This window comes from Schistocerca nitens, chromosome 9 (assembly GCF_023898315.1).
Source record: "Schistocerca nitens isolate TAMUIC-IGC-003100 chromosome 9, iqSchNite1.1, whole genome shotgun sequence".
NCBI classification, from domain to species: domain Eukaryota; kingdom Metazoa; phylum Arthropoda; class Insecta; order Orthoptera; family Acrididae; genus Schistocerca; species Schistocerca nitens.
In genome coordinates, this window is record NC_064622.1 from 3,830,816 (window position 1) to 3,974,994 (window position 144,179).

At 45.3% G+C, this 144,179-nt stretch overlaps 1 protein-coding gene across 1 annotated transcript; it reads left to right on the forward strand.

Moving 5' to 3' along the window:
* Positions 1-10,320: 10,320 nt before the first annotated feature.
* On the forward strand, positions 10,321-75,412 carry LOC126203462 (4-pyridoxate dehydrogenase-like). Its single transcript, XM_049937779.1, has 8 exons — positions 10,321-10,734; positions 13,505-13,664; positions 28,821-28,984; positions 38,221-38,325; positions 53,987-54,202; positions 60,730-60,972; positions 61,768-61,904; positions 70,054-75,412. The coding sequence occupies exons 1-8, from the start codon at positions 10,321-10,323 to the stop codon at positions 70,460-70,462; spliced, it is 1,848 nt and encodes a 615-aa protein (XP_049793736.1). The 3' UTR covers positions 70,463-75,412.
* The last annotated feature ends 68,767 nt before the right edge of the window (positions 75,413-144,179 follow it).

The window sequence follows — 144,179 nt, forward strand, 5'->3', positions numbered from 1 at the left end:
CCTCGGACAAGCGCTGTCATCGTCGGGGACGACGCTTGAACCCTATGCCCGTCCACAATCGTAACGACACTGCTAGCCACATGGAAAATGATTTAAATCCAAATAGAGGTGTTTTGCAGGATATGCTTCCTCCAACCACTCTACAAGGAAAACAAAGACAGAGGATGAGATGGTCAGATGAAGTCAACCGACACCTCATGTTCTGTTACTACCAAGCAACAAATTTAGGTACCAACACAACTGGATAAAGATCACAAGTACTCACAACATTTATTACCAGATACCCAGAATTAAAATTTTTAACAGAACAACGACTAGCTGATCAGATCCGTGTAATAATCAAAAATAACAGGATACCCCAGTCAGAATTAGAAAACATCAAACAACAAGTACAACAAATACTGGAACAAAATAATGTGCAATCAGAAGAAGAAGAAAATACAGTAATGGACTCAAACATCCCAGAGCAAACAAAAAAAGAACAACACACATCAATTAAACAATCAGAGGAAAACAAGCACAAATAGAACGCAAAGTGACACACAAGTTAGATATAGAAGAAAAATTTCAGTTGACATATATAGAATACAAAGACACAAATACAGACATTAGACCATTCTTGCATAGACCACCAATTAACCCACAAGTCGAAACAACAATAACAACTATCAACACAATCATACACAACAAAATAAATGAAAATACAGCTATGGAAGAGTTACAACTACTGATTTATATAGGAGCACTCACTACACTAAATATACACGCTAGGCAGAGATCAGAACCAACCAAGACACAGAACAAACCCACAAAACGAGCATGGCAACACAGGCTACAAATCAGAATAGAAAAACTGAGAAGAGACATCGGACAGCTAACACAATTTATAAGAAATGAAATATCAGACAAAATACGAAAAAGGTTAGGTAAAATCTCACAACAAGAAGCGATAGAGCAATTAGATGAAAAGAAGCAGAAATTACAAGCATTGGCCAAACGACTTAGAAGATAAAAAAAAAGTGAAAATAGAAGGAACCAAAACCAAACATTCAACACAAACCAAAAGAAATTTTACCAGACAATAGATAACACACACATTAAAATAGACAATCAACCTAACATAACAGACATGGAACACTTCTGGAGCAACATATGGTCAAACCCGGTACAACATAACAGGCATGCACGGTGGACACAAGCAGAAACAGACACATACAAGATGATACCACAAATGCCTGAAGTGATAATTTTGCAACATGAAGTCACCCACGCTATTAATTCTACTCACAATTGGAAAGCCCCTGGAAAAGATAAAATAGCAAATTTTAACAGTTACATTGCAGACCCATACACATTCCCTGATACACTTACACATGGAATAACTTATCTGAAACCTAAAGATCAAGCAGACACAGCAAACCCAGCAAAATATCGCCCCATAACATGCCTACCAACAATATACAAAATATTAACTTCAGTCATTACACAGAAATTAATGACACATACAACACAGAACAAAATTATAAATGAAGAACAAAAAGGCTGTTGCAAAGGAGCACGAGGATGTAAAGAGCAACTGATAATAGATGCAGAGGTGACATATCAAGCTAAAACTAAACAAAGGTCGCTACAGTACGCATACATTGATTACCAAAAAGCTTTTGATAGTGTACCCCACTCATGGTTACCACAAATATTGGAAATATACAAAGTACATCCTAAATTGATACAGTTCCTAAACATAGAAATGAAAAATTGGAAAACCACATTTAACATCCAAACAAATTCAAATAATATCACACCACAGCCAATACAGATTAAGCGTGGAATATACCAAGGAGACTTATTAAGTCCTTACTGGTTCTGCCTTGTTCTGAACCCACTATCCAACATGCTAAATAACACAAATTATGGATACAATATTACTGGAACATACCAACACAAAATCACACATATGCTATACATGGATGATCTAAAACTACTGGCAGCAACAAATCAGCAACTCAACGAATTACTAAAGATAACAGAAGTATTCAGCAATGATATAAATATGGCTTTTGGAATATACAAATGTAAGAAAAATAGCATAGTCAAGGGAAAACACACTAAACAAGAAGATTACATATTGGATAACCACAGCGACTGCATAGAAGCGATGGAAAAAACAGATGCCTATAAATATATAGGATACAGACAAAAAGTAGGAATAGATAATACAAATATTAAAAAAGAACTAAAAGAAAAATATAGACAAAGACTAACAAAAATACTGAAAACAGAATTGACAGCAAGAAACAAGAGGGGTTGGGTCGGGTTGTTTGCGGAATGAGACCAGACAGCGAGGTCATCGGTCTCATCGGATTAGGGTAGGATTGGGAAGGAAGTCGGCCGGGCCCTTTCAGAGGAACCATCCCGGCATTTGCCTGGAGTGATTTAGGGAAATCACGGAAAACCTAAATCAGGATGGCCGGACGCGGGATTGAACCGTCGTCCTCCCGAATGCGAGTCCAGTGTCTAACCACTGCGCCACCTCGGTCGGTCGCAAGAAACAAGACAAAAGCTATAAATACTTACGCTATACCAATATTGACCTACTCATTTGGAGTAGTGAAATGGAGTAACACAGACCTAGAAGCACTCAATACACTTACACGATCACAATGCCACAAATATAGAATACATCACATACATTCAGCAACAGAAAGATTCACATTAAGCAGAAAGGAAGGAGGAAGGGGATTTATCGACATAAAAAACCTACATTATGGACAGGTAGACAATTCAAGAAAATTATTTATAGAACGAGCAGAAACTAGCAAAATACACAAAGCAATCACTCATATAAATACATCGGCTACACCATTGCAATTTCATAACCACTTCTACAACCCTTTAGATCACATAACATCAACAGATACGAAGAAAGTGAATTGGAAAAAGAAAACACTACATGGCAAGCACCCGTATCATCTAACACAGCCACACATCGATCAAGACGCATCCAACACATGGCTAAGAAAAGGCAATATATACAGTGAGACGGAAGGATTCATGATTGCAATACAGGATCAAACAATAAACACCAGATATTACAGCAAGCATATTATTAAAGATCCCAATACCACAACAGATAAATGCAGACTTTGCAAACAACAAATAGAAACAGTAGATCACATCACAAGTGGATGTACAATACTAGCAAGTACAGAATACCCCAGAAGACATGACAATGTAGCAAAAATAATACATCAACAACTTGCCATACAATATAAACTAATAAAACAACACATTCGCACATACAAGTATGCACCACAAAATGTACTGGAGAATGATGAATACAAATTATACTGGAACGGAACCATTTTAACAGATAAAACACCACCACATAACAAACCTGACATCATACTCACAAATAAAAAGAAGAAATTAACACAACTAATCGAAATATCCATACCCAATACAACAAATATACAGAAGAAAACAGGAAAAAAAATTGAAAAATACATCCAACTGGCTGAGGAAGTCAAGGACATGTGGCATCAGGATAAAGTTGACATTATACCGATTATACTATCAACTACAGGAGTCATACCACACAATATCCACCAGTACATCAAAGCAGTACAGCTACATCCAAAGTTATATATACAACCACAGAAATCTGTAATTATTGATACTTGTTCAATTATCCGTAAGTTCCTAAATGCAATGTAACATATACCGTACAGTTAAAAGGAGTCACGCTTGATCAAGGTCCGCGTCACTTTCCATTTTTAACCAGACATAAGGTCTGAGAAAGAAAAGAAATAATAACAACAATCCTCTTCCAAGGATTAGGTATTGTAATTCCATTTTCCGGTCTCTACCCATCTCTTACGAGGTCAAGATAGTTCTGTGTTTCGATTCGGCCGATAAGTAATTATCTTTTTCGGCATTATGTTTTCTGTCATTCTGTCAACGTGATCCTTTCGTTTCATTCTATTCTCCTCTATGTTGTCATTGACTGAAAATACTTTTAAAACTGATCTCTTTGTTTCATTCGTAATTTTATCCATTTTATTACAGCCTCTTATATGACTCAGGAACTTGGTCTCTGCTGGCTGTATACTGTCCATCATTCGTAACCATATACAAGAGCAGGCACAGCCGTAACTCTATGGAGTTTCATTTGTGTTTCTTTTCTCGTTTTTCTTGCTGGAGTTCTTCCAATTGTTCCGCAGATAGCTTGATATTTATTAACCTTCTTCTGAATTTCTTTGTCATAATTAGAACCAACATCACATCCTAGATAACTAAAGTAGATACTTGTCCTAAAAATTTTCTCATTTATTATTATTATTATTTTCGACCTGACTGGATTATTTCCTTTCAAAACCATCATCTTTGTCTTATTTGCAGATATAATTAAGTAGTAATATATCTTACGAATATATAGTATAAATTTCAGCCATCTGCTGCGCATACCCGTCTTGAAATCCTCGGCTGGGCTTTGGTCCGTTGGTGACAGCAAAAGTATAGCAAAAAAACTTTTTGTACGTTTTCCGAAGAACCACCCATGAAGTAACGGTGCCTCATCCCATCAAGTCTACCGTAGACCACATCAAATGCAAAGAGAACGAACCGATTTGCTGCATTTGCCTAAGTAGGAGCAAGTGTGTATATTCATACTTTGACCCTGTACTCTAGACGATCCTTCTGTTGGGTGTACAATGTGGTCCCTAGCTCAACGGCTATCCAGAATATTTGATCCTTCCGTTTTATCACCAATAGAACCCGAGGTACGAGCATCGGAAAATCCGTTATTATGCGCGGCGTTTTGGAACGTGTTGGTTGCGCATGCTGTCGCCTGCGTGCTGATATTCGCAGTCAGCTGCTACTGGGAGGACGCGCAGTATGTGTGTTTCTTCTTCTCCTCGGAAGGTCGTCATCGACGGGACGACCCTGAGAGCAACCGGGGTGGAGTTCGAGCGTCACGGCCGGCGGCGCAGTGTGCGCGCCCGCCGCGAGGTGGTCCTGTCTGCGGGCGCCGTCAACACGCCGCAGCTGCTGATGGTGAGCGGCGTGGGGCCGCGGCAGCACCTCGAGGCGCACGGCGTGCCCGTGCTGCGAGACCTGCCCGTCGGCCTCAACCTGCAGGTAACAGCAGCGGGGCAGGAGCCCCGGCCGCGGAGGCGCGGGTCTTTCTTCTGAGGCAGTCCTCGCGCCACGCGTGGGACGTTGAGCTGGTCGAGTTTTGTGACGTCACAGTGCGAAATTTGACGATCAAGGGCACTCTGAAGCTCGAAATACTGAACAACACAAGTCAGACTTTTGCTTCGTGCATTATATTTCAACTATAACTTAAACCAGCACACAGAGGATATCCCGGAAACAATCGTCTTCGTTGCGATTTTATGTAATAAAAAAACGTATGGCTCACTCATCTCGTGCAAGTCTTTAAACTGAATGCCAATTTAGCGACTCCTCAAACCGTTGAAAGGAGAAGCCTAGGTTGAAACGCCGACTGAAAATCGAGGATCCGATCGAGATTCGAACCAAATCAAGCACTTTACCATACTACGAGACCACCAGGCCCAACAAACGTCGTTTGGCTTAGTGACCTGGTGCAAGTCTTTAAAGTGGACGCCACTTCGGCGACTAGCACGTCCTTAAAACCGGCGGCACCAGGTTTTCCCAGGACTGTCACCCATCCAAGTACTAACCGTTCCCAACGTGGGTCACCTTCGATGATCGGACGGGAACCGCTGCTACCAACGTTGCAACGGCGTTGGCTATTTGATTTAATGAACTAACAGGAAACGTCATATTGCTGGTTAAATAATTATTTCTAATTATAATTGAAGTGCCTACTGCTTTTTGTTTGGTATGTCAGTGAGTTTACATCAGACAGCGAATATCATTTATACCGCACATCCTACACTGTAACGCATTACCTGTCCACTACGCGGAGTGTTTGTTGTGTGTCGTTACCTGTCGTATATCGCATTTAAATTGGCAGGTGATTTGACACAGAGTCTATTTTAGAGAATTTGTCAAAGTTCTTCTATATATGAAATATATTCGCAGTTGCGAATATGGACAACCATCTGCTGTATAATGGAATGACGATAGTGAAAATTTGTGAACTTTGCACCGTAATTCGGAATAACACAAGCACTGTAATATCTTATTTATCCACCAACACCTGGCAAGCGACTTTCAAGTAAAATGTCTCTCCTGTACGGGAACATACATAACGGATGTACGAGTACAGGTTGCAGAGACACATGGTTGACGACATCAGGATGTTTGGGTGTGGCCGTGAGTCGTGCTCGCACAGCCAAACGGTAAGGCGACCGCTCGCGGTATGCGGGAAACCCGGGTTCGAGCCTCGACCCGGCACAAATTTTCATTGTCGTCAGCCAGTTATACAGCTGATGGTTATTCATATTCGCAAGTGCGAATATATTTCATGTATTCATAAAGGCTGTAGTCGCAGTGCCTGTTCATTCCGACATACGTGCATATCATAAGGAACTTTGGATCGTAATTCGGAATAACACATGCACTGCAGCATCGTAAGTTGTTCTGTGTCGCGAGTGATGCGGTACTTTGAAAAGCGACAACGGTAATCGACATTTGTTTGTTCAGCTTTTCCTCAGTGCGGATACTATAAGCTCTGTAGCCTATGGTGCCGTATTAACAGGGTGCTGGGTAATAACTTTATTAATGAAATATCTTGGCTGATTAAAACTGTGTGCCGGACCGAGACTCGAACTCGGGACCTTTGCCTTTCGCGGGGAAGTGCTCTACCATTTGAGCTAACCAAGCACGACTCACGCCCCGTCCTCACGGCTTTAATCCCGCCATTACCTCGTCCTTATCTTCCAAACTTTCTGGGAACTTTATTAATATTGGTACTGTCTATGAACGCACTGAAAGTGTTTTTCCGTTGCCACGCGTTTTCCCTTTTGTTGAGAAGAATCTTCGCCGGCAGGTCTGGATATTAAATGTAGACTGCGAAGATACTTTCAAATGCCAAAATCTCTAATAAAGCATTTACTACACCTACGTAAGCGGTTTCGGCAGTACTATGTAACTATCTTCGGATCTGCAATAGGATAGCACCGAAATTGACAGGAAAAATATTTAGGTAGCATGATACAACAATGAACATAAATATTTCGTTTTCTTATTATTCTTTCGTTGCCCTCTCTTTGGGGTACGCTGGATCAATCATTTCTTTGTGCGTTGTTCTTTTCTTAGCGCCCAGTATTTCTACATTATTTCTGACCTCCTTTTCCTCTCTTCTTCCGAGATGAAGGCTTTGGACTTTTGTATAGATTTGTCGTGGAACCTTATGTTTTCATCTTTAGTAATTAATTTAGCTGTTCTATCGATAAGTGAATTTTCTGAAATCTTTAATTCTACTAGGTCTTTCTCAGTTTCTTTAAACCAGTTGAGTTTCGTTTTGCGGTTATGGAAAAAGTCAAACATTTGTTTGGTTAATCTCTTGTAATACATTCTGAGAAGATGACCATATAAATGTATCCTCCTTTTTAGCATAGTATCTGAAAGTTTTTCAATTTTCTTATGGAGAGTTTCATTTTTTATGTATATGATGTTATTGTCTTTAAATTTTGGTCCTATAATTTTTCTTAAAATTTTTCTTTCCTGTGGCTCAAGTTTCTCCATTTGGCCTTTGACATTCATGTTTAATGTTTCTGCTGCATACAATACTTCAGCCTTAATCACTGTCTTGCAATGTGTAATCTTGGACTTCCATGAAAGGGATTTTTTGTTGTATGTATTTCTTATTTTTTCTGGATTCAATTGCTTCCATGAAAGGGATTTTTTGTTGTATGTATTTCTTATTTTTTCTGGATTCAATTGCTTTGCTTTCCCCAGCATTCCAACTAATCCATTCTCCATGATATTCGAATTCTTTTACTATTTCAATCTTTTGTTCTTGAACTTCGAGGTATTTACACGAGTCCTTGATGTTTGTCAATATCTTGGTATCTGCAATGGAGAACTGAAGACCTATTTCACCTACTTGTTTCTTAAGTTCAAGGATTTGCTCCCGTACTTCTTCCATTGCTTCAGCAAACAGGGCCATATCATCTGCGAAAGCAATGAAATTTACTTTAAGGTTGTTCTTTTTGCAACCCAGTCTCATACCACTCTTAATTGTGAGCGATGGTCCCATTCACATCTCGAAATTGTAGGGTGGGTGCTTTGTATCTTGGTAATCTTTGTATGAAAGGTCTGTAAAAGCTTCTTGTGTTGGTTTTAGTAAATTCTTCATCAATTTGGAGGAGAGTTTTCTTTTCCAGTGTCTTCTTAATCCTTCTTATATTTTTATCTACCAGTTTTGTAACTCTAATGAAATTCAATCAGCTTTCTTCTGTTTTCTGTGATTGCCAGTTTTGCCATGCCTGTTTTCTTGTTTCAAAGATGACGTATTTCGTTTTACTACAATACGTGGAACAAAAACATACCTTACACTTTATAACAGGCCGGCCTGTGTGGCCGAGCGATTCTAGGCGCTTCAGTCCGGAACCGCGCGACCGCTGCGGTCGAAAGTTCGAATCCTGCCTCGGTCATGGGTGTGTGTGATGTCCTTCGGTTAGTTTGGTTTAAGTAGTTCTAAGTTGTAGAGGACTGATGATCTTAGATGTTAAGTCCCATAGTGCTCAGAGCCATTTGAACCAATTTTTTTTAATTTTTATATTTTTAATCACGCGAGCAGAACAGGTTGTGCGCCATTTGCAGGCCTCCGAGCAAGTGCCTTACTTCGTCGAGTGGACAAGAGGAGATATGGCAGTTGCGTTCAACAGTAGCTCTTCTTCCCAGCGACGGATATGTCCCAACAGATGCGTGGTAACGTGGGACATGTCAATAACAGACAGGAGTCGACCAGGAATTGCCTGCACTGTGTGAAAGTAAACGATCGGTGTGACTGGGAAACGTAAATTACTTCCTACACAATGGGGACCAGACACTTTTTTTCTGCAGTTGTATGGCTTGCAGCAAGAAGCGCTCAGCGCTGCCGCGACTCCATATGCGTCATCCAGACGACAAGTGGGAACAGAATTGACAGCTAGGCGAGCGACGTAGATAGCTGAGTCAAGCTCGTTCATCAGGCGTAGAGGCAGTCTTTTTCTAGAGGCAGTCTTTTTCTAGTAAGTGAGAGCGCTACGCCTGTGCGTAGTAAAAACTGGTCGTATGGCCGATAATAATTATTTATTGTAAAATTGGGAAACTGGGTAGCCACTAGGGAGACCCTCTCAAAACAAAGATTCATACAGAAGTGGTGGTCGTTCTTTCAGAAATGTCCTGCAGCCACTATGAATCACGACACAAGGGAAGTAAAGACATTAGCTGCGACTGGGCATTGATCAGAAGGGTCAATAGCTTATGGAAAACTCATTGTTTCGGGCTGCGGTAACGTAAGACAAGAAACTGCATGTTTATTTTCGTAGTAGCGAATTGTCTTTCCAAGAGCTGTCGAAGAATCATAGGTAAAATTACAGCACTGGCTTGAAAAAAATAAAGAACATAGCTTCTGCTGTATCGCCATAGATAAGAAAGTTCTGGGTGTTAACCTTACGGAAAAATACTCTCCTCTTTGCGTGCTATCACTTGTCAACACCTTGTATCGATATCTCCAATGGTTTAGGATATTTGAGGGATATTATGAGTATTTCATTCACGTGCGTGTGTAGTCGGAAGTGAGGCCGTTATATAAATTCTATTTTCTCGAGAATGGTGACAGAGAGAGACATGCCAAGTCTTAAAAAAAAATTCTTAGCTAAATTTCATTCACAGGAACGTATAGTGTAATATGCACCAAACAAAATCATAAAAACCTCTATTTTTCATCGCAAATTTTTCTAATTTCGTACAGTATCGTACTTAGATGCAGAAATCGAGTAAAATATGACCATTATCGAAATTTTGGGACCTTCACCCAGAAGCTGACATGTAAAGATACAGGTAACGTCAAAATCTTTTTCTTCTTTTTGGCGATTAGTTTCTGTGAAATCTTTCAGAAACGTTGCAGGGCGTGCGACTCGATTCTTTCAGCAGGTGTCACCAAGCAGCGTGCAGAAAGTGGGCAACGAATGTCTCAGTCATTCCAGTTAGCTGCCATTCTGTGCTGCCTCATTACACGAGACGAGGATATTTTCCGTGATGGGTCAAGCTGCCTCGGGCGGGCAGCACGCTTCTGCGCGCACCTTTAGTGTTACGTTGCTCGGCTAAGGATATCTGAACGGCACTGCCAGTAGCAGACCCCGTGCTGACGGAGCCGCCTCCACTGTGCTGGTGTGCAGGGCGATGCGCGGGGCCGTGCTGGGCCGGCTGGCCGCCGTGCTGCTGCTGCTGCTGCTGTCCGGGGGCGGCGGGGCGGAGAGCCAGTCGCTGGCGGGGGCGGCGGCGCGGCTGCTGCGCGAGGCCCGCGAGTTCGCGGAGGCGCAGCCGGCGGACGCGGAGCCGGGCGCCGAGTACGACTTCGTGGTGGTGGGGGCGGGCTCTGCGGGGGCGGCGCTGGCGGCGCGGCTGTCGGAGCGGCCGGGCAGCAGCGTGCTGGTGCTGGAGGCGGGCGGCGACGAGGCGCTGGTGCCGGGCGGCGTCCCCCTGCTGGCGCCGCTGCTGCAGCTCGGCCCGCAGGTGTGGCGATACCGCAGCCACCCCGACGCCGCCGCCTGCCTCGGCTACGTGGGCCAGCGGTGCAACCTGCCCAGGGGCAAGGTGCGTGGGTGGGTGGGTGGCGGCTGCGATACACTCCACTGCTGTCCGTCAAGTTACATGTCTGTGCAGGCCACGGTCTGATATGTCATATACTGAGGCGGCAAAGGTCACAGTGACTCTCCTAATACGGTGTGCACCTCCTTCTGCCTGTTGTAGTGCAGGAACTCGACGTGGTGTGGACTCCACTACTCATTGGAAGTCCCCTGCTGAAGCATTCACCAATGTTGCCTGTATAGCCGTCCAAAATTCCGAAGGTGTTGCCGGTGCACGATGTTGTGCAAGACCCGACCTCTCGATTATGCCATATAAATGTTCAATGGGATTCGTGTCGCGTGACTTGAGTGGCCAAATAATTCACTCTAATTGTCCAGAATGTTGTTCAAACAGCCGGCCGCGGTGGTCTCGCGGTTCTACGCGCGCAGTCAGGAACCGTGCGACTGCTACGGTCGCAGGTTCGAATCCTGCCTCGGGCATGGATGTGTGTGATGTCCTTAGGTTAGTTAGGTTTAAGTAGTTCTAAGTTCTAGGGGACTAATGACCACAACAGTTGAGTCCCATAGTGCTCAGAGCCATTTGAACCATTTTTTTGTTGTTCAAACCAGTCGCAAACGCCGGCCGCAGTGGCCGAGCGGTTCCAGGCGCTACAGTCTGGAACGGTCGCAGGTTCGAATTCTGCCTCGGGCACGGATGTGTGTGATGTCCTCAGGTTAGTTAGGTTTAAGTAGTTCTAAGTTCTAGTGGACTCATGACGTTAGAAGTTAAGTCCCATAGTGGCCAGAGCCATTTGAACGAACCAATCGCAAAAAATTGTGCCCCAGAGACATGACTCTGTTGTTGGGGGCCATGAAGTCCACGATTGGCTGCAAATGGTCTGCAAGTAGCCAAACATAATCATTTCCAATCAATGACCGGTTCAGTTGGACAGAGGACGCAGCCCATTCCATGCAAACACGAGCCAAAGCATTACAGAGCCACCGCGGGCTTGGACATTCCCCTCTTGAAAACCTGTGTCCGTGCTTCGTGGGCCCTGCACCTCACTCAAAACCTACCGTCAGCTCTTACCAACTGAAATCGGCACTCTTCTGAGCACGCCACGGTTTTCCAGTCGTCTAGGGTCGAGCCGATACGGGTGAGCGCCCACGAGAGACGCGATCGGCGATGCCAAGCTGTTAGCACTGGCTCTGACGTCATTCGTCTGCTGCTATAGCCCGTTAACGCCAGATTTAGTTTTCCTGTCCTAATGGATACGTTCCTCGTACATCCCACGTTTATTTCTGTGGTTATTTCACGTCGTGTTGCTTGTCTGTTAACACTGACAACTCTAAACGCTAACACTGCTGCTGTCGGTCGTTAAGTGAAATCTGTCGGCCACTGCATTCCCCGTCGTGAAAGACAATTCCTGTAATCTGGTATTCTCAGCACACTCTTGACACTGTGGATCTCTGAATCTTCAATTCCGTAACGACAGCCGAAACTGGATGTCCTAGGCGTCTAAGTGCTACTACCACTTCGCATTCTAAGTCTGCTGGTCCCTGAAGTGCAGCCTTAATCACGTTGGAAACATTTTCACACGACTCACTCGAGTACAAACGACAGCTCGACCAATGCACTGCCCTTTTACGCGTTGTGTACTGGCGCCGTCTGTATGTGGACATATCCCTATCCCATTTCCTTCGTCACCTCAGTGTAAACTGAAGTTCGCTGAGGCGTTTTGTGCCTGTGTATCAACGTATTTTGATACGGTTTTGAATAATGGATAGACTGATCCGTGTAAAAACAGTACCCACCATTATTGCGGCCACAACCAGCTTGCATAGTCCCTTGCTGGCAAGCTAGGTCCATGGCTTCGTGGGGTCAGTGCCACATTCCAACCCTACCATCAGCTCTCGCCAGCTGAAACCAGGATTCAGCTGAAGGCGCCACGGTTCTCCAGTAGTCTAGGGTCCAACCGATACGGTCAGGAGTCCAGCAGAGGCGCTGCAGGCGATGTCGTGCTGTTAACAGGGGCGCTCCCGTCGGTCGTCTGCTCCCATAGCCCATGAAGTCCAAATTGCGCCACACTGTCCTACGGATACCTTCATCGTACGTCCCACACTGATTTCTGCAGTTATTTCTCGCAGTGTTGCTTGTTTTTTTAGCACTAACAACTCTACGCAAACGCCACTACTGTCGTTGGTTCAATGAAGGCCATCGAGCACTGGGTTGTACGTAGTGAGAAGTATTCCCTTGATTTCGTGGATTGGAACAATGAATTTCCTAACAATTTCCAAAACTGAATGCCCCATGCGTCCAGCTCCAACTACTATTCAGCGTTCAGAGTCTGTTAATTCTGTACGAAAATGACAGCTCCGCCAATGCGCTGCCCTTTCATACCGTGTGTACGCGATACTACCGCCCTCTGTATACGTGCAGTCCGCCCCCGGTAGGTGAGTGGTCAGCGCGACAGAATGTCAATCGTAAGGGCCCGCGTTCGATCCCGGCTGGGTCGGAGATTTTCCTCCGCTCAGGGACTGGGCGTTGTGTTGTTCTAATCACCATCATTTCATCTCCATCGACGCGCAAGTCGCCGAAGTGGCGTCAAATCGAAAGACTTCCACCCGGAGAACGGTCTGCCCGACGGGAGGTCCTAGTCGCACGACGTTTGTGTGTGTGCATATCGCTATCCCGTGATTTTTGCCACCTCAGTGTGTTGACACGCTGCACTACAGAGACTCCCTTAGAGACGCCACCTGCGCCACTGTGTGGGGCTAAGACCCGCGCCGCCTTCCAGGTGCTGGGCGGCTCCAGCAGCGTCAACTACATGATCCACACGCGCGGCAACCGGCGCGACTACGACGGCTGGGCCGCGCTGGGGAACCCCGGCTGGAGCTACGACGACCTCCTGCCCTACTTCCGCAAGCTGGAGAACGTCTCCGCCGTTCCAGACCTGGGTGAGTACTGCCACGAGCCTGCCACCCTGACGAACACCAGGGGGGGGGGGGGGGTACACTACTGGACTGAAAAGTCTGGCGAATCGTTACAGAATCCTCTCCGTGGATTACATGACGTACCAGGCATATTGCAGTTTCACATTTATGTTCAACATGCACAATACGCTAGTACAGGCCATTAGCAATCGGCCTAAGCTATTATAAAGTCATACTTAAATGAGAATTACAAACAGGAACAAAAATAATACACTGCTACAACAGAAATGCAGTAACATGTTTAACAAAAATAAATCTGAAAAGATCCGAAATGGAAAGGATTGCCCCTTAATAAACACCGTCCAGCACATTAATGTGAGCACCTGTTGAAAGCCTGGATAACCAGCTTTTGCAGAGCAAACCTGCAGAAAGAGTCAGTGACGTTCTTGGAGGTACCAACAGAGACGTGCAGTCAGGCCAAGCCCAGTGCTATGGCCAGCTCCGATAGATTTCTCGGATGAGGATCCATGGTGCGAACAGCCCGATCCACGATGTCCCACAGATTCTCAACTGGGTTTAAATCCGGGGGGGGGGGGGGGGGGGCGAGCAGGGGGGGGGGGCGTATGGTGGCTAGGAGAGTACGGCAAACTCCTCCTGATGCTCTTGCAACCACGCAAGGACACCGCGAGCTGTGTGACAGATTGCATTGTCTTCCTGGTAGATGCCATCGTGCTGAGGAGAAACAAACTCCACGTAGACATTGTCCCCAAGGACACAGTGCCTTCCAGAATGACGAAATCACCGACTAAGTGACACAAAATCACTCCGCAGAACATATCGCTCCCTCCTCTGCCCTCGATTTTTGCCACGATTGTTGAAGGGCCATGACCACCGAAAGCCATCCATCCGATGGAGCATAAGACTACTGTTTCATCTGAGACGGCCACCTGTCGCCGTTCAGTGGGCGTCCTGATGCGGCATTGGCGCGCAGACTGCAGCTTTCGTCGCCGGTGAGCAGCCGTCAACGTGAGTGCGTGGATCGGGCGCTTCCTGCAGAGGCGCATACGCAGCAACGTTCGATGACTGGTTTCTGACGAGGCACTGTTGGCAGCCCCTCGGTTCATCTGGGCTGTCAGTTGCACGTCTGTTCGCCCGTGCACATCTCCGCAGCAGTCGTTCACCCCCGTCACCTGCGGCCCATGTTGCACCGAAGTTGCCTCGGTGGCAGTTTCATAAATAGCACCATTTTCCCATGCACGGTACATTTTAATCACGGTGGCACGCAAACAGCTTACAAACTTAGCCGTTTCGGCGACGTTTCCACCCTTACCTCGAAAGACAGTGATCGTGCCCTTTTGGACGTCACACAATTCATTTCCGCATTTTGACAAAGGCTGCACATTCTTCCGCGTCCCGCTCTCCACCCCGACCCTTTATACAGGGTGTTACAAAAAGGTACGGCCAAACTATCAGGAAACATTCCTCACACACAAAGAAAGGAAAGTTGTTATGTGGACATGTGTCCGGAAACGCTTACTTTCCATGTTAGAGCTCATTTTAGTACTTCTCTTCAAATCACATTAATCATGGAATGGAAACACACAGCAAGAGAACGTACCAGCGTGACTTCAAACTCTTTGTTACAGGAAATGTTCAAAATGTCCTCTGTTAGCGAAGACACATGCATCCACCCTCCGTCGCGTGGAATCCCTGATGCGCTGATTCAGCCCTGGAGAATGGCGTATTGTATCACAGCCGTCCACAATACGAGCACGAAGAGTCTCTACATTTGGTACCGAATTGCGTAAACAAGAGCTTTCAAATGTCCCCATAAATGAAAGTCAAGACGGTTGAAGTCAGGAGAGCGTAGAGGCCATGGAATTGGTCCGCCTCTACCAATCCATCGGTCACCGAATCTGTTGTTGAGAAGCGTACGAACACTTCGACTGGAATGTGCAGGAGCTCCATCGTGCATGAACCACATGTTGTGTCGTACTTTTTGTAAAGGCACATGTTCTAGCAGCACAGGTAGAGTATCCCGTATGAAATCATGATAAAATGCTCCATTGAGCGTAGGTGGAAGAACGTGGGGCCCAATCGGACATCACCAACAATGCCTGCCCAAACTTTCACAGAAAATCTGTGTCGATGACGTGATTGCACAATTGCGTGCGGATTCTCGTCAGCCCACACATGTTGATTGTGGAAATTTACAATTTACAATTCTATCCTGCAACTGTTTTTGGCTGTCATCCTTTATTGTGAAGAATTTGATCACGTTGGAATGAAGCCTCATCCGTAAAGAGAACATTTGCACTGAAATGAGGATTGACAGATTGTTGGATGAACCATTCGCAGCAGTGTTCAAAAATGGTTCAAATGGCTCTTAGCACTATGGGACTCAACTGCTGAGGTCATTAGTCCCCTAGAACTTAGAACTAGTTAAACCTAACTAACCTAAGGACATCACACACATCCATGCCCGAGGCAGGATTCGAACCTGCGACCGTAGCGGTCTCGCGGTTCCAGACAGCAGCGCCAGAACCGCGCGGCCACTTCGGCCGGCTGCAGCAGTGTACCCGTGGAGGCCAACCAGCTGCTGATAGTGCCTGCACACGCTGTACATGGTATGGAAGCAACTGGTTCTCCCGTAGCACTCTCCATACAGTGACGTGGTCAACGTTACCTTGTACAGCTGCAACTTCTCTGACGCTGACATTAGGGTTATCGTTAACTGCACGAAGAATTGTCTCGTCCGTTGCAGGTGTCCTCGTCGTTCTAGGTCTTCCCCAGTCACGAGTCGTAGGCTGGAATGTTCCGTGCTCCCTAAGACGCCGATCAATTGCTTCGAACGTCTTCCTGTCGGGACACCTTCGTTCTTGAAATCTGTCTCGATACAAACGTACCGCGCCAAGGCTATTGTCCCGTGCTAATCCATACATCAAATGGGCATTTGCCAACTCCGCATTTGTAAACATTGCACTGACTTCAAAACCACATTCGTGATGAACACTAACCTGTTGATGCTACGTACTGATGTGCTTGATGCTAGTACTGTAGAGCAATGAGTCGTATGTCAACTCAAGCAACGAAGTCAACATTACCTTCCTTCAACTGGGCCAACTGGCGGTGAATCGAGGAAGTACAGCACATACTGACGAAACTAAAATGAGCTCTAACATGGAAATTAAGCGTTTCTGGACACATGTCCACATAACATATTTTCTTTATTTGTGTGTGAGGAATGTTTCCTGGAAGTTTGGCCGTACCTTTTTGTAACACCCTGTATACCCTCCAGTGGTGGAGCTGCGACTTGCTGTCTGTGAGTGGTCATTGCAAGTTGACATCGAACACAGGCGGTGGTCGCATTAATGTGACTCGACCGTTGGTTCTTTATGAACAGCAACCTCAGTTGTAGTTGTTGTTGCTTCGATTGGAACACGCTAAGTGTTCCTTCCTGCCACTTTTCTGTAAATTGTGGTTCATAAACGGATATTGAGCAAGCACTCGACTACTAAAACCGAACGACCAATAAATTAAGAACAGCTACAATATCCAGAAGATAAGACGTTAGGCCCAGTGGCAAACCGCGAACTCCCGTCTTACGAGAAAACTGGGAGCGCTTCCAAAAAATCCGGCCAACAGACGCACTGGACGGCTCAAGTGTCGCACACTGCAGGCTTCTCTCCCCGGCAGAGGACTGTACGTATCGAAGTGGGGAATGTTCTATCTGGAGACGTGTCAGCAGCAGTGGCTGGAAGCTGTTAAGCGACGGCTAGGGAGCAGCTTGTTGTCACCAACGTCCTGTCGTTCTTCCTCCCAGTAACGTATGGTCCTGTACCTCAAATAACTGAACCCAGTATCAGCAGTCAGTGGGGGAGCGTAAATTTTCAGGCTGTGGTACCCTGACGAAAACATAAATTTGAGACACGAGTGCCGGCAGAGATTATCACAGAAACCTATCATTAACGTTGATCGATTAGTTTATAAGGAAAATTGATTTTTAAATCGTCAGTTTGACTTAATTCCAGACAATGGAGCCCTCAAGTTAATGTTGTCGATGACAATGATCAGGCGCACGAAACCCTAAAAACATAAATGAATACATGCTTACAGCTAGTATAAAAAAAGGCTGCCACATGCTAAAACTTAGAAATAAAATATCGCATACTGCTATATACTGAAATCAATTGGAAGTGTGATATCAAAAACTACTCCAACAGCTGAAAATTAATATGAAAACCAATATTTGACCTGAGTCGATCGTATCCCACTGAAGCTGTAAACTAGATCTGTTTTATCGATGGCATCTAACAATAGTTGTAAAATCCGATCGTATGTGTTTCTCTCACTATACAGCTACGTTCTTTACCGCTAACTTATCTGATACGCTCCTTTCAGTTGACAACTGGATCACGCTCTTTGCACGTAACAACCTTAGAACCTTTCAAGAATTTAGTGTACAATCTCATAATATAATACTAAGGAAGAGTACACTAGCGTATGATGACAAATACACAGAAGAGCCAAAGAAACTAGTACCCCCGCACAACACCGTGCAGGGCCCCTGAGACCACGCAGAAGTACCTCAACACGACGTGGCATGGACTCGAAGGACTGTCTGAAGGAGTGCTGGAGGGAAATGACACCGTGAATCCTGCAGGGATGTCCATAAATCTGTACGAGTATGAGGGGGTGAAGATCTCTTCTGAACAGCACGTTGCAAGGCGTCACGGATATGCTCAACAATGTTCATGTCTGGAGAGTTTGATGGTCAGAGAAAGTGTCTGAATTCAGAAGAGTGTTCCTGTAGCCACCCTGTAGCAATACTGGACGCGTGGGGTATCGCAGTGTCCTGCTGGAATTGCCCAAGTGCGTCGGAATGCACAACGGACATGAATGGATGCAGGTGATCAGACGTACGCTTACGTATGTGTCACCTACCAGAGTTGTATCTAGACGTGTCAGGAGTCCCATACCACTCCAACTTCACACGCTGTCACGTCGCAAGTCAATACGCAACAGCATTTACTGCACTACTTTTCAGTACGGCTCGTAGCTTTGGAGCCGTTGGCGGTGACAGAAACAGCCGCTTGTATCTTAGCGTGACTCGAACGCACCTGTCGCTAGCCTAGCTGTGGGAAGCGGTACCTGTGTCAGTTCGAGCGACAGAATACTCAACCACTAAGAATCTAAATAAACTATATTAAATATTATTCAATTTAGTTAAAAGTCAATATGCTGCCCTTTGTTATTAAAAAGAAGATTGTGTAAAAATCTCAGCTTTCTAGCTGGCATACTTTCAGAGTTAGAGAAAATTACCTAAAACACCCCAAACCGAGACTTTTAAGATTAAAGTCAGTTAGGATTCATAACAGTTTGCTTTTAGTGTCATTTGGAATTACTGAATTTCACAAAATGCTAGGTCAATTTGTTTGAATTTTCGTAATTAAAAACGTTAACTATTTCTCATTTTCTTAATATAAAATGCAGAAAAGATCAGTATTTATTTAATGTGTTGCTACGTGAGCAAATGAGAATGACTGAGAGTGTGTATGTGGGACATACGAAAAAATTCATCATCATCTCATGTTAAATATTACGTCACTACGTCATGGGAAAGTGTTAAGCCAGCAAGTTGCAATGAAAAATGTAATTTCCCCACCGTGGTAATGACGTATGCCCAAGGGTACCTGCTTGTCTAAGACGGCAGCCACAATAGCCATTTGCAGAGTAATAGTTTTCTAAAGTTATATGAAGATTAGTTTTCTTTTCGTTTGGTTTTGTTAAACATTTTTTTATTTGCATGATGAAGTGTCGCAAATGCATCTGTGAATGCTGATAGGCGTACGACAGTTTTAGCGCGAGAAAGAACTCGAACGATTGTTTTGATTGTCTGGTCATTTTGTACAACCAATCAGAGTTAATCGTTTCCCGCGCACTGCAAGTAGTTATAGGCCCCGGAAGGAACGGCAGCGAGGAGTGTCCAGTCAGCTATCGGACGTGCAGGTCATGTTGAACGCTTCCGTCTTTGTTGTGTGTAAAATGAAGAAATAATTGGCTTTTCGTGTCCAGATTGAGTGGCCGTAATAGCAATTGCATTTACGGACAGGTTTGTGAAGTTTGGAAGTTTTTGGATTGGTTTGTTGGAAAGAGAACCGCGTGTGAACTTTCCGCCTTTGTAAAATTCCGCGTGACATGTTTCATATTCGTCTATGGAATATTTAGCGAGCAATTTATTAGAAATCCACTGAAAAAGGACCAAATGGGAAACTCGTATATTGTAGCAGAGTAATGACTGTAAATCGCGTAGTAATTCAGGTCGGACTTAAGTACATTCCTGGCTGTCTTTTGTGTGTACTGTGTTGTAAGGACTGTGATCTGAGGACACTGATATTATTCGCTAATTAAATACGAGCTGATGGCAAGTGTTTGGTTCTGAACCTAAAGAAATAAAAGAACTCGTTGCAGAATTTTGCCATTTTTATAAAGAGATGAAGCAATCGCTCTCCACAGGAAATTTGTTATATTACAGGACAGCTTGCTGCCAGAGTTTACGCGGACTTGCAAACGGAAGTATTGACGGTGTTTTGCTTCAACACTGCTTTTAACATCGTCTGAACAGTATCTACGTATGCAGAGAAACGGGCGGGTGATCTGTCGCCGTAGTGAGGTAGGTGGAACTTTTGTAGTGAACAGTACGACGAGAGACAGTAATGGAACATTTACGACGAACGAATCATCGCTAACCCGCCACGCCGCAACGCCCCATATCGTTACAGAGGCTGCACCAGCTTGCATAGTCCCTTGCTGACATGCAGGGTCCCGGGTTTCACGAGGTCGTCTCCATACCCGTACACGTCCATCCGCTCGATACAGTTCGAAACGAGACTTGTCCGACAAGGAAACATGTTTCCAGTCATCTAAAGTCCAATCTCGGTGTTGACCGGCCCATGCGAGGCGTAAAGCTTTGTGTCGTGCAGTCGTCAAGGGTACACGAGTGGGTATTCGGCTCCGAAAGCCCATATCGAAGACGTTTAGTTGAATCGTTTGAAAGCCAACACTTGTTGATGGGAGCAATCTGCATCAATTTGCGGAATGGTTGCAACTTCTTTAACTTTGAACGATTCTCTTCAGTCGTCGTTGGTCCCGTTCTTGCAGGATCTTTTTCCGACCGTAGCAATGTCGCAGATTGGATATTTTATCGGATTCGTGATATTCACGGTACACTCGTGAAATGGTCGAACGGAAAATCCACACTTCATCCCTATCTCGAGACGCTGTGTCCCATCGCTCGTGCGCCGACAATAATACCACGTTCAAACTCACTTAGATCTTGATAACCTGCCAATGTAGCAGCAGTAACCGATCTAACAACTGCGCCAGACACTTGTCTTGTATGGGCGTTGCCGGCCGCAGCACCGTATTCTGCCTGTTTACATATCTCTGTATTTGAATACGGATACCTACATCAATTTCTTTGGCGCTTCAGTGTAGGTACATGTAAAGATACGACATAAGACATATTTTTCATGGCGAACTGACCGTGGGTAATGGTCTTAAGTGCCATGTCGAGGACGTAGTACGAAACTTGCATTGTGCAGGAAAACAAAAAGCCCCCGACAAATGTATCTGAGTTCATCAGTGAGTGGTCTGTTATACCGAGTTTTGTTTTGAGTTAGTATATGGTAAGCATGTCGTCATGGAGCTGACGACCACAGTTCATGGAATTAAAGGTATTTCAATCGTGCCGAAGTGTTGGCCAGTTGGAAGCTGAATAGGCCTTCCGACTAGATGCCCAACACCTCGGACGAGATGGGTCGCCTGATTATCAGATTTGCTGCCGACTGCCCATCGACGTGGGCCACCAGGTGGGAGGAGCAGCCACTGCTGACCGCACTGAGAGCGCAGCACCGGTGGAGACTGAGCTCGGACCGTCAGCTGAGACCATGATGAGCCGTGTTACGGAATCTGGTCTAGGAACAAAGCCTCCAACATAATCGTGCAAGCCGCTCTTGCCTTGTACGAAAAAGACGCAAATGGAGTAACTAGTGCCAAAGAATTGTATTTGATTGTGAGAAATTCTTTTCTTTCCGAGTAGAGTATCCACCAGGGCGACAGCAAGCGCCGAAATGTATCAGGATGCGACCAAGGCAAAATAAAATATCACACAGTGAGTGACCTATAGGGCACATGGGAGTGCCTTTCAGGTGTGCGTTACGCAAAAGTGGAAGTACAACTATTGAATTGTCTTCCGATTCAGAAAGTGCCCACCCCGTTTGAAACTGTGTCATTCTCACTTTATGGTGCATTTATTTCGTCCATAAGAGCACTTTAGTTGAAGCACAGACATCTGAGAGATTGTTGTACTGGACATTTAAGGAAGCACAGTTATGTGATTAAAAAAATGTAATACGTCACACTAGATTAGGAACTTTTAATGCGTACCACACTTAATACATTTATTCTTTTCACCACGGAACACATTTCTTGATAGCTACATGATCTGGTGTTGCGTATTTGAAGTGAAATATCGGGATAGTTCGGATTTCATACTGACAGATATACCTGTAATGCAGTGATAATTAACAGGTTTTTTTCTCTCGTTCGTGTATATTCCTTTAAATTATCAGGCACTCAAGTAGGAACGTCCTTGATTTGTTGGCACGCAAGTAATCCCTAATTAAGAGGCGTGGAGGCTGCTGGTTATGAAACGTTGCTCTACATGCGCAGGATCTTTGCGAGACACAAACAAGTATTAAAAACGAAGTAATTCGTTGCATGGAACGTAACGTAACATCTGCGAACAGCAACAACACCGTACCTGCTAGGACGTCGGACATCGAGTACAAGAAGATTCTGACGATGCGGTCATATGCACAACTGAGAGATGCCGCCCTTGCAATGTTCTCGCGCACCAAAATTGTTGCTGTGACAAGACGTTATGCGCCTAGTGATGTTTATATTAAAGCAATTACACACATATTGGTAACAGAATAACGCAGATGAATTTTGTGGTAACTAAGTGTTGCGAGATACTGATAAAACAAACTTTACGTTTAAAGCAGTGCTCGTGCACTAGCTGACAAAGTAAAGATGCGATTCCAAACGGCTTCTTCGCCGGCCAGTGTGGCCGAGCGGTTCTAGGCGCTTCAGTCTGCAACCGCGCGACCGCTACGGTCGCAGGTTCGAATCCTGCCTCAGGCATGGATCTGTGTGATGTCCTTAGGTTAGGTTAGGTTTAAGTAGTTCTAATTTCTAGGGGACTGATGACCTCAGATGTTAAGTCCCATAGTGCTCAGTGCCATTTGAACCATTTGATTTGACCCAAACGGCTTCACATAATTCTGTCCAGAATATTTTCACAAACATTCGAACAGAAAGAAAGCACAAGTCGACAGATACGAGGGAAATTCAAGGTGTTCTCCGTCTGAAAATGTTTTATTTTCAGGCAGAGAGGGTGCGACGGATAATGTAAATGGGCGGTGGTGCGTCGGATACAAGCTACTGGACTCCCAGGAGAGATTCAATGATGTGATCGTAGCCGCGTTAGTCCCTTGCCGAAAACTTGACTTGGAGCCTGTAATTTTCAATCTCTATGCTACTTCTGTGTCGCATCGTGAATATGATATTGCGAGGGATAAAGTAAATGGGCAGGTTAAGGTTCCCATTTTTAATACATGAATATGGTCACCTTGTACACTATTAAATTTAGTCCACCGAATTTTTAATTTGTCAGTGCGACCAGTACATTATTATTGGTCCACAGAGCAAAAAATCCGTCTCTCTCTTCTATATGACCATCATTTGATGTACTTATTTGTCGATCTTGTCTTTCGTTTGCTTAACTTTTGATTAAGCAATGTAACGCATAGAAGCAAATACGAAGAATATGATGACATGCACCATTCGAAGAGAATGCCCCGCAGCATTGCACCAAGTGTTCGAGCCGTTTGCAATGGCACCTGAGCGTGACGGCAGGTAGTATTCGTGTTTGTAAATTGTTGGGTTTGGCTTGAACAGCATCCTTGCATCGATTATTAACAGGCGGCGGCCGGCGGAAAGCATTGTCATATCCAAACCGTAGCGTTATATGTGGCGAGCACGGTGTGTCGGTATCTGGGTATCTCAGTGCGAGTTCACGTAACTTCAGCCGGCAATTAGTACGTACGCCGTTATGAATTTTTGCCACAATCACGGCAGTCGCACACGTTTTATCACGTTGTGAAGACTAACTTTCAGTGGATACACGGACACACTGCAGAAAACAAAGCGGAAGACTCCTTTAATGTCAACTAAGTCCCCTTTTATAATAATTAGGGTTGCACTTCGAAAAACGTACCATTTTTCCCTAAGTAATAACTCCGTATTATCCCCTTTCTTGAAAAACTTAAAACTTGAAGTGGTTACAAAATCGCCTGAAACAAGTAACTACACGTACCCTGTTTTATACATGATGATTGGGTCGCAAAAGCCACGAGAAGGCGATACGGTAACGTGTAGACTGGCATCGTCGGAGACTACGATTTGACCGTCCATTCTCCCGGGTCGACTTCACGGTCGCACGTATCCCCTATTCCTGCGAGAGGTTCGGTCGGACACGCTGAATGATGTTCCCATGCGATTCGACGCCGAGACAAGTGAGAGCACATCTGCAGGCCACCTTTCCCGGTCGGCGGATTGGTCGCGGTGGGACTGTCGCACGGCCACCACGATCACCCAATCTGCGTCCAATCGATTTTTTCCTGTGGGGGTATCTGGAGGGCCTTGTGAATGAAACACCTGCTACATCGCCAGAGGACCTATTGTGCAGGATTGTTGCGGCAGCAGGATCTCTTAGAGATACATCAACAGCAGGGGGTCTTCGAGGTACATCAAGTATCTTTGAGAGGATAAGCTGCTCAATGCAGCGTCGATGTGAGGCGTGTCTCGATGTATCTGGGCAAAACTTGGAGCGTCTTGTGTAGCGAGAGTCAATCTGTGGCACATGGCTGACTGCAACGCCATCTAGTAGCCCCGGACGGACTTTGCGACCCTTGTACTGATCCTTGCTGTAGTCCGACGTGTCATGCCAGTTTGTAATTATTTTTTTATTTTAATTACCTTGTATATCGTCTTTGGTTCCTTAAGCCGCTAACTTGATAACTGCTTCTTCGTGTCCAACATTTGTCTCAGCGACTAAATAAACAGCTTTTATACTGTCAGTCATATGCGTTTTGCCCGTTTTAGTTCTGAACACACTTTGTGTCCAGTAACATGTAATTTGGTTTTGGTGTGTTTATAAAATAGGTACACATTAAAACATCTTTAAACGCATTTCTAAATTAAACTCCTATTGTCAAGTTAATAAAAACAATTACAGAACTTTTTAAATAATCCACTAAGATTAAGTCTGTACTTTCCTCAAAACTATGCCGCTGTGGAATTGAATTCGGTTATATCCTAAAATCTAGGCTGTCCTATTGTGAGCATTTATGTGCATGTTTTCCTATCCCCGCTAAACGTTTTCCGTTTTTACATGTATTTACACTGTATGAGGAAGTATTGCCAACTAACTAGCTGGATCATTCTGTCACGGTATTTGTGCTTTGGTGGCAATATTCATTTGAGTTTTTGACTGTTTACAGGGCGTGTAAGCTATGGTGAGGCAAAAGTAGGAGAGAAAGTGACGGAGGAGTGACTAGTAATTAATATTTAGCTTCTAGCATTACCTGTGTGCGTCCATTATCTTGGATGGCAGACAGTGCTACATTTATCTACAAAACTCAAACATACCTTCCATCTGCCTAGTGTATGAATCTAGTAAGAAGCCCAGTTTGTATTACAGCTTTCGAAAATAAAGAAAAGGCACGCATGTGGCAGACGAACAGCCTTTCGCGTATAGCGGAAACTGACCTCAAACACGATGGGGTAGCCACGACTGTCCACCCAAAATACGAACAGGCTGTTTGGTTGGTTGATTTGGGGAGAGGGTACCGAACAGCGAGGTCATCGATCTCATCGGGAGGGATTGAGAAGGAAGTCAGCCGTGCCCTGTCAAAGGAACCATCCCGGCATTTGCCTGCAGCGATTGAGGGAAATCACAGAAAACCTAAATCAAGATTGCCGACGTGGGTTTGAACCGCCGACGTCCCGAATGCGAGTCCAGTGTGCTAACTACTGTGCCATCTCGCTCGGTATTACGCCCAGAGTGAGTAAATCTATCGAGGTGTAGTTTGCGCTAAGTTACAGCATGCAGTATGGGGCATTTTCTGTAGTACGCAAGCAATTTTTAACGGTTATAGCTGCCGAATTGTGAAACCGACACTGCTTCTTCAAATGGAACTACAACATATACACTATGTGATCCAAAGTGTCCGGACATTCCCAAAAACACACTTTTTCATATTAATGTGCCGGTGCATTGTGCTGCCACCTACTGCCGGGTACTCCATATCAGCGACCTCAGTAGTCATTAGACATCTTCAAAGAGCAGAATGGAGCGCTCCGCGGAACTGACGGGCTTCGAACGTGGTCAGGTGACTGGGTGTCACTTGCGTCATACCTCTATACGCGAGATTTCCACACTCCTAAACGTCCCTAGGTCCACTGATTCCGATGTGATAGTGAACTGGAAGCGTGAAGGGAGACGTACAGCACAAAAGCGTACAGGCCGACCTGTCTCTTGAGTGAGAGAGACCGCGGAGTGTTGAAGAGACTTGTAATAGGCAGACATCTATGCAGACCATCACACAGCAATTCCAAACTGCATCAGGATCCACTGCAAGTACTATGACAGTTAGGCGGGAGGTGAGAAAACTAGGATTTCACGGTCGAGCGGCTGCTCATAAGTCACAAATCACGCCGGTAAATTCCAAACGACGCCTCGCTTTGTATAAAGAGCGTGAACATTGGACAATTGAACAGGGGAATAACGGTGCGCGGAGTGACGAATCACGGTACACAATGTGGCGATCCGATGGCAGGGTATGGGTATGGCAAATGCCCGGTGAACGTCATCTGCCAGCGTGTAGTGCCAACAGTAAAATTCGGTGGCGGTGGTGTTATGGTGTGCTCGTCGTTTTCATGGAGGGGGCTTGCAGCCCATGTTTTTATGCGTGGCACTATCACAGCACAGGCCTTCATTGATGTTTTAAGTGTCTTCTTGCTTCCCATTGTTGAACGGTTACACAACAATAACATCCATGTAACAGACTGGCGTGCACAAAGATCTGACCTGAATCCCACAGAACACCTTAGGGATGTTTTGGAACGCCTACTTCGTGCCAGGCCTCACCGACTCACATCGATACCACTCTCCTCAGTGCAGCACTCCGTGAAGAATGAGCTGCCATTCCTCAAGAAACCTTCCAGTACCTGACTGAACGTATGCCTGCGAGAGTGGAAGCTGTTCAAAAATGGTTCAAGTGGCTCTGAGCACTATGGGACTGAACATCTGAGGTCATCAGTCCCCTAGAAGTTAGAACTACTTAAAGCTAACTAACCTAAGGACATCACACACATCCATTCCCGAGGCAGGATTCGAACCTGCGACTGTAGCAGTCGCGCGGTTCCCGACTGAAGCGCCTAGAACCGCTCGGCCACACCGGCCGGCGTGGATGCTGTCATCAAGGCTAAGGGTGGGCTAACACGATGTTGAATACCAGCATTGCCGATGGGGGGCGCCACAAAATTTTTAAGTCATTTTCAGTGAGGTGTCCGGATACTTTTGATCACGTGGTGTACCAACAATCGACGGATACACAGCCGCTGTGGATTTCCTGAGCGAAGTTATTTTCCTGCGTAGGCTGTTTAAGTTCTGTAATAACCAGTTTATTCCATAATTTAGCGATTAGCTAATTTCACCACATTAAAAAACTGTAATGTATGTAGCGTGAAGTTGCGTTGTATCAAAGCTACGGTTCTGTAGTTTTGGTAGAGTACATGAATGACGTAGTAAATTGTAGGATTACCGGTAGCATTGGTAGGGAGAGAAATGTAAAATAAGATGTGAAAGAGAAGGAGGGGACCGACGTCTTATCCTTGTTTGTTCTCAACTTAATTAGAACCGCACATCGTTTAGTGTTAGCTCTTTAACTTCTGAACTTTTATGTAACCAAATCAATTGTTTTTGATGGAAGTACTGTTTACATGTACAAACATTAAAAATGTACGTAATTATTGTTATTTTCCACTCAATAACAAGTTATTCATCATGACGAAGGAAAGAGTTTCCTGTATGACTGGCAAGTTTCCTTAGAAGGTTATTACACGAGTTTTTTTATCAAGGCAGGAGATGCAAGGGCGTGATACCAATTGTAAAATTAGAACTGGGTTAGACTATAACTGTCATACATATATTATCTAATAAATGCGTGTATGGTATCTTCAGGTATGTTTTTGAATTCTCGTATTCTTATATTTCATTCTTATATCAGTTCTTAATTCTCTAATTCTTATATTTCATTTATATGCTTATTCTTCAGGACGACTCGGTGCATTCGGTTCGACGATATTGATCGTACAAGCAATCGACACAGAGAAATTCCCAACAGTACGAGCATCGCGCGAAGGCACGTTTGCCTCTACTCGTACGAATTTTACTCGGGAAAGAAACGTCATTGACACTGCTGAAGACTGCACGCGTTGACAGTAATTTAACTGCTAACGTCGCACAATGGATCACTTCTCCGAAAACTGGCGCATGCAGTTGATCATAAATCAGTGTACACCACAGGAATTTCACCGAAAACAATTCTAAATCTTTTTCCATAGTTTTTTTTTTCAATCTTTCACGAGACATATAGAGATAGTAAATGAAAAGAAGCAACATTGCTTCAGTATGCATTGGGAAACATTTGTGTTTTAATCTTCTACGGACTTGGTTAGATGAATGAACGACAAAAATAAAAGTAATAATCGGGTATCGAACAATGGACGCGAAACTACGAAGCCGCGACTCTAGCCACTGTGCAGCAGCTTCGACTGACTGTAGATTCCGTAAAGGGCACAGAAATAACCACGAAAACTGTAGATACGCCGGGACGAGTGTTTGCTTATGTTGACCCCTCTTCCACTGAGAGGGTTGCGGCACTTGACTTGTCGTCTTCGTCAGAGTGTGCTCCCTAGTTCCGCAGCCTGCGCCTTGCCTCGCCTGCTGCTGACCCCCTGGTCTCTCTGCCCCTCTGCTACTGTGCGCAGCGGCGGACGTCGAGTTCCGAGGCACGTCGGGCCCCGTCTCCGTGGAGCGGCCGTCCTTCCGCACGCCGCTGGCCACGGCGTGGGTGTCGGCCGCTCAGGAGCAGCTGCGGCTGCCGCTGGCCGACTACAACGCCGAGGACCAGGCCGCCGTCAGCTTCCTGCAGGTACACCACTCAAACCACACGCCTCGTCTGGCACAGCGTTCTGAGGTGTGGGGTTGATCTGTTATTCTGAGCAACGGCTTAATCTGAGATGTACCCTTTACCCTGTGGCTCCTGCAAGATGCAATATCCACCCCCACACTACTACAGAAGTCAGACAGACGCTCCTAACGTTCTAAAGAGAAATGCCTGAAAAACTTTCAGCAATAAATATCTTCCGGAGTCGTCCGCTGTAAGGAAATGACACAAAAATTCAAAAAATTTCTTTACGTAACTAGTGGGATACTTGGGTACTGGAGTAGTGCTAGTTAGTGTAAGAAAAACATGAAACTAACGAAAGTTATTATTTATTTTGCAAAAATTCTGAGAAATCACAATGGGACTTTTAGTTACGAACTGAACAAGTTATATCCTGGTTCTTTTCAGAATGTGAAGTTACCTCTCAAGGATAGGATTCGCTAATGAAATTTCTATAGAAAGTTTAAGATGGTTGTTGACTTGGCAGAATGGCTGAGAGGCGCAACTACTCAACTTGAATAATTATCCTTTAGAATGTTGCTAGGTACGGTCGAGGATGTCGCGTGAGAAATGCAGTGAGGTGTACTGTTGTGGGGTAGATATGGGGCTCACAAGATCTGTAGCGCACAATACCGTAAGCTGCGATGACTGCTGTCTGCGCCGCTCGCTGCTGACAAATGAGATAAGTCTCGTTCTATCTGCATTGACCTTCGCCGATCAAACTGTCCCTATGCCTTGACGAAGTCAAGGACTCCTATTCGTCCCTAGTCTATTGGCGTGGTACACCGGTCAGATAACCAGTCCACCGCGATGCCACTCAAAATTCGCTCGCAGGTGTTTAACTATAACTCTGTCCGTTCACACCACACAATAAGTGTGTCGGCCAACACAGTGAACAACGCTTAATCGCAAGGATTCGATATAGAGTAGCACTTCGATTCGCTCTCGACAGAGGTGCTCTCCCAGTGAAGTACTGAGGAGAGACTTGTTCCTCGCTCCAAGAGCGACAGCGGAACGGCGCCTCTCCACGCCAGATGTGAAGGGGTATATCTTTCGGTCTCTTCCATTATTCCTTCAGCTCAACGTGTCAGAAATATCGTCTGCCAATCAGCATTGCTCTTCTAAAACGGGAGAATGACGTTTCGTTTAAGGCGACCAGTCCGGAAACCTGTAGCATTGGCGTTTGGCGTTTGCTGTCTCCCTGTGAAAATCTCAAACTGCGTGCTATTTTTGTAAAGAATGCATAGGCTGGCCGCTCCCACACAATGTAGCGGAATTCGCTTTTAAGCTGAACAGAGGGTTGTTCCCCCCTTTCACTTGGGCCCACGCTGTCCGCTACACAGGCGGTCGTGTGCCAACGTAGATAGGCTGAGTCGTCCTCTGAAGGGAGCGGCCCCCCAGCATGCGGTTTGCATCTCCCGAACTAAAAGCCCCTGCGACCGTCGTGTCTTGAGTGTGTGTGTGTGTGTGTGTGTGTGTGTGTGTGTGTGTACGCCAGCCTCGAGTATTTCAATCTCGGTGCGTATTTGCGATTTATTAGTTATTTTCATATCGTTTACATGAATTCATACAACACTGACTTTATCTTCTCGAGTTTGGGTTCGAATGACGCGTCTTGATGTGCGGAATATGATTGTGAGGGCGGAATATGTAAGCAATGAAGGCCAGGAGACCACGACGTCTTACAGCGTCTACAGGTACGCGCGACGCATACAACTTCTGGAGGTGCTTACAACTTTCCCGTACGCAATCCTGACCCATTACTATCAGATAAACATTAAAACATCACACGTGTCGCTAAATTGTGACCAAATCTTTATTTAATTATCCAGATGTCACTGTTCTCGACGTTGCTCAGGATGGGGGAGGGGGGGGGGGGGGGTGTATATCCGATTACAAACCCAGACGACTTGGCGTTGCATCCCCAGTCGGTCCTACGACTATTTCCCGCCACTTACACTTCCAACTTTGGCTGTGACTGGCTGCGGAAGTTACTCAGTGGGGAAAACAGCACATTATCTCCAATAGAACCACGCCGACTAAAGCAGCGCTCTGTCCAAATCGGCCTTCAGGCAGACGATAGTTTTACCTCAAGATGAACAAATATCTGCGTTTAAGTTAAGCGTGTTTATTTCCCTAATGCCGATGCTACAAGCAATGGCAGCTCAGTATAGCTGCCACGTTCGTTAGCCGCACTGAAATGTGGCTATCAAACAGAGTAATATGTTTTGGAAAATTTAAAATTTCTTTACAAAAGTATTTTTAAATCACACTCCCATAAGAAGATTAAAATATGATGACTACCTAATTTCGGTTGCTAAAGTGCGCGTCATTTATGACGGCGGCCGAGTTTATGTTCGTTCTGCGCATCTGACGTCACAAAACACAGTCAGCCAATGAACAGAGAACGACGTTGCCAGAGCTCGACTGCAATGCAGAGCATGGACGAGTGTCTTCAGTTTTAGAAATGTTCAATCATAAATAAAGTAATTGAACAAAAGCAGTGTCTTGATAGCAGACTTTCTTTTATAGAAAGTTTGGAAAAAGCATTCTTTATACCAATTGCTTCATATTCTATTAATTAATTAGACCAAACAAGCAATAAGCCTCCGAATTCAGGCGATAGCTAGGAAAGGTGTTTGTATCATTCTCACTAGCCGCTTTTTCGCAATAAAGAACAGCGGTAATTGTTATTTCCTATTGTACTGTGACGAAGCGTGAGTAATTCATAATCATACCAAGTGTTTGTCGGTATTTTGTGTGACATTTTAGAGTCCTCTGGGAGATGTATTGATTAACGAGCTGCATTAGCGTAATGGTTAAAGTGTGTGGCTGCTAAGGGAAAGGTTCCGAGTTCAAACCTTGTTCGGTGCTTAGCATTTTCTTTATTTAAAAACAATATCGAAGTGTCTTACTTCATGAATTTTATTAGTTTGAATGTAATTTTTTGAAATTTCTAGTGGCAACTAAAATCGACCATATGGAAAATATACGCTATGGACTTTTACCTCTGCAAACTCTTCACAATTTCGTGCAATGGTTTACTATATCTAATGCTGCACAATAACTGTGTTGAACATCGAAACAAAATTAAGTCATTTATGGGGGGAAGGTATCAGTCCAGAAGATGTGTAAAAATCAAATTTTTGGGCCAAATAGTTTTTATGAAATCGAATGATAAGTGTGTCAAAGCAGTCGGAACACCATGTGACTGCAAAGGCGAGCAGTGCAGTGATGACAAGGGGAACACGTCTCTGTAGCAGCAAAAGGGTTAATGCGGCCGTGGTGGCTATACTTCATAAACTGCGCGCTCCCCCCTAAACGTTAAGTTTGCGAACTATACTGTACTATGGCGCTGCTTCTCTTGGCGCATACAACTGGCAACACAGCTATCTCCCGCGTCTGGGCGAGCATGCGCGAACCGCCAAGATAAAAGAATTGAACTATAGTAACAATCGTCTTCAGATCCGTAAAGAAGCAAAATACAGATAATAGCCTTAGAAAAACCTCTTTATAAAGTAATCTTCAAAGTAGAAATCTTTAAAGTAGAAATCTTTGAAGAAAGCACGAAATATGAAGCTGAAAGCTAATAATCTGGAAGGAACGGCAATACATAACAACGTAGGTAAAAAAGCCGCGCATAAAAATTTATGTCTACGCGCATGACACTCGACTACAGTGCCACACCGTTTTTACTACGAAAGATGGTTTGATAGCCAAGTCATGACGTTCCCTTCAGTCATTTTAAAATTTTGAAAGGCGCTGCAGTCATGGACTGTGCGGCTGGTCCCGGCGGAGGTTCGAGTCCTCACTCGGGCATGGGTGTGTGTGTTTGTCCTTAGGATAATTTAGATTAAGTAGTGTGTAAGCTTAGGGACTGATGACCTTAGCAGTTAAGTCCCGTAAGATTTCACACACATTTTGAACAAAATTTTGAAGATTATCCGGTGTGGACAAAATTACGGTAAGCCATTTGCTGTTTTGTGTAGTCCAGCCAGGCTAACCTCTGTTGTTGTTGTTGTTAGAATTACATTTCCTATTCATGTTGCCTTCTACACAAGTGCACCCCCCCCCCCCCCCCTGTTCGATGTTTATTACTGGTATATCAGTTAGCGTTTAACCTGCACTCAATATGACCATGGCACGTTATACTAAAAGCATTAAACTTTTTGTCAGTGTAACTCTGTACAGTCAATTCTGTTCACGTTCACATAATTTTTTATATACGTCTCTTTATCTTTGTATTCTGTGTTTTCTTGAAAAATTATACTTTTAATATCACTTTATAATGATGTTTCTTCGTAATGCGATTTTCGGCATTTTGCTTCTTCAGAGATCTGAAAATTGCTGTGACGAATCTATGGACATGGTAGCGCGTCATACTGTATAAAACTACTGCTGCAGAAAAACCAACGATTCGGCCACGGTTACAGCGCAATTCTTTTTGTTATGTTATTAGTGTTAAGCAGTTATTTCAGCTTGATGCACCTGTAACTTCTGGGAATCAGAAATGGAATGGTGCAGCTCCTATCTTCACTAATAGTGTAGATATAATTATTATTGAAGGGGTAAATCCTCTTCCTCATCCCATTAGGTATTTTATTTGAATCAGCAGAATTGAAAATAATAATAATGTCGATACCCAGAAGAAGGCTGCAGCAACCGTGGCCAGAACGTTGGTTTTTCTCCACCAGTAGTTTTATACAGTATGACGCGGTACCACACCCACTTTCATGTCGACTGGCTCTGGTCGCGGAGCCTACGCGAATATACGAAACTAGTCAGTCATGAAATTTTAATCTTCTTACGTAAATGCGATCTGGGTATTAAAAACTTTTGTAAAGCAAATTAAAGTTCAACAAACTACATAAAGATCGCTTTCTACATTCCTAATGTCAGGCGTCACCAAGAGTAGTTTGTTTGCAAGACAATCGACTTTCATGTCTGAACTCAATAACTGCTTACGAAATTTTATCTCCTTCTCAAAATGCTGATTGAACCGCTTCCTAACTAAACAACGATGTAGGTAAAGCAATAACAATAACAATACACTCCTGGAAATGGAAAAAAGAACACATTGACACCGGTGTGTCAGACCCACCATACTTGCTCCGGACACTGCGAGAGGGCTGTACAAGCAATGATCACACGCACGGCACAGCGGACACACCAGGAACCGCGGTGTTGGCCGTCGAATGGCGCTAGCTGCGCAGCATTTGTGCACCGCCGCCGTCAGTGTCAGCCAGTTTGCCGTGGCATATGGAGCTCCATCGCAGTCTTTAACACTGGTAGTATGCCGCGACAGCGTGGACGTGAACCGTATGTGCAGTTGACGGACTTTGAGCGAGGGCGTATAGTGGGCATGCGGGAGGCCGGGTGGACGTACCGCCGAATTGCTCAACACGTGGGGCGTGAGGTCTCCACAGTACATCGATGTTGTCGCCAGTGGTCGGCGGAAGGTGCACGTGCCCGTCGACCTGGGACCGGACCGCAGCGACGCACGGATGCACGCCAAGACCGTAGGATCCTACCCAGTGCCGTAGGGGACCGCACCGCCACTTCCCAGCAAATTAGGGACACTGTTGCTCCTGGGGTATCGGCGAGGACCATTCGCAACCGTCTCCATGAAGCTGGGCTACGGTCCCGCACACCGTTAGGCCGTCTTCCGCTCACGCCCCAACATCGTGCAGCCCGCCTCCAGTGGTGTCGCGACAGGCGTGAATGGAGGGACGAATGGAGACGTGTCGTCTTCAGCGATGAGAGTCGCTTCTGCCTTGGTGCCAATGATGGTCGTATGCGTGTTTGGCGCCGTGCAGGTGAGCGCCACAATCATGACTGCATACGACCGAGGCACACAGGGCCAACACCCGGCATCATGGTGTGGGGAGCGATCTCCTACACTGGCCGTACACCACTGGTGATCGTCGAGGGGACACTGAATAGTGCACGGTACATCCAAACCGTCATCGAACCCATCGTTCTACCATTCCTAGACCGGCAAGGGAACTTGCTGTTCCAACAGGACAATGCACGTCCGCATGTATCCCGTTCCACCCAACGTGCTCTAGAAGGTGTAAGTCAACTACCCTGGCCAGCAAGATCTCCGGATCTGGCCCCCATTGAGCATGTTTGGGACTGGATGAAGCGTCGTCTCACGCGGTCTGCACGTCCAGCACGAACGCTGGTCCAACTGAGGCGCCAGGTGGAAATGGCATGGCAAGCCGTTCCAGAGGACTACATCCAGCATCTCTACCATCGTCTCCATGGGAGAATAGCAGCCTGCATTGCTGCGAAAGGTGGGTATACACTGTACTAGTGCCGACATTGTGCATGCTCTGTTGCCTGTGTCTATGTGCCTGTGGTTCTGTCAGTGTGATCATGTGATGTATCTGACCCCAGGAATGTGTCAATAAAGTTTCCCCTTCCTGGGACAATGAATTCACGGTGTTCTTATTTCAATTTCCAGGAGTGTATCATTATTATCAAAAGGATCAATAATTAGGATTTACCGTCGTATCGACGAAAGTCATTCGAGATAGAACACAAACTAGGATAGAACAAGCACTGGAGAGCGGAATCTACCGTGTTCTTATGAATGTAATGATCGCCGCATAAGCCTTAACTGATACAGTGGAACCACTGAAAACCTAAAAATGGATGAACCGGCAGGAATCGGAATTCTCGGCTTCCCGAATGGGAGCCCAAGTCTTCTCCAGTGTGGCGTCTCGCTTGTTTTTATTCTTTCTTATAATCATTTTTTTATTTTTGTACCACAATATGTGACAAAATACGATAAAGCACTTTACCTACAATCAAAAGTGTAGTAAATGTATATCTTCCGACATAACCCACGCGAAATAATTAATAACAGCACTTTCGAATGAATGTGTACAGCGTGATATTGTTTTGTAACTGCTTACTGCCAATACAGTGGCAATAGTGATCAACGAAATTTTCATCCAAAAGCATTTTTCAGTGTCCAGAACAAAATAGCGAACGGTCAGCGGAAACATTATAACTTTTTTTACGACACCCTCTACCACGTTTAAATGTTGTCCCTATCACAATCCTTGGAAAGATGGATTTAGTTCTTTGGTCGACTACCACTTTGTCTACAGACAATGAGTAAAAGTTTTATCGAAGTGCGGAACTGGAAAACGGACAGAGACTGAGTAAATTTATTTGTGAGCTCCTAATGAACAGCGTTATCTGTTATAGTCACATTAGTATTTTTCATCCGAGATTAAAGTTATCTGCCCCGGAACCCTCACGTCCTCCAGAGGAGTTTCTGCGCCCATGTCTGCTCGCTTCCCACAGTTTGCAGTACCTGGTCATCCGCGATACGCGTCTGCCAGTACCTTCTTATGCCAGCACTCTTCATGTAAACCCAACCGCTTCAGTTAGTTATACGAGTAAGTGGTGTCTGTTCTTTCGAACGACGCAGGGAAACTAATAATTTGCAGTAGTGTCGGTCCACAGGCTTCGTAAAATTATTTAACATAAATGTTTCCGTTACAGCAGTCAATTTAATGTTTATTTACTGGATTCATATAGCCGCTGATGCTTGGACTAGGGGCTATATTTAGGCCAATGTGTATATTCATATTTGAGACTTCTGCCTAATGATGAGTGGTAATACTGGAAATTTCAGCAAAAATAAATAAAAAATAAGTTATTTTAAAACCGTAACAGGAAAGAACCATGTTTAATAATGTAACTTAAGACACCGCTTCTGCGACAGCCAGAATAAATGAAGAAAGGTGAAAGAAAAAGGGACAACGCAGCATCAAATTATCCCTCGCGAGTAGCTAGGGATGGGCGCGCTTACGTATTGTTGAATTTCCCCTTTTACATTTGCAGCATGCTTTAAGTAGAGAATTAGATACCTCTTTGTAGGCATCGACTCTTACATTCTGCGGAGGATACTGAGGTGACAAGAGTCGTGCAAGAGCGATATACACGCAGACAGATGGCGGTATTATCGCGTACGCAAGGTGTAAAAGAGTGGTACACTGGAGGAATTGCTATTTGTACTCAGGTAATGCAAGTGAGAAGGTTTCCGATGCGATTGTGGCCGCACGGCGTGAACTGACAGACTTTCAACACGGAATGGTAACTGGAGCAAGACGCAAGGGACATTCAATTTCCGACATCGTTAAGGAATTCAGTATTCGGAGATGCATAGCGTCAAGAGAGCGCCGAGATTTGAGGCATTACCTCCCACCACGGGAAAAGCAATGGCCGACAGCCTTCACTTAACGACCGGGAGCAGCGGAGTTTCGGTAGAGTTGTCAGTACTAAACACAAGCAACACTGCGCGAAATAACCGCAGCAATCAATGAGAGGATATACGACGAACGTATCCTGCCCTGGGTTCGTGACCATAGCAGTTAGTCCTAGACACTGGAAGACCGTGGCCTGGTCAGACGAGTTTCGGTTCCAGTTCGTAACAGCTGAAGGTGAGGTTCGAGTGTGACGCACGCATGTACGCAAGTTGTCTACAAGACACCGTACAGGCTGGTCTCATTAATGGTGTGGGCTGCATTTAAATGGAATGAAGTGGGTACTGGTCGTGTTCGGCTACTTGGAGACCACTTACAGCCATTCATGATTTTGCCAAACAACGACGGAATTTTTTATGGATGGCAATGCGCCATGTCACGGGGCGACAACGCTTCGCGAATGGCTTGAAGAACTTTCTGAACAACTGGAATCAATGATTTGGCCATCCAGATCACCCTACGTGAATCCCATCGAACATTTATGGGACGCAGTCGAGAGGTCGGTTCGCGCACAAACCCTCGTACTGGCAACACTTCCGCAGTTACGGACGGCTATACAAGCAACACGGCTGAATATTTCTGCAGGGGACGTCCAACCACTTTCGGAGTCCACGCCGTGTCGAGTTGTTGCACTACGGAGGTGTGACACGATATTAGGAGGTATCCCGTGACTTTTGTCACGGCGTACATCGACAGGGCGGGACTTTTGCACAGACGTAGCGTAACACACGTGACAGTTAAGACACTGCACAATAGTTTCATTAATATAAGCGGCCGGCAGGAGGGTGGGTGGGTGAGGTGTGAACAAAACCTTCTCTGTACTATGCTAGTCCACTTGTTATTTATTTATCTACATTTGCCTCTCTTTTACTCATCTCTCTGACAAGTGACCACGAGTTCCAGCGCCTCTCCGCCACTCATCACCTGTCACGTGTGCAGGGCACCACCCGCGACGGCACGAGGTGCAGCACGTCCAGAGCCTACCTGCTGCCGGCCAGGCACCGCCCCAACCTGCACGTGAGCAAGCGCTCTCTCGTCACCAAGGTAAGCCGCACACTCACACCAGCCTCCCTCCTGTCTCATTACACTCACCTTTTGGTCACAGCATCATTGCAGTACCTGCAAGTTGCCCCGCCCTGTTGGCCGTGCGGTCTAACGCACGGCTTTCCGGGCGGGAAGGGGCTCCTGGTCCCCGACACGAATCCGCCCGGCCGGTGAACCGGCCAGTCTGTGGATGGTTTTTTGGCGGTTTTCCGTCTGCCTCGGCGAATGCGGGTTGGTTCCCCTTATTCCGCCTCAGTTACACTATGTAGGCGATTGCTGCGCAAACAAGTTCTCCACGTACGCGTACACCACCATTACTCTACCACACAAACATAGGGGTTACACTCGTCTGGTGTGAGACGTTCCCTGAGGGGTCCACCGGGGGCCGAACCGCACAATAACCCTGGGTGCGGTGTGGGGCGGCGGAGGGATGAAGTGGACTGCGGTAGTCGTCGTGGGGTTGAGGACCACTGCGGCTGCGGCGGGGACGGAGCCTCTCCGTCGTTTCTAGGTCCCCGGTTAACATACAATACAATACAATACCTGCAACTTACAGACTGGTCTCTCTGTAGAACATACCAGGTAACATACACAGTTGGTTTTGTCATTTACCTTACGAAGTTGTTGTAAACAAAAAAGATAAACTGAGGGCCCACCGAAAAAAGCACGCTTTCAAGGAACATTGAGTGCAATTTCTGTAAAAATTGATATTAGGCTAGTATATCATTAATACAGTGTGTAGCGCAGCAACTTATTACGAGATAACATTCGTTGCAGTAAGGCACACAGCCGTCTAGTACAGTGGCTGCAGGATGGCCTTTTTTTTTTTTGTTCACAGCACAGCTGACGTTGCCTGTCCGGAGAACTGCATAGCGTAACATTCAGTCGACACGAAGATTGATACCCTCTACGAATCTAGATAATCCATATTAGGTATTATCCGATTTTGTTCAAATCTGGTACACAGCCTTTTGTTATTGATGGAATGATGCTGTCGAAATTTCAGATTTTTATTTATTATATTTCTGGAGATAAAGACAATTACCTAAAAGTCCTAAAACCTACGCTAGTTTTTTTTTTTTACCAAGTTAGGAACAACATCAGATTGACTTTCATTATCATTTGAAGCCATTCCAAAGATACCAGTGCGTAAAGTCCACAGCTCGTGGTCTTGCGGTAGCGTTCTCGCTTCCCGCGCATGGGGTCCCGGGTTCGATTCCCGGTGGGGTCAGGGATTTTCTCTGCCTCGTGATGACTGGGTGTTGTCTATTTCATCATCATTGACTCGCAAGTCGCTGAAGTGGCGTCAACTAAAAAGGACTTGCAATACGGCGGCCAAACTTCCCTTCATGGAGCCTCCCGGCCAACAATGCCATACGGTCATTTCATTTTTTTTTAGTGCATAAAAACCAATTAATTACAATTTTCTTTCTAAAACTTTAGTCACAGTGCATTACATAATACAAAAACTCGGTCAAAATTATTATTTGATTATATTTTGCCACGTGAGCGCGTGATAATGATTATGTGGGACATACATTAAAATTTAATATTACATTTTACGTAAAACCTTGTACTAACGAACCGTGGCAAATTTATGTTGCAACCACTATTCAGGTGACGTATGTCGGTGTGTGCTTGCTTTTGTATAAAAGCAGCCAGAATGGAAGTTAGAACCGGAATAAGTATATTTATCAATTTGAAGAATATTTCGCACTTGGTTTATTCTGATTAAACATAATACAAGAATTTCAAGTTCTGCTGACATTATTACAGTCAAATTAGTCACTGGATAAGGTAAGATTTGGCGCGAGAATGATCTGGTAGGAACGTTCTGATTAGTCGTTTGGAACAACAGCCAATCAGAATTGAGCTGTTCCCGCCCGAAAAGAGGAGAGTACGTCGAGAGGAGCCGCTTGCTAGCCGGTCTACGAATAACACGATGTTAGATCGCTCCTTAAAAAATAATCTGTAAGGTGAAGAAATAGTGAGCTAACTTCGGTTCGAGCATATCGTGACTGAAGCGACTGGAGTTACGAACATTTTAAAGAAAGTGTGGTGTTTCTAGGTTAAATAGTTTGAGAGAGATGAGCGTGTGAACTTTCTGATCGTAGTAACATCTCCGCATGGCGTGTTTCGTGCTCTGTACGGAATAGTTTGGAGAGCACCTCTTACGAAGAAGACCACTGAAACGACCGAAAGTTTAACTCGCGAATAGTTGTGGGTCTGTGACTGGTAGAAGGTGAAAATTAGTCGGGTCGGACTTACTAAAATTCTGGCTGCTTTTCGAATGAATATTTGTTATAAAGGCAGTGAACTTTGGATGATAACGTTTTATCATATTAAATACGGACTTGATAGCCATTTCATGTGTTTCAATATGAATAAAAAGCAGAGTTAATGTAATTTTCAACGCTTTTGTGCATGTAGACTGGAGATGCCGAACGCCCAATTTTTTAATCATGAACTTTCAGGAATTGACTTTCAACTCGAGTTACGCGGCCTCTATGTGGGAGGTATTAGGTAGTGGTTTCATCAACGCTGCTTTACACTGCCTAGCACGTATCTGCCAGCACCGAGTGAAGGGACATTGAACAAGTATCTTATCGAGGCAGGTGGACTGAACGATAGCGTTAACAAAAACGCGGACGACCGACTCCGCCGCGACGCAGGTGCACCAAATGTCATATTTGTTCCTTCCTCTTCGCCTCATCCGTTTCTTTCCTTTTCTTTTTTCTCCTTCCTTCCTTCAACAGATCACCTGATCACCGATGTGGAAGAAAGAAAAAAATGAGCAACAGTGAAGCACCCTTCTACACAGTCACTAAATAATGTTACTTCTTTAGGGTGTAAGCGTTGCTTTCTCATGTGCCTTTTTTCCCGTATTTAAAAATACTTGTTACCTTCCACTTATAAACCAGATGAAGCAGTGCTTTTCGAACGTTTGTACTTGCCTTTCAGTTTTCCTCGTAGACGGATAACGACAGAGACTGCGTTGTTATCACACTATGTCGTCTTAAAGACGCACTCTCTCTACGTTGTTTTTCGCACAATACCCTTTCGGTTTATTAGCAAGATCACATTAAAATGCGAAAGCTTTTGTTTTTTGGGGCGGGGGGGGGGAGGGGGGGGAGGGGCACGGGAAAATACGGAAGTAACAGATGTCACCTCCCACAGAACAAATAAACCCTTAAAATATGCGTTATGTTTACATAAATAGCATTCGTACTAACGACGCAGGGAGGCTTCATTAACAGCATTATTAATTAAATCGCATCCATTTCCCACCCTCCACCTCCCCCGAAAAAAGGAATTGTATATTCGAATCTTAGACCGCATCTGTCAGAAGCCTAACTCGTGCGTGTCAAAGCAAGAATAAGACTTTTATCCATTGTGGATTTTTTCTTTATTGCAGTGAGACTGCTGAAATTAACTAGAATCAAACAATACAAAAAAAATCAACAGTCGGTACCGCGATAGCTCTCTGAAAGACATGGATGTTTTCAATTCGCCAATACCAAATTCCTCTAGCATGGATATCCGCAAGGTGGACACTAGAGTACGAGGCTCTCCTGCGGGGTATGTTTACTTAATAGGACCACAGGGTGGGGGGCGGGAGGGGTAAAGAATCGGGATAATGGATTATCATGACGCAACTGGTACACATCAGTTCGATTCGCTACTACAATGATATGTCCTCCATTAAATTGCGGATCCATCATTTCTGACCGGTTTTTGCTGATATCGTTTCATGTCATTTGTTCTTCACTGACTTCACCTCCCATGAATCCAACCATTTCGTTTCAATGAATTTAATTAATATTTACCTCTTGCAGTAGGGTGAACCGCGATCCACCAAATCCGTTTCGCCAGTGCTGCTACTCCGTGAGAGAATCTATGGAACTAGGGAAAACATCTGTGCTTATAAACGTTTGAGGCAAATCTGGAAACGTGCTGAAACGGACTAAGTTAAACACAAATGCTCGCAAAAAGCAGGAAATCCGGGTTCGAATCCACATTTGGAATAAACTTTCAATTATATAACCGCTGTGTCGATGGACACCGACAAGCTAAAAAATTACAACAACTGCTCGCCGCGAACTGGATTCCGTTTGGTGGAGTTCCGACCGCGTAACGTGGTAACTTAAGTACGTAAGCGGAGCAGACATGGAGGCAGGATCGCTCTAGCGAAGACATACGTTGCAAATGGGGAAATCCATTCAGAAAAACTACTTTGACAAAGGGAAAATTATTATTAGGCAGGGGCTGTGAACGAGTATCTCGAAAACGGCGAAGCTGGTCGAATGTCCGCGTGCTACTGTCGTAAGCAACTACGGAAAGAGGTAGAAGAACAGAGAAACTACCACTAGGAGCTAAGTGGTTGGACGTCCACGACTCTTCACAGAACGTGGTGTTTGGAGACTTGCCTGTTCTGTAAAGTAAGATAATGGTCATTTGTGGCATCTCTGCCGAAAGAAGATGATGATGACTGGACGAAGTACCTATGTAATGTGGTCTGCCGAGTCGACTTCTAGACTGTCCACGTATTACAGCGTGTGTTTACAGAGAACACCGGCAGAAGATCACAGTACTGTGGCTTGTGACTCAGCTTCTGTCTCAGTTTGGGCTGTAGCAAGATGGTCTTCAGTGGGTTCTGCGTTACACTGCCTGATAAGAACTATGAAACCAATTTTGGCTACCGTGCCCGTTCATTGGTACAGGTATTATTGTCAGCAGTGGAGACAAACTTTGAATATAACGCCCCCACTCACACAGCAGAATTTTTAAGTTTGATGTAGTAAGCAAGAAGACAATGTAACACGCCTCCCATGACTTCCACAACAACCACATCTGAAACTCCCGACCTACTGTGGCCTAAGTTAAAAAAATAATTTCCGGCTAATTACAATCCTCTGCCACCTCTCTATAAACTGGAAGTCGTGTCATGCGAGAACTCCTCTTACTCAGCAGGTAGACAGTCTCTCGTGCAATTCGTCGTGTCTTCTAGCTATCTGCAGTCATGAACACATGCGGCGAAACAAATGGAAAGGAAACGGGATGGGAAAGAGAAAGGAAATAATGACCTCCAGTGGCACAGGGCATTTTGGCTATGCAGCGGCGACAGTTGATAATTTGTGCCGGACCGGTCATCGATCCCAGATGTTCGGTCTCTCTAGAACGGTTACCTTAACCGCCCCAGCCATCCGGAAAGACTTCCCGTCAGACCCATATTCCCAACTTCCCTCTAGTCGCACCGCACCGACCACCGCCCATGAACCCACTACTCACAGATTTCGGATTCCTATAGGAGTTCGGATGTTGGTTGCGCATCCCCCCCCCCCTCCCCCTGGCATGCACTGTCTCCCTCACTGTTTTCCTAGCACTGTTATATCACTGTCAACTACGTTCCGCTGCCACCGTGTTCCCCTCTTTCTCTGACACTGCAATTGTCTCCATTGTTTTCTATTACGTAACCATTGTGTGCTATGTTTCAATATTTATTACTTTTTCCGTCTCTCTGCGAATGTTGCTGTCTTCCTTATCTCTCAGCATGCCAATTTTTTGTGAAAATTTTCAAATATACTGAGAAAGGTAGAATGAAGCAGTTGGTGCCCCACTTTTCTGTCAGAGTTTTTTAAGCGGCACATTCACATTTTTTATGCTCTGATAGGAGAATTTTTTCGCTGGTCGCCTTTTCCCTGCTGCAACAGGACAGGTGACTCATATGAGAAGAACTTTATTGGTCCTTAAAATCACATAGTTTACTTGCGTAAAAGTAAAATAACACAAACTAATTTTACACACCTACCCGATTTTACGAACACAAAAAATTTTGTATGTGCTTCGGTACTACAAGTAGAGGTCCACAGAGCCCTTGTGATGATAGCGGAGACACTTTACGTCATATCTCTCCATGCTACGCGATTTTATAAACTACGTTTTCGCCTTACATTGGTCTTTACGTGCGTATTTGACGTATACAAGTAAGATAATTTTGAAACTCTGTATCTTCGAAACGATAAAGACATTAAGAACATTTTAAAGGACCTTTCAGATCGGATTCTTAGAATAATAATAATAAAACCCGTGGAGGCCCGAGAAAAGAATAGGCCTCCGGTATGTTCTGCCAGTTGTAAAAGGCGACGAAAAGAACAAACCACTAATAGGGCTAACCCCCCTTCTAGTGTGATTATTTGGTTCAGGACAGAACTAATGAAGCCTCGGACAAGCGCTGTCATGGTCGGGGACGACGCTTGAACCCTATGCCCGTCCACAATGGTAACGACACTGCTAGCCACGTGGAAAATGATTTAAATCCAAATAGAAGTGTTTTGCACGATATGCTTCCTCCAACCACTCTACAAGGAAAACAAAGACAGAGGATGAGATGGTCAGATGAAGTCAACCGACACCTCATGTTCTGTTATTACCAAGCAACAAATTTAGGTACCAACACAACTGGATAAAGATCACAAGTACACACAACATTTATTACCAGATACCCAGAATTAAAATTTTTAACAGAACAACGACTAGCTGATCAGATCCGTGTAATAATCAAAAATAACAGGATACCCAAGTCAGAATTAGAAAACATCAAACAACAAGTACAACAAATACTAGAACAAAATAATGTGCAATCAGAAGAAGAAGAAGAAGAAAATACAGTAATGGACTCAAACATCCCAGAGCAAACAAAAAAAGAACAACACACATCAATTAAACAATCAGAGGAAAACAAGCACAAATAGAACGCAAAGTGACACACAAGTTAGATATAGAAGAAAAATTTCAGTTGACATATATAGAATACAAAGACACAAATACAGACATTAGACCATTCTTGCATAGACCACCAAATAACCCACAAGTCGAAACAACAATAACAACTATCAACACAATCATACACAACAAAATAAATGAAAATACAACTATGGAAGAGTTACAACTACTGATTTATATAGGAGCACTCACTACACTAAATATACACGCTAGGCAGAGATCAGAACCAACCAAGACACAGAAGAAACCCACAAAACCAGCATGGCAACACAGGCTACAGATCAGAATAGAAAAACTGAGAAGAGACATCGGACAGCTAACACAATTTATAAGAAATGAAATATCAAACAAAAAACGAAAAAGGTTAGGTAAAATCTCACAACAAGAAGCGATAGAGCAATTACACTCCTGGAAATTGAAATAAGAACACCGTGAATTCATTGTCCCAGGAAGGGGAAACTTTATTGACACATTCCTGGGGTCAGATACATCACATGATCACACTGACAGAACCACAGGCACATAGACACAGGCAACAGAGCATGCACAATGTCGGCACTAGTACAGTGTATATCCACCTTTCGCAGCAATGCAGGCTGCTATTCTCCCGTGGAGACGATCGTAGAGATGCTGGATGTAGTCCTGTGGAACGGCTTGCCATGCCATTTCCACCTGGCGCCTCAGTTGGACCAGCGTTCGTGCTGGACGTGCAGACCGCGTGAGACGACGCTTCATCCAGTCCCAAACATGCTCAATGGGGGACAGATCCGGAGATCTTGCTGGCCAGGGTAGTTGATTTACACCTTCTAGAGCACGTTGGGTGGCACGGGATACATGCGGACGTGCATTGTCCTGTTGGAACAGCAAGTTCCCTTGCCGGTCTAGGAATGGTAGAACGACGGGTTCGATGACGGTTTGGATGTACCGTGCACTATTCAGTGTCCCCTCGACGATCACCAGTGGTGTACGGCCAGTGTAGGAGATCGCTCCCCACACCATGATGCCGGGTGTTGGCCCTGTGTGCCTCGGTCGTATGCAGTCCTGATTGAGGCGCTCACCTGCACGGCGCCAAACACGCATACGACCATCATTGGCACCAAGGCAGAAGCGACTCTCATCGCTGAAGACGACACGTCTCCATTCGTCCCTCCATTCACGCCTGTCGCGACACCACTGGAGGCGGGCTGCACGATGTTGGGGCGTGAGCGGAAGACGGCCTAACGGTGTGCGGGACCGTAGCCCAGCTTCATGGAGACGGTTGCGAATGGTCCTCGCCGATACCCCAGGAGCAACAGTGTCCCTAATTTGCTGGGAAGTGGCGGTGCGGTCCCCTACGGCACTGTGTAGGATCCTACGGTCTTGGCGTGCATCCGTGCGTCGCTGCGGTCCGGTCCCAGGTCGACGGGCACGTGCACCTTCCGCCGACCACTGGCGACAACATCGATGTACTGTGGAGACCTCACGCCCCACGTGTTGAGCAATTCGGCGGTACGTCCACCCGGCCTCCCGCATGCCCACTATACGCCCTCGCTCAAAGTCCGTCAACTGCACATACGGTTCACGTCCACGCTGTCGCGGCATGCTACCAGTGTTAAAGACTGCGATGGAGCTCCGTATGCCACGGCAAACTGGCTGACACTGACGGCGGCGGTGCACAAATGCTGCGCAGCTAGCGCCATTCGACGGCCAACACCGCGGTTCCTGGTGTGTCCGCTGTGCCGTGCGTGTGATCATTGCTTGTACAGCCCTCTCGTAGTGTCCGGAGCAAGTATGGTGGGTCTGACACACCGGTGTCAATGTGTTCTTTTTCCATTTCCAGGAGTGTAGATGAAAAGAAGCAGAAATTACAAGCATTGGCCAAACGACTTAGAAGATACAAAAAGGAAGTGAAAGTAGAAGGAAACAAAACCAAACATTCAACACAAACCAAAAGAAATTTTACCAGACAATAGATAACACACACATTAAAATAGACAATCCACCAAACATAACAGACATGGAACACTTCTGGAGCAACATATGGTCAAACCCGGTACAACATAACAGGCATGCACGGTGGATACAAGCAGAAACAGACGCATACAAGATGATACCACAAATGCCTGAAGTGATAATTTTGCAACATGAAGTCACCCAAGCAATTAATTCTGCTCACAATTGGAAAGCCCCTGGAAAAGATAAAATAGCAAATTTCTGGCAAAAGAAGTTCACCTCAACACATTCACACCTAAATAAATTATTTAACAGTTACATTGCAGACCCATACACATTCCCTGATACACTTACACATGGAATAACTTATCTGAAACCTAAAGATCAAGCAGACACAGCGAACCCAGCTAAATATCGCCCCATAACATGCCTACCAACAATATACAAAATATTAACTTTAGTCATTACACAGAAATTAATGACACATACAACACGGAACAATATTACAAATGAAGAACAAAAAGGATGTTGCAAAGGAGCACGAGGATGTAAAGAGCAACTGATAATAGATGCAGAGGTGACGTATCAAGCTAAAACTAAACAAAGGTCGCTACAGTACGCATACATTGATTACCAAAAAGTTTTTGACAGTGTACCCCACTCATGGTTACTACAAATATTGGAAATATACAAAGTAGATCCTAAATTGATACAGTTCCTAAACATAGAAATGAAAAATTGGAAAACCACACTTAATATCCAAACAAATTCAAATAATATCACATCACAGCCAATACAGATTAAGCGTGGAATATACCAAGGAGACTCATTAAGTCCTTTCTGGTTCTGCCTTGCTCTGAACCCACTATCCAACATGCTAAATAATACAAATTATGGATACAATATTACTGGAACATACCCACACAAAATCACACATTTGCTATACATGGATGATCTAAAACTACTGGCAGCAACAAATCAACAACTCAACCAATTACTAAAGATAACAGAAGTATTCAGCAATGATATAAGTATGGCTTTTGGAACAGACAAATGTAAGAAAAATAGCATAGTCAAGGGAAAACACACTAAACAAGAAGATTACATATTGGATAACCACAGCGACTGCATAGAAGCGATGGAAAAAACGGATGCCTATAAATATCTAGGATACAGACAAAAAATAGGAATAGATAATACAAATATTAAAGAAGAACTAAAAGAAAAATATAGACAAAGACTAACAAAAATACTGAAAACAGAATTGACAGCAAGAAACAAGACCAAAGCTATAAATACTTATGCCATACCAATATTGACCTACTCATTTGGAGTTGTGAAATGGAGTAACACAGACCTAGAAGCACTCAATACACTTACACGATCACAATGCCATAAATATAGAATACATCACATACATTCAGCAACAGAAAGATTCACATTAAGCAGAAAGGAAGGAGGAAGGGGATTTATCGATATAAAAAACCTACATTATGGACAGGTAGACAATTTAAGAAAATTCTTTATAGAACGAGCAGAAACTAGCAAAATACACAAAGCAATCACTTATATAAATACATCGGCTACACCATTGGAATTTCATAACCACTTCTACAACCCTTTAGATCACATAACATCAACAGATACGAAGAAAGTGAATTGGAAAAAGGAAACACTACATGGCAAACACCCGTCTCATCTAACACAGCCACACATCGATCAAGACGCATCCAACACATGGCTAAAAAAAGGCAATATATACAGTGAGACGGAAGGATTCATGATTGCAATACAGGATCAAACAATAAACACCAGATATTACAGCAAACATATTATTAAAGATCCCAATACCACAACAGATAAATGCAGACTTTGCAAACAACAAATAGAAACAGTAGATCACATCACAAGCGGATGTACAATACCAGCAAGTACAGAATACCCCAGAAGACATGACAATGTAGCAAAAATAATACATCAACAACTTGCCATACAACATAAACTAATAAAACAACACATTCGCACATACAAGTATGCACCACAAAATGTACTGGAGAATGATGAATGCAAATTATACTGGAAAGGAACCATTTTAACAGATAAAACAACACCACATAACAAACCTGACATACTCACCAATAAAAAGAAGAAATTAACACAACTAATCGAAATATCCATACCCAATACAACAAATATACAGAAGAAAACAGGAAAAAAAATTGAAAAATACATCCAACTGGCTGAGGAAGTCAAGGACATGTGGCATCAGGATAAAGTTGACATTATACCGATTATACTATCAACTACAGGAGTCATACCACACAATATCCACAAGTACATCAAAGCAGTACAGCTACATCCAAAGGTATATATACAACTACAGAAATCTGTAATTATTGATACTTGTTCAATTACCCGTAAATTCCTAAATGCAATGTAACCCTCCCCCCATGAACCATGGACCTTGCCGTTGGTGGGGAGGCTTGCGTGCCTCAGCGATACAGATGGCCGTACCGTAGGTGCAACCACAACGGAGGGGTATCTGTTGAGAGGCCAGACAAACATGTGGTTCCTGAAGAGGGGCAGCAGCCTTTTCAGTAGTTGCAGGGGCAACAGTCTGGATGATTGACTGATCTGGCCTTGTAACATTAACCAAAACGGCCTTGCTGTGCTGGTACTGCGAACGGCTGAAAGCAAGGGGAAACTACAGCCGTAATTTTTCCCGAGGACATGCAGCTCTACTGTATGATTAAATGATGATGGCGTCCTCTTGGGTAAAATATTCCGGAGGTAAAATAGTCCCCCATTCGGATCTCCGGGCGGGGACTACTCAAGAGGACATCGTTATCAGGAGAAAGAAAACTGGCGTTCTACGGATCGGGGCGTGGAATGTCAGATCACTTAATCGGGCAGGTAGGTTAGAAAATTTGAAAAGGGAAATGGATAGGTTAAAGTTAGATATAGTGGGAATTAGTGAAGTTCGGTGGCAGGAGGAACAAGACTTTTGGTCAGGTGATTACAGGGTTATAAATACAAAATCAAATAGGGGTAATGCAGGAGTAGGTTTAATAATGAATAAAAAAATAGGAGTGCGGGTTAGCTACTACAAACAGCATAGTGAACGCATTATTGTGGCCAAGATAGACACAAAGCCCATGCCTACTACAGTAGTACAAGTTTATATGCCAACTAGCTCTGCAGATGATGAAGAAATAGATGAAATGTATGACGAGATAAAAGAAATTATTCAGGTAGTGAAGGGAGACGAAAATTTAATAGTCATGGGTGACTGGAATTCATCAGTAGGAAAAGGGAGAGAAGGAAACATAGTAGGTGAATATGGATTGGGGGGAAGGAATGAGAGAGGAAGCCGCCTTGTAGAATTTTGCACAGAGCATAGCTTAATCATAGCTAACACTTGGTTCAAGAATCATGAAAGGAGGCTGTATACATGGAAGAAGCCTGGAGATACTGACAGGTTTCAGATAGATTATATAATGGTAAGACAGAGATTTAGGAACCAGGTTTTAAATTGTAAGACATTTCCTGGGGCAGATGTGGATTCTGACCACAATCTATTGGTTATGAACTGCAGATTGAAACTGAAGAAACTGCAGAAAGGTGGGAATTTAAGGAGATGGGACCTGGATAAACTGAAAGAACCAGAGGTTGTAGAGAGTTTCAGGGAGAGCATAAGGGAACAATTGACAGGAATGGGGGAAAGAAATACAGTAGAAGAAGAATGGGTAGCTCTGAGGGATGAAGTGCTGAAGGCAGCAAATGATCAAGTAGGTAAAAAGACGAGGGCTAATAGAAATCCTTGGGTAACAGAAGAAATATTGAATTTAATTGATGAAAGGAGAAAATATAAAAATGCAGTAAATGAAGCAGGCAAAAAGGAATACAAACGTCTCAAAAATGAAATCGACAGGAAGTGCAAAATGGCTAAGCAGGGATGGCTAGAGGACAAATGTAAGGATGTAGAGGCTTGTCTCACTAGGGGTAAGATAGATACTGCCTACAGGAAAATTAAAGAGACCTTTGGAGAGAAGAGAACCACTTGTATGAATATCAAGAGCTCAGATGGCAACCCAGTTCTAAGCAAAGAAGGGAAGGCAGAAAGGTGGAAGGAGTATATAGAGGGTTTATACAAGGGCGATGTACTTGAGGACAATATTATGGAAATGGAAGAGGATGTAGATGAAGACGAAATGGGAGATAAGATACTGCGTGAAGAGTTTCACAGAGCACTGAAAGACCTGAGTCGAAACAAGGCCCCGGGAGTAGACAACATTCCATTAGAACTACTGATAGCCTCGGGAGAGCCAGTCATGACAAAACTCTACCATCTGGTGAGCACGATGTATGAGACAGGCGAAATACCCTCAGACTTCAAGAAGAATATAATAATTCCAATCCCAAAGAAAGCAGGTGTTGACAGATGTGAAAATTACCGAACTATCAGTTTAATAAGTCACAGCTGCAAAATACTAACGCGAATTCTTTACAGACGAATGGAAAAACTGGTAGAAGCGGACCTCGGGGAAGATCAGTTTGGATTCCGTAGAAATGTTGGAACACGTGAGGCAATACTGACCTTACGACTTATCTTGGAAGAAAGATTAAGAAAAGGCAAACCTACGTTTCTAGCATTTGTAGACTTAGAGAAAGCTTTTGACAATGTTGACTGGAATACTCTCTTTCAAATTCTGAAGGTGGCAGGGGTAAAATACAGGGAGCGAAAGGCTATTTACAATTTGTACAGAAACCAGATGGCAGTTATAAGAGTCGAGGGGCATGAAAGGGAAGCAGTGGTTGGGAAAGGAGTGAGACAGGGTTGTAGCCTCTCCCCGATGTTATTCAATCTGTATATTGAGCAAGCAGTAAAGGAAAGAAAAGAAAAATTCGGAGTAGGTATTAAAATTCATGGAGAAGAAGTAAAAACTTTGAGGTTCGCCGATGACATTGTAATTCTGTCAGAGACAGCAAAGGACTTGGAAGAGCAGTTGAACGGAATGGACAGTGTCTTGAAAGGAGGATATAAGATGAACATCAACAAAAGCAAAACAAGGATAATGGAATGTGGTCGAATTAAGTCGGGTGATGCTGAGGGAATTAGATTAGGAAATGAGACACTTAAAGTAGTAAAGGAGTTTTGCTATTTAGGGAGTAAAATAACCGATGATGGTCGAAGTAGAGAGGATATAAAATGTAGACTGGCAATGGCAAGGAAAGCGTTTCTGAAGAAGAGAAATTTGTTAACATCGAGTATAGATTTAGGTGTCAGGAAGTCGTTTCTGAAAGTATTTGTATGGAGTGTAGCCATGTATGGAAGTGAGACATGGACGATAACTAGTTTGGACAAGAAGAGAATAGAAGCTTTCGAAATGTGGTGCTACAGAAGAATGCTGAAGTTAAGATGGGTAGATCACGTAACTAATGAGGAGGTATTGAATAGGATTGGGGAGAAGAGAAGTTTGTGGCACAACTTGACTAGAAGAAGGGATCGGTTGGTAGGACATGTTTTGAGGCATCAAGGGATCACAAATTTAGCATTGGAGGGCAGCGTGGAGGGTAAAAATCGTAGAGGGAGACCAAGAGATGAATACACTAAGCAGATTCAGAAGGATGTAGGTTGCAGTAGGTACTGGGAGATGAAGAAGCTTGCACAGGATAGAGTAGCATGGAGAGCTGCATCAAACCAGTCTCAGGACTGAAGACCACAACAACAACATGTAACATATACCGTACAGCTAAAAGGAAGTCACGCTTGATCAAGGTCCGCGTCACTTTCCATTTTTAACCAGACATAAGGTCTGAGAAAGAAAAGAAATAATAATAACAATCCTCTTCCAAGGATTAGGTATTGTAATTCCATTTTCCGGTCTCTACCCATCTCTTACAAGGTCAAGATAGTTCTGTGTTTCGATTCGGCCGATAAGTAATTATCTTTTTCGGCATTATGTTTTCTGTCATTCTGTCAACGTGATCCTTTCGTTTCATTCTATTCTCCTCTATGTTGTCATTGACTGAAAATACTTTTAAATCTGATCTCTTTGTTTCATTCGTAATTTTATCCATTTTATTACAGCCTCTTATATGACTCAGGAACTTGGTCTCTGCTGGCTGTATACTGTCCACCATTCGTAACCATATACAAGAGTAGGCACAGCCGTAACTCTATGGAGTTTCATTTGTGTTTCTTTTCTCGTTTTTCTTGCTGCAGTTCTTCTAATTGTTCCGCAGATAGCTTGATATTTATTAACCTTCTTCTGAATGTCTTTGTCATAATTAGAACAAACATCACATTCTAGATAACTAAAGTAGATACTTGTCCTAAAAATTTTCTCATTTATTATTATTATTATTTTCGACCTGACTGGATTATTTCCTTTCAAAACCATCATCTTTGTCTTATTTGCAGATATAATTAAGTAGTAATATATCTTACGAATATATAGTATAAATTTCAGCCATCTGCTGCGCATACCCATCTTGAAATCCTCGGCTGGGCTTTGGTCCGTTGGTGACAGCAAAAGTATAGCAAAAAAACTTTTTGTACGTTTTCCGAAGAACCACCCATGAAGTAACGGTGCCTCCTCCCATCAAGTCTACCGTAGACCACATCAAATGCAAAGAGAACGAACCGATTTGCTGCATTTGCCTAAGTAGGAGCAAGTGTGTATATTCATACTTTGACCCTGTACTCTAGACGATCCTTCTGTTGGGTGTACAATGTGGTCCCTAGCTCAACGGCTATCCAGAATATTTGATCCTTCCGTTTTATCACCAATAGAACCCGAGGTACGAGCATCGGAAAATCCGTTATGATGCGCGGCGTTTTGGAACGTGTTGGTTGCGCATGCTGTCGCCTGCGTGCTGATATTCGCAGTCAGCTGCTACTGGGAGGACGCGCAGTATTTGTGTTTCTTCTTCTCCTCGGAAGGTCGTCATCGACGGGACGACCCTGAGAGCAACCGGGGTGGAGTTCGAGCGCCAGGGCCGGCGGCGCAGTGTGCGCGCCCGCCGCGAGGTGGTGGTGTCTGCGGGCGCCGTCAACACGCCGCAGCTGCTGATGGTGAGCGGCGTGGGGCCGCGGCAGCACCTCGAGGCGCACGGCGTGCCCGTGCTGCGAGACCTGCCCGTCGGACTCAACCTGCAGGTAACAGCAGCGGGGCAGGAGCCCCGGCAGCGGAGGCGCACGTCTTTCTTCTGAGGCAGTCCTCGCGCCACGCGTGGGACGTTGAGGTGGTCGAGTTTTGTGACGTCACAGTGCGAAATTTGACGATCAAGGGCATTCTGAAGCTCGAAGTACTGAACAACACAAGTCAGACTTTTGCTTCGTGCAGAGGAATGTCGCCAATGAGGCGCAAGATCAAGTTCTACGTCACAAGCTAGACTTCGGAGACGCCATAATTGGATTCTATTGTTTTTAGTTAAATGTCGTATTTGGCGCGTGTTATATTTCAACTATAACTTAAACCAGCACACAGAGGATATCCCGGAAACAATCGTCTTCGTTGCGATTTTATGTAATAAAAAAAACGTATGGCTCTCTCATCTCGTGCAAGTCTTTAAATTGAATGCCAATTTAGCGACTCCTCAAACCGTTGAAAGGAGAAGCCTAGGTTGAAACGCAGACTGAAAATCGAGGATCCGATCGAGATTCGAACCAAATCAAGCACTTTACCGTACTACTAGACCACCAGGCCCAACAAACGTCGTTTGGCTTAGTGACCTGGTGCAAGTGTTTAAAGTGGACGCCACTTCGGGGACTAGCACGTCCTTAAAACCGGCGGCACCAGGTTTTCCCAGGACTGTCACCCATCCAGGTACTAACCGTTCCCAACGTGGCTCACCTTCGATGATCGGACGGGAACCGCTGCTGCCAACGTTGCAACGCCGTTGGCTATTTGATTTAATGAACTAACAGGAAACGTCATATTGCTGGTTAAATAATTATTTCTAATTATAATTAGTGTGTTATGGAAGTACGCCGTTTCAATGCAACGGCGGTATGATGATTTACCAAAAACGTCTCATTCTTGGTATGATTTCTTATAATTAAATGTCAGTTAATAGCATATCGGCAGTTACAGACTTCACGACATGTTAACGTGGAAGACACAGATACGAGAACACCAGTTCAGTTTAGTGTACTCGATGAATAGGCGCGAAAATATGAACTCAAATTTAATTCTTCGTATCCTGTTATCTGCAAATATTTTTTTCTTCTCTTTCACTTTTTGCAATTGCTGTCGATGTCACTATCTGATTCGATCGCTTTTCAGCGTTTGTTTACTCGTCCAAGGACACTAGTTGATCTAGGAGAGAGCTTGAACTGCTTCCACTAAACGATTTCGCACTTTCTTGTTTCGTGTCTTGTGTTTTACATGTTCTATAAATTCTGCAACTGAATAAAAGCAGCGATGTAATACGAACGCCTTTAGGTTTTTAATAAAAAGTGAAAATGATGGAATAATGTTCATCTTCTATGAAACATTGTTGTAAACTTACATTGCACCTATTTGTAATGGAAATTGCAAGCGACACGAAACGACATAGAACTTCCCGTTTTGCCTTGTATTAAGTTCACATATATTGACGTTTATGTACCAACTAACAAACCTGAGACTGTCTACGTATTCACTTTGTCACCAGAAACAAAAACAAACAAAAATGAGTGGTGTGATATCGAAAACATTTCACTTGCACGAGCTTATAAAAACACCTTTGCAGTTAGGAAACACTTTCTGCACGCTGGGCGCAGCTGCTTTGCGTGTCTACAACGTGATTTTGTAGATGTCTCTGTGGCAACGCCTCTTCATAGCTGTACAGACTGCTATTGTTTTCACCCACAGCTGTTTGCGCTTTCCAGCTGAAAACTGTCAACAGCGCTGCCAGGTGTCGGGGATTTCCTTAAGTTGACTCGACTGTAGGAGTGTCTTAGTAGCAAATAATAAATTTATTAAAACTTGATTTTTTTCACACATCTCAGGGTTTATCACGATAATATGGCATGAACTATGTGTCGTACAATGATACATTTGGTAAGTGCATTCAGCGGCTTATGTGAATACAGTTGCGAAATACACTGAAGGGGCGAAGAAACTGTTACCCCTGCCTAATATCTGGTAGGGCCCCCGCGAGCACGCAGAAGTGCCGCAACACGACGTGGCATGGACTCTATTAATGTCTGAATCAGTACTGGAGGGAACTGACACCATGAATCCTGCAGGGTTATCCATAAATCCGTACGAGTACGACAGGTTGGAGATCTCTTCTGTACAACACGTTATAAGGAATCCCAGGCATGCTCAGTAATGTTCTTCTCTGGGGAGATTGGTGGCCTGCGGAAGTGTCTGAATTCAGAAGAGTGTTCCTGGAGCCACTCTGTAGCAACGCTGGACGTGTCTGGTGTCACATTGTCCAGCTGGAATTTCCCAAGGCCGTCGGAATGCACAATGGATATGAACGGATGCAGGTGATCAGACAGGATGCTTATGTACGTCACCTGTCAGAGTCGTATCTAGATTTGTCACGGGTCCCTTATCACCCTAACTGCACACGTCCCACACCATTACAGAGCCTCCACCAACTTGCACAGTCCCCTGCTGACATGTAGGGTACATGGATTCATGAAGTTGTCTCCATACCCCGACATGTCCTCCGCTCGATACAATTTAAAACGAGACTCGTCCGACCAGGCAACACGTTTCCGTTCATCAACACTACAGCGTCGGTGTTGATGGGCCCAGGTGAGGAGTAAAGCTTTGTGTCGAGCAGTCATCAAGGGTACACGAGTGGTCCTTCGGTTCCGAAGGCTCATACCGATGTTTCGTTGAATCGTTCGCACGCTGACACTTGTTGATTGCCCAGTATTGAAATATGCACCTATTTGCCAAAGGGTTGCACTTCGGTCACGTTGAAAGATTCTCTTCAATCGTAGTTGTCACATTCTTGCAGGATCTTTTTCAGGCCGCAACGATGTCGGCGATTTGATGTTTTACCGATTCCTAATATTCACGGTACACTCCTGAAATGGTCATACGGGAAAATCCCCCACTTTATCGCTGCCTCAGAGATTCTGTGTCCCATCGCTCGTGCACCGACTGTAACACCACGTTCAAAGTCACTTAAATTTTGATAAGCTGCCGTCGCAGCAGCAGTGACCCGTCTAACAACCGCGCCAGACACTTGTTGTCTTACATAGGAGTTGCCGACTGCAGCGCCGTACTCCGCCTGTTTACATATATCTGTATTTGAATACGCATGCCCATACCAGTTTCTTTTGCGCTTCAGTGTATGTTACGAAGAGAGTTAGTAGCAACAAAGTAATAAATTTAAACGTCATGCATGACGCGCTAGTTTTTGACGCGTCTCAATATTTATGACTTTGTATCTCCTCAACTATTTTAAGTATGTGGTTCTTGTCTTCACAGCGATTGTTGCCTGATAGTAAGGGAGTAAGGGATATCTGTACCAATCTTGGATGAATTCGGTCCAATGGTTTAGGAGATGTGGAACACACACACATGCATACATCTGTTTTTATAATACGTACGGCTGCATGGATAATACAACCAAAAGAACATGGATAGCATGCGGTCAAGTGAGGAAATGTGCATTTTAATGTCATCAACGCGGAAATGTTATGCACTTCCATTTTCGCCAACGAACTATGTTATTATTGTTCCAGATACAGCCGAAAACTGCCTTGGAGATCGTTTCGGTCGCGAATGAAATCACGATGAGGAGCACGTTCCAATTTGTTTCTTACCGAAAACCAACCAAGAAGAAAACCATGTTCGGTCTATTTGACAATGACAGTCACGTCCGTGTGAGAACAGCGTTTCAAGGTATTACATTTCGGGTTCTATAGATTCGACCCCATTGTACACTGGTACTGAGTTCAGGAAGACATTTTCGCGTTACCTGTTTTATTCCATACATTGCTAGCAAATGATACATATTAATCCAACAGACTATACAGCGAGGAGACTTATAATTGTACTGCATCAAGGGCTTCAGCGTTATATATGTACGGTAGTGGGGAGTAGTGTTGAAACATGTACCCAGGGTGTAATGGAGCGAAGATGTTACTTGGCGCTACACGTCTCAGAAGTATTAGTTACTGCTGGGAACAAAACTCGTCGCATGTAAGATTTCCACAAGACCACTGTTCGACAAGTGCGTAAAATGATAGCCATGTCATACCTGTGTGGTCCTCACTGTGACCACAGATGAGCGGCATTCCTCAGTGCGACTATCTGTTGATTCGTACGCCTTCCACTGAACTCTACCGAGCGAGGGGGCGCAGTGGTTAGCACACTGGACTCGCATTCGGGAGGACGACGGTTCAATCCCGTCTCCAGCCATCCTGATTTAGGTTTTCCGTGATTTCCCTAAATCGTTTCAGGCAAATGCCGGGATGGTTCCTTTGAAAGGGCACGGCCGATTTCCTTCCCAATCCTTCCCTAACCCGAGCTTGCGCTCCGTCTCTAATGACCTCGTTGTCGACGGGACGTTAAACACTAACCACCACCACCACCACTGAACTAGTTACAGAATATCCAGTACATACTGTAGGCGCGTTTCAGTAGCTTTTGCCCAATGAGTATAGGGTAAGATGCTACAGGAACTTGAATGATCATCGATGGAGAAGAGTGCTTGTAATTTCGCAAACTCCACGAGCAAGAATTCAGCCAAGAGTACGGCAGCTGAAACTGAGTTCAGTATACATAGTTGCTGCTATATTCCAACACGATAATGCCACAACACATGATGATCAGTGTGCTCATGTTTTCTTTGAGGCAGAACAGGAAAATGGCTCTCTAGCCTGTAAGTTGCAGTAACCAGTAAACATCACTGACTTTTGTATAGGATGAAGTTGGCGGGAAGTAGTTCACGAACAGGTAAAACATGTCTATTCGAAGTCATGATGGGTAGACTCTTTTTGTTCCGTTTTCATTAAATCTGTAAGTAAGTGAGAGCGATGTCTGAATTCAGTATCTTTAATGTGTTTTTCATTCTATTCCCACGATTTCTTCGTGCCGTTACAAATTTTTAACCCTCCCTGAGTGTCGATAATGGATACCAGAAAATTTGCAAACAACACACTAGCGTAAAGTAAAATGAATACCTGTACGGAAGTGATGTACAGTATGAACACCTAACTGAATGGGGCACTTCGAGGGCAGCAAATGCACCACGCTGGAGAGAGGTAGGTGGATTGTATATTGAGTAAGTAAGCGCTGAATCTGTACTAACAGCATTTGATTTACTGAAAGAAAGGTCTATTGTTTGAAGCAACGTATTGGGTTAATAAACATTACAGACATAAAATGATGGGATAGAGGAGGACAATTCAAATTATTTACTGGATTTTAGGGAACTAGAATTCTGGATATACTGGAAACTTTATGGATTTTTGGAATATTTGCCCATCACCTGATTGTGAAGCATTGGTGCATCATCAGTGTTGGCACCGATCGATTGTATGGAACATTGTTACACTCCATCTCATTCGCTCTCCACCATTCGCAGCAACTGGTCAAAGCAGTGTAGAGTATTGTCTGCTACGGTGAATGTCGGCAACCCATCTGTTGCCGTGCGCACGTCAGAACTGTAGCTGCGGGAGACACTGCAGAAGACAGTTTGTCCACAGGTTCAAGAGTTAATGACCACGTACAAGGCACGTCCTGTCACAATAATCAATAATTTTCTGGCTGTTGGCAGGTCCACAGTCAGCAAAGTGCGTCTGTCATTTCATCTATAGGCTTCAATTAAGCTTCATTATTTCCACTTATCTCCAGCTTCAGTTCCTTCTTTCAATTGCTAATATTTTCTGTTCATCTTCGTGTATCAACTGTTGTTAACTTCTGCTCACTGTTTACTTTCGATTTTATTTTGTATAGCGTCAAGTGCAAGACACTTCACCTGAATGTTATATTTTCTGAAAAGGGTATTTGTCACAAAATCTCTCTCCCCAACTCGTTTCAACACCCCCTGGTTTCTGATGTTATCTATCGACTAAGCATTTTCTGTCATTCTCCAATACCACATTTTCTGTAATTTTTGTTAGGCTCTGGCTATGAGATCCACGCAGCGATACATTCCGTATCCAACATTTAACAACGCCGTTGACGCATAAGGAGAGGCTGGTGTGCTCGTACATGGTCAGCAAAATAAAAGTGGCCTGAAAAGTATTTGTAGTAAGACACGAGTCATGTTTCCTGTGTTCGAACTCTTTTCAGACAGTACACTTTCTTTCGCTACAGAGCGACATTCGCACCATTCTCTCACAACTGTTATACTGCAGACTTTGCTCGAGGTTTTGCAGAAGTACTTGAGTCTCAAAAGTGTGTAAACAGTAACGCACACGTGTTTCACGAATTGTGTTTTTGTTAATATTTGACAATGAACACGGGCTGTTTTGTAGTGTGCACCACTTTGTGTTGCATTCAACTGGTAACTAAACATGTCTGTTCCTCTTAGTGACTCATACGTAAAGACATAGCGAATACTCGGTACAGAGCATGTGGGAGAGGTAGACACCAATTGACTAGTTCATGGAAATTACGACTTTGTGCATTTTCCATGCTGGTCAGCTCTGCGGCAGCCCTCCCGGGGCTGGTTTTTATTGTGCCCACCTCTGCCGCCACTCTGCAGCAGCCGGCCTGTGCGCAGGACCACGTGACGCTGGGCGGGCTGACGTTCCTGGTGAACGCGACGGGCGACCTGCAGGACCGGCAGCTGCTGGCCGACGCCTCGGCCTACCTGTCCTTCCTGCGCCGCCACGGCGGGCCCTTCTCCACGCTGGGCGGCACCGAGGCGGCCGCCTTCTACGACGCCGACGGCGACGGCTACCCGGACGTCGAGCTGCTGTTCGCCTCCGTCACCCAAATGAACGCGGCGCTCATCAGGATCGCCGTGAGTCCTGTCCCTGCCACCGGCAAACTCTCCTTTTTCTTTATAGCACTGTGCTTCCAGTCCGCAACCCCCTGCCCCACCCCTCTGTGCTCAGCCATCGACCCCTCTCTCCCCTTCTCCCACCTTCGTTGCCTCGGCCCCATACTTTCCTCCTCTCCTCATACCCTTCCACCTCCCCTTTCCCCACTTCCAGTTGTCGCTTAACTGCACCCTCCAACTTTATCCCACCTTCCTCCTGGCCTCTCATTCCTATTCCCCCCTCCTCAATGCCTGACCTTTTCCCCCTTCTGCTCAGCCTCCAACGATCCTGCACGAAACTCATCCTCAAATCTTCCCCCCTCCTGTCCCCCAGTCTCGCACCTTCCACCCCCAGCCCACCACCACCACCCGAACACCAGCCACCCACCTCGATCCTTCTCATAACCCGTCCCCCACCTTCTTCCTTCCGTCTCATCCCCCAGTCTGCCCCCTTCATCCCTCTCCCGAGCTTGCTCACTTCACCCCAGCCTCCCCCTCACCCCCTGCCCATCGACCTCACCATTCCTCCTTCCCTCTGACCCCTCCCCCTTTTAATTTGTAGCTGCAGTACCAAATGCAAACTTAAAGAGCTACACTACCACAAGTCTCCTACAACACGTACTGATCCTTGTCTTGGGAGATTCCTGTACAATAATCCCCTCCCTCAATTGAGGTTACGATACACAAACTAGAACCGAGCAGCTGCTACCGCTGTAGCGTGCTGCGCCGCACTCTGCAGGCAGTTCCGCTGTTGAGCCCTCGACCGTGTGTTGGCAGTCGGGGCTGAGGGACGACGTGTACGACGCGGTGTTCCGGCCGTACGAGGGCCACCACGCCTTCACCGTCGTGCCGTTCCCCCTGCGGCCTCACAGCCGCGGCAGGGTGCGCCTCGCCTCGTCCGATCCACACCAGCAGTGAGTACTCGCCGTCTCACTCATCCAGCAGAAAACACACGAAGGTACAGGCTATGTGCTCAGTGGAAACTACCCAGTCGTACGACATGTGCGAAGGCGCAGTACTACACCAGTTGAAAAAGTAGCGGCCGCAATCACATTTGACAACCAGATGGCGTTTACAGACGATTTTTACTATCAAAAGGTATTAACACTGAAATGTCCACAAACTGTTAACGCCCTCTTGTCTGAAATCGAGCTTCATACTGAATCTTGAATTTTCGTAAGTAGTTCAAAGTTCCCTAGTGGGAATCTGCAAACCATTAAACTTATGAATGGAAGTAATTTGCAGTATGAAGACAATGATTGGTTGGTTGGTTGGTTGTTTTGGGGAAGGAGACCAGACAGCGTGGTCATCGGTCTCATCGGAGTAGGGAAGGATGGGGAAGGAAGTCGGCCGTGCCCTTTCGGAGGAACCATCCCGGCATTTGCCTGGAGTGATGTAGGGAAATCACGCAAAACCTAAATCAGGATGGCCGGACGCGGGATTGAACCGTCGTCCTCCCGAAGACAATGATTGTTTGATATTATATTACCAGTGTGATTAATCGAAAGCGATGATGTTAGGTTTGGAAATGTCACTATCTTACGTTAGTATGGCGCCAGGCCACGCCTTGCGGCGCACTGAAGCCTTTATACTTACACACACACACTCACTATCGGACTCTCACACTCTGTAGCTCTCACTCTTTCTCCCTGTCAGATGACGTAATCACACTACTGGCCAACAAAATTGCTACGCCACGAAGATGTGCTACAGACGCGAAATTTAACCGACAGGAAGAATATGCTGTGATATGCAAATGATTAGCTTTTCAGAGCATTCACACAAAGTTGGTGCCCCTGGCGACACCTACAACGTGCTGACATGAGGAAAGTTTCAAACCGATTTCTCTCATACACAAACAGCAGTTGACCGGCGTTGCCTGGTGAAACGTTGTTGTGATGCCTCGTGTAAGGACGAGAAATGCGTACCATCACGTTTCCGACTTTGATAAAGGTCAAATTGAAGCCTATCGCGATTGCGGTTTATCGTATCGCGACATTGCTGCTCGCGTTGGTCGAGATCCTATGACTGTTAGCGGAATATGGAATCGGTGGGTTCAGGAGGGTAATACGGAACGCCGTGCTGGATCCCAACGGCCTCGTATCACTAGCTGTCGAGATGACAGGCATCTTATCCGCATGGCTGTAACGGATCGTGCAGCCACGTTTCGATCCCTAAGTCAACAGATGGGGACGTTTGCAAGACAACAACCATCTGCACGAACAGTTCGACGACGTTTGCAGCAGCATCGACTATCCGCTCGGAGACCGTGGCTGCGGTTACCCTTGACGCTGCATCACAGACAGGAGCGCCTGCGATGGTGTACTCGACGACGAATCCGGGTGCACTAATGGCAAAACGTAATTTTTTCGGATGAATCCAGGTTCTGTTTACAGCGTCATGATGGTCGCATCCGTGTTTGGTGACATCGCGGTAAACGCACATTGGAAGCGTGTATTCGTCATCGCCATACTGGCGTATCACCCGGCGTGATGGTATGGGGCGCCATTGGTTACACGTCTCGGTCTCCTCTTGTTCGCATTGACGGCACTTTGAACAGTGGACGTTACATTTCAGATGTGTTGCGACCCGTGGCTCTACCCTTCATTCGATCCCTCCGAAACCCTACATTACAGCAGGATAATGCACGACCGCGTGTTGCAAGTCCTGTACAGGCCTTTCTGGATACAGAAAATGTTCGACTGCTGCCCTGGCCAGCACATTCTCCAGATCTCTCGCCAATTGAAAACGTCTGGTCAATGGTGGCCTAGCAACTGGCTCGTCACAATACGCCAGTCACAACTTTTGATGAACTGTGGTATCGTGTTGAAGCTGCATGGGCAGCTGTACCTGTACACGCCATCCAAGCTCTGTTTGACTCAATGCCCAGGCGTATCGAGACCGTTATTACGGCCAGAGGTGGTTGTTCTGGGTACTGATTCCTCAGGATCTATGCACCCAAATTGCGTGAAAATGTAATCACATGTCAGTTCTAGTATAATATATTAGTCCAATGAATACCCGTTTATCATCTGCATTTCTTCTTGGTGTAGCAATTTTAATGGCCAGTAGTGTACGCGTGACTGAATTTCTTAACATAGTATATAGATTTAAGTGTTACGAACTATTTTCTCAAAGTATTTGCCTGGAGTGTAGCCGTGTATACAAGTGAAACGTGTACGATAAACTGTTGACACAAGAAAATAATAGAAGCTTTTGGCATCTGGTGTTACAAAAGAATGCTGAAGATTAGATGCGCAGATCAAGCATCTAATGAGCAGGTACTAAACAGAATTGGGGAGATAAGGAATTAGTGGCACATCTTCACCAAAAGAAGGGCTTGCTTGATAGAACACATTCTGAGACATCAAGGGCACACTACTGTAGTTCCGGAGGGAAGTTTGAGGCGTAAAAATCGTAGAGGGAGATCAAGAGATGAATATCGTAAGCTCATTCAGAAGGATGTAGTTCGCAGTAGGTCACTCGGATATGAAGAGACTTGCACAGCATAGAACAGCATCGAGTGAAACAGCAAACCAGCCTTCAGACTGAAGACCACTACAGCATCAACAACAGCAGTAATAATTTTACCATCATCTCGCAGACCTTTATTTGGTCTGCTTTTAGTTTAGGAGCACTGAGAACTAATTCGGCTCCAGCGGTAAATACTTCCGAGTGAATCTGCAGAGCAGTACCTGCCGTGATTTGACCGGCGCCGCGCACATCGCTACCAGCCGCGGCCGCGACTCTCACTTGGCTCGACACGACGGAAGCTGCGAGAAAACGAAAATAAGACAAGTTTCAGCACGTATGGGTACCGAAAATCTTTCATAGTCTGCGAAACTCATACTGGTCCACTACTGCACCCTCTGCCAAACACTGTGTGTTGGCTTCCGGATAGAGTCGCCCAATACCAAAGCTGCAGTTTCGTGCTTTTGGTAGAGTAATTAAATTGCGCAGTAAATGGTAGGGTTACTGGTATTCTGGGTAGGGAAAGAAAAATTAATGTGTAAGAGAGGAAGTGGAAGCCGACGACTTCTCTTTGTCTGCTGTCTGTTTTGCGCATAATTAGAACTGCACACACCTCAGTTTTAGTCCATTCTATATTTTATATCCTTACACAATATAAATTACGTTTTATGATTAATAAAAATTGGTTGATAACACAACTTCTCCACTTTTATGCTGTTGTTGTGGTCTTCAGTCCACAGACTGATTTGATGCACCTCCCCATGCTACCCTATCCTGTGCAAGTTTCTTCTTCTCGAAGTACCTACTTCAGCCTACATCCTTCCGAATCTCCTTAGTGTATTCATCTCTTGGTCTCCCTCTACGATTTTTACCCTCCACGCTGCCCTCCAGTACTAAATTGGTGATCCCTTGATGCCTCAGAACATGTCCTACCAACCGATCCTTTCTTCTAGTCAAGTTGTGCCACAAGCTCCTCTTCTCCCCAATCCTATTCAACACCTCCTCATTAGTTATGTGATCTACCCATCTAATCTTCAGCATTCTTCTGTAGCACCACATTTCGAAAGCTTCTATTCTCTTCTTGTCCAAACTAGTTATCGTCCATGTTTCACTTCCATACATGGCTACACTCCATACAAATACTTTCAGAAACGACTTCCTGACACTTAAATCTATACTCGATGTTAACAAATTTTTCTTCTTCAGAAACGCTTTCCTTGCCATTGCCACTCTACATTTTATATCCTCTCTACTTCGACCATCATCAGTTATTTTGCTCCCTAAATAGCAAAACTCCTTTACTACTTTATGTGTCTCATTTCCTAATCTAATTCCCTCAGCATCACCCGATTTAATTCGACTACATTCCATTATCCTCGTTTTGCTTTTGTTGATGTTCATCTTATATCCTCCTTTCAAGACACTGTCCATTCCATTCAACTGCTCTTGCAAGTCCTTTGCTGCCTCTGACAGAATTACACTGTCATCGGCGAACCTCAAAGTTTTTATTTCTTCTCCATGGATTTTAATACCTACTCCGAATTTTTCTTTTGTTTCCTTTACTGCTTGCTCAATATACAGATTGAATAAGATCGGGGACAGGCTACAACCCTGTCTCACTCCCTTCCCAACCACTGCTTCCCTTTCGTGCCCCTCGACTCTTATAACTGCCATCTGCTTTCTGTACAAATTGTAAATAGCCTTTCGCTCCCTGTATTTTACCCCTGCCACCTTTAGAATTTGAATGAGAGTCTTCCAGCCGACATTGTCAAAAGCTGTCTCTAAGTCTACAAATGATGGAAACGTTGGTTTGCCTTTCCTTAATCTACTTTCTAAGATAAGTCGTAGGGTCAGTATTGCCTCACGTGTTCCAATATTTCTACGGAATCCAAACTGATCTTCCCCAAGGTTGACTTCTACCAGTTTTTCCATTCATCTGTAAAGAATTCGTTTAAGTATTTTCAAACATCACTTATTAAACTAATAGTTCGGTAATTTTCACATCTGTCAACACCTGCTTTCTTTGGGATTGGAGTCATTATATTCTTCTTGAAGTCTGAGGGTATTTCGCCTGTCTCATACATCTTGCTCAGCAGCTGGTAGAGTTTTGTCAGGACTGGCTCTCCCAAGGCCGTCAGCAGTTGTGTACTCCCGGAGCCTTGTTTCGACTCAGGTCTTTCAGTGCTCTGTCAATCTCGTCCCGTAGTATTGTATCTACATTTCATCTCCATCTGCGTCCTCTTCCATTTCCATAATATTGCCCTCCAGTACATCGCCCCTGTATAGACCCTCTGTGTACTCCTTCCACCTTTCTGGTTTCCCTTCTTAGCTTACAACTGGTTTTCCATCTGAGCTCTTGATATTCATACAAGTGGTTCTCTTTTCTCCAAAGGTCCCTCTAATTTTTCTGTAGGTATTATCTATCTTACTCCTAGCGATATGTGCCTCTACTTCCTAACATTTGTCCTGTAGCCACTCCTGCTTAGACATTTTGCACTTCCTGTCGATCTCATTTCTGAGACGTTTATATTCCGTTTTGCCTGCTTCACTTACTGCATTTTTATATTTTCTCTTTTCCTCACTTACATTCAGTATCTCTTCTGTTACCCAAGGATTTCTAGTAGCCCTCGTCGTTTTACCTACTTGATCCTCTGTTTCCTTCACTATTTCATCTCTCAAAGATACCCATTATTTTTCTTCTTCTTCTTCTTCTTCTTATACTTTTATGTAACCAAAGCAATTACTTTTGATGCAAGTAGAGTTTACACGCACAAACATATTTGCTATTTTGTTCAAATGGCTTTGAGGACTATGGGACTTAACATTTGAGGTCGTCAGTCCCCTAGAACTTAGAACTACTTAAACCTGACTACCCTAAGGACATCACACACATCCATGCCCGAGGCAGGATTCAAACCTGCGACCGTAGCAGCAGCGCGGTTCCGAACTGGAGCGCCTAGCACCACTCGACCACAACGGCCGGTTGCTATTTTGTACTCGACAGAATGTTAATCAACATAATAAGTGGCAAGAGTTTCCTTATATTACTAATAAATGCAAAAGTCGTTTATGAACAAAAAAAACGCGTTTTATGTAAGTTCGACGAAATATTGAAGCGATGTTTGATATGTTTTGTTTGAATTTTTTTACTTTACCTTTTCTTTGTTTTTGAGGGAATTGCGTTTTCTAGCACTACGTGATATAACTGTATTGTTTTCCTTATCCCCCTGTCTGACGTTATAAATAAACAATTTTCGAATAAAAATCTGAGTTAAACATTGAAATTTTCAATTTTGCTACAAATACTGTTTATTTTTAATTAACAGACACGAAGTTAACTACGCAGAACAAAAATGTCCTTGGGTTGCGAGACCACCTATGCATCCTCTCTCTGTTTCTAGACAGTTCAGGATTTCTGGTTTCTAGGGAAATCTAATAAGTCAGTGAAGGCATACACAAACAAATTGATCGTTATGAGGTAATTCCTTACAGGTATGCGACATACCTAACATACAGGTAACGCAGGTACGACCTTAACCGACCAAAGCTATTAGGGAAACTACAGCAGGCTACAGCTACTTAGTGTGATAGTGTAGGGGTAGCCTACCGTAGTTTTACGAGTCTACTTGCTGATTATATGCAGGGTGATTTTGTTAAATGGGGACATACTGCAGGGGACCAGCCCTAGCAGGATAAGGAGAAAAAGAGCCTCATTTGGACATAAGGCCGGAAATCTGTTGCAGACTACCTTTAGGAGGGGCAATATCGTCAACCTTCACATCAACCAGTTGTGGGCTACGGATAATCCCGATGGTGCTGTGGTAGCAAACGATCAGCACTGATTAAACTTCACTGTATGGCCGGGGATTATAGGCGAATGCGTCATGGGACCAGTCATCCTTCCACAAGACCTTACGGGCCGTCTGATATCTTTACATTCTGCTGCAAGAAGTGCCTTTGGTGGCACACAGGGATTGTGGCTACTACATGACGGTGCTCCAGCTCAGTACCCTGTTGAGTGTGAACCTGAAACAGCAGCACAGACAGAAAATTGTCACTTGCCTTGGACGTTCTCGTGAGTGCTTTAGATTACTGAAACATACATTGCAAAGATCTTCAAGTGGGCGTACCCCTCTCGGAACGCATTTCTGGACCTAAGTCCATAAGCTGTATGGCCTTTTTAGCTTTGTCATATCCCAGCACAGTTTCCCTACACCAATTTTTTTTTCTTTTGGTTTCGATGTTATCTGCACATCACAATCAGGACGTTAACGATTATATGGGTTTAGTGTGTTTTGTTTTTGTCAACCTTTATAGCGGGGATCAAAGAGAGGAAATCTCTCTGGGTGGGATGGATGTCCAGTTACAACAGGTTGTTAATTTTCATCAAATTGAGAGTACTCATCTGCTGGCGTAGCAACTTATTAGTCAAGTGGCGTAGCAACTTATTACATATAGTCAAGTGGTTTATTTTTCTATCAACACACTGGTTTATTGAGATGTCAGACTGCAACTGATTAAAGAGTGTCAGATTCGTTCATAAATCATTAGGAAGACCTTCTTCAGACATTCTTTCACTGCGACGCAGTGTGCTACCTACTGGCTACTTGTCCTACATCATAAATCATCAATACTTTGAAGTAATTCACTATCAATCGAGAGTCATTTACCCTATAGTACAAGATACAAATACCAATGAGTAACTTTCTTGCTCTTCACTGAAATTCGTCAAACTTAATTCTTTGAGACAGAGACAGGCAGTCTCTGTGGAATGCTTTTTCCAATCATTATTGAAAATAGCTACATAGCTTGGAGTTGCAAAGCGTGCACCAGAGTCTATCACCAGCTTGTCGTATTTGACGTGTCTACCGCTCCACCAGGTGCTGCAGAGGATCATTCACTGCATTCCAGCTGCTCGGATTACTGAATCCCTAGTCTCTCTTAATCAGCCCCTCTCTGTGGTTTTATTCCATTCTACACTGATTATGGGTGCACATAGCCATCTCTGCTATGTCTGTCGGGGATTTTCTCTTCGATGCTTTCCTCGACACGTGATCGTCTTTGTGTTTGACTATCATTCTAAAGTGTACTCGAGATCCTTCCCTTATCCGCGCTGGACAGTACCCCGTCATTCCGTCGACCCCGATCCTTGGCGCTGCTGGCAAGGTGTCAAATGTACTGCTCGCAGGCACGTTTGACCACATTTTCTACGGTCTTAACAGCATCGTATGCTCTCAGGGATTGTTTCCTGCAGTTCACTCTCCACTTAGCGATACCACCAAGTATACACCTAGATGAACAGTGCAGCTGTGGCACGCTCTCTCCGTACTGCGAATCGAATGTGGGCCACAGCATATCCAGTTGTGACATGTCGACATGCTGCATAGACCTAGGCGAATAATGCACCAGTGGTACTTTCTCCCTGTAGTGGGAGCCAAATGAGGGGCAGTGTATCCAGTTACGATGTCCCTGCAGGCTGTATAGATGTAGACGAATAATGCAGCAGCGACAATTTCTCCCCGTAGTGGAAGTTGTGACATGTGGACAGGCTTTGTGGAGCTAGCAGTGGCAGACTGTGCGGCGTGCCCGCAGGCCGGTGCTGGAGATGGGCTACTTCAGCGACCCGCGCGACCTGGAGCTGGTGGTGGCGGGCATCCGGGCGGCGGAGCGCGTGGCCGGGGGCGGCGCGCTGCGGCGGCTGGGGGCGCGCACCCTGCCGCTGGCGGTGCCCGCGTGCGCGCGCCTTCCCGCCGGCTCGGACGCGCACTGGCGCTGCGCCGCGCGCCACCTCTCCTTCACCATCTACCACCAGTGCTGCACGGCGGCCATGGGGCCGCGAGGCGTCCTGGACGAGCGGCTGCGCGTGCGCGGCGTCGCGGCGCTGCGCGTCGTCGACGCCTCCGCCATGCCGCTCCTCCCCTCCGGCCACACCAACGTGCCGGTCATCGCCCTGGCCGAGCGCGCCGCCGACCTCATCGCGGAGGACCACCGGTGGGCCTAGCCGGCAGCCGGCAGCAGATCTGGGGCCGCTTCACCGTCCACTGTGCGACTCCTTCAGACATTTCCTTCGTCTCCTTCACTGTTTCAACCGACACCGACGACGTATCGTCTGGGACAATCGCACACATACCAATAACGCCAGCTGCCACACACCGTCACACGAAGATGACACGACGATCTCTATTACTTAGTGTATTACAAAATACAGTATACTGGCAGACTAGAACTCTGTCCCGCACGGAGACTCGTACTCGGGACCTTCGCCTCTCGCGGCAAGTGCTCTACCGATTGAGCTACCGCAGCACGACTTACGATTAGCGCTCACTCCGCTGCAGAGTGGACATTTCAATCTGGAAACATCGCCTCGGCTGTGGCTAGGCCGTGTATCCGCAGAGGCATTTCTTCCGGGACTGCTAGTCGTGCAAATTTCGCAGGAGAGCTTCTCTACAATGTCGAAGGTAGGAGACGAGGTACTAGCGTATGTAAAGCTGTGAGGATAGATCGTGAGTCGTGCTCGGGTGGCTCCGTAGGCAGAGCACTTGCTCGCGAAAGGCGAACGTCCCGAGTTCGAGTCTCGGTCCAGCATACAGTTTTAATCTAACAGTAAGTTTCATATGTGTACACAATGTGTTTCAGAGAGAAAATTTCATTCTGGAAACGTTCCTCAGGCTGTGGCTAAGCCACGTCTTCGCAATATCCTTTCTTCCAGAAGTGCTAATCTTCCAAGTTTCGCAGGAGAGCTTCCGTGAAGTTTGAATTTTGGAAAGTAGGAGATGGGGTACTGGCAGAAGTAAAGCTGTGAAGAGGGAACATGCGTCGTGCTCGGGTGGCTCCGTAGGTAGAGCGCTTTTCCCAGGAAAGGGAAAGGTTCCGAGTTCGAGTCTCGGTCCGGCAGACGGTTTTAATCTGTCAGGAAGTTTCATATCAGCACACATTCCGCTGCAGACTCTAGGTTTCATTCTAGATACACTTTATGAGGTGTGTGAGAAAAGTAATGACACCGATAACTGATCTGAAGACATCGTGTAACTGTTGTTCGAGCAATACTGAGCATATTCAGCACAGTTGTCAATCGTGTGACTATTGCCAAACATGTTTCGGGATAACATTATCCCATTTTCAAAAGTTTAAAAAAATTATATGCCATTAAGCCTCGTCACAACAGTTGCAAACTGTACCTCCCGAACGATGGATGCACCGGCCTGTGATATTTTATGTTTTATGGTTTGAGATGACAGAGCACGTGTACAGCTTCTTTCTAAGCTGTGACGACGCCTAATGATATTAAAAAAATTTAAGGACTTGAAAATCGGATAATACTGTTCCGAAACATGTTTGGCAATAGACACACTATTGACAACTGGGCTGAACACTCTGAATATTGCAGTACTGACACTCACTTTTTGACTTCCCGACTTTTTTCTTTCAAACAACGATCTTGTCCACTTCAAAGTAGTGCAGCTATGCACCGGCGGGGTCGACGCACCCAGTCTTGGCGAGATGAGCTCCCATACTCCTTGATAGAGCGTAGGGGACGATGCGGGAGACCCACTCCGCCATACTAGGCAAGGTCCTAGCGGAGGTGGTTTGCCATTGCCTTCCTCCGACCGCAGTGGGGTTGAATGACGATGCTGAAGACGACGCAACAACACCCAGTCATCTCGTGGCAGGAAAAGTCCCTGACCCCGCCGGCAATCGAACCCGGGACCCCATGCGCGGAAAGCGACAACGCTACCGCAAGACCACGAGCTGCGGACCCAGTCTTGTTAGCAAAGGCTTCAACTGTTAGAACCTTCAACATGAGAGATTTTTCAATTTCGGGGCTAGAAAAGAGTAACGGACACAGATAAAGTGAATAGAAGGGCTGCCAAACAACAGTAATGTCTTTTGAGGTCAAAAATTCCGTCATAGGAGTGGTCGTGTGATATGGAGCGTTCTCATGATGCAGCGTCCACTTGTCTGCAGTGTCCAGTCTCACTTCATTTTCTCGAGCCTTTCAGGGACATCTTTGTAAAACACTTCGTTGAGAGTTTGCCCTGGAGCAACAAGTTCTTCATGCACGACACCCCTTCCCTCAAAAATCAGCATCAACCAAACTTTTTTCGGTCGAGGAGATGTCTCAGTGTGGCTGTCCCCACTCTGGCGCTTTGTCTCGGGATCGGTGTAGCCGCGCGGTCTTAGGCGCCTTGTCACGGTCAGTGCGGCTCCCGCCGTGGGAGGTTCGAATCCTCCCTCGGGCATGGGGATGTGTGTAGGCTTAGGGACCGACGACCTCGGGAGTTCGGTCTCTTAAGTCCTTACCACAAATATCCAAAAATCAGGGATTCATTTCCTGTCATCACATTCGTGATCATTGGCAACCCTCTCAAGACTGTACTCGTGCTCAGTTGTGAGGTTTGTCGGCACCATTTTGACACAATCCTTTTCCATGTGCAAATCATCGGTCAGTTTTGACGTACGGTGAAAGCGTAACTTTAACAGGTCACCCATCATCCTTATTGTTAAACATCGGTGTGATCTCAAAACAGGAAGCACACGCTCAACGTTTTCGTTGGTTTTTGAAGCTGAAGGTCTCGCTGAGCGAGGATCATCTTCAGTGTGTTCTCGGCCTTCCAAACAGGATTTGTGCCAGCGAAAAAGTTGTGGTTTTGCGAAAAATGTCCTCCCACAGACCTGTTTCAACTTTTCAAAGGTCACTCTCGTGGGTTTCCCAAGTATACATCATGGCACGGTCTAAATTCCGCTTCTCCATTTTAATAACACACAACAAAAACGTGACTTCATTGATGGCGCTCTCAAAAATAACGTGATGGCCGTAAGGAGCTGAAACTCGGACTGCGGGATGAACAGAGCGGTCTGCGCAAGCAGAACAACACAGAGCTGCCAGAGCGGTCTCAGTGCTGTCTGCCTCATTACCTTTCTCACACACCTCATATGGTGATAAGTATCGGGACACCTATTAGTGGACATTAATACCGGGTCTCTCCACACCTCACCTTTATGACAGCTTGAACTCTGTCGGGTGTCTGGCTGCCTGTGCAGCAACGGCAACCCACTCTTCCTCAAGCGCCGGAACTGGAGAAGGTAGTGATGTTGGACGCTAAGGTCTGCAACGAAGTGGACATTCTGACTGATCGCAAAGCTGTTCCATTGGGTTCAATTTGGGACTCTGGGTAGGCCAGTCTGTTCTAGGAATGTTACTGTTCACAAGCGAGTGCCTGAAAGACGCTGCTTTGCGACAGAACGCACTGTCATACCGATACAACCGTCGTGTCCGAGCTGTTCCTCCACTGTACGCAGTACCTAATGCTGGTGTAAAATGTATTAATGTAGTCCTGCATTTACCACGTCATTAAGCGCAGTAACGGGACCACACCCTAACCACGAAAAACACGCCCCAAACCTCAACACCACCTCCTCCGTACTTCACGGTTGGCGCTACACATTATGACAGATGACGTTCTCCAGGCGTTCGCCAGGCCCATATCATACCATCAGATTGTCACAGGGTACAGCGTGATTCACAACTCCAGCCATTCGCTGTCCAGTGTCGCCGCTCTTTGCATCATCCCAAGTGCCGCCTAGAAATGCTCCCCACGCACAGTCAGTGTCTTAGCTGAAGTACTGGCAGCACTTTCAATCTCACAAATGGCACCTTCCGCTGATTTCAAGTGACTTTTTTTACAACCGCCCTCCGCATGATCGACGGCCTGTGTGCGCCAGTACATGAGGCCTACCTGGCCTTGGTTTCGCTTTGGTCGTCCCTTTGCGCTTCCACTTCACAGCCACATCAACAGCAGATTTGTGCAGCTTTAGAAGGGTTGAAATCTCACTAATGGATTTGTTACTCAGCAGCCATCGAATGACTAGTCCACGTTCGAAGTCAGCGGGCTACTCTTACCGAACCAGTCTGCTGCTATTGCTTCCGTTTTATATTGACGTGTTCGGCTCTCGCGACATCTAGTGGTCAACTCCGCGTTACATGGGAGTGTCCGGATGCTCTTGATAAAACTGTGTTGCAACATTTGTGATCTGGTACTGTACGCCGACAGACATGCTGCGGGTCACATTTTGGATGTTTTGGCAAGTTACTGATAGCAACGGTTTTGTGGTAGTTAAGACTGTCTTATGTTTAGGAATCAACTACAGTGGAAGTATGAACAGAAGAGGATTGTTGCTCAATCGAAACCGTTTATCTAGTTGCTATTCGGCTCTACTGCGACGAGGACTTTACATTTTTTTAACTGATACCGCTACATTTATGTGGAGCATATCTTTTCCAAGAAAGAAATGGTCTTTTACTGCCTAACATTTCATTTTAAAACTCTGAGAACAATAAATTGCACGAACGCAGCATCAGTCACATCATATGTCAACATAACTGCAGTGAAACTGCACATTTCGTGCTCTAGCTCATGTTCACGTTATGCGGGTACATCTCATGTTAAGACAAATCCGAACGATAACACCCGAAAGTACCACTCGTTTTCCATTGGACTCTCATTCGGAAGGAAGGCAATTCAAAAGCGCGTCCGGCCATTCTGATTTAGGTTTTCCGTCATTTCCCTTAATCGCTTCAGCCATCGCCAAGATGGTTTCTTTGAAAGGGCACGACCGACTTCTTTCCCAACCATCGCTAATCCGAGCTTGCGCTCCGTCTGTAATGACCTCATTGTCAACGGCACGTTAAATACTGTCCTCCTCCTCGTTTGCCACGTGACACACTGCACTTTCTCCGAGACTCGCGTTAGCAAAATTAACAGCAAAATATATTATTTAAAATAAGTTCAATTATACGTTTTTATAGCGAAATTATGAGACATATTTACTTGATAATAATAATCCTTCCTTATCCTCTTCATCCGTAACACATTTAAGTCACCACACTCAATATTTTTACATACTTGTCAGTTTAAATAATGTATTTTGAAGCACTTGCGAAACACACATGAATACTGAAATTCGAAATTCTACTTTGTAATAATGTAATTCTCTAGTAATAAATCATTTATTTGTTATATTTGTCTGAGCTATTATTTAACTTTTCTGTCCGTTCTCTTCCTCGTTCGCTGTTGTAGACAGGTAGAATATTTGTAGAAGTGCCCATGGATCTAAAGGTAGTCTCTAGCACTACTTATTGTAAAGGCACTGTGCCCTTGGCTTCAGGCCGGCCGGGCTGGCTGAGCGGTTCTAGCCGCTTTAGTCTGGAACCGCAAGGCAGCTACAGTCGCGGGTTCGAATCCTGCCTCGGGCATGGATGTGTGTGATGTCCTTAGGTTAGTTAGGTTTAAGTAGTTCTCAGTTCTAGGGGACTGCCATTTGAATCATTTGAATTTGAACCCTTGGCTTCCTTTGGTCTACCAACTCGCTTACCCAGACAATTATTGGCCTGGAATTCGAATCGCGCTTCAATCACTTACAGCGTCGTGAACAAACCTAATGGTGTCCACTATTGGACTCTGACTTGATTATCACGGAGCCATCGGACCACTTCTCACCCAATATTTATGGTGTCACAAGTAATACCGGGGAAGTCGAGCAGCAGTATTACCTGCACTGCTACTTCCATGATTAAACCCAGGTCGTTTCACCGCATAAAAAACGTTGCACCTCTCAAGTGAATAGCTTCATAACAAACAAGGTTCTTACTTTCACTTCTCTCCACACACACACACACACACACACACACACACACACACACACACACACACACACACACACACACACACACACACACCATTCAACCAGATCTGATATTTTCATGAATAATTTACCATCAACCGTTAGGCTCTAGAATTAGCAAATCCTAACAGTATCGGACTTTATCGAATACTTCAGAGTTTGCAAAAATTTTAATAAGAAATCGGCTATTTCTTCAATTTTATCCATAATGGATGCAGTTGGACTCCGTGACTGTTCCTTTATGGCTGTTGTTGTTGTTGTTGTGGTCTTCAGTCCTGAGACTGGTTTGATGCAGCTCTCCATGCTACTCTATCCTGTGCAAGCTTCTTCATCTCCCAGTACCTACTGCAACCTACATCCTTCTGAATCTGCTTAGTGTATTCATCTCTTGGTCTCCCTCTACGATTTTTACCCTCCACGCTGCCCTCCAAAGCTAAATTTGTGATCCCTTGATGCCTCAGAACATGTCCTACCAACCGATCCCTTCTTCTGGTCAAGTTGTGCCACAAACTTCTCTTCTCCCCAATCCTATTCAATACCTCCTCATTAGTTACGTGATCTACCCACCTTATCTTCAGCATTCTTCTGTAGCACCACATTTCGAAAGCTTCTATTCTCTTCTTGTCCAAACTAGTTATCGTCCATGTTTCACTTCCATACATGGCTACACTCCATACAAATACTTTCAGAAATGACTTCCTGACACTTAAATCTACATCTGATGTTAACAAATTTCTCTTCTTGAGAAACGCTTTCCTTGGCATTGCCAGTCTACATTTTATCTCCTCTCTACTTCGACTATCATCAGTTACTTTACTCCCTAAATAGCAAAACTCCTTTACTACTTTAAGTGTCTCATTTCCTAATCTAATTCCCTCAGCATCACCCGATTTAATTTGACTACATTCCATTATCCTCGTTTTGCTTTTGTTGATGTTCATCTTGTATCCTACTTTCAAGACACTGTCCATTCCGTTCAACTGCTCCTCCAAGTCCTTTGCTGTCTCTGACAGAATTACAATGTCATCGGCGAACCTCAAAGTTTTTATTTCTTCTCCATGAATTTTAATACCTACTCCGAATTTTTCTTTTGCTTCCTTTACTGCTTGCTCAATATACAGATTGAATAACATCGGGGAGAGGCTACAACCCTGTCTCACTCCTTTCCCAACCACTGCTTCCCTTTCATGTCCCTCGACTCTTATAACTGCCATCTGGTTTCTGTACAAATTGTAAATAGCCTTTCGCTCCCTGTATTTTACCCCTACCACCTTCAGAATTTGAAAGAGAGTATTCCAGTCAACATTGTCAAAAGCTTTCTCTAAGTCTACAAATGCTAGAAACGTAGGTTTGCCTTTTCTTAATCTTTCTTCTAAGATAAGTCGTAAGGTTAGTATTGCCTCACGTGTTCCAACATTTCTACGGAATCCAAACTGATCTTCCCCGAGGTCCGCTTCTACCAGTTTTTCCATTCGTCTGTAAAGAATTCGCTTTAGTATTTTGCAGCTGTGACTTATTAATTTGATAGTTCCGTAATTTTCACATCTATCAACACCTGCTTTCTTTGGGATTGGAATTATTATATTCTTCTTGAAGTCTGAGGGTATTTCGCCTGTGTCATACATCTTGCTCACCAGATGGTAGAGTTTTGTCATGACTGGCTCTCCCAAGGCCATCCGTAGTTGGAATGTTGTCTACTCCCGGGGCCTTGTTTCGACTCAGGTCTTTCAGTGCTCTATCAAACTCTTCACGCAGTGTCTTACCTCCCATTTCGTCTTCATCTACATCCTCTTCCATTTCCATCATATTGTCCTCAAGCACATCGCCCTTGTATAAACCCTCTATATACTCCTTCCACCTTTCTGCCTTCCCTTCTTTGCTTAGAACTGGGTTTCCATCTGAGTTCTTGATATTCATACAAGTGGTTCTCTTTTCTCCAAAGGTCTCTTTAATTTTCCTGTAGGCAGTATCTATCTTACCCCTAGTGGGACAAGCCTCTACATCCTTACATTTGTCCTCTAGCCATGCCTGCTTAGCCATTTTGCACTTCCTGTCGATCTCATTTTTGAGACGTTTGTATTCCTTTTTGCCTGCTTCATTTACTGCATTTTTATATTTTCTCCTTTCATCAATTAAATTCAATATTTCTTCTGTTACCCAAGGATTTCTATTAGCCCTCGTCTTTTTATCTACTTGATCGTCTGCTGCCTTCACTACTTCATCCCTCAGAGCTACCCATTCTTCTTCTACTGTATTTCTTTCCCCATTCCTGTCAATTGTTCCCTTATGCTCTCCCTGAAACTCTCTACAACCTCTGGTTCTTTCAGTTTATCCAGGTCCCAACTCCTTAAATTCCCACCTTTTTGCAGTTTCTTCAGTTTCAATCTGCAGTTCATAACCAATAGATTGTGGTCAGAATCCACATCTGCCCCTGGAAATGTCTTACAATTTAAAACCTGGTTCCTAAATCTGTGTCTTACCGGGCTTTGTGTCTATCTTGGCCACAATAATGCGTTCACTATGCTGTTTGTAGTAGCTAACCCGCACTCCTATTTTTTTTATTCATTATTAAACCTACTCCTGCATTACCCCTATTTGATTTTGTATTTATAACCCTGTATTCACCAGACCAAAAGTCTTGTTCCTCCTGCCACCGAACTTCACTAATTCCCACTATATCTAACTTTAACCTATCCATTTCCCTTTTTAAATTTTCTAACCTACCTGCCCGATTAAGGGATCTGACATTCCACGCTCCGATCCGTAGAACGCCAGTTTTCTTTCTCCTGATAACGACGTCCTCGTGAGTAGTCCCCGCCCGGATATCCGAATGGGGGACTATTTTACCTCCGGAATATTTTACCCAAGAGGACGCCATCATCATTTAATCATACAGTAAAGCTGCATTTCCTCGGGAAAAATTACGGCTGTAGTTTCCCCTTGCTTTCAGCCGTTCGCAGTACCAGCACAGCAAGGCCGTTTTGGTTAATGTTACAAGGCCAGATCAGTCCATCATCCAGACTGTTGCCCCTGCAACTACTGAAAAGGCTGCTGCCCCTCTTCAGGAACCACACGTTTGTCTGGCCTCTCAACAGATACCCCTCCGTTGTGGTTGCACCTACGGTACGGCCATCTGTATCGCTGAGGCACGCAAGCCTCCCCACCAACGGCAAGGTCCATGGTTCATGGGGGGGGGGGGGTAGGGGGGGGGGCTTTATGGTTATAAAATAATATCAGCCACAACTCGCAATAGAACATGATTTTACTTAACATGCGACCGGTTTTGGGCTTGTGACCATTTTCTGGTGGTTTTATACTCAGTTGCATGTTTCAGTGCTCAGTGTTGGAGAAAGAAACAAATGATATGATGATAACTCAAGATCCAACTGAAACAACTGGAAGATGCTATGCGACTTGCGTTGTAAGATATTATAGTACTTACATACAGCTGTAGCATCCATGTATTTCCACAATCACATTCGTGAGTTTTTTTACAAAAGTATCATTTTTTTTACTCATTATCTGTATATATACATCATTGTTAATATTAGTATTTCCATATTCTACTTTTCGTACTGTAGACGATAGTAACTTCAGAAGCACATGTACTCACAACATCTGTGTGAAACCCTAAGATGTTTTGGTCTTACGTAAAACCTCTGTTCATTCACTCAGTGACCATAGCAGTACCGAAATAAGAAAGAGAAGGCCAAAATACTCAATTCCGTCTTCCGAAATTGTATCACCGCGGAAGATCGTACGAACGCCGAAATGGCAGATATTAAGATAGCCGTTCACGGAGTGGAATGGTACCAGGACTAGATGAGAAATCTGTAAGATATTAGAAATGATTACGCTAAAGATCGTGCTCCCATTCTAGTATCAGTTTATCATAGATCGCTAGAGCAACGAAGAGTATCTAGCAACTGAAAAAAGCGCAGGTCTTTCCCGTTTTCAGGAAGAGTCGTAGGACAGATGCATATAATTATAGGCATATATCGTTGACCTTGTATAAATATAGAATGTGTTTTGCGTAAAGCATTAGAACGTTTTTTGCGAACGAAAGTCAACATCGATTCCGCAAACACAGACAGATCTTGCGAAATTTAGCTCGCTCTTTTCCTCTATGAGATCCATAGAGTTGTAGACAACCCTCTCAGGTTGATTCTGATGATCTAGTAGAACGCGTCGGATGCTCTTCAATGCTGTTGGCCGATGATGCGGTTGTCCATAACGAAGTAGCAACGCCACAAAACAGTATCGACTTGCAGAACGACCTGCAGAGGACTGGTGAATGGAGCAGGTTCTGGCTGGTGACCAGGTAAGGAAATAAATTTACATACTGTATACACATAGGAAAAGAAATCTACAACTGTACAACTACATTATTGATGAACAATTGCTGGAGTCAGTATCTGCCGTAATATATCTAGGAGTAACTATTCGGACCGACCAAAGTGAATGATCACATAAAACAAATAGCAGGGAAAGCAGACAGATACATAGGAAGAATATAAAGAAAACATATGTCGTCTACGATGGAAGTGGCATGAAAGACGCTTGTTCGACCGATTCTAGAGTATTTTTCATCGATCTCCGATCATTACCAGGTAGAAGAGATAGAGAAGATCCGACGAAGAGCGGCATGTTTGTCACGGGATCGTTTAGTCTGCAGACGTTACAGGAGAGGGGCTGTGTATCACGTACAGGTTTACTAAGGAAATATCGGGAGAGAACTTTCCGGGAAGAGACCAACAACATATTACTTCTTCCCACATCGTACATCTCGGGAAATGACCACGAAGAGAAAATTCGAGAAATTAGAGGCTTATCGACAATCGCTCTTTCCACACGCCATTCGCGAGTGGCACAGGGAAGGGAGGCATCAGTGAGTGGCAGCAGAAGTTTTCCCCGCCGCACACCGTTGGATAGCTAGCTGAGCATCATGCACATGTATACGTCGAGAGAACCTAAGCGTTCGAGGAGACACCTGGTAACATTGCAAACTTGCTTTGTCGATCGGTCGGTTCGCCACCGCCAACTTCTTACCTGTTTCTGTCCATTGAGATGGGGGCAGGCAGAATGTTATTCAGAAGTATCAGTCGCTGTTCGGGAGTCATCTGAGTGTGACATGCCACCGCTGTTTGCGATTGGAATCTGATTTTGTTTGCGAGTTAGTCTTTTTTCGTGAAAGGAAGTTTCTATAATTGTCAGTTCATTTGTCGGAAACATTTTACGGGAGTCTCGCTAGTGAGAAATTTCCTATCCTTTAACAAGATTCAGTTAGTGCCCACTTAGTTCTTCATCCGACCACGATTCACTTCATCCATCGTAATCCCGATGAAGCTTCGTGATGTCTTTCAGCTTCGGGTCGCAAGCCAATTTTCACAACCCGAACTGCGCTGGAGATGGTGAATTTGGCTTTCCGTAACCTTCGAGTGCGTTAATTTCTGTGGCACTTGAATGTCCATGTTGCGTTTTTCACTTAACCTAATCCTCGCTGAATACTGATCACTAACTTTGCGGAGAACTGATACCCCTCAGCGAACCGTAGAGACAGGATTTTTTACGTATGGAATGTTTAGTGAAGTTGAGGAGTTCGCTCCATTTTATGAATACATGTTACTTGTTGTGACCTTGGTATACTTAACGTCTCCTTAATGTGCATTCCGGCACACCATATAATACTGATAAGCTCATTAACCGTAATTGTTCTGTAATTAAAATGTATGAGACGGCACATATTCAAATTTTATGCTCACATTGGCCCCTCTTAAGTCTGTGAGAAATCCCGCTGTCCGCTTTATCATAGAAGTTAAAATTCAATTAATGTTTCATAAGGCTTCAGACAGCTTTGCATTCAGTGGGCGATAGAGAATAATAGGTATTGTTTTTTGCAAAGGAAACACACAACTGCGGAAGTCCATGTTATTTGGCGAACGTTTGCACCACAGGGAACTCTGTTACCAATATCTAGACGATTTATGTTGGCCACTAAAATAGTTGCGTGCACGATAAGCAAGCAAAGATCCATATCGCCTTAACAGAGTGCGAGTGTAAAAGCGTCATTTGCTGATTTAATTGTTTTAAGCATAAACACAGTTAGTTCACTTGGCTCCTGCACTGAAAACAATGCAGAAGAAGACGAGTTACGTACAAACACTGATTAACGATTCGAAAAACGTATTTCCATTTTCAGTTACTCGAAGTCACGTGATCACCATCATTACCTATTGATGAAGGAAGAAATGTATTTAGCCGTTTCACACCCTGAAGTCCTTCGCTGATAGGTAACAACGCCAGGTCGACAAAGAGTTCATTAGAGGAGGAACATAAACTGGGACTGGGGAAGAATGGGGAATGCATTCAGACATTTCCCTTTAGTATCATGGGAGTTATTCCCCGATGTCTTACAGGTCTCCTATCATTCTCTTCCTTCTTCTTATTAATGTTTTCAACATTCTCCTTTGCTTTCTGGTTCTACGGGAACCTCCCCACTCCTTACCTCATCACTTCACCTGATTTTCAACATTCTTCCACAGCACATCTGAAATGCTTCGATTCTCAAGTTTCGGTTTTCCCTTACTCCATGTTTCACTACCATAGAATGCTGTGCTCCAAAATACGTTCTCAGAAATTTCTTCTTCAAAGGAAGGTCTGTGTTTGATCCTACTATACATCTTTTGGCCAGGAACGTCCTTTTTGCTAGTGCGAGTCTGGTTCTTATATCCTACTTGCTCCGTCCACCACGGATTATTTTGCTGCCTAGTTAGCAGAATTCCGTAAGTTCGTGTAATTCTTAGTCGCCAATTCTGATGTTATGTTTCACGGTATTCTCATTTCTGCTACTTCTCATTACTTTCGTCTCTTCAATTTACTCTGAATCCAAATTCTGTATGCATCACGCAGTCAATTCCATTTAATACGTCCTTTAATACTTCTCCACTTTCAGCTAGAATAGCAATGTTATCGGCGAATCTTATCACTGACATCATTTCAACGTGAATTTTGATCCCATCCTTGAAACTTTCCTTTACTTCCGTTATAGCTTCTTCTATGTACAGATTGAAGAGTAGAGCGAAAGACTGCATCCCTGTCTTACACGTTTCTTAATCTGAGCGCTTCGTTCTTCGCCCTCCACCCTTCTTGTCCCTTCTTGGTTCTTGTACATATTGCGTATTACCCGTCGTTCCTTATAGTTCACCCTATTTTTCTCAGAATTTCCAACATCCTGCACTATTTTATACTGTCGAACACTTTTTCCAGGTCGACAATCCTATGAACGTATCTTAATTTTTCTTCAGTCTGTTGTGGCAGAAACAGATTACGTTCTTAAGAGGCAAACCGTTACAGGAGCATACTCAGAGATCTTCTGACGAGGTTACGGGTGGCGTCCAAGACGAAGCCTTCACGGTAGCTGTCCAAAAGGGTGTGTCTGCTCAAGGCAGCTCTCCACCTTATTCTGCACGAAACACAGCCGCACATGCTGCTTCCTTGGACAATGAAATTAAATTTGTCTACCTGCCTCCTTCTCCCCCCCCCCCCCCCAACCCATATTCCCCTAACACGACACCCAGTGACTTCTTTTCTTTCTTCGTCAGATGAATACGACGAGGTGATCTTAAAGATGCAACGTACACTGCCGGAAAAAAAAATTGTGCACGTGGAAAGACGACGTCGATTTGGATGCGATGACGGCATTTGCCACCTGCTGGATACTAGATTTACTGACAATGGTTTCAACGTCGTTCGTCCAGCGTAGTGGTACAGATACCAGAGCGACATCTGCGTCTACCACTTAATAGGGAATGCTCGTAGGTAGAAGGCTCAGTGTGGTGCAGAAGTGGGAAGTAAGCAGGCAATGAAGACGCACTCTAGCTTCCTACAGCCAACTGAGCGAATTAAAGGGGTCAAATTGCCGCCTTCCGAGTGGCGGGATGGTCCTTTTGGAGAATTGAAGTTGGAAGTGCTGCGTCAGTTTTGCAACGATGCTGCTATCTGTGGTTACTTTAACCCGTAGACGAAGTTCTATAAGTCTATGCGGCACGTGCGCCAGCCAGGATCGTCGTATTGTAATGGCGGCAGCGGCAGACCGTACAGCTACCACAGCACAGATGAGAGAGCTTGTGAGCGCAGACGTGTCAACCCGAACTGTAGCGAACCGGTTATCAGTGGTGGGACTAGGAGCAAGCACACCTCTAGCCCATGTTCCACTCACGCCACAGCACCGACGTGCACGGCTCGAATGGCGCTGTAGAAGAATCACTTAGAAGAAAGCACATACTGCATGCACGCGAGTGATGGTCGCATGTGCGTATGACGTAGATCTGGCGACTGCCGTCACATACAGTGCATTCGTCCGAGAAAAACTGGTCCCACACCAGGCCCGATGGTCTGGGGTGCGATTTAAGTTACAACTCTCGTTCACCTCCGGAGTGGACACTAACCAGTGCTCCGTAGGCGCAGAATGTTGAGAGGCCCGTTCTTTTGCCGTTCTTGCAACAGGAAGCTGATATGTTGTTCCAGCAAGATAACGCAGGTCCTTGAAATTCAGAGTGTTGTGCAAGACGTGCAGCAACTTCCTTCGCCAGTACGATCTATGGACTTGTGTCCAATAGAGGACGTGTGGGATTTCATGGGACGACAAGTGACTCCGACTCATCAGCCAACAACTTGTAACAACAACGACTCTGTACTAACGTATATATAAGTAATTCTTTTCATCTGATTTTACGATAAACTTCTGTAATTGATGTTCTGATTTCATTTCTTTTTGTTTCATGCCATAGTGTTAAGAAAACTGTAAACAAGTTTCAATGTGAATATTAATGTTTATGTCAAATGTCAAGTAATATTGTAATAGAATTGAAATGTAACAAATGTTGAAACTGTTGTAAGATGCTTAAAATTTTAACTGTGCGTCTGGTCCATACGTAGGCAATGTGTTAGGATATGTAGAATGCAAAACCTCAGGTAAATACCCGGTCTGTCAGGGAGCGGTAAAAGGTGGATGGCAGGCGAGCGCGGGAAAATGCTCACGGGCACTGCACGGCACAACGGGCTCAGTTGTTGTTGGAGTTTGGTATTGGTTTCACCAACACCTTCTGGAGCGAGGAGGCTCTCCTGGAAGACATAGCCTTACTGAGCCTCGGGTATGCTGTTCCAACGCCCACACTGAATGGTAAAATTCCATAGGCACTAAATGGAAAAGTATTGCGACGCTAAGAAGAATTAAAGTGCCGATACGTGAAGAGCCATAGCTGTGGTTGCATGTGTGCTCTGTGCCTCGCTATCTCGCCGCCCGCCAACCGCCGCGTCGATACTAGCAGGTTGAAACTTTTAGTACTGTATTCGTGTGGATCAGAGACTGAACTGTCTTTGTTTGGCGCAATAATAACCTAAATTTTACCAGAACTTTTCCATCATTTAATTATCCTCACAACGAACCTAGACAGGGTCCTTTCCAAATGTTGTGCAATCCGAGTGTCCCAAAATGAAAATTAAAATTTGTGTTAATAATAATTATTTGCAAAACTAGCTATATTAGAATGCTGTTTAAAGAAATGTTTTGTTAATGAACAAGTAAATGAATAACGAAGGTGTAACGAAGTTGAAAGATAACTTTAGTATTGATATAGTAATGAAGTTTATTATTTCGAGACAGATTTAAAGGCATTTAAATTAGCAGTAAATAAGATGAAAAGAGTAGTAACTTATATACTGGAAATCTTGAACGCATAATAAATTCAGTAATCATTTTTTTTAATACAGCGATCATAGCAGTTTCGGGATCGCCCCCCCCCCCTCATTCATTTGAATTCTGAAGTGTTTTAAATTGGTTTGACCAGCAAAAGTTAAAGTCAACATAAAAGTCAAAATTTATCAGTGTTTTATCTTTATTAAAATTTACATTTTGTGTGTGGCACGAAATTGCAATTTCTAGGGTAACCTATGCCCGACTTTAATCAAATAAATAGACAGTATAAAGTTTTGTAGTACACGTTATAGTGTAGTGTTATGTATTCATGGTTTTCCATATCAGTACAGAACGTGAAACTAGCAGTTCAATAGATTTTCTGGTTCTAAAATTCTACTATATTATGCAGTGTTACAACTTGTTGTTTTGCATGAATATATACCAACTTGTACAGGGAAGAAACTCTGTTAATGCCTAATTAGGCTGGCGACCGTATTATTATCAAATTGGTAGCATCTTCTGGGTTAGTTTGGATCCATTCTGACGTGGAATTGCATTTCGAACTTACTTGACGGGTCATTGTTATTACAGAGTGAATGTAAGTCTTATTTGCCACCATTCAGGCACACACGGTCGATATCTATGCGAAAATCTTTTCTCATGAGGTGAATCCCGCTCACTTACCATAGCACAGGCTTTGACGAGTGCTGTGCCAGTGGTTACAAACTCTTACAGAATTATGCCAGGACAGTTTTCGCTGTCTGTACGATCGAGCAGATGCCGGAGTCAGCGCCTGCACCGCCGGCCGTGGAGGTTACACAGCGTACTAGAATGGGTGTTTTAGGATGGGTACCTCAGAACCACTTGTGCTACGGATCTGTAGGTGTAATCATCTCATTACTTCATACGCACCACTGCAACGATAAATCTTGAGTGAACTGGGAACCTCAAAAACTGTGTACCAATTTTTTTTTCCAGCAGTGTATTTCCTTAACAGCGAAAACGCAGACGTCTGCAACCAAGGTCTCTGCGAAGTCAACCAACGTTGCAAAAAAATGCGTCACACTGAAGGGAGAATATATAGAGGAAGACACACACCGACACCCAGGCTTCGTGGTCGCAGCTTGAATTTTTCGAGGTGATCTTTAGAAGTTGGCTACTGACCCCGTAGCGTCGGATTTGTAACTACCTTCCAGTTTAAAGAATGAATTTTCACTGTACAGCGGAGTGTGCCCCGATATGAAACTTCCTGGCAAATTAGATCGGTGTACCGGACCAAGATCCGAACCTTGGACCTATGCATTTGGCGAGCAAGCGTTCCGATCTACCCAAGCCATGTCCCAGCAATATGCGGGAGCACTAGTCCTAAAAGTTACTCACGAGAACTCCTGTGGATTTTGGAAGGTACTGGCGAAAGTGAAGCTATGAGGCTGGCACCTCAGTCGGTAGAGCACTTGCCCGTGAGTTGCAACTGTCTCTGGTTCGAGTCCTGGTTTCTCCCAGGAAATTTCACCTTCCAGTGTATCTTTTGTTCTCTTCTGCAGTCCGCCTGCTTAACTGAAAAAATAAATAAGTAAATAAAGTGGCAACGTGCTTGCCTCCCATGCAGTGGGCCCGGGTTCGATTACCGGCCGGGTTGGACATTTTCTCCGTTCACGGACTGGATGCTGTGTCGTCGTCATCATCATCATTTCACCCTCATCACCGGCGCTCAAGTCGCCCAATGTGGCGTCTACTGAAGTAAGACTTGCACTTGACTTCCGTACTTCCCCGATTGGGGCCTCCCGGGCAACAACGCCACACGCTCATATCTTTTTCTCTTCTGCAATTTGTCTTCCATGTATTAACTTTTTAAAAATGAGGACTACTCTGCATCAAGTTCTGTTGCTATGTGCTCTGGAAAAATGTTGCTTCCGTCATTCCTCTTCGCTTTATTGTGATGTTTTTCGGTCTAATGTCCTGTAATAGGCATGGCTTGTTTGCATACACTAAATGAACTCTTTCAGCAATTCGCGAATTAATTTGCTTTGGTTCGTAGGACATGATTTAGATTTAGTTATTGCCTTTCTTTGTCACCATTAAGCACTTATAAAGTCCGTAAGTAATATTAACGAGTCGAGACGCACGGCAGTAAACCTGACGGGAGTCACCGTAATCAAGTTCACCCGGCTGAAATACCTACCGTAATCTTTATCGATCATGCATGTAACTGACTCGTGTTGTACTGTTTAGTGGGTAACTTCTGATACCCAAAAATTTATCAGCTAGGATCAGCAGCACTGTAACACTGATGGCTGACGGTGCTGTTGCATACACGTGGGTGTCGTCGTTGGAAGTTGGTAAGCAAAGGCAAGACGACTTGCACAAGATTTTCCCTTGGTTTAATGGCTGACAACTCTGGATAAACATACGGCAGAGTCTAGAACAAAGACAATGAACACCATAGTATCTGATTACGCGACTGTCCGTCCTCTTCTGGGGTATAACATACACTCCTGGAAATGGAAAAAAGAACACATTGACACCGGTGTGTCAGACCCACCATACTTGCTCCGGACACTGCGAGAGGGCTGTACAAGCAATGATCACACGCACGGCACAGCGGACACACCAGGAACCGCGGTGTTGGCCGTCGAATGGCGCTAGCTGCGCAGCATTTGTGCACCGCCGCCGTCAGTGTCAGCCAGTTTGCCGTGGCATACGGAGCTCCATCGCAGTCTTTAACACTGGTAGCATGCCGCGACAGCGTGGACGTGAACCGTATGTGCAGTTGACGGACTTTGAGCGAGGGCGTATAGTGGGCATGCGGGAGGCCAGGTGGACGTACCGCCGAATTGCTCAACACGTGGGGCGTGAGGTCTCCACAGTACATCGATGTTGTCGCCAGTGGTCGGCGGAAGGTGCACGTGCCCGTCGACCTGGGACCGGACCGCAGCGACGCACAGATGCACGCCAAGACCGTAGGATCCTACGCAGTGCCGTAGGGGACCGCACCGCCACTTCCCAGCAAATTAGGCACACTGTTGCTCCAGGGGTATCGGCGAGGACCATTCGCAACCGTCTCCATGAAGCTGGGCTACGGTCTCGCACACCGTTAGGCCGTCTTCCGCTCACGCCCCAACATCGTGCAGCCCGCCTCCAGTGGTGTCGCGACAGGCGTGAATGGAGGGACGAATGGAGACGTGTCGTCTTCAGCGATGAGAGTCGCTTCTGCCTTGGTGCCAATGATGGTCGTATGCGTGTTTGGCGCCGTGCAGGTGAGCGCCACAATCAGGACTGCATACGACCGAGGCACACAGGGCCAACACCCGGCATCATGGTGTGGGGAGCGATCTCCTACACTGGCCGTACACCACTGGTGATCGTCGAGGGGACACTGAATAGTGCACGGTACATCCAAACCGTCATCGAACCCATCGTTCTACCATTCCTAGACCGCCAAGGGAACTTGCTGTTCCAACAGGACAATGCACGTCCGCATGTATCCCGTGCCACCCAACGTGCTCTAGAAGGTGTAAGTCAACTACCCTGGCCAGCAAGATCTCCGGATCTGTCCCCCATTGAGCATGTTTGGGACTGGATGAAGCGTCGTCTCACGCGGTCTGCACGTCCAGCACGAACGCTGGTCCAACTGAGGCGCCAGGTGGAAATGGCATGGCAAGCCGTTCCACAGGACTACATCCAGCATCTCTACGATCGTCTCCATGAGAGAATAGCAGCCTGCATTGCTGCGAAAGGTGGATATACACTGTACTAGTGCCGACATTGTGCATGCTCTGTTGCCTGTGTCTATGTGCCTGTGGTACTGTCAGTGTGATCATGTGATGTATATGACCCCAGGAATGCGTCAATAAAGTTTCCCCTTCCTGGGACAATGAATTCACGGTGTTCTTATTTCAATTTCGAGGAGTGTATTTTATTTTGAGCGTCTTTTTTTACGCGAGGTCCATATCTTTGAATCTCAGTCGTGTTAGACTGCAAAGACGCTTGCGCGCGTTGTTCAGACATCGGTGTAGTCATTAGAAAATATAAAAGGCACAACCGCCACTTTAAGAATCCCAATTCTGTGATAGATTTCACTTAGAGCTTACTTCAGCATTACAAGTTATTCAGTATGTCAGATAAAATATACTTTGAATAATATTTCAAGGCAAAAGTGAAATTTATCACTGTGAATGTAGCTATGCAGAATGAATTCTAAGGTAGCGTAGCCTTCTAGTGAATAAAAGCCATGTACATGTGAATTATCTAGATATCCTCCTCACTGAATTATTTAAGAAAAGAATAGGATTGTAATCTAAAAAACCGGTTCAACTTAAAAATTAAGTGCAAGTTTTCGTAAACTTCCATGGGATGCTTGAATTTCAGAGTCGATATTCAGACTACTTTATTTTGTTGTTCGATGAATCTGCTCCACCTATCAATTTTAAAGATTCAGGTTATTCAGTTCAAAGCGTATAATAAATAGAAAGCTAATGTAGCGCCAACCACCACAGGATAAAACGGGTGTTGTTATCGCACTGAATATTACCGCTCGAAACTACAACTACCGCTACTCTTGTAGCAGTCACATTTTTAGAATAGTGCCTGACAAGCTCCGTTATATTGGACTGAAGCAGGACACAGAAAAATTTCAGCGAAAGGCAGCTCGCTTTGTGTTATCGCGAAATAGTTGAGTGAGTGGAGCGTCATGGATATGACAGAAGTGTTGGCATGGCAGTCATTAAAATAAACACGTTTTTCGCTGCGGCAGGGCCTCTTCATTAAATTTCAATCAGAAACGTTCTCCTTAGAGTGAGAAAATATTTTGTTGGTGCCCACGTACGTAGGTAGAAATGATGGCCGAATAAAATAAGAGAAATCAGAGTTCACACGGAAAGGTTTAAGTGTTCGTTTTCGCCACGCGGTGTCAGGGAGTGAAACGGTAGAGAAATGGTTTGAAGGTGGTTCTGCCAGGCACTTAATTGTGAAAAGCAGAGTAGTCGTGTAGAAGTAGATGCACATCTTGAGCACGTTACATCGTACAAGTATTTACAGGCAATAACAAAGGAGCGATATGAAATAACAAAGAAGTAGTATTAGAGAAGGCGAATGGAAGTCTTAGATTTAGTGGAAGGGATCTGGGGAAGTGTCGTGTGTCTACTACGGGATTTCAGGAAGCAAATTACACATTTCGTCCCACGCTAAGAATTTTGCAAGTAAAATGTTTCGCACTGTCAAAAGAGAGTACATATTCTGGGTTCCCTGCAGATACGGTTCTGCAGCGGTACAGATAACATGGTGCAAGTGAACTGGAAACGTACTCCAGAGTTGAAGTTCGCGGGACAGTATGATTCTTGTGAGTAAAATGTCTAAACTGTACACAGAACCACTGCGAAATTCTGGCGGTGTACAGACCAAACGCGATGTCATATCCAGCCGCAATGAAATGGTGTCGAGAATTTAACAGAGGGTGCACGGATGTGGTCGGGAAGGGAAGCGAAGCCTTCGACACTGATTGCAGCAACGAAGTCCAGGCATTCTTATCTACAACCTGAAATAACATAAAACAAAGGAGAAAACTATTTTCCAACGATGAATACGTTCACACAAATGTCCTCGAATGGCTCCGTGACAACGTAGCCGATTTCTGTCGTCGAGAAACTGCACGACTAGTAAAATGTTCAGACCATTGTTTACAGAGTCTGTGTTTGTGACTATGTTGAAAAAATAGTGTCATGCATTGTCTCTCTTTGAAATGTAGTGCAGCGCTCAATCAGTATTACTTGGGGTGCCATAATGGCGTGTAACTAATTGTTTGAAGTTCTCTCGTATGAAGGGAATGGCTTACAAGAAAATATAGAGAACAACTGTTGAATATTATTCCAAATTTTAGAGTTTTTATTAGCCAGGCAGGACAGCATACATCGAACGATTTACAGACCCGCTGGCGGGGTCTAAAAGGGGCATTATAGCCGGTAAGAGATTTTGGTGGCATTCTGATAGCCTCTGAAGATAGAAGACGCAGTTCTTCGAAAAACCCTGACGGGTATATTTACTGAACTTGTGTTTCAGGAATTCTGTGTGACTATTTTTGCAATCGCTATCTTATAGCCCAAGGCGAGAGTAAGATGGACAGAGGTTAGGCCGTATACAGAGGCATTTAGAGAGTGCTTTCTCGTTCATTCAGTTAGCGAGTGAAAGAGGAAAGGAAGCTGATAACATCAGTACGCGGTAGCCCGCACTTGGCACTGTGCACTGAGGTGGCAAAAGTCGTGGGGGCACCTCGTAACGCCGTATCGAACCTTCTTTCGTCCGACGTAGTGCAGCAACTCGACGTGGCGTGGACTCGTGAAGCAGTTGAAGATCCCCTGCAGAAATATTGAGCCGTGCTACGTCTTTAGCCGTCCGTGAATGCGAAAGTGTTGCCGGTAAAGGATTTTGTGCAAGGACTGACCTCTCGCTTACGTCCCACAAATCTTCAATGCGAGTCACGTAAGGCAATGTGGGTGGCCAAATCACTCGCTCGGATTGTCCACAATGTTCTTCAAACCAGTCGAGAACAATATCCGCCCAGTGCCATGTGCATTGTCATCCATAAAAATTCAACCGTTGTTTGGCAACATGAAGTCTGTGAATGGCTGCAAAGCGTCTCCAACTGGTCAAACACGACCTTTTCCAGTCAATGTCCGGTTCAGCTGGGCCATAGTACCCAGTCCATTCCATGTAAACACAGCCCACGCGATTAGGGAGCCACCACCAGCTTGCACAGAGCGTTGTTAACAATTTTGGTCCGTATCTTCATGGGGTCTGCGCCACCCTCGAACGCTACCGTCAGCTCTTTCCACCTGAAATCGGAACTCATCTGACCAGGCAACAGGTTTCTACTCGTCTAGGGTCAAACCGATATGCCACGAGCCCAGGAGAAGCACTGCAAGCGACGGCGGGCTGCTAGCAAAGGCACTCGAGTCGGTTGTCCGCTAACACAGCCGATTAACGCCGAATTTCGCTGCATTCTCCTAACGGATACGTTCGTCGTACGTCCCACACTGATTTCTGCGGTTATTTCATGCACTGTTGCTTGTCTGTTAACAATCGCAACTCTACGCAAATGCTGGTGCTCTCGGTCGTTAAGTGAAGTCCGCCGGCCACTGTATGGTCCACGGTGAGAGGTAATGCCTGAAATTTGGTGTTCCCAACACACTCTTGACACTGTGGATCTCTGGATAGTGAATTCCCTGACGATTTCCGAAATGGAATGTCCCATTCGTCTAGCTCTAACTACCATTCCACCTTTAATATCTGTTTATTCCGGTCGTGTGCCATAATCACGTCGGACACATTTTCAGTAGAATCATCTGAGTACAAATGACAACTGCGCCAATGCACTGCCCTTTCACACCTCTATTACGCAATACTACCGCCACGTGTCTATGTGCGTATCGCTACCCGACGACTTTCATCACCTCAGTGCTCGATCCCGCCGACGTTTCCAGCATTCTGCACTTCACGCGGAATTCCGAACTGCGTCAAAAGGGCTGCGCGGACAAGTTCCCAGGAACAGGCAGTGACAGCGCTGGAGGCGGCGCCGCATCCATCACGGCTGTCAGGCAGGGCGGGGTGTTGCGTCACCGCTCCCCTCCCCTCCCCGCCCCTCCCCCGCTCCCACACGAGGTCTCCTCCACACGTGCCCTGCACGAGTAAGCGCGGCGTCTACTGGGGCTCCGGCAACCTTGCTCTTCCAGTGGCCTACGCCAGCCATCGTCAGAATACTGTGCGACTACAGAGCAGTAATAAACATCAAAACACCACAAAGCGACTACACTGTGAAGCGTTAACTAACTAACCTGCTGATTATACTGCGGGAGATAAAGGAGAATCGACGCATTCATTCTATTTTATTCAGTGCGTAATAACAGCAAAAATGCAAAATTTCTTTCTTTCATAAAGCAAAGGAAGTGATAACTTGTCAAGAAGTTGTGCAAAAATCAGACAGTAGTTATAACAGTCGAAACTCACGGATAGAGCAGTAACTGAGAAGGAAGTGAGACATTCACACTTTGCAAACCACTGAAGTAAATGGCAGAGGGTACGTCCCACTGTACCGGGTGTTTCGGTTTTTCCCCGTCGGAAGAATAACTGTTCAAATGGTTCCGTGTGCGCTGCATTTAATCTTCTAATCTATGAGAAAGATACATAGGAGGTTGCAGTGTATTCCTAGAGACATCATTTGAAGCCGGTTCTTAACTTTGGAAGTAGGTTTTCTCGGAATATTTTACGTCTATCTTGAACAGTATACCAGCTCAGTTCCTTCAGCAACTCTGTGACAGTCTCCCACAGCTCAAACAAACCTTTAGTAAATCATGCTTTCCTGCAGTGCGTACGTTCAGCATCCCCCAGTAAGTTCCATTTGGTGTGCGTCCCACACACTCCAGCAATGGGTCGCACGAACGATTTGTAAGCAAACTCCTTCGCTGAGTGACTGCATTTCTCGCTTATTCTACCAGTAAACCACAGTCTACCAACTGTTTTACCCACGACCGAACCTATGTGGTCATTCCATTTCATACCCCCGCAGAGTGTTACACGCAGGTATACGAGTTGGCCGATTCCAAATGTGTCGCACTAATAGTGTAGCCACAGGATACTAGGTTGTTTTTTTTTTTTCGATTTGCGAGGTGCACAGTTTTCATATCTGAATATTTAAAGTAGGTTGCCTCTCTTTGCACCACTGTGAAATCTTGTCAGGATCTGACTGAATATTTATGCAGCTTCTTTGGCACAGTACTCCATTATAAATAACTTCATCATCTGTAAAAACTCTGACATTGCTATTAACATGATCAGACGGATCATCATGATGCAGCATGACCAGCAAGAGTCGCAGCACACTTCTACACCCAAAGTTCATTCTACGTATGCTGATGTCTCTCCAACCATCTACATCTACATTTATACGCCGCAAGCCACCCAACGGTGTGTGGCGGAGGGCACTTTACGTGCCACTGTCATTACCTCCCTTTCCTGTTCCAGTCGCGTATGGTTCACGGGAAGAACGTCTGCCGGAAAGCCTCCGTGCGCGCTCGAATTTCACATTCGTGATCCCCTCGGGAGGTATAAGTAGGGGGAAGCAATATATTCGATACCTCATCCAGAAACGCACCCTCTCGAAACCTGGACAGCAAGCTACACCGCGATGCAGAGCGCCTCTCTTGCAGAGTCTGCCAGTTGAGTTAGCTAAACATCTCCGTAACGCTATCACGCTTACCAAATAACCCTGTGACGAAACGCGCCGATCTTCTTTGGATCTTCTCTATCTTCTCCGTCAACCCGACCGGGTACCGATCCCACACTGATGAGTAATACTCAAGTATAGGTCGAACGAGTGTTTTGTAAGCCACCTCCTTTGTTGATGGACTACATTTCTAAGGACTCTCCCAATGAATCTCAACCTGGTACCCGCCTTACCAACAATTAATTTTATATGATCATTCCACTTCAAATCGTTCCGTACGCATACTCCCAGATATTTTACAGAACTAACTGCTGCCAGTGTTTGTTCCGCTATCATATAATCACACAATAAAGGATCCTTCTTTCTATGTATTCGCAATACATTACATTTGTCTATGTTAATGGTCAAGTGCCTATCCGCTGCAGATCTTCCTGCATTTCGCTGCAATTTTCTAATGCTGCAACTTCTCTGTGTACTACAGCATCATCCGCGAAAAGCCGCATGGAACTTCCGACACTATCTACTAGGTCATTTATATATATTGTGAAAAGCAATGGTCCCATAACACTCCCCTGTGGCACGCCAGAAGTTACTTTAACGTCTGTAGAAGTCTCTCCATTGATAACAACATGCTGTGTTCTGTTTGCTAAAAACTCCTCAATCCAGCCACACAGCTGGTCTGATATTCCGTAGGCTCTTACTTTGTTTATCAGGCGACAGTGCGGAACTGCATCGAACGCCTTCCGGAAGTCAAGGAAAATTGCATCTACCTGGGAGCCTGTATCTAATATTTTCTGGGTCTCATGAACAAATAAAGCGGGTTGGGTCTCACACGATCGCTGTTTCCGGAATTCATGTTGATTCCTACAGAGTAAATTCTGGGTTTCCAAAAAGACATGATACTCGAGCAAAAAACATGTTCTAAAATTCTACAACAGATCGATGTCAGAGATATAGGTCTATAGTTTTGCGCATCTGCTCGACGACCCTTCTTGAAGACTGGGACTACCTGTGCTCTTTTCCAATCATTTGGAACCCTCCGTTCCTCTAGAGACTTGCGGTACACGGCTGTTAGAAGGGGGGGCAAGCTCTTTCGTGTACTCTGTGTAGAATCGAATTGGTATCCCGTCATGTCCAGTGGACTTTCCTCTGTTGAGTGATTCCAGTTGTTTTTCTATTCCTTGGACACTTATTTCGAAGTCAGCCATTTTTTCGTTGTGCGAGGATTAGAGGAGGAACTGCAGTGGGGTCTTCCTCTGTGAAACAGCTTTGGAAAAAGGTGTTTAGTATTTCAGCTTTACGCGTGTCATCCTCTGTTTCAATGCCATCATCATCCCGGAGTGTCTGGATATGCTGTTTCGAGCCACTTACTGATTTAACGCAAGACCAGAACTTCCTAGGATTTTCTGTCAAGTCGGTACATACAATTTTACTTTCGAATTCACTGAACGCTTCACGCATAGCCCTCCTTACGCTAACTTTGACATCGTTTAGCTTCTGTTTGTATGAGAGGTTTTGGCTGCGTTTAAACTTGGAGTGAAGCTCTCTTTGCTTTCGCAGTAGTTTCCTAACTTTGTTGTTGAACCACGGTGGGTTTTTCCCGTCTCTCACAGTTTTACTCGGCACGTACCTGTCTAAAACGCATTTTACGATTGCCTTTAACTTTTTCCATAAACACTCAACATTGTCTGTGTCGGAACAGAAATTTTCGTTTTGATCTGTTAAGTAGTCGCACACACCAAGGGCGTTAGGTAGTCCAAGATAACTTGTTGCGTCCTAAAAAATCGGCAATCCACTCACAAATTTCGTTTGATGCCCAATACGATCGTACTTTTGATAGCAGTGCAGATTTGGTACGGATTCAAAGACTTTTCGGTAATCGATAAATAATGCAACTACTTGACGGACTTGATCGAAAGCCTTCACAACACTTCGCGAAAGAAAAGTTCGAGTTGAGTTTAATAAGATGGATTTTTTTCGGAACCCGTTCTGCTTGGTATGGAGGAGATCATTCTGTTCGAGACTGACACGTCTTGTCTCAGAATATAAGATTCTACAACAAATCCTACCCCAATGTTACTCATTCTATACAGTGTTGGCGACAAGTCCCCGTTCCCTTAGTATGGAACGCTAATAGATTTGATTTGTTTTGGTGGAAGTACTTAACTACGTAGTCAGTCTCCAATGTGCTTGACTCTTCACCATCCTGCTGTAAACGCATTTACACATCTCTCCATGCTCTTCTTGACATAGGTCTGAGGAGGTCCGGTGTTATAGTGCGAGAGGCATCCTGAACAGCATTGCTCATTTCTTCGTTTGTTGCATAACGACGTGCAGATACATGCGCCTTCATAACGAGTTGCTAGGTGTGATGTCAACGCTTCTTGGTAGCCACGTCAAGGAGGAGCGGGTTTTGCTGATGAATAGCGACCCATCCATCATCGTGGACAGTGTTCATTTAGGAAGTCGCGGACAGCAAGGGCGTAGTGAAGAGGCGCTCCGTCCTGTCAGGCCCCTTTCTTCAAACTAAAGTATTAACCATCTTTGCAACAAGCGTAAATTAATTTGCGCCATTCAAAGTCCCTTCAAAAAAAGTACAGTGCAAATAGTTGCTGTTATGTCATCGTAGCCCATATAACATTACGTGAGGCGCGTTCCTTTCTAGCTCGACTGTGTAATGAAGATTCTCTTTGGCGCAAACAACATTTCTAGCACATAAGTTCCGTAAAACAATGAAGCACGAGTTATCATTACAATGGAAAACTGGAAAACGTTCAAATGTGTGTGAAATCTTGTGGGACTTAGTTGCTAAGGTCATCAGTCCCTAAGCTTACACACTGCTTAACCTAAATTATCCTAAGGACAAACACACACACACACACACACACACACACACACACACACACACACACACACACGCACACACGCATGCCCGAGGGAGGACTCGAACCTCCGCCGGGACCAGCCGCACAGTCCATGACTGCAGCACCTCAGATCGCTCGGCTAATCCCGCGCGGCTATTACAATGGAATCCACCTCTCCTGAGAACTGAATCAGAACAGCTGCCGTGTCGGTAAGAGAGACAGAGCGCTTCTTATGGGCGAGAGTCGCAGTAATAACGAAGTCTGTACTCGCCCGATCGTGCTGGTAGATACATTGGTCACCTCCCTACGGTCGTGCAGACGCCGACCGGGCTCTTGACGCGTCGCTGTCCCTCGGGTGTACCGCCAGGACCCGTCTGCACGGAAGTTCACCGCCTCCAGTGTGAACTGCCGTAGGCTACGACGTATTCACCATCGACGGTTGCGGATCGTAACCGCGAATGCACGTGCTACAGCGCAGCTGATCAGTCGACAGTTTCCTTCTGTACAACCAGCTGTTGAGAAGCTGTACCACCCACAACCATCCGGATCATGGAGTATCGAAGTTGGCGCCCTCACACGTGTACCGCTGCTCAGTACTCAGTAATTCACAGGGAGCTGAGCATTCGGGGGGATGGTGGTTCAGTTCCGTGTCCAGCCCTCATCTCGTTAAAGGAAATGTCGGAATGTTTACTGTCAAAAAAAGAGAAGAAGACATGGGTGATTTTCTTCCCCAGTCGGAGCTTGTGTTCCACCTCTAATGATCTCGTTGTTGGCGGCACATTAATTCATAATCATCTCTCCGTCCGTCCTTCCTACGTTCCTTCCTTACTTACTTAGGCCTACTTACTTCCAGTGACACATACGATTATATCAAAATACCCCTTCCCACAATCTGCTGGTGGGGAGGTGACGGTCCTGTGCGAGTCCGGTCCACATGGACTTCGGCTGTTCCATCGTCCGCAACTGCATTCGGTCAGGACAGTAAGGACCGACAACTCTTGGTGTAAGGTGTATACATCGATCAGTTACGAACTATCTCCAACAGACTTCCTAATCTTGCGCAACATAAAAGTAGGTGAAATTCCACGTTCTGGCCCTAGAACTGGATAAACGGGTCCGACCGATCGCCGTGTCATCCTCTGCCAATGGCTCCCTCGGTTGTTGTCCGGGGTCTTGACCTTGCGGTCGCTTTTAATCTGTTGAGTAACTCCTCATTTGGCCTTGCGAGGCTCAGTACAGTCCTCCGACCAAGGGAATAACCGTGACAACACCTGGAATCGAACCCGGCTCACCCGCATAGCAGTCTGCCGCGCTGATCATTCAGCTACGGAGGTGAACAATACAAATGTTTACGTGGATAATTATCATCTGTCTATGAAGTGAAGTGTTTAAGTGACTTGCATAAGTTTTAATGATATATAAAGCTACCATTTAATTTTTAAGCACTTTAAACAGCTTTCTGAAGTTTCTGCGGCAGTACTTTTTTCTTTTACAGTCAAAAGCGTATTTCCTGTGCATTCTCATTTCTTCACTCGATATTTTTCTACTTGCTTTTGGAAAGAAGGAGGGGCGTTCAGTAAGTAATGCTACACTTTTTTTCTGAAAACATACTGGTTTTATTGAGGACTGCAGTACAGCGCACTATTCCCCTGTCTTTTGGCTACAAGACCCTGTTTTTCAACACAATCCCCGTTCAGTGCGACCGTATTGGCTACCTCACTGGGAGGGCCCGGATGTCCGCAGCACGCCACCACCCTACTGTTGGACGTCGGGGCCAGCGTCTCGCTGCACCAGTAACGCCCCAGCCGTCCGCGTACTGCTTCCCGTGGAGTGCGTCCTTCACTGAGCCAAACAGGTAGAAGTCGGCAGGTGCGAGATCCCGGCTGTAAGGCGGGTGAGGGAGGACAGTCCAGTGGAGTAGTTGTGAGCTCCTCTGGGTGTGCAGACTTGTGTGAGGCCTTGCGTTGTCACGGAGAAGGAGAAATTGGTTTGTATTTTTCTGCCGACAAACACGCTGAAGTAGTTTCTTCAGTTTCCCGAGGGTAGCAGCCCGAGGGAGAACCTCCAGCAGAATAACCCTCTCAGAGCACCACAAGACCGCCCCCGTGACTTTATCCTCTAATGAGAGTGTCCGCACGTTACGACACTGTACGAGTCACGGCTGCATACGGCCGGCCAGCACGCGGGACGCCCGGCAGGTTTGCGACGACGACGGGCGCCTCGCCCACCGAATCGCCGTGCTTTTATTCACTGCCAGGTCTTCGTAGACATTCTTGTAATGTCTTCTAACATCTGCCACGCTGTGGTTTTCCGCCAAAAAGAACTCAATGACAGCTCTCTGCTTGGAATTCACCTCCGTCAGAGACGCTTTTTGAACACTTCGTATAGCGCCGCCAGCTATCGGAACTTCATGGAATCATAGGGGATGAAGCGAGCGAGAATATTCCACTATGTCTCACAACAGATTCCTCAAGTTTTCAATAGAAATTGGCCGTTAAAAATTGCGTTGCTTATACTTACTGAACACCCGTCGTAAAAGAAAGCAAACTATCATCAACCGAAAGGTTCCACTAGTGACATAAATTCGTGCAGGAGGCCCGCGAGTATAAGTGAGGACCTTTTTTCGCCACCTTTCGGTCTTAATAACAAGAATCCATTTATCGTTAAAACTTTACTTACGAGTTTCGAGTCCAAGATGCTACTCCAGACGGGTGTAAAAACAAATGTGCGCAACGGAAAATAATAAACGCTAAAATGAAGATTTGGCCCTGTCTGACTACCCCCTGAAGCAGATCTTAGGATCTCTTAATGGACTGTAACATATAAATTACAACCTAAACATAACTGAATGATTAAGGCAACTAATACTACTAAATGGTAAACGTTGATCCTACTTATATATTCATTGTAGATTAAAAAAAAACTTTATATTAGAAAATTTACATTTCCTAAGTAAAATTACTTGTCAATTGCCCAATTCTTTTATGACTGCGCCCTCTAATACCAATAACGCGCAATGACTGACATCATCTACGTGCCAAACACTACAAGACACTACTTTCAAAGATGATCTACGGTGGTGTGGAACCTCAGTAGAAATAGACCAACTTGATCACAGGTGTTTATCTTTCATAGTCCTAATAAGCCGAAGCAATTTACGGTATCATCGTATGTACTGTGTCCGGTGCGTCGAAGTGACGGTTCTCGTACTCGTCTGCGACGATGGAAGACCTCCAGCCACACATAAACTGTTTGAAACACTAGGACGGCAAAAGGCGGTCCTCTGACTAATATACTCTAATACTGTCTTCTCCTCTCTGTGTTCTACAGACGAGAAACGCGAACTCCCAGCCACAAGGACGGAGTTCAGATAACGCCTTAGCGTAAGTATAGGCAGAGGAAGTGCTCTGAATTATTGAACGCTGCGTACTCAACGACGACTTCCGACCCAGAGGTAAAGTCGACAATCGTATAGGTTCGCAACAGTACAGTTCCGAACTGTTCTAACTATAAACTCTCCTGGAAGCAAAGACACTAAGTCCGTTTGTCCCAACAGAAGTTGATACCGAGCGACCGTCACACACGGGCGCTCACAACGGAAGACCTCGTCTCCCCACCACTGGCTTCTCAGCAAGGCTCGGCTTCCCACCCTCGTAATTCCGAGAACGAATCATATTCCCGAAACCACGGAATATTCTCCCTCTCTACAGATTCTTCCGAACGCCGAGCAACCATATTTTAGTCTTTTGTCGCCCAGCGCGTAAAGTTTGCGAGGAAAAACCTATACTCGTACAATGGTACGCTTCTGAGTAAAAATCCGCAGAAATAACCCAGCCTGCTCCTCGTTCCTCGCAACTGCGTCCAAGATTTTCGTAGTTTCCGAAGTATAATCCTTCCCATCTGGCTTTTACTGGGTGGGCGCGCCTCTATTGTGCCCCAGTGCTCAGGTATCCCAACGTCCGTCTTGCTGCTTCCTGTGTTTAAGCAGGACCGACACACCTGTGTGGGCCTTCCTCCAAGGGCTTCAGTTCCGCCTGCCGCTTCATTTCCACTGTCGCTCAAACCTCTACTAGTATAGTCAATCATTCATTACGCCGTTCTGATAATAAAGACACTCCGTCACATTTCATGCAATAAGCGTTAACAGTTATTTACAAGGCGTACGTGACAATGTCACTCTCTTTCATATAGCCATGTATACGATGTACAACGTATTACATACCGAATTGTGTTTGTAGATCACGGCAAAGTATGTCGATGGGTGCTTGTAAGGTGCGAAATTATAGCCACCTTACACCAGCACTGACCGTCATCAGAATTTCATATAAAATAACCTGATAAAGAACATCGTTTGAAATGATTTCAGTGATCAATGTTAAGACTGAAAATAATTTGACGTAATACCCTGCATTAAGTTCTTTTAGCTGAATTTCTGATGATGGGCTACGCATGTAACACTTAAATAATTAAATTTTTAACCAGTGGACTTTTTAATATTAGCGTCCAAAAAACAGGAGATGTAGACGTCGTCAGAACCCAAAGATAACACTAAACACCGCAGTGCTTCAAGAGTTGTGCCAATATTTGGAGGTGGTAAGCCCTTGCCATCTTTCAGTCTTTCACCTGATTTCCCAGACATCTACAGGAAAATCTGCAGTTTGACTACTCAGCCACGATGCAGCTCGGCACTTATCACAAATAATTACTGCCAGAGGTGAAAGAAGCGTTAAGTAACAGAAAAATCCATAGGACCGAAAGAGGGTTGAACTCTAAATCTCAATTTGCCGTTTGACACTTACCAGCTCAGGCACAGATCCACGGATTTTCAGAAAGGTCTTGAAGTCTTCTTCTCACTTTAATTTTCGGATATGCTTCAAAAATCAGCAACGCAGCCAGGCTACTGCAGAATCCTTCACTTTGTCTCGTATGCAATTTAGTAAATACACCTGTAGTCTGCCAACGTCAGAGTACAGAGCAGCAGACATCTTACATTCCTCTTCATTGCATTGACAGCAATGTGTGACCTGTATATGAAACAGAGGAATGTGAATGTAACGGATATGGCAGGTCGGAAACAAGTGACTTTCAACCGCACAGGGCATTGTAGGAATGCAATGGCGGAAGTGGAAAATTTGTGTTGGACCGGGACTCGTACCCAGATTTACCGCTTCTCAAAGAGCAGCTGCCTTAATGACTTCGGCCATCCGGACACACCTCTCACCCACGCAAATTTCCAACTTACCGCACGCTGCACTCCTCATCCATTAACCCCCTACTCGCAAATTATTGATTCCCGCAGGAGTTTGTAACGCCGGAAATGCATATCCTCCTATTTCCATCTGTTGTACTGTAAGTTTTTTCCTTAATTTGTTACCTGAATATATGACATTTCTGTGCCTTTATATATTGTAATTGTTTTACTATATATATATATATATATATATATATATATATATATATATATATATATATATGTGTGTGTGTGTGTGTGTGTGTGTGTGTGTGTGTGTGTGTGTGTGTGTGTGTGTGTGTGTGTGCATTTATGTCGGTGTATAATTGGTTTGTTTCGTAAATATTATTTGTATTTTTACGCTGGGTCTTGCCTAGGGAAAACTGCTATCGAACGATTACATCGATAGGTCGTGTGAAGAATCAAAGTGTGTAGGATCTTTGGTAGTGTTAACTCTGCCGCGTAGAGCGCGGGCAGGGCAGTTGGGGTCTGGCTGGAGTAGCGAGTGGAGCAGGTGTGTGGTGTGACGCTCCCGCGAGTTGCCGCGCTTTCAGGGTCTAGCAGCATGTAATTGCGCTCGACTTGCTATGTTAGTTTCTGGCACGGTGTCGCGGACGGGAAGCATTAGCCGGCGCACATCAAGAGCCCGTTTCGTTTGGTGACCGTGTCGAGAAGAAGGCGCGCCAACATCCAGCTTCTGCAACAGCGACGGCCGACAATGAGTGACTGTCGCCACCTCCTCGATCGACGGCTTCAAACCTTCAATCAACTAACAAGGAAGACTAAAAGCACGTAAAGTTTCAGAACTGTATGGCAGACCTCAGCTTTTCAAATTGTTCCATTTGCCTCGCAAAATTACAGCAACTCAGCATGAGCCTTTGTTGCTCATTGTCCCAATTGCATTACCAAGCAGGGTCCCTTCCCTTTCCGAAATGAAACCGAGTGTCGTTGAAATTCAGACGCCAGCATTAAAGTACTATCATTGCATTTCATTACTTTAGTTTCCAAGTGCAGTTAAAGCATAGCTGGCTACAATAGTTAGATTACACAAGCACAAATTAAGAGTGCGAGTTTTGTTAGCATATTTTAGCTTACCTGTGACTGCAGCTCAGCTTGGTACGTACTAAATTTTATTATTGTTAATTATTCAGAATCATTTAATTCAAGTTCAAAGTTAAATCTCTTGTTTCTAAATTGCGTAGAGTCAAGTTGCTTTTGAAATGATTGTTGAGGTAGTCCAAGGCTAACCGTATTCTGCTGGATTTCGATGTGCTTCAGAAAGAAAGCTCACTATTAACTTCAGTGACTAAATTAACTTTCGATTTTCCGGTTTTATTAATTCTTTTGCTAAATTAAGTCAGAGTGTAGCGAAATTTATTACTTCTGACAAACTTTCAGTTTTCACACTACACGTGTCAACCTTCAGTTGCCACGCTTCTAGTGCTAATTATATGTGTAATAACCTTTCTTTTTCAGTTACTATAGTAATTGTCCTTAGGACTGGCGACCGTGATTTCCCCCAAATCTCAAATATCTAATTACCGCTAGTTAATTGTTGACGTAACGGCCGCACATTTACTTTCTTTATTAACTTTACCCCTTTTCAAAATTAATTTCCACCAGTTTCATTTGCATTTTTCCTTTCATTTAGATGTAACCCTTTCCTCCCTCTTTACCGACAGATTAACTTCGGTGACGATTGCTTTTCCAAAATTCCCATTAGGTACACGCGGTTTCATTTTTCACTGTCATTAAGGTCGATAAGTGAGGGGGAGGTTACAAGTTCGGACGATATTAGTACATACCCACTGAACTAAACGTCAAGGACCACTCACGCTCTTACGAACGACAGAACAGATACCACTCAAATATGTACGTTTGTGGTAGAGCGCGAGAGCTCCTTGTCGTTTGTTTCCGTGCGGATACACAAATATCGTCCGAACTCCGACGAGAATAAATAAATTACAAGTACGGGGTTAATTGACGAGGGAAGCCGCAGTGCAGTGTGCGGTAAGTTGGAAATTTGCGTCGGTCAGGAACCGTCTCCGGGTGGCCGAAGCGTTCAAGGCAACCGCTAAAGACAAGCGGTAAATCCGGATTCTAGTCCGGGACCGGCACAAATTTTCTACTTCCTTCCGCCATGGCATTTCCATAATGCTCTGTGCGACGGGAAGTCGCTGGTTTCCTACCTACCACATCCCTTTCATTCCCATTCCTCTGTACCATAAAACGTATACACCAGCCACGGCATTACAAATGGTGTATGTTCTGTTGCACATGTGGGACAGAACAGACATATATAGTACTTCACCATCAGATTACAGACCGCTAGAGATGATTTTCAGTTCGGACATTTGGCCCAAAGTAAAAATAAAAAATAGCGACAAAAATCTTGATCGAAAAGGGTGGATATCTGGGGAGTATCTGGCGTTACACCTTGCCTGCCAAACACTTCCTCTAGCAAAGAGGAACCAGTGAACGTGACGTCATGCCGTGCGGGCTTGGAAGTATCTGACTCGATCCTGCTTGCAGGTGTGAACCAATCAGTTCTCTGAACACTGATTAATCGAAGCTAATTACGGCGCGTATGGGTTAGAGGGAACATTCCATTCCTTAATTGCTATATTTTATACATTATAGTTTTATAAAGCAAAAGTAAACGAATATTAAGCACTGAAATCGGGAGGAACGTGTGAACTGGTGTTCAGTATCAAAGTTCACTTGTTACCAAGCAGCAATTAAAATAGAAATTAAAAATGTAAGCAATAAAGCGCCTATAAGGCTGAGACGAGGGAGACAGAGAAACGTTAGCAACGAGAAGTGTGTGGCGCGTTACCTAACCTGTAGGCCGTGCCATCTCGCAGACTTGTGCCGACGGCGGCTGGCGGCTGTTCACCGTGTCCTCAGTTCCTCTGCGATGGACGCGGAAGCCACGTGTCGACTGCTCCAGGTCATGGGGTCACAGTGAGACAATAATGTGGAAACAATGACAGAAATGCGTGCCTGAATCACACAGGCAAATGCGAGCCAAGCCTGCAGGTTGCGCTGTTGTGTTTGACCATCAACAGCACCTCTGCAGTTTCCTCAATACGTTGCAAATGTCAGCCGTAGTGAAAACTGTGTTCTGTTTAGTTGCGAGTCTATGTCGCATCTAAGTGAATTAGAACATAGACGAATTAAGGGTGCTTGTATACTGACTGCTTCCGGAACAGATATGTGGCCTGTATTTGTCCATTCCGAGACAATGAAAAATTGTACTGAAATGCAGGAGCATCTCCAACGAATTGACACATTGTGCAGGGAATGGCAATTAAATCTCAATGTAGACAGTGTAATGTGCTGCGAATACACAGAAAGGAAGATCCTTCATCATTTAGCTATGATATAGCAGGTCAGCAAGTGTAAGCAGTTAATTCCATAAATTATCTGGGAGTAGGCATTAATAGTGATCTAAAATGGAATGACCATATAAAATTAAACGTCGGTAAAGCAGATGGCAGACAGATTCATTGGAAGAATCCTAAGGAAATGCAGTCTGAAAACAAAGGAAGTAGGTTACAGTACACTTGTTCGCCTACTGCTTGAATAATGCTCACCGGTGCGGGATCCGTACCAGATAGGGTTGATAGAAGAGATAGAGAAGATGCAACGGAGAGCAGCGCGCTTCGTTACAGGATCATTTAGTAATCGCGAAAGCGTTACGCAGATGGTAGATAAACTCCGGTGTGAAGACTTTGCAGGAGAGACGCTCAGTAGCTCGCTACGGGCTTTTGTTGAAGTTTCGAGAACATACCTTCACCGAGGAGTCAAGCAGTATATTGCTCCCTCCTACGTATATCTCGCGAAGAGACCATGAGGATAAAATCAGAGAGATTAGAGCCCACACAGAGGCATACCGACAATCTTTCTTTCCACGAACAATACGAGACCGGAATAGAACGGAGAACCGATAGAGGTACTCAAAGTACCCTCCGCCACACACCGTCAGGTGGCTTGCGGAGTATGGATGTAGATGTAGATGTAGATGTAGATGTAGAAAGGTAGTTGAAGTATTTGGTGTTTCAAGAGGCACACTATTCAAGGTTTGCATTGCATACAGGGAAAGCGGAAAAACAAGATCGGCCAAGTCACAACGCAGGTGAAAGTATATGCTAAGTGAACGTGACAGCCGGTCACCGAAGACGACTGCGGCGAAAGAAAGATGACGACAGCTGAAAAAGTCACCGCAGAACTGAATGTCGCACTCGTGAACCCTGACAGCATCAAAACACCACGAAGGCAGCTACGTAAACATGAAATTTCATGGCGAGCCGAAATACCGAAACCATTCATCAGTCATGCAAATGGCCGTAAGATGAAAACGTGGTCCAGAAGCCATAAAGCCTAGATTATGGATCAATGGAAGAACGTCATTCGGTAACATGAGACTTGTTCACACTGTTTCCAAGCGAGTTTATGACCTAAGCGTGAAACATAGCAGAAGTTCTGTAGTGATTTGGGAAGTCATGTCGTTGTATGACATGTTCTCATGGTTCCTCTGCGAGTTTGCATTACTGCCCATGATTGTGTGACCATTTTCGCTTATCAGATTCATTCCATGGTACAATTTTTATTCTCCAATTGTGACGCTGTGTTCCAAGATGAGAAGGCCCCGGTTCGCATAGCTCACATCATCCAGGATGGGTTTTGGCAGGTTCCGTGAGCGTGAGAATGAACTGTTGCATCTCCCCTGCCTACCGCAACACCCTTTCTGGTCTGCTTTGGAGAGGCGGGTGCGTGATCACTATCCCCCTCCATCACCATTTACTGTAGTTGCCACTATTTTGCAGGAAGAATGGTGTGAGACTCCACTGAAAAACATACGTGGCCTGTATTTATACATTCCGAGACGACCGTGAACTGCTCTGATTGCCAACGCGTTTCCTACATTGTATTAGGCCTGCTTCTGGGTTGTATTTTTGGTGTTTCCACATTTTTCTCCAACCCTTGTAAGTGAGGCTGAGTGACCCCTCACTCCTATTGCAAAATTCTGTTCCAGCAAGAAAACAGCAGACTATCAGGGCAGGCATTAATTTCTATTCCTACTCTAAACGCCCGTTCCTGTAGAAAGCAAAGTCTGTCTTACCAGTCAGCTCTGTGGGAATTCTCCAGATCTGTTATGTTGCTGTCACCTGGCTAGTCCTAAACTGCAATTACCTCTCAGTGATGTATCCCTGAGCTTCTGGTGTCCGTCTTCGAACCAAGGTGCTTCTCTAACGGTGACCGACATCTTTGTAACCGCCAATAATTACAGTATAAAAGGAGATGTCTTAAAATTAACCTGAGCCGTGGCGGCTCGGGTTTGATCTATCGAGCGTACCGCGTATAATATTATCGCTTCATCGCGGAGGACAGGGAGAAGTGGCGCCCCCTCGTGGGGGAAGTCGGCGAGGCACCTGTGACAGTCGGGCGGTTGGATTTTGGAGGAGGAGCGGAAACAGTGGGATAGGCAGTAGTGCGCGGTGCGTGAAGCCGTGTCTGCCGACGCCGTGTGAGGTGGCGAGAGGAAAGTTTGCCACGCTACCCGACTGTGTTTGGGCGTTTGCGGCGGACTAGGTGGGTAGAGGTGCCGATGCTGTCGGGAACATGCTGCTTCCTTGTTTATGATGGATTTACCGCTTGCTTCTAGTGACTACATTCTCGTCTCTATGGCTCTGTGACTGATGTGATGCCATTGCGAGCACAGTTGGTTTGGATATAAGCAGCACTTTGTTCTCAGTGTCCATCGTTCTGGCGATTACTCAGTGTGCTTGCCCTTGTGGTGTATTTATTGGACGGTTGACCTTACTATTACGAGTCCATCGCGTAAGGCCTCGTTTATCCTGTGAGGACTTGTGTTCTGCATTTAAAAACTTAGTGGTTGTCAGTCACTGAATTGCTCAAATGCATTCATACTTCTCTGCTTAATTGTTATTGTTTTACGCCCCTCTGAATGGGAAAATGATAAAGGGCCCTATTATTACTGACCTTCTCGTCTACCATTGACTTGGTTGTGTTTTTCAGCCATGTAATTTGTGCCTTTATTGTAACGAACCGATGTCTGTTTCTGATTAATGTTTCCCCTCTGACATTGAGTGTTAATCGTGTAACGAACACCGATTTAGATATTGTAATCAGTGTGTTGCGGGACATATCCTATTTGTGCCTCGCAAGTGGAGAGCGGAGGCGGTTTATCGGCCACGAGTCCAGGCCAGTCACCCGGAGATTCAGAAGTTGTATGTTGTGTTAAGTTAATACTCGTGCGCTAGTGCAGGAAGTTTATGTGGTTTTGCGCAGATTGCGCGGTATGTTTAGAGGACTCTGAATCCACTGTGTTAAGTGGTGTCCTCTGAGATGCTGGAAGTAGTGGATAGTCAGCTGTTTTGGACACGTTGTATATGCAAATAATTTCTGTCCTTATTACGTTGGTGAGTTGCTTGCCCTTTGTGTCACAGGTGGTGCTAATCTCAGTAATTTCGCCACCGGTCTTGGCAGAGGCTGCGGGGGGGGGGAACCGACCCACTTTGGCAATCAGTTACGTAGTCGCGCCCGCCCACCGTAGCGGCCGTTGTTTACTAGCCCGACGCCTTCCTGTGCTTCGAGGCGGGAGCGTGTTGACTGGTTTCTTACGGCGTGCAGTCTGGGGAACCGTGCCTTTGGTGTACACGTGGAAGACTTATGTTTTGCTTCCAGTGCCTCGGAGTGGCTCTATGTGGGCAGTGAGAACCACTTATGTTGTTGGTGGCTCAGGCCGAAAGTGGTTCATTTGCTAAACAGAAGGTGTATATGCATTTCTTTCCCATAATTCTGTAAACATATTTAGGTGGTTGTGTTTATTTTTTAAGTCGATTGAATTGTTGTTCAGAGGTTACTATGTATGGCCATTAACTTATGCAGACATTTAATAGCAAGGATATGTGTTGAATTCTGGTTTCAAGTTGTGTTGATTATGTGGGGAAATTCCTTTGAACAGACATTTAATTAATTAGTAAACAACTGAATGTTATTTGTGAGTTGAAGTTTATTGTGTTCCTAAACATATTAACGATTATTTTTAGTTGTTCACTTACGCAGTTAGGCGATTTACAAGGCATGTTGTTTCCTTTTAAAAGTATTATCAATGTTATTAATAAGTGTGTTGTAAAAAAATAAACAGTGAATGAAGTGCGTCAAATCCTTTTGGTCCACACCTTCCGTCATTCACCCTTGGGTGGTATTAACAAACCGTGAAAGCCCATGTCAAACCTATCCCAAACATACTGCTTTATAGAGTGAATAATATTAAGTAATTTTTGTCTCTTTCTCGTCTCGGGGACACACAACATTGGGAGGCACAGATTATTTTTATTTACAGCTCAGTTCTGTAATAAAATAAATGTATTATCATTTCTTATGAAACAAATTTTGTATTTTTACATATGTTAAACAGGTCCTAACTTTATGAACTGTTCAATGGGTAGATACATATGTTCAAATGGCTCTGAGCACTATGGGACTTAACTTCTAATGTCATCAGTCCCCTAGAACTTGGAACTACTTAAACCTAATTAACCTAAGGACAACACACACATCCATGCCCGAGGCAGGATTCGAACCTGCGACCGTAGCGGTCGCGCGGTTCCAGACTGTAGCGCCTAGAACCGCTTGGCCACCCCGGCCGGCGATACAGATGTAGTAAACACACAAGTCTGCGAGTGCGGAATAACAACGCACACCATGATACAAATGCCAGCGTTTTCTGAATTCAGAACAATATACTGTAATTGCAGCTAGGGAGATTTCCTGAGTGTTATTCTACCCGCGTAACTTGCAAGTACGAATGGATGCCTGCTTTTAGGCGCTAGCACATGTCCTGATACTGGGTCCCTTTATTTCTTACTAATACGCAAAGCTAGGCCCACCTGCTTTAGGAGAAGTCATGTGGACAGTCACTTCGCTTAACTTCTCTTCTGTTTTTTAAAATGCGTGTCATTTTACACGTAACAAACTTTATGGAGCAGACTTTTTTCCCCTAAGCATGCCGTTTCAAGTCACTATGACAATTCCGTTGGAAGGAAGTTATTTGATCATGCCGAAGTCAGTCGTTGTGGTTTATCTTAATAGTTTCCCACATATTCTGAATTTATGAGAAATTGTTGAAGTTGGCCGGCCGGAGTGGCCGTGCGGTTCTAGGCGCTACAGTCTGGAACCGAGCGACCGCTACGGTCGCAGGTTCGAATCCTGCCTCGGGCATGGATGTGTGTGATGTCCTTAGGTTAGTTAGGTTTAATTAGTTCTAAGTTCTAGGCGACGACCTCAGAAGTTAAGTCGCATAGTGCTCAGAGCCATTTGAACCATTTTGTTGAAGTTCCTGACTAGAGCCAACCGATGTCAATTTTGTGGCAATAGACGTTCCAGTAGTGCCAAGACAGTACATTTACAAGATTACAAACATCGACTAAAAGAACATTTTACTTCCTTGAACAGATGTAGACACTGAATGAAGCTACGCTCAACAATTGGGACATGCAGGAGATGTTAACGTGCCTTCTGTCGTGCGGTATAACATTTTATGCTTTGTCCATTTCAGAATCAACAAACACGGAAATTAGTCTATAGGTGTTAAACCAATTATTAAAAGCGGAATCTGATGACCTGTAGATTTCCAATCCCATCATCTGTGACCAAATGAAGAATGCGGAAACAAGGAGAAAAGTACGAGTAGGATAAGGCAGTTTTTTTAACATAAACTACGCGTCTCACTACTCTTCTCCAAAGACTTTCCTCTGTTTTCTAACAGCCTGTCTTACAAATGTGTCGAAGTTCTGCAAGCAGACCATCACATTTCCTTTCACTTCATCTTCACCTTGGAAATTTAACTGTAAAGGTCGTCGTGAATACTATGTTCTCTCCCGTTGCCGCAGTAACACTTTCCAAAAATATCACGGTCGCATTTATCACTTCCTTCGCTGAATATTTGTACGACATACTTTCAACAATCGTTGAATTTTCTATGGGTTCGTATCTATGACGAACTCCCGGCAAAGAGCAAAAATGAGAAAATGCAACTAAAATGAATAACAGGTTTTCGTGTGGTAATGTGCAAGTCGTATTTCAGATCCTGTGCTCGTGTTTCAGATGATTTGCAGTATTTGTTTTCATGATTTTTGTGCTTCCGACTGGCCGCCACAAACATAACGCCGGTAATTATCTGTAACTGTCGTGACTTAGACTGTAATGCTAAAAAATAGAGGAGGACGATAGCTGAGACGCGGCATAAAGTTCGTATGTTCAACAGCGATTCTCCCGCCACAGTAAGTCTTAAAACATGACAGAAGTGTTACTTTTATTTGTTTTAAGTACGTATTATACTATCTGTACCAAGCGTGCTGGTCCGTTGTGAAACGTAGAGGAGCGCTGGTCTGAGGAAAAGACTCGAGTCTGAGGCGCAGATTTAATTCGTACAATTACTTAACAACCGATTCTATGATTCCGCAGCCACACTACAGCACTAGGCTGTTGATTTAAAGGAAATAAACGCAACATAATAGACACACAAGCATTTGACGCGGTGCCCTGTTGCAGGCTGTTAAAGAAGGTATCAGCACATGCAGTAAGTTCACAGATACGCGAGTGGCTCTAAGACTTCTTAAATAACAGAACCCAGTATGTTGCCGGCCGAAGTGGCCGTGCGGTTAAAGGCGCTGCAGTCTGGAACCGCGAGACCGCTACGGTCGCAGGTTCGAATCCTGCCTCGGGCATGGATGTTTGTGATGTCCTTAGGTTAGTTAGGTTTAAGTAGTTCTAAGTTCTAGGGGACTAATGACCTCAGCAGTTGAGTCCCATAGTGCTCAGAGCCATTTGAACCATTTGAACCCAGTATGTTGTCCAAGACGGCGAATGTCCAACAGAGACAATGGTATCGTCAGGAGTGCCCCAGGGAAGTGTGATAGGACCGCTGTTGTTCTGGGTATACATAAAATGAGTTGGCGGTCAGGGTGAGCAGCAGTCTGCGGTTGTTTTCTGATGACGCCGTGGTGTACGGTAGGTGTCAAAGTTGGGTAACTGTAGGAAGTTATAACATGGCTTAGACAAAATTTCCAGTTGGTGTGATGAATGGCAGCTAACACTGAATGTGCAAAAATGTAAGTTAATGCGGATGAGTAGGAAGAACAAACCTGTAAAGTTCGGATACAGTATTAGCAGTGTTCTGTTTGACACAGACAAGTCGTTTAAATATCAGAGCGTAACGTTGCAAAGAGATACGAGGTGGAACGAACACGTGAAAAATGTGGTAGGGAAGGCAAATGGTCGACTTCGGTTTATTGGGAGAATTTCAGGAAAGAGGCTCTGAGCACTATGGGACTCAACTGCTGTGGTCATAAGTCCCCTAGAACTTAGAACTACTTAAACCTAACTAACCTAAGGACATCACACACATCCATGCCCGAGGCCGGATTCGAACCTGCGACCGTAGCGGTCGTGCGGTTCCAGACTGTAGCGCTCAGGAAAGAGGGTTCACCTGCAATGGAGACCGCGTATAGGAATCTGTTGCAACCTATTCTTCAGTACTGCTCGAGTGTTTGGGAACCGTACCAGGTCGAATTGAAGGAAGACATCGAAGATATTCACAGGAGGGATGCTAGATTTGTTAGCGGTGTTTCGAACAAAACTTAAGTGTTACGGAGATGTTTCGGGAACTCAAATGGGAATCCATGGAGTGAAGGCGACGCTCTTTTCAGGAAACACTATGGAGAAAATTTAGAGAACCGGCATTTGCAGCTGACTGCCGAACGATTCTGCTCCTGCTCCCGCCAAAATACATCGCGCTTAGGGACCTCGAGGATAAGAGAAATTAGGGCAAATACGGAGGCGTTCAGAGAGCCGTTTATCCCTCGCTCTGTTTGCGAATGGAACAGGAGGGGAAATGACAAGTGGTGGTACAGGGAGCCTCCGCCACGCACCTTACGGTGGCTTGCGGAGTATCTGTGTAGACGTAGATACAGAACAGATATGGAACGTTCTCTTGAAAATGACCTAAACGGTCCGACAAATATTTCTGTAGCAGGCCTATTTACAATGAGCCGCACTGAAGGATCACTCAAAGATTGTGGTTTATGCGATCTGCAGGTAAATGACGTAAAATGAGACGCTCTCCAACGTCTTAAAGAAAGCTTGAGTCTTCCTGAAGATCACCAAACCACAGAAACAAGCACTATGTCTACTGCAATAGTAAAATGAATACACGGAGCGATAACGAAAATAGACTGGCCGTAACTAATAATGTGACTGCCTTGCAGATAGCCGGCCGCTGTGACCGAGAGGTTCTAGGCGCTTCAGTCCGGAACCGCGCTGCTGCTACGGTCGCAGGTTCGAATCCTGCCTCGGGCATGGATGTGTGTGATGTCCTTCGGTTAGTTAGGTTTAAGTAGTTCTAGGGGACTGATGACCTTAGATGTTAACTCCCATACTGCTTAGAGCCAGCCAGCCAGCCTTGCAGACAGTAAGAAGTACGGCTCGACCTTTCTCTTGTCTATATACGACTAAGGTCTTAATCTACTGCTACTGTACGGACCTTAAGACTGATTTATAAGTATCTTTCGATAACAAGGCGTTGCGGCTTGCAGGAAGGAACACTCTCCTCAATATGGCATAAAAATAAGGAAACATTAAGGAAGAGCCAAAAATTACCTATACTTTTTGGTCTACAATGTATTTACAAAAAAAAAAAAAACAACGGCGATTCGAAATGTACGTTATTTCTTAACATATTCTGCTTCCTTTCCAATGCTCTTGGCTCAGCGGTCCTCAGGCTTGCCTATTCCTGTCAAGAAGAAGATTAAAGTTGGTCGCGAAGCCAGTTTTGTGCTGCTTTCTGCACCTCCAAATCCGAGGAAAATTAACCTTGCAAAATAAAGTGGTGTCCCACGTGCGCGAGGGCTGTGAGATGCAGCAGAAACACCTTCTTTGACAACACACCTCCGCGTTTTCTGAGAACTGCGGGCTTTAGCCGGTTTTCCAAAAAGTCACTTTAAAACTCTTCGGTGATATTTGTTCTCTTTGTCATGTACTCTTCCAGTTAAGGCCTACATCTGTCCCAAAAAGTGGTTAACATAAGCTTTCCTGACAATTGTAGAGTTCTGAATTTTTATTTATTTTTTCTGATCCGGCATGTTCCACAACATCCTCTGGCATTTTGATTCTGACGCATAGCAGTCAATCTTCATTTCACCAACGTGGCCGGCCGGAGTGGCCGTGCGGTTCTAGGCGCTACAGTCTGGAACCGAGCGACCGCTACGGTCGCAGGTTCGAATCCTGCCTCTGGCATGGATGTGCGTGATGTCCTTAGGTTAGTTAGGTTTAAGTAGTTCTAAGTTCTAGGCGACTGATGACCCAGAAGTTAAGTCGCATAGTGCTCAGAGCCATTTGAACCATTTTTCACCAACGTGACTATGCTTGTCAAAAGGGAATCGCCTTCCCTGTTGAAACGGTCAAGTAAACGTTGGTAGTTGTCAACACGTTTGACACTGAGTCCTTCGGCGAGCTATCCTAGTCCCAACGCGCATTGTGATTAATTTGAGTGACAGAACCATGGAGGATGTCTAAAGAAGACGCTACCACATATGGTAACTCGCGTACTCGCTAAAAGCAATTCTTGGACTTGCTGGATCTCTTGGATCGTGTTAGTCGTTGATGGGTCACTTTCAAACATCTCCATTCACAAATAGAAACTTTTGTGTGAGACGCCATTCTCCCCGTTTCGTGCTGAAAGTCTTCGGTGAATTTCATCCCCTTTCATCCATTCCCACGAAATAAATCTTATCTCCGCTCGTTGTTCTTCCTTCGTACAGACTACCAGCGGAGCGGACATGTTTATAATATCTGTGACAGGACGGAACTGACGTGGCTAGGGGTGGAACGAAGGAAGGAAGGAAGATTAAGGTTTAATTTACCATCGACAACTACGTCGTTTGAGACGGAGCACAAGCTAGGACTGTTTCAAGGGTGATGAAGGAAATCGGCCGTGCCCTTTCAAACGAACCATCCCGGCAGTTTCAGTTTCATGGAGCGATTGAAGGAAATCAAGGATAACCAAAATCTGGATGGCGAGAGGCGGATTCGAACAGTCGCCCTCCCTAATGCGAGTCCAGTGCGCTAACGACTGCGCCAACGCACTCGGTTCGGGATCGAGTGGCGCGTACATGAGTACAGTGCTACGAACTGTACGAGTGCATGCATAGGGGTGTTATGCTGACGTGTTGATAATTTTCGTCTCTCCGCATAATAACCCTTATAAACCGCAAGGCTTTAGAACCAACGGTCTGTAGTAGTACAACGAGTTAGGGCCTCACAAGCGTTGTTTTTGAACCGCCTCTGGTACGGCGCGCGCTTCACCTATAAAGGGGAAGGAGCAATGCACGTCACGACGCTGAATGGTGGAAGCTGTCGTGCGGCGGGAAATCGCACACAAGCCGCAGCACGAGAGGGCAATTTGACGCCCCCGGAGGGCGCGCGTGGCATTGTGGGAACCCGCCGGTACTCGACAAAGCACGCGGCCCGCTAATTGCGCGTCCGATCAAAACAGCGGCGCCGTACACCCACCAGCCACACACGGCGCACGCTCGTTCTGTTTTGTTTCGTCTCGAGGACTACAGAAACGTTTTCTTTTTTACCCTCGCCAGGAACTTAATGAGTCGCTTGCCTTCAGCGCCTGAGACTGAAACAGCGAGCAGCGCCAAGGGCAATTCCTCTGTTATATCAATGTGCTGCCGTTGTCGTTATGGTGGGACTCTTTCATCACTTTGTAAGAAAAACTCGCGTTTTACGCTAGTCACTTGTTTGGTATCCAGCAAAAAATACGTGAGACCCGTCCAACTATTTATCGTGGCAAACATCGTGCTACTGAGTTTCGACCTTGAACCGTTCCCTCACACGTGACACGTCCCATCACAGCAGATGAACTCAGTGCCACAGTACGGGCAGTCCGCCGCGAACGTGCGTGATGTCGCGCTCTGCCCGACCTGCGCAGCACAGCCGAAAACGATGTGCCTAATTCATTAAACAAACAAAAAAAAAAAAAAAAACGCGGGAATGGACACAGACCAGTTTGTAGCGAATAAACTGTACTTTGGGTCAGTCGCCACGAACGGAATATATTTGGAAAGCATTAAAATTTGCAACATCAGTTTAATTTCTTTTGTGCCAGACCTCGTACACCGGGGCGCGACATCATGCCTGTAGTACGAGTACAGCGTTCGTCCACTTCCACTCAGCTCATATTTACTTCTTACTACCTAAGAACACAGACACGGATTGAAAAGCAGTTGCGCTATAATACAATGCAGCAAATAGTCTTTTGAACAGCCTCACTCTTCATCTGTCACCAAGCCAGTACAATACCTAAATATATTATAAAAATACATGTATGTACTTATGGATGTTCCACAAGTCGTTCTAAATCAGTGAAGAGAGAGAGAGGGGGTGTGGGGTTGAAGGAGGAAGGTAGGAGGGCTTGTAAGGTGGAAGATGTGAGAGCGACAGTGTGTGATGAAGCAGCTGGAAGAGGTAGACAGAAACACAAAGTAGAAAGTAGATTAGAGGGTGATTTCAATGTTTCTTCATTATTTTGATGAAACAATTGCAACAAAATTTTGTATATACAAGATTCGTTTGTCTAATTGTTTCGGGGGCAAAGGTCATGCCACAAGGCTCAATACCACACACAAATTTGACATCCTCTCTGGTGACGTTTGGTGTAAAACAGCAGAGATTCAAACGCACGCCAAGGTGACAAAAGCCATGGGATAGCGATATGCACGTATACACAGGGTGTCCCAGCTATCTTGTCCACCCAAAATATCTCTGGAACAATAACAGCTATTGGAAAACGACTTTCACCGATATCAGTGTAGGGCTGGGGCCCACGAATGTACATATTTGGAAACATTCTAAAACGAAAGCATATGTGTTTTTTAACACAAACTTATGTTTTTTTTATGGACTTGCTACATTTTTTCTTCAGCAATCCATAGCATGACAAAGCACATACACAATGGCGTTGATTGCATCGCAATATTCCCATTACATCCCGAGATATTGAGACGCGAAGTTGACGCTTGAAACACCCGACATGCGCTGCTAGCGCACGTCCTGAGGCTCAGGCGTGAACCCCATGCTGCCCGTAATCGCGATGTGATTAACATGCGTAATCACACCTCCATACTTATCAAGAGGTCCGAAACGAATGATACGGTCTGCTGCCATCCTGCAATAACGTCGTACATTCCAGCAGGTATTTATCCCATGGGCTAGGGGTGATGTGGTTCTGTAACATATCTGTGTACCGCAACGTTAGTCACAAAGTTAACTTCGCTTATCGTTAATCCGTTACTAAAAAGGTAATGCCGTTCAACGTTAAAACTTTACTTTACTGTAGATCTAGCGCAAGTGACAGTCATTCACTCGTAATAGTAAAATTCACGCCTGAGCCTCAGGACGTGCGCTAGCAGCGCATGTCGGGTGTTTCAAGCGTCAACTTCGCGTCTCAATATCTCGGGATGTAATGGGAATATTGCGATGCAATCAACGCCATTGTTTATGTGCTTTGTCATGCTATGGATTGCTGAAGAAAAAATATAGCAAGTCCATTTAAAAAAAACATAAGTTTGTGTTAAAAAAACATAAGTTTGTGTTAAAAAACACATATGCTTTCGTTTTAGAATGTTTCCAAATATGTACATTCGTGGGCCCCAGCCCTACATTGATATCGGTGAAAGTCGTTTTCCAATAGCTGTTACTGTTCCAGAGATATTTTGGGTGGACAAGATAGCTGGGACACCCTGTAGATGGCGGAAGTATCGCGTACACAAGGTATAAAAGGTCTGCCTTTAGTACTCACGTGATTCATGTGAGGTGTCTGACGCGATTGTAGCCGCACGACGGGAAGTAACCGACTCTGAACGTGGAATGGTAGCTGGCGCTGGAGTTTCGTTAATCGTTAGGGAATTCGGTATTCCGAGATACAGTGTCAAGAGCGTGCTGAGAATCCAAAATATCGGGCATTACCCCTAACCAGGGACAACTCAGTGGCCGACGGCGTTCACTAAACAACCGAGATCTACGGCGTTTGCATAGAGTTGTCAGTGCTAACAGACTCGCAACCATGAGTGAAATAACTGCAGAAATCAATGTGGGACGTACGACGAACGTATCCGTTAGGACAGTCGGGCGTAATTTAGAGTTAAAGGACTATGATAGGAGATGACCGAGGCGGGTGCCTTTGCCGACAGCACGACGTCGTCTGCGCCGCCTCTCCCGGGTTTGGGTCCATACCGGTTGGGCCCTAGACGACTGGAAAACCGTGGCCTCGTCAGATCAGTCCCGACTTCTGGTCGGAAGAGCTGATGGTTGGGTTGGAGTGTGGCGCAGACTCCAGGAAGCCACCGACCCAAGTTGTCAACAAGGCACCGCGCAAGCTGGCGGTGGCTGCATAACGGTGCGTGTTGTGTTTACATGGAACAGACTGGGTACTCCGGTCCAACTGAACCGATCATTGACTGCAAATGGTCATGTTCGGCTACTGGGAGTCTATATGCAGTCATCCGTGGACTTCACGTTCACAAACAATAGAACTTATAAGGATAACAGTGCACCGTATCATTGGGCCACTATTCTTAGCGACTGGTTTGTAGAACGTTGTGAGCAATTCAAGCGACCGATTTAGCCCTCACGAATCCCATCGAACATTTATGACACACAATCGAGAGCAGTTCGTGCACAAAATCCTGCACTGGCAACACATTCGCAGGTATGGACGCATAAAGAGGCAGCGTGGCTCAGTATTTCTGCAGGGGGAGCTTCAAACGATTTGTTGCCTCCGTGTCACGTCGAGTTGCTGCACCACGCCGAGCAAAGAGGAGTCCGACACGATAATAAGGCGTATCACACGATTTGCGTCACCGAATTGCACACATGTGACTATATATATATATACGACACACGGTTACGCGGGCGAAGCCGCAGGTGAAATGCTCGTTTGCTGTAATACTTTCCTAGCTGAGTGTTAGCGGCCGATCGACGAACAAGTTACCAGATAGCTCGCGATCGGAACCAAGTAGAAATAAATGGAATGTTTTGATCCTACATGAAATTCAGAGAAGCAGTTTGATGTCTGACTGGTTCAGAGTCTTCGATTAATTATGAAACACCTTAGCTTCCACTTTCGATCGTCAAAACTTTTTTTTATTTATTTGGATTAAATCTTCAGGCAGAAATCACACGCAGAGATGCTCACACCGTTTCTTCGGCATGCCTGTGTAGCTGGAGGAAGGCGGTTTTGGTCAGCCTGAAGATGTTGGGCTGGTGTTTCCCCAATCCTCCAAAAGGGATGGTCAGAAGCCGGCTCAGGATCAAGTGATTTCCCCATCACAGCCGCTGTCTTCCAGTACCTGTAGCAGAGAATCGTAAGACAGTTTTGGCAGGTAGCACCACATCACGGAAGCGGACTAAGCGCGAGCAGGGAATCGCCAATGGAAGTGCCTACATTCTGCTCGTGATTCTGATTGGCTGAAAGGCTTAAATGTGGAATAATGTGGTGCATCGGTTTGGAGCTCGCTAAATCGAGCAGCCAGCCGACAGCCTTCGTGTGCGCAAAAATCGCTTTACTTCTGCGACGGAGGCGGTGTTTCCGCAGTGTACTTCGTAAGTCAGGGAATGGGTGATTTTTCGTGATCAATTACACTATTTCTTGCAGTATGGAAAACTGGGGGAATCCTGAATTCTTTCAGGTAATTTCCGGTTCTCTTTGCCGTTTGGCGAGTGTGCACACACACCCAGCGGGCAGAGATCTCACACTGGTTCCTCGAGCCAAGCAGCTGGCTGGATGGTGGCGTTTTTGAGCCGTCCGGCTTGCTCGAATCAAATTCTTTCGAGATGGTTCTGCTGCACCTTCTGATTTCTTGGATAATTCGACTGTCCTCTCGAATTTTTCCCGTCAGAGGGACTCTAGTGCAGCGAGCTCGAGGCTACTCGGGCCCGTGCGCGTTCTCCTGGAGGACATCGCCGTGGGCTGTGTGGCGCGAGTGATGCAGACTGCGGCGACAGGCGCCGGGGCAGTCGGCTGCAGCGTGTCTGAGGTGGTCTTTGGTCGTGCAGTAGCGCGGTCCGGCTTGCCGTTGGTAGAGACACGCGTGTCTCGAAGAGTTCTATTAGCATCCTCAAGAGGAGCTCACGAGGCTGTCTGTTATTTTGGAATTCTGCGGAGCGGACTCTCGTGGAGGCTGCAATGAACTGGTGACATTGTGGCAGACTATTCTGGGAGTCTTGTCACTTATTATTCCTCTGATACCGTGTCGCCACCGTGGTAATTCCACCTGGTCAAGACGCGGTTTCCTTCTACTGGGTCCTCTAGAAGGCGATTAGAGTTTTGGTACTACATATACTGTTCCTGCACCCTGGATACATCCGAAAGCCGAGTTGTGTTTATTCTCATGTCAACGTTTGAAGAGTACTGTGTCCTTAAGTTAGTCGTGTTTTGTTAACATTCTAACCAATAGCTATTGCGCGTAACAAGTGTTGAAGTGCCATCCCTGATGTTTTAATTATTTTGGTTGCTTGTGGTAACAAATCTCTGTTTCAAGTACTTCTGCTCAAATATTTTTCTACGTTAAGGGGGGTAGGACGTCAAACGGGCTGTCTTGGAGCAGGAGAGGCACCACAGGACATTTTAATTTCCACTGTCTATACTTTTAAAAATAAATTCATAAAACTTTGTCAGCATGACCAGGAAGGATTAAGGATTCACAATCATAGCAGTGGAAGTTCAAAAAAATAACCAAATAATTTTTTTTCCACATGTGAAAGTTCATCATTTTTTCACTTCTATTGGCTGCGTTTGTTGCTATAGGTACATGTTTCTTCATAAGTAAGAGATATTCTTCGATGAATTTTCTAGAGCATACAAACCATACTTACAGGTGTATGAAACTCTAGAAATTATTTAATTTATGAAAAAATGAATGTGCTGTTACATTTTAAACTTCATGTTTAGAAAAAACTGAAATTTTATAGTTAACTATCTCAATTTTTACCACACCTTTTAATAGATTTGGAAAATTCTAGAGTTTCATACACCTGTACGTATGGTTTGTATGCTGTGCAAAATACATCGAAGAATCTCCCTTACTTATGAAGAAATGTGTACCTATAGCAACAAATGCAGACTATGATAAGTGAAAAAAAGGTGAAATACAAACGTAAAAAAATTATTTTCTTATATTTTTGAATTTCCACCAATATAAGTGTAAATCCTGAATCCTTTCTGGTCATTCTGACAAAGTTTTATGAATTTATTTTTAAAGGTATAGACAGTGGAAATTGAAAATTCCTGTGGTGTCTCTCCTGCTCTAAGTCGTCCCGTTTGACGTCCTACCCCCCTTAACGCACTGTAAGGACCACATTGTTGACTGATGTTTTGTTGAAAACCCAAGAAGCAGCCATTTGACAGTGGGGCTTGTACCAATTTGTTATTATTTTAAGCCATGCTCTTAAGTAACCTGTGTTTTAATTTGTCATATTCTCAGCTAGTCAGTGTTTTAGTTTGCCATGCTGTAAGCTAGTCAATGGTAATTATTACTTGGTGTTATTTACAATCACTATTTAAATGTGAGCTGACACAACTGTTTTCTTGCAACTGCTACCGTTTGCGATCAGATGCATCACCTCCTGTACACTGATTAGCCACAACATTACGACCACCGGCCTACTATCAATATATGAACGTATCCTGGCGATAGCAGCGTCGCCTGGTGAGGAATGACTGCTAGTCTCTCTCTCTCTCTCTCTCTCTCTCTCTCTCTCTCTCTCTCTCTCACACACACACACACACACACACACACAGTGCATGCAATGTCGGTGAGTCGGTGTATATAACGAAGAAGCGCAAGATCTATCTGACTTTAACCGAGGGCGGACTGTGATGACCCGGAGGCTCGGCACCAGCATTTCTGAAACTGCACGACTTGTCGAGTGGTCGAGGAGAGGAGAGGAGTGCCGAGTGTCTCCAACGCGTGCCGGAACCACGGTGAAACCACGTCCGGACGCCGTGGGGTTGGCGGTCACACCACATTATAGGTGTCTGACGTCGTAGGCTGGGCAGACGGGTAAAGCAGGACAAGGGAGAATGCCGGAACTACCATCAGACATTAATGTTGGGCAGAGAACAAGTGCGCCTGAACGCACAGCGAACCGAACACTCCAAACGACAGGCCTCTGCAGCCGGCGACTCGTGCACGTTCCAGTGTTAACACCACGACGTCAGCTGAAATGGGCGCGTCCCATCAGCACTGAACGTTGGCGCAGTAGCAGAGCACTGCATTCTTTGCTCAATCCCCATACCTTCGTCATAATGCCGATAAGAGGACGGAAATCCGTCTTCTTCCAGGGGAATAGCTCCTTGACGCCTGTACTGTGACGGGACAGCTGCTCCATATTACACTACTGGTCTTTAAAATTGCTACACCAAGAAGAAATGCAGATGACAAACGGGTATTCATTGGACAAATATATTATACCAGAACTGACATGTACATTTTCACGCAATTTGGGTGCATAGATCCTGAGAAATCACTACCCAGAACAACTACCTCTGGCCGTAATAACGGCCTCGATACGCCTGGGCATTGAGTCAAACAGAGCTTGGATGGCATGTACAGGTACAGTTGCCCATGCAGCTTCAACACGATACCACAGTTCATCAAGAGTACTGACTGGCGTATTGTGACGAGCCAGTTGCTCGGCCACCATCGACCAGACGTTTTCAATTGGTGAGAGATCTGGAGAATGTGCTGGCCAGGGCAGCAGTCTAACATTTTCTGTAACCAGAAAGGCCCGTACAGGACTTGCAACATGCGGTCGTGCATTATCCTGCTGTAATGTAGGGTCTCGCAGGGATCGAATGAAGGGTAGAGCCACGGGTCGTAACACATCTGAAATGTAACGTCCACTGTTCAAAGTGCCGTCAATGGGAACAAGAGGTGACCGAGACGTGTAACCAGTGGCATCCCATAGCATCACGCCGGCTGATAAGCCAATATGGCGATGACGAATACACGCTTCCAATGTGCGTTGACCACGATGTCGCTAAACACGGATGCCACCATCATGATGCTGTAAACATAACCTGGATTCATCCGAAAAAATGACGTTTTGCCATTCGTGCACCCAGGTTCGTCGTTGAGTACACCATCGCAAGGCGCTCCTTTCTGTGATGCAGCGTCAAGGGTAACCGCAGCCGTGGTCTCCGAGCTGATAGTCCATGCTGCTGCAAACGTCGTCGAACTGTTCGTGCAGATGGTTGTTGTCTTACGAACGTCCCCATCTGTTGACTCAGGGATCGAGACGTGGCTTCACGATCCGTTACAGTCATGCGGATAAGATGCCTGTCATCTCGACTGCTAGTGATACGAGGCCGTTGGGATCCAGCACGGCGTTCCGTATTACCGTCCTGAACCCATCGATTCCATATTCTGCTAAGAGTCATTGGATCTCGACCAACGTGAGCAGCAATACCGCGATACGGTAAACCGCAATCGCGATAGGCTACAGCCCGACCTTCATCAAAGTCGCAAACGTGATGGTACGCATTTTTCCTCCTTACACGAGGTATCACAACAATGTTTCACCACGCAACGCCGGTCAACTGCTGTTTGTGTATGAGAAATTGGTTGGAAACTTTCCTCATGTCAGCACGTTGTAGGTGTCACCACCGGCGCCAGCTTTGTGTGAATTCTCTGAAAAGCTAATTATCTGCATATGACAGCATCTTATTCCTGTGTTCCTGTTCGTGGTGTAGCAATTTTAATGGCCAGTAGTGTATGTTCTGACGAGCGTTCACGTGGGCATCCACGGATCACGTGAAGATCGTGCAAAGCACCATGAAGGCCAAAGAGTATTGTGCACTGGTTGGAGACCGTGTACGTCCCTTCATGACGACGTTTCCCCGCATCAGTGGCATTTTTCAACAAAATAATGCGCCATTTCAGAAGGCCAGGAGTGTGACGGAGTGGCTCGAGCAACACAGTGGCGGGTTCCAATTGATGTGCTGGCTGCACAACTCGCCACATCTTCACCCGATCGAACAAATCTAGGATGTGACAAAGTGGCGTCGAAGCTTATGGCCCCCTTCCCGGAATTTACGACAGCGAGGTGTGCAGACGTGGCGGCAGCGCCCTCCAGCCACTTTCTGAGGCCTCGCTGCTCCCGTGCCACGACTCGTCGCCGCTGTTGTCCGCACTGAAGTCGGACACACCGGCTGTTAGGTGAGAGTGGTCGCGAAGCTCTGGCCGATCAGCGTAGGCAGCTACTGAGCAGTGGCGGCTTTAACTGTGCCAGTCGTGCCACTCCACTGTCGATATCGATCCTGCTCGTATGGCAGAGCTAGGGTCTTCGGTCGAGGAGTGTGTTTTTGGGTTTGGCAGTCAGTGGTAGAGGCCAGACGTCTGGCGAGTTCACTTCTGCGGCACTCCTGCTGCCCGGGTGTGGCGCTCGCGAAGCCGCGAGTTGTTAATTTGGTCGCAGCCGAAGTTTTCCGGGTCGATTAAGTACCGATAGCGGCGAGCTGCGGGAAGGGCAGCTGACGCCGCGTCCAAAGCCCCGGGCCAACTCTGGAGGCCGAAACGTTACGGCAGCCGTACATCAGCTTCACTGATTGGAGGCAGTATCACCCCTGCTCGGAAGCCTGGAAGTCGCGGCTCGATCGCACCTGAGTCGCGTCAAGTGTTGATCTTTTATTGGCACTCGTTATCGAAAGCCCACGTCTGTGTTAATGTTGCATTAGACTCGTCATGTTCATTACGCTTCCGAGTGTGTGTGTGTGTGTGTGTGTGTGTGTATGGTCTCTGGTCAGTGTAACTGATTTTAATCTGTTTTTTTTTTTTCCAGATCACATTCATTGCAAGTGTATGGATACGCTCCGTTGCATACTGATTTGATGTAATTGTGACTGCAATAGTCTGTGTCGAAGACAACGCACTGTTAAAAGAGACTGTGCCCTGGTATCTGGATTTGTAAGTGTGTGTAGTTCGCGTCGTCAGTTTTCGTGTAATATTACGGAGGTCGTGGCTTGCATGTTCAGCCACATCTGCACTAAGCTAATATTTCCTACGTCTTAGTTATTGTCGTTTGTAGCCTTATTTGGGCAGATTGCTGTTTCCTTCCTGATGCATGTTGGCAGCGCAGTTCTGGCAGCGGACGACGCATTCCCGTTTCCTGGGCCCGGAGCAGAGGCGCGTTTCCTTCCTGCTGCGGCGACACTTTCGTCGTCGCACGTCGTCTAGGTTTCCCCCCAGCCAGTTGCCTCTATCAGCTGGCTCGTGTTAGATCAACTTAAGTAAATTTGATCGTTTTTGCACGTGCGACGGCGGAGTGTCGCCCAGTTGATTCCGGAACCCTTGATCTATTCAAATATTGAGAGTTGAACAAGCACTCTAGCCTTAAGGTGTGTTCTGCAAGTCCGAAGTTCTTTGTGACTCTGTTTGCCCTTTAACAACTTGTTTAAATCTTGCAGGACCTATTTCACTACTTATGCAGCGTGTTAATTTTTAAATGATTTTACTTATGAGTATGAACGGTTGAGTTTTTTTTATTCACAGTCATTAACTGACTCCATTCATTCTCAAACTTCCCTGGTTGCTGCCAGTTTACTGTGACAACTGGTTGCTGTAATTTTCACCTTTCTTATATTCTTAGGAATTGTATATTTATTTAAGGGTCGTTACTAATGTTTTTGCTGGTGTGTACCAGCTGGCACTCACGTTTGTGTTCTATGTCTTTCCACGTTTTCTTGTATTGTGGGGGATTGTGTATTTTATTGCTTAAGAGATTTTATTAACCTTTATAAACTGTTAAGGACTTTCCAACAACCACAATCAATGGCGTGACTTCTTATCCTTTCGCGAAAGTGCAGCTTATTTTTTTAATTAACGTTTTCACTCGAATCGCTGTTACCTAAGCTCTATGACATTATTGTCAGTTTTGAAACGTTCTTTTCCTGAACTACAGTTAGCGTGTAAAATTTGAGTTTTCAGCGTGGTTTCATGTGGGTCACAATCACATTTTTGAACTATTATTTCTTGTAGCACGATGTCATTATAAATTGTACTATGAAGTATACATCATCTGTTATTCGATCCTGTGAAAGTTAAAACAAGGTTCTTGGGTTTTAACACTGCAGCTCGAATTTCTGTGTAACAAAATTATTTTAAGCGAAATGTGTTATCTAACTTCGCCCAGCACCTTACCACATCCTCCCCGCTCCTACCACCACATTTTTCGTGAACGAGAGGGAGTTTGCTACCAACAATAGACGTTAATAATTTGTGTTCTCATGGATTTCTGACTGGTAGGTTCTATTGTGATTTATTTTCCTAATTGACTTCAAGTTGTATTTACGTTTTGCTGGCGAGGAAATTATCGCCTGGAGTCGTTAGCTGCCAGTTGGAGGTGGTTTACGAACTACTGGCGCTGTAGATTTTCCAGTCCAGTATTCGGACCTCGGTACCTTCGTGAGTAGTTACACAGCTGCCGGGTTTTTTATTACTAACAACGCAATAGTAGCTAGTTTAACCATGTCGCGGGAGATAAATCAATGCTGGTGACCATTATTCGTACGTATTTCACGTGTTTAGCAATGCGAAGAATCGAAACAAGTGTACCAGTCTGCGTTTCCGATGAGACCTGTGGAGCAGTGCGTCACCTGGGCTGTACCGGGCGCCGCACATCGCCAAGAGTCCGTGGGAACGTGATTACGTGCGACGCCGCGGAAGCTCCGAGCCACCGCCAACAGGAATGTTTCTCAAGACCTGACATTGCCGCCTGGAGAGCGATCAGTTTATTCAGTGTAAAGAAAGCTTCTGAAACGAAATTTTTTATTGCCTCGACACTGGATTAGTGGTTTCGACACGATTGAGTTCCCATCTTCAGAGAGTCTAAAGATTATGAAATCATGTTGTGCGATAAACCGCACGTTTGTATTCGTACCATCGTAACGTACTCATAGTAAAAAGAGAGTAGAACATAAAAAAATATAGCTGTGTCTTCATGGCAAGACAGAGTCACAGAAGCGTGGCACATGAAGGAGTACAGCATACGTCTCGGCTCGGCTACGTGCTGAATATGCAGCCGGAAGCCGACCCAGACACACGCGGCTCCTCTTGACGTGCCACACCTTTATGGCTGTCTTGCCACGAAGACACAACTACATTTTTTAATGTTCTTCTCTCTCTTTAGTATGAGCACGTCACGGTGGTAGAAATGCAAACGTGTGGTTTATCGCACAGCACGATTCGATAACCTGTACGCTATCTGAATATGGCGGCTTAGTCCTGTGGAAACTGGTAATCCAGTGTAAATATACGCGGACAAGGCAATAGAAAGTTCGTATCAGAAGCGTTCTTTACAAGGAACGTATCTGTTCAGACCTTGATCGGAACATCCAACAAGTACGAACGGTGTCCAAGTCATGGAGTACAAAATGGTTCAAATGGCTCTGAGCACTATGGGACTTAACTGCTGAGGTCATCAGTCCCCTAGAACTTAGAACTACTTAAACCTAACTAACATAAGGACATCACACATAGCCATGCCCGAGGCGGGATTCGAACCTGCGACCGTTGCGGTTGCGCGGTTCCAGACTGTAGCGCCTAGAATCGCTCTGCCACTCTGGCCGGCCATGGAGTACAAAAATAAAAGTAAAACCAGATAACAACGACATTTTATACCGCTCGTATGGTTCCACTTGTCAACTGAATAAAAAGATACGACTCTCAAGTGGGGCCATATGAAGGTGGGAACATAATACTACTGTCGTAGTTTCTACCTGGTTTTACTCTTATTTGTGTACTCTATGGCTTGGACACCGTTTGTATTCGTGTGATGTTTGGACTCGTGCCTTATGTCTGCGTGCATATCTGCATTTTAGATAGAATTCCTGACGATCAATAAGACTCGAAATTACTATCTCAGTAAAAATAATTAACAATTTTTGACCGTCGTAGCGAGAAAGACCATGTTTAACATCTGACTATAGTCCTACCATTTAAAAAAGTATAGACGTTTCATATAACCGTGTATTTTCAGAACCGGTCTGAAGGGCAGCTAACGTACACCAGCAGAATGTGCCGGATGACATTTGTCGGTCTAAAGTAGTGGTCGCTCAGCTGCGGCCCGCCGGCCACATGTGGTCCGAATAAAGTGTTGGTGCGGCCCGCGGTTCTCAGCTGCATTTCATATAGAAACTAACAGCATAGTAGGAAAACGTCAGCTAATGTTAACAGCTTCTTAGCAACGTATTTTTCTTGCTCATTAACAAACAAAGATAGTTGCAGAAACAATAACATTTCGAAATGTGATTAATTCTAATTGACGTTGCTGAATTCGGCCGCGAGCAAAGTAAGATTGCCGCTTACGTCAACAGCAGAGTGGTTATGTACCGTGGGCACTGTGCGGTTAATAGAAGTCAAAGGGGGGATGTTTTATTGTTTGTCTTCCAATGGTGGCAGCTCACGAGCGTGCACAGTCAGCACCGATCAGCTAACTAAACTGCCTCGCAAGGCCCACCGGCACCGACCGGCCGCCGCGTCGTCATCTCAGCACAGGGCCGTCTCTGGATGCGGATACGGAGGGCCATGTGGGCAGCACGCCGTGTGTCAGTTTTCGCGACCGGAGCCGCTGCTTCCGAGTCAAGTAGCTCGTCACACTCGTTCTCATACACATCGCGACTGTTGTCAGTGAGACTCGCAGACGAAACTTGCTCCGTTATTTTTCAGTAAGAACTTATTTTTAAGTCGTCTGATGTAAAGCAAGTCAATTATACTATTCTTCTTACCTCAATTGTATAGAGAGTAATAATTTTCTACAATATAGATGTTTAAACGACGTCTTTTGGCCTCTAAACGCAGTTCCTCGTTATTATTTAAGTGTGATAGTTTCTTCTGTAGATCACTAATTCCGACATGCCGTAGGATAACGGAAAGTGGCCACACCACTAATTGGGAAGTCGCCCAAGTTGTCACTCCATTATCAGTTAATTACATCCAAAAAACACGCATACTAAAACTGATAAAACTGACTTCTAATCCTTTTCTGATACAGAATGCTATCGTCCACCGTTGTACGCTATGTGACAATTTTGGATTAGTTAAGTTATATTATTTAAAAGCGTCTCTGTTCTATTACTTTGGCCTAATAAGAAAGCGCTATTGAAAACGGTCTGCTGCAGTCGCTTGGTATTCTTACAGCTACTAGGCCGTCAAGGTCTCTCAAAACTATAACCAATCATCATTATAAAAAACTTGATATCATGTTGCGATGGCACTGGCTTTTGTACAAAAAATTGGTCACTATGTAAGCCCTCGAAAAAGTGCATATTGTTACATTTTTTTTGTGTGAAACCTTTTCACATGCAGTGTCCAAATGTTTCAGTCTATCCACGGTTTAGGAAAACAATTTCTTTTTCAATAGCCACGCGACAACCCCCCCCCCCCCCATCCCCTCCCCACGTGTCCCACCACCGCTTCTTCCTATGCGACCTGACAATGTTGACAATGTCAATATTGACGACCACTGGCCTAAAGCGTGGATACAAGACCGTGCGAGGTTGGATGCGGAGGATTCGGTCGCGGCTGAACTGTGACATCCATGAGCTATTACGTGCAACCCACTTGTCAAGATTAAAGTTGCAACGCACAGCTAACGAAGTTACAACAGACCATGGACAGCATAGTTGCCTTCATGGGAAATGAAATGAGTATCAAACAATGTTCAATAACCGCACTCTGAGTTTCTTGTTTTTGTTTATTCAAAACTGTTACGCCAATCCCAAAGAAAGAAGGTGTTGACAGATGTGAAAATTACCGAACTATCAGTTTAATAAGTCACAGCTGCAAAATACTAACGCGAATTCTTTACAGACGAATGGAAAAATTGGTAGAAGCCGACCTCGGGGAACATCAGTTTGGATTCCGTAGAAATGTTTGAACACGTGAGGCAATACTGACCCTACGACTTATCTTACAAGAAAGATTAAGGAAATGCAAACCTACGTTTCTAGCATTTGTAGACTTAGAGAAAGCTTTTGACAATGTTGACGGGAATACTCTCTTTCGAATTCTGAAGGTGGCAGGGGTCAAATACAGGGAGCGAAAGGCTATTTACAATTTGTACAGAAATCAGATGGTAGTTATAAGAGTCGAGGGGCATGAAAGGGAAGTAGCGGTTGGGAAGGGAGTGAGACAGGGTTGTATCCTGTCCCCGATGTTATTCAATCTGTATATTGAGCAAGCAGTAAAGGAAACAAAAGAAAAATTCGGAGTAGGTATTAAAATTCATGGAGAATAAATAAAATCTGAGGTTCGCTGATGACATTGTAATTCTGTCAGAGACAGCAAAGGACTTGGAAGAGCAGTTGAACGGAATGGACAGTGTCTTGAAAGGAGGATATAAGATGAACATCAACAAAAGCAAAACGAGGATAATGGAATATAGTCAAATTAAATCGGGTGATGCTGAGGGAATTAGATTAGGAAATGAGACAATTAAAGTAGTAAAGGAGTTTTGCTATTTAGGGAGTAAAATAACTGATGATGGTCGAAGTAGAGAGGATATAAAATGTAGACTGGCAATGGCAAGGAAAGCGTTTCTGAAGAAGAGAAATTTGTTAACATCGAGTATAGATTTAAGTGTCAGGAAGTCGTTTCTGAAAGTATTTGTATGGAGTGTAGCCATGTATGGAAGTGAAACATCGACGGTAACCAGTTTGGACAAGAAGAGAATAGAAGCTTTCGAAATGTAGTGCTACAGAAGAATGCTGAAGATTAGTTGGGTAGATCACATAACTAATGAGGAGGTATTGAATAGGATTGGGGAGAAGAGAAATTTGTGGCACAACTTGACTAGAAGAAGGGATCGGTTGGTAGGACGTGTTCTGAGGCATCAAGGGATCACCAATTTAGTGCTGGAGGGGAGCCTGGAGGGTAAAAATCGTAGAGGGGGACCAAGAGATGAATACACTAAGCAGAGAAGGATGTAGGCTGCAGTAGGTGCTGGGAGATGAAGAAGCTTGCACAGGATGGAGTATCATGGAGAGCTCCATCAAACCAGTCTCAGGACTGAAGACCACAACAACAACAACAACGCCAATCCATAAAAGGTGCTGGAAAAAGACATACTTTTTTCGGATTTCGGCGACTACAGTTACCTAATGCTTCCTCTTTTGCATTTCCGTAAGCATACACAAGCAATTATAAAACACCTGTCACTCTGTCTTTAAAGCCATCCACCGAAATACGTTCACAAGAATGAAGATTACTTTCAATGTACAATGGACTACGAGAATACCTAAGAATTTCACAAAGCAAAAATCGCACACCAAGCACGAAATCAAATGGGTGACATGAAATCTGTAAGAAGAATCCATGCTAAAACCATTCTTTCTGCTTCCCTGTCTGTGCCCACCTCAGTCAAGCAGGAGTACTTCACAACTCTGGGTTCGAACTTTTCATTTCGGCATCAAAGTCTCTTTCGTAAGCAACTGGGAACGCGGTCTGAGCCGGAGCGGCAGTAATTTGATGGGGATTAATGCGGGGTGAACACGAGCCCACCTCCCCCTGCCAGTCAGCGTCCCTCCCTCGCAGGAGGCAAGCGAGGGGTGGAGTGTGCTGGACAGGGCAGGGGGTGGACTTAACGCCCGCCTGTCGTGTTCCGCAAACTCGGCTGCTCGGGGAGAGCTGGGCGCTTCTTCCGCAAGAAATAAGCCAGGCCCTCCGCTGCTAACGACCTCCTCTGCCTATAGCAGGAACGTTTTTGTTGCTTCAGGAAAGCTGCACTTTTATCTCGAGTTTTAAGTCGTAAGAAACACGTGAGGGTAGAACCTCGAGTTGTGCGAACTTGACAGCGGAACTTATATGTTAAGTCTTTCACCAAATTCAAAATTATGTTCTTCGTTATTCAGCAACACTTTCGCGTACTTTAAATACTGCAGTTACCACCATACTATACTTACCGAACGACTTTCTGCTTAAAGGTGACCAAACTGATGAAATTGATAAAAAAAAATTCAACTTTGCATCCACGTGGAGCGCACCGAGCGAAAGCGCAGTGGACATATAAGAAAAATCGCACACAAGACGCTGGTGCGACCGATTCTAGGGTATTGTTCCAGCGCTGGGAGTCCTTATCAAGTAAGCACGGCAACATACAGAGAAAGAATCGAGAGACACGTCGTAAGTATCGTAATAGACTGGTACAGCCCATATCGAAGAATAAAACAGATCTCTGACGATCTAGAATGGGGATACGCGGGAAAAAAGGCGCCATTGTTACTGCACAACCCTCTTGGATGAATTTAGATGACCGCTATTCGAAGCAAACGGTGTGATGATTCTTCACTCGTGTAATGAAACCTGATTGTTAATAAGGTCAGCGATTTTAGGGTGCATACAGACCCACGCTCAGTCATTTTTCCTTCATTCAATACGCGAATGAAATAGCAAATGCTGGCACGAAGAACACTTCTCTGGGTAGTGTACTTTGGCTTGAGGAAGCTGTATTAGGTGCTGATGTAGGTGGTGAAGTGTTGACGGCAGGTGGTAAATTAAATCCTGCCAACAAACGTAGCCTAACGACAGAGACAGCGGAATTAGAGAAGTCCTGGCGAATGGAATAGAGGGGGTGCACGCAGATAATATCTTCAGTCATATATGAGGAATAATGCAAAATTTCCTGAACAGCAAATCATGGTAGCAAATGAGGGTTATATTCTACAAAACAATGCCAACCCCATAACAGATTCATAGATCTTAAACGTACACCCTTACAGCGAAGGGGTGCCTCGACGATACTCCACGCCCCCGATTTGTTGTCCTTCATGGCAAGCCATCCCGGTCTCACACTGCAGCAAGATACTGTGTGGCCACACACGGCCAGAGTTCCTACTGCTTGTCCTCTCCCAGCAAGGTCGCCTGACCTCTCCCCAGCTGAGAATGCCTGGAAACGTTATTGGCAGGGCCCTCCAGTCAGCTCGAGATTTTGACGATCTAACACTGTAACTGGACAGAATTTGGCACGATATCCCTCAGCACGATAGCCTACAAGTCTGTCAGTCAGTGCCACGCCCAATAACTGGTTGCGTACGGGCAAGAGGTGGACCAACCCGTCACTCACTCGCTCAATTTGTGAATCTCTTTCTCCCGAATAAATCGTCCAGTTTTTCTGAAACTGTAATCATTTGTTTGTCTGTACATGTACTGCCTATGTACTATTCCCATCTCATTCGCATAACTCTTTCGAGGTGCGTCGTTTTTATTTATTGGGACTAATCGAGACCAGATGGTGCAAATAAATGGAAACTGACTGAATGTTACGAAAGGAAAATAAATCATCAAGCCATTTCACCAGAGATGGCTCGGGAGTGGTATCTTACGCATCTGAAAAAAGCGCTGTAGGAACGTATAGTTTTCCCAACTGTCCAGCAATCGTCTCTTAAAATTTCGGACTGAACACATCTTGACCTCTCAATGATGAGCATAGAGACAGCCGTCCACAGACGGCCGTAGCTCACAGCCCATAAAATTGCACTTGAAGGGTGCAATCTATTCACTGTTTTAGTTTTTTTTTTTTTAAGTACATTTCTCGTTTCCTCGTAACGAACCACCGAGGGATAGAGAGGAGGTGGTCAACGAAACGATGGGCATTGGAACTGAACATTTGTCCTAGACCGTAAACGATGACGATGATGTACAGTATGTGCCCTGTGCCACACATCGTATTGTGCGTTCCAGACGAGGATGCAGATGCGTTCCCTTTTTTGGTAGGTCACTTTCCCTCGCCTCGCTCCCAGGGAAGCGTGGATGGCGCAGCCTAGTCGAGGCCCTGGTTGCGCGACTGAAGCTCATACGCGGCGGGTATGACTAAGCACTCGAGGCCGGTGAGGGGTGGCCGCCGCCAAAGCCCGCCCTCGCCGCCGCCGCCGCCGGCACAAATATTGATCGCGGCGCGTCGCGCACTTGGTTACCATAACAAGGGGGTCAGGCCGAGACAATGACAGCCGGCCCGGCCGTCTGGAGGAGGTGGAGGTGGAGAGGCGCGGAGCAGTCGATACAGGGGCAGGGGGGGGAGGGGGAGGGGCAGACGCGAGGGTGGCTGCAGCCTCAGCTGCTGCGGTTACAGCAGGGGGTGGGTTGGGGGGGGGGGAGGGGGCGAGAGGCGCTGGCGCGGCACCACGCTCATCGCAGAGTTTACAGCCAGCGCAACTTGCCGAAAAAGAAAAGAAAATTTTCGAAACTTATAAGACTCAAAAAAATGACGATGGTTAAAGCAGATGTACAACAGAAACATGCTCTGACAAAATGGCTCTGAGCACTATGGGACTCAACTGCTGTGGTTATCAGTCCCCTAGAACTTAGAACTACTTAAACCTAACTAACCTAAGGACATCACACACATCCATGCCCGAGGCAGGATTCGAACCTGCGACCGTAGCAGTCGCTATGCTCTGACACAGTTCCAGAGCATCGAGTGGTGTTCTTCTTTTGGAACGCAATACAGCAGCGATTCTCCAAGGAATTCGACAAATTGTTGGCCCGTTTCCTGAGGTATGTGGTACCAGATTCTTTTGCACAGGTCACTCAACTCCTGTAAATTAGGGGCTGGTATTTCGTACACTCTGAACTGGCACCCATTGGCGTCCCGGAGGTGTTGTATTGGGTTCATGTCAGACGACTTCAGTGGCCACGACGTCAACGTTAGTTCACTATCATCTTCCTAAGACCACTGTAGCACGAATATTTGTAACACCGACAGTTATCCTGCTGGAACATACCATAGACATCAGCGACGACATCAAGGATCAAAGAGTGCAGGTACCCCGCAATAAAATTCACATAATTCGCAGTTGTCATAGTGTTTCCACCACTAGCACAGTCCCCATGGAAGACAAGGTGAACGTCCCTCGCATCATAATATTGCCCCACCGGTCTGCGTTCGTGGCGGAGTACATGTTTCGAGCAACCATTCACCTAGATGACGGCGTATCTGGACACGGTCATCGATCTGAGTAACAAGAAAAACGATTGATTTGACCAGACGACACGTTTCTATTGAGTGACTGTCGTTTATCGACAATCCTGTGCTCAACAGCTATCGATATTGCCGATGTCGTTGGGTCAACATTGCAGGCCTCTTATTTTACGGAGCCCCACGGTCGACAGTCTGTGGTCCGAAACACTTGTGGTTCCACCAACACTGCAGTCTTCCACACAGGTCGGCACCTATCCCGCTTTACACAACTGGCAATCCTGTGACTTCAACGTTCTTTGATGCGAGGGAGGGGGGGGGGGGGTGTTGCACTACGGTGTCGCCTACTCGCTGCTTCACAGTCCTTCAACCACTTCCCAAATTTGCTGAGGACATTAGCACGCCGACACCCTTCCAGCTTCGTCGCTTCTGGGACGCTCGTCCCCAGGCGCCGGGCCGTAACAACCCGCCCTTCCTGGAAGTCGCCTACTCAGTGGATTTCCCGATTTGCAGCCCGGATCGTCGCTAGAATGCTTGCCCATTCGTCTCTGCTCCGTTTAAATACTTTCCTCACCACGTCACGTGCTCACACCACCACAAGGCGGTATTCAGTATGGTTACTGGCAATCGTCTGATACATTCACGGGAAAAAATTGCAACACCGAAAATTAATTAATGGAGGGTAATGAAATTTCCTGAATAAATTTGTGGTACGTTGACAACTGATGAAACTGCCAGAATCTTGAAAGTAAGCATGCAGACGTGCACGAATTGGTTGTTCATGTGCCAGATTCTAATTTGTGGAAAATAGTTCCATGCCTGTTGCACTTGGTCGGTGAACACAGGGAGGTTGATGCTGTTTGTGGATTACGCCGGAGTTGTCGCCCGATCATGTCCCATATGTGCTCGATTGGAGACAAATCTCGCAATAGAGCAGGTCAAGGCAGCAGATCGACACTCGGTACAGCCTCTTCGTTTGCAACAGTGGTATTTGGGCGAGCGTTATCCTAATGGAAAACACCCCCTGGAATGCTGTTCATGAATAGCAGCACAAAAGGTCGAATCATCAGACTGACGTACACATTCACAGTCGGGGTGCGTGGGATGACCACGAGAAGTCGCACCCCAGACCATGGCTACAGGTGTAGGTCCAGTGTCTCCAGGACGGTTGGCTGCACGCCCTCAGTGAGCCGCCTCTAAACAACACACGGCCATCACTGGAACCGACGCAGAACCAGCTTTCACCAGAAAGCACAACAGACCTCCCCCTGACGTCTGCATCTACATTTATACTCCGCAAGCCACCCAACGGCGTGTGGCGGAGGGCACTTTACGTGCTACTGTCGTTACCTCCCTTTCCTGTTCCAGTCGCGAATGCTTCGCGGGAAGAACGACTGTCTGAAAGCCTCCGTGCGCGCTCTAATCTCTGTAATTTTACATTCGTGATCTCCTCGGGAGGTATAAGTAGGGGGAAGCAATATATTCGATACCTCATCCAGAAACGCACCCTATCGAAACCTGGACAGCAAGCTACACCGCGATGAAGAGCGCTTCTCTTGCAGAGCCTGCCACTTGAGTTTGCTAAACATCTCCGTAACGCTATCACGGTTACCAAATAACCCTGTGACGAAACGCGCCGCTTTTCTTTGGATCTTCTCTATCTCCTCCGTCAACCCGACGTGGTACGGATCCCACACTGATGAGCAATACTCAAGTATAGGTCGAACGAGTGTTTTGTGAGCCACCTCCTTTGTTGATGGACTACATTTTCTAACGACTCTCCCAATGAATCTCAACCTGGCACCGGCCTTATCAACAATTAATTTTATATGATCATTCCACTTCAAATCGTTCCGTACGCATACTCCCAGATATTTTACAGAAGTAACTGCTACCAGTGTTTGTTCCGCTATCATATAATCATACAATAAAGGATCCTTCTTTCTGTGTATTCGCAATACATTACATTTGTCTATGATAAGGGTCAGTTGCCACTCCCTGCACCAAGTGCCTATCCGCTGCAGACCTTCTTGCATTTCGCTGCAACCCTTCCCCAAATTGCTGCAGATTTTAATGTTGGGCCATCAACGAGTGTCAGTGTGTGAACCATTCAACGAAACATCATCGATATGGGCTTTCGGAGCCGAAGGGCCTCTCTTGTACCCTTGATGGCTGCACGACGCAGAGCTTTACACCTCGCCTGGGCCCTTCAACACCGACATTGGACTCTTGACGACCGGAAACATGTTGACTGGCCGGACGAGTCTCATTCCAAATCGTATCGAGCGGATGGACGTGTACGGGTATGGAGACGACCTCACGAATCCACGGACCTGCATGTCAGTAGGAGACTGTTCAAGCTGCAACTTCTCTGGCTAGACACCACTGAAGTCGCGAACTGCGGTGTGTTGGGGTCTTCGGAAAGCACGCTACATGGCGTCTGGATCAGAGCTGTCCTCGAAGTAACCGATTTGTAGCAGCCTGTGCCACATGCTACTCAGACTGCTGCTGCATACGCAGTAAGGTGACACACAGTCATACGCCGAACACAACGCTCTTTTCCCCCTCGGTATTGCCACGCGGCTTCCGTAACACGGCCTTCCTGCGACCGTAGACTCTCGTGACCACAGCAGCCATGCACAGTGGCTACACCCCTGCCGACTCTTTCAGCAGCATCGCAGAAGAAACACCCAACTTCTCGTAGCCCTATTACGCGATCCCAATCAGACTAGGTGAGGTTTTAATAATAGCGTCAACATCGCCTTAAAGGCTCTTGACTAACATCAACCCTCCACTTCCAATTTTATAGGTAACTAACACTCACGACCGTTAGAGGGTGAATTGAAAGCAAACCTGATTTGCATCCTCTTAGTGGCTTTACTAGCACTCCTATGCGGCTGGCGCGAAATTTCAAGTCATCTTTCAGATTTAAAACCCGTTACTACCAACTTTGGTTTATATCGCACAGTTCTTTCCTGGTGTGGCAATTTTTCTTTTTTCCGTCAATGTATAATAGGAGTGAGGTCAGACTCAATTCTTTATGTTAGTAGACGCCGCCACAGTGCCCTGTTTCTGGGCATGCGCGGTGTGCAGCATAGTTGGAAAATGTATTTTGACCATCTGTGTACACAAGAGGCTTCTTTTTAAAGCCATAGTCGACCCAAAATTTACTATTCACATTTACGAAATTTAGCTTATTTTGTCTTAATTTTTTCAAAATTGTATTTAAAAAAAATGGCTCTGAGCACTATGGGACTCTACATCTGAGGTCATCAGTCCCCTAGAACTTGGAACTACTTAAACCTAACTAACCTAAGGACATCACACACATCCATGCCGGAGGCAGAATTCGAACCTGCGACCGTAGCAGTCGCGCGGTTCCGGACTGAAGCGCCCAGAACCACTCGGCCACCACGGCCGGTAATTTTTTATAGGAGTTCTTTATAAATACATTCTTAGTATGTATTAAATTCATGAGAAATGAAAATAATACTGTTTTAGAAGCTTTCGTTGGTGTGTTGCATTCGAAAAAAATACAGCCATGTGGAACGCCAACAGATATTTCTCACATTCATACCGTGTATCACTTCTCTTCTTTTCACTACAAAGTCTCTCTAGGGGCACCCACTAGAGACCCATTATATACCCTCCAGCGCTAGTGCTGGCACCTGGCGTCAGTGAGTGGTTACTGCAAGTTCACGTGGAACGTAGGCAATGGTCATATTAATATGAATGGGCTGTGTAAAATTTAACGCGGCGCGTTGGCCATTCCTTTTCACTGTGTTTTCGCTGCTGACAGACATTTCTCCGCATTGATTTATTAGTAACTTCTGGTTCTTATTTGTCTGAACTGCTTTCACAACTAGAAGATTATATTCCTAGCTTCTTCCATTGCGCGGCATTGTGAACACGGTACACCATCCATCAAAAATTTTAGTACATTTTCCTGTATTATTTATGGCTATTTTAGCTTCATGTGTAGCTTTCATACCATAGTCTTGTAATTTGCATATTTTCTTACTGTCATATACGTAGAGCACGTATCGGGAGGAAGACACGGAGAACGCCAATGCCTGGCTGGCTGGCTTCCAACGGTTTCTGCATTAAGGTCACGACTCTGTGAGAGAAGTAAAAAGAACGGTCCCGAGTGATACACCGAACACTGTGGCAGTAAATAAGGGCCTTAGACAGCCGGAATCGTTGATAAGTGCAGCTCCGCCTCGCAAACGCGACTACGAATCTCGCGTAAGCCGAAGCGCGACTCATTACAAATCGTCGACCACTGTCAACGCTATTCTCAAAATAGTCGCTGCAGCTTCACGGAAATATGACAACATCAGCTGCCAGTTTCGCGAGTTTTGGGATTTACTGCATTACACTGGGCGAAATATAAGCATGGAGCCGAAGGATGCGGTCCTGTAACATTGTCAAGTTCATGGAAGTTACGTAAATTTCGAGTTACTTCAAAAGCGCAGCAAGTAGCATGAATTGTCTGTTGCCTATCTGTTCACTAAACACATCACTCATCACATATGCTCATTGTCTACGCCGTGTAAGACGAAGTCTTCATCAGACATGAAGTCAGATCACATCAACTGAGCGAGCACCATCCACGGCGTCCGGCCGATACTGCTCCCATCTGGATCGTAGCCGTCAACGCAAATATTTGTTGCTGTAAATATTATTGATTTGCGACAACTGACGTACCCATCCTTACAATCGAGGTCAACAACGTTCAGGCGAGCGATGTCGCTCGTCCGCATCAGGCCGAAAAGTTCCTTATCATCAGACTTAGCGCTATGATCTGGATCGAAATACAAACCTCTCGCCTGTCTCTAAAAAGTGAGGGTATATATGGAGAGCTGCATCAAACCAGTCTCAGGACTGAAGACCACAACAACAACAACAACATATCAGACTGCTGATGGTGATCCGTCTGTCGAACGTGGGCGTTACGCTCGGTGTAGGCTGTGTGTCCGAACCGGGTCTTCCTTCCATCATCACACAACACAACCATAAACACGACACTATGCTGAAGAAGACACAGACTAGCCACCTGTGCTACACTTGAGATACAACTCTTAAACTACGCAAAAGATGGGAAAAACTTCCAATTAGGCGGGTGCACCTACCCGTCAGGATGTCCCAGCACAGCTTTACCAGTATCATACTTACAACAGTTCTATCTGTACTGGCCAAATATGAAATATACTAAATGTTTATTTTCTTACCAGCCCCCGGACAGTCGCGCATGTTACAGCACCGCTTCCAGGGTGAAGAAGTGCGCCGGCCCCGGATCAAATCCGCCAGGCGGATTACGGACGTGGTTAGGAGGTGTGTAGGCAGTCTCGATGCGGATTTTAGCCAGGGTTCCCATATCCGACAACGTGAATACCGGGCTGGTATCAGAGTTCCGGGAGGGAGGGGGAGGTGGGGGGGGGGGGGGAAGAGACAGTGCAGGGAGGGACTGTGAGGAGGGGTGGGGGGCAGTGAGGGGCAGAGACACGAGGGGCATCCCACCGCTCCTTAAAATAAAACTATGCCACATCCGTAGTAGCCATGGCGACCCTGCGCAGACACGAAACAAAGACAAAATATAAACGACAGCACCCTTTGTACACTGAAGAGCCAAAGGAACTGGTACACCTGCCTAATATCGTGCAGGGCCCCCGCAAACACGCAGAAGTGCCGCAACACGACGTGGCATGGACTCTACTAATGTCTGAAGTAGTGCTGGAGGGAACTGACACCATGAATCCTGCAGGGCTGTTCATAAATCTGTAAGACTAGGATGGGGTGGAGATCTCTTCTGATGCTCAATAATGTTGGAGTTTGGTGGCCAGCGGAAGTATTTAAGCTCAGAATAGTGTTCCTGGAGCCACTCTGTAGCAATTCGGGACGTGTGATGTGTCGCATTGTCTTGCTGGAATTGCCCAAGTCCGGCGGAATTCACAATGGACATGAATGGATGCAGCTGATCAGACAGGATGCTTACGCACGTGTCACCTGTGAGCGTCGTATCTAAATGTATCAGGAGTACCATATCGCTCCAACTGCACACACCCCAGACCATTACAGAGCTTCAACCAGCTTGAACAGTCTCCTACCGACATGCAGGTCCCTGGATTCATGAGGTCGTCTCCATACCCGTACACGTCCATCCGCTCGATACAATTTGGAATGAGACTCGTCCGGCCAGTCAACATGTTTCCGGTGGTCAAGAGTCCAATGTCGGTGTTGAAGGGCCCAGGCGAGGTGTAAAGCTCTGCGTCGTGCAGTCATCAAGGGTACAAGAGAGGCCCTTCGGCTCAGAAAGCCCATATCGATGATGTTTCGTTGAATGGTTCGCACACTGACACTTGTTGATGGCCCAACATTAAAATCTGCAGCAATTTGTGGAAGGGTTGCACTTCTTTCACTTTGAACGATTCTCTTTAGTCATCGTTGGTCCCGTTCTTGTAGGATCTTCTTCAGCCGCAGCGATGTCGGAGACTGATGTTTTACCGGATTGCTGATGTGCACGATACACTCGTGAAATGAAATCGCTATCTCTGAGATGTTGTGTCCCACAGCTGGTCAACCGAATATAACACCACCTCAAACTCACTTAAATCTTGATAACCTGCCACTGTAGCAGCAGTAACAGATTAACAACTGCGCCAGACACTTGTTGTGTTATACAGGCGTTGCCGACCGCACCGCCGTATTCTGCCTGTCCACATATCTCTGTATTTGAATAGCACGCCTATACCAGTTTCTTTGGCGCTTCATTGTATTTTTGCACTGCATTACATCGAGTTATCTAACTTTCGCAACGACATTGGCAAGGTTATAAAGAAATTATTGTATCAACCCGACTGGAGACCGCGAAGGAATGACGAGGAACGGAAACTGTTCAAAATCGAGTAGAGTATCTGGAACATATCTTTACAAGATTATTCAAGAAATGGACTTACTCTGTTCGAGTATGTTACGGAAATCCTTTTCCATTCCTTACGATGGCAGTTTTCCAATTTTCCTCCTCCTGAGACCAGCATTTCGTATGCCGACACACACACACACACACACACACACACACACACACACACACACACACAGGCGCACAGGTATAAATTGTGTCTGTCTACGTGCACTTCTCACTGCGATTATATTTAAGACGTACCCAGTAAAGTTGCCTGTCAAAAATTTTGCCAGACGGATAGTAGAAAAGCAAGCTCTATTAAGCTACTACCGAGCACGACGAAACGAACGTAACTTGATTCAGCTAATACCCAGTCCACATCCAGGTTATTCAAAGCACGTAAGAGAAATAATCTCCTGGAATACGAATACAGAGTAAGCAACTTATTACTGAAGGTACAGCTGATAGCTTGATGATCCTGCTAGGTAATGAGATCTGGGATAGTTAATAATATTTTGCATACCACCTTTTTAGTACCAAAACAGGTCATAAGCAAGATACGCTGGTATGAACTGCGACTGCGCACTTAAGAAAATATGATTTTTACTTGGTTGGGAACGACAGTTATCGTATCATCTTTGGTGGCACTAGTGTTCAGTGTGTGTGTTATCTTTCCTGCTTCTGTCGCAGAACCGAGGTATTAAATTTGCATGCACGCCGCCTGTCCGTTGCAGTTTGCCTTGAAAATGGCGGGGTGTTCTCCCGCCGAAATATCGGCGGTCGCTGAAAGTGTTACCTGGCTGAATTCCCGGAAGTTATTTGAAAGTTATCGTATTAGTTTTGAAACAGAATCGTTGGCCCATTAAGGTTTTATTATTAATATCTTACAGTATGGACATTTCGCGTATGGAAAAAAGAACTTACAGACAAATGGCATCAAATATTTCATTCTAAAAGTAAGCAAGTATGTTGATGTTAGGTACTGCAGCTCATTAAACTGTCGCCGAGACAACAGAACCTCTAGCAACTCGCTGAGGTCAGTGATCTCCGAAGTTGAACTCAAGACA

What these genes read in the sequence shown, in the direction of transcription:
- LOC126203462 (XM_049937779.1), top strand. Translation starts at nt 10,321, where the DNA reads ATGCGCGGGGCCGTGCTGGGCCGGCTGGCCGCCGTGCTGCTGCTGCTG. An exon ending in CCGCCGTCAGCTTCCTGCAG is followed by an intron (nt 28,985 to 38,220) that starts GTACACCACTCA and finishes TCACGTGTGCAG; the next exon opens with GGCACCACCCGCGACGGCAC. An exon ending in CGGCGCTCATCAGGATCGCC is followed by an intron (nt 60,973 to 61,767) that starts GTGAGTCCTGTC and finishes GTGTGTTGGCAG; the next exon opens with TCGGGGCTGAGGGACGACGT.